At 35.3% G+C, this 144,179-nt stretch overlaps 2 long non-coding RNA genes across 16 annotated transcripts; both read right to left on the bottom strand.

Moving 5' to 3' along the window:
- Positions 1 to 62,367: 62,367 nt before the first annotated feature.
- LOC124087571 (uncharacterized) lies at positions 62,368 to 90,763 on the bottom strand. Of its 13 annotated transcripts, XR_009226126.1 has the most exons (8): positions 90,437 to 90,763; positions 89,459 to 89,986; positions 89,024 to 89,079; positions 88,554 to 88,601; positions 86,215 to 87,877; positions 85,130 to 85,186; positions 83,818 to 83,910; positions 79,216 to 79,619 (listed from the first exon to the last, which is right to left on the bottom strand). It is a non-coding gene; the product is annotated as an uncharacterized LOC124087571 (long non-coding RNA). The 13 variants fall into 13 exon arrangements; XR_009226125.1 differs by having other exon boundaries at positions 89,024 to 89,986; XR_009226121.1 differs by having other exon boundaries at positions 86,215 to 88,601.
- Positions 90,764 to 100,456: 9,693 nt separating this feature from the next.
- On the bottom strand, positions 100,457 to 108,319 carry LOC124087564 (uncharacterized). Of its 3 annotated transcripts, none has more exons than XR_006850140.2 (4): positions 108,171 to 108,319; positions 106,720 to 106,874; positions 105,582 to 105,650; positions 100,457 to 100,910 (listed from the first exon to the last, which is right to left on the bottom strand). It is a non-coding gene; the product is annotated as an uncharacterized LOC124087564 (long non-coding RNA). The 3 variants fall into 3 exon arrangements; XR_006850144.2 differs by lacking the exon at positions 108,171 to 108,319 and adding an exon at positions 107,275 to 107,401; XR_006850143.2 differs by lacking the exon at positions 108,171 to 108,319 and adding an exon at positions 107,019 to 107,254.
- Positions 108,320 to 144,179: the final 35,860 nt, after the last annotated feature.

Genomic DNA, 144,179 nt, shown 5'->3' with positions numbered 1-144,179 from the left:
CTGTAGATATTTTCTTAAGATTTTGAATTGAATTGTTTGACAGGAAGTCAGGGAATACCTGTATGCTTAAGTCTTTTTTTTATATTTATTATAAATTGTTTGCTATCTCATTACAAGATCTATTTTAAAGTATACACTATGTGGACTTGAAACAAAGTGTATTGGGTAGCTATTGTACATAAATATCTGAAACATCAATTACATCAATAGAGAGATGATGTTGTTTAAATCTTCTATTATTGATTTTACCTAGTTCTGTAAATTCATAATAACCAACAGTTGTTAAAAATTTCCTGAACTGTGAGATTATCTATGTACCTTCTTGTCTGTGATTTCTGCTTTTAATAATTTTAGGCTATGTAATTAGTTGCACATATATTGATCATTTTTATGTCTCCCTCAAAATTGTCCCTTTATTATGTTGAAATTTTCTTTTTACTTTATGAAATCTTTCTTTTAATCAATGGTAGTCATTACCTTTATCATTGTCTTTATTGTATATAGAGTAAATGCTTCTGCTGTTCATTCATATATTTTTTCATGCACTTATTTTCAGTATGCCTTTTAAACATTTAAAATGTGTTTCTTACAGGCAACACATAGTAGGTCCTTGCTTTTTAATCCACTGTGAAAAATTTTTTCTGCCTTTTTTTAAACTGGACTATGTAAGCCATTAACAAGCACTATAAGCATTAATATGTTTTGGTTTTTAATTCAACATTTTCTTACTTTTTTCCTTATTTCAGATATTTTATATACATTTTCTGTCTTGTTTTCAAATACTTGAGGATTCTATACATGTTTTAATTTAATGTATTGTTAAGCAGTTTGCTCACATCTTTGTATACTACCTTTAGCTATTACTCTAGAGATTTCAATATCCATGCTTAATCTTTCACAGTTAATATGGCATTGCTTTATATAGAATGTATTTACAACCCTATCAGTTCCCTTCCCTATCTCATTGCTCATCTTTCAGATGTAATATGTCCTGAGATTACACTTATACAAGTTTAAAAACCTCACCATACACTATTACAATCTTTGCTTTAATGGTCATACACTTTTTTTTGTTGTTTAAGAAGACAGTGGTATTCATTCATATTTACCCTGCTGTGTACATTTTTGTGGATTTTACTTTACTCCTGAGCATCAAGTTTCTTTCTGTCTTTCCCCTTCAGCTTAAAGAAATTATTTTAGCATTTCTTATAAGACAGATCTGCTGAATATGAATATATATATAAAACTTCCAGATAAAAGGAAACTTTATTTTATATATAAAATAAAGTTTCCTTTTATCTGAAAGTTTCTTTATTCACCTTCATTTTAGAAGAACATTTTTACTGGAAATAGAATTCTGAGTTGACAGTTCTTCCTTTCAGTACTTTATAATTATTTAAAGAGAAATCCATCATTCAAATCTTTCTTATTCTCTATACGTAATGCCGTTTTATTTTCTATCTGCTTTCAAAACTTTTTCCTTATCTTTGGTTGGAGCTGCTTATAATATACATAGTTGTGCTTTTATTTAAATTTACAAAAGTTGAAATTAAGTGATCTTCTATAAATATTTCCTACACTGTATTTGAAAAATTTTCAGCCATTGTTGCCAACCCCCTTCACCTCTCCTTGTGAACTTTGACTGTACAGATGATAGCTTCATGGTGCTCAACAAGCTCCTTCTTCAGTGTCTTCTTTCTCTGCTTTTAGGATAGTTCCTATATGTCTTCAAATTTGTTTAATCTTCTTTGTATTTTCACAATTCCATTATTGGGATTATTTTATAATTTTTAATTTCCTATATTCTTAAATTTAAGTTCATGTTTAGTTCTTTATAGAGTTCCTATTTGTCTGATAACATTCCTAAATTTTAACTAATCACCTTGAGTCTGTTTTTCTTTACATACATAATTATTAAAAGCTTTTCTAAGGAATTTGTCTTCTATGTCCAGCATTTGTGTAATCTCAGGTTTGTCATATGCTTATTTTTGCTTTCATGCTTTTATTAAATTTTATACATTTGCTGTTGGTTCTATTTTTGTATTGGTTAATTTTGAATTATACCCTGAACATGTGAATGTTATGTTTTTGTACCCTGGATCCTGTCAAAATGTACTGGAGAATGCTAAAGCTTTACTTTTATCAGGAGATCAACCTTGTTAGGTTAAATAATAAATTGTGTCTTTTCTCTGGGAATGGATCAATTATCAGGTCAGATTTCTAAGTCTTTGTAACATTATTTGAGTCTTTCTAGTGTGTGAAAAGCTCATAAGTTGGTCAGCATTTGTGCAGGTGGTTCAGTTCAGTTCTCCAAGCTTCCCCCACTTTGGCTTATGTTTATTCCAGATGCATAGTCATCAGGGACTGAGCTGGAAGACTTTCATGTGTTATTCAACTTTTCACTTCTGCCAGCCATAACTAAGCTAGTATGTGTCTATGCACGTGTGTATAGGTCAAGGCTTAGGCTATACACTTATACATAGAATTAGAGGAATCTCTCCTCTCCCTTCCAGCATCTCCCCAATAATATCTGACTTTTGGGGACCTCTTTGCATTGTTCCTTTGGAGGGAATGATGGGGCTCCTCTCAGAGGTTTAGCTGAAAGCTTTCATCACTGCTGCCATACTGTGTAATGATGACTGGGGCATGAGAGACACTGCATGCCAGGAAGGAAGAAATATCATAAAACTTACCTTTGTGCAGTTGCTTCTCCATGTTTTTGCTAAATGGTACCTGCTTTTGTTTACTTTCACAAAGTCCTCAAACAGTTGTTTTGCAGTTTGTTCTGAGACTGTAGTTGTAATTAATGTAAGGAATGGACTAAAATGGATCTATGCCATATTTCTTCCTATACCAACTTTCTGGTACAAAAACATCTTCAATATCCTAGTACATAGAAATAAATAAAAATGTAAGTTGATATATGAAAATCTATATAATAAAATGCTTTTATCTGTATTAGAGCCAAATGTAGTCTGAGTTAAGGGAGAGGCACTGGAATAGAAGACAAAAGTGGATTTACGAATAAGGATTGACAGAACTATTGGAATGATCAGATATGACAGGTGTCAGAGAGGAGGGGTCAGTGAGCAAGCCCTGGTTCTGATTTAGCTTGCCATGTATTTAGAAATGTCCTTCATTTAAAAAGGAGCAAAGAAAAGACAGAGAATTTGGGTAATGGGTAGGACATGAGATTTTCAATATTGACATTAAGTTTGGGTACTAATGGACTATCATAATGGAGATGTTTAATAGACAGTTGATAGAATCACTAGCATAAAACAAGTGCTCCATATTTAGGTGAAATGTGAAATTAAAACTTACTGTTAATATAAAGATACTATAGAACTATCTTGGAGTGTAAAGATAGGGCAATATCTCATGTTTCATTTCCCCTTAGCTCGACCTAGCAAACAGATATTTGATAAACTACTGTAATATTGACATTTCACTTACCACCAGTACCATCAGTCATTATTTAGAATTTAAATGTTGCAAATGGAATACAGAGAGTGTTGCCATTTTTGTTCCACTCTGGTGACTTCCTTTGTCTCAACTTTGAGACTTTGGACATTTCATGGATGACATGAGACTGAATTACTATGTACTTAGTAATATAGCAAGATAGCAACTAAAAATGGTCAATAATGTATAGAGGTAAAAAGGGTTTGCTAAGAGAAAGGGCAGAAAGAAAGAACTAATGTTTATTGAGTCTTTTGAAGTGTCAGCTCATTTATATGCTCTAGGACTCAAACTTCATAAAATTTTCTGAGAAAGATATTATAAGATCTATTTTGAGATTTAAGCAATTAAGACTTACAAAATGGAAATACTTGCCAATATCACACAGCTATCCACAATCTAGAGTCACACTCATGATGGAGGACCTTCAAGGAAGATGTTAGATATTTTCTTCTGGCTCTCCTAGCCCCCTAAATTGAACATCTTAATATAACATTGAGTAATCCTCAAAGCAATGTTAAAGCAAGACTTTAAGATCACACAGTTTTGAATCAATGCCTCTACCCATTATTTATGATTAATGATTTATCATCCTTATAACCCTTTTTATTAGAGGGAAAGTCATCTCAATCAGTTTCATCCAAACATATGAAAGGCTATTTTTCTATTCTTTTGGTTTATTTTAAAGACCCTAGTAAAGACATTCATGTACATGATTGTGTTGTAAAGTCTAAAATTAACTTCTATATCACATGCTGCCTTTTCTGGGAGGACTTCGAATGGTCTAACTACAAGTATTCACCCCAACGCTGCTGCCATGGCTAAGATCCCCTAGCCCAACCACCTCCCTTAAAGGACCAGTGCAAGTTCCCACTTATATACTAGTAGTATCTGACAAGCCACTCACATCTTCTGTTTGAACCAGATCATCTTGCCCTCTTGGTATGGTAGACTACCTTCTAAAGATCTGCTTTTGCACTCTGTTGCTGAGTGCAGTGCCTGTGGCCCTGGGTCACATGCAGTGTCCTCCTCCTCTGAGCTGTGAGTAGATGTGACCAATAAACTGTTGATGGTCTCATGGGTCCTATTATGGGTGTTTTCCTGTGTTCCACTCCCCTCACCCAAGATGGGAATCCCTCCCTCATTAATAGGGTGAACATAAGGCCATTGAACCAACTCTCATAAAAGAATAATTTTCATTAAGTATGGATTTTAATTTTGTGAACACAGGAACAACCCAGAGCTTCAGAGAAGCCCTGAAGCTTGCCACACCAAAAGTGAATTCTTACCTCATTGATGTCTTGAGAAAGAAATCAGAGAAAGATAAACAAAAGACTTAAGAACCCCTTTTTGTTACCTGGTACTTGCCTTCTTAGTGGAAAGGCAGAAATATAAAGCAGAAATCCAGCGTTATCCCTTTTGGGGAAATAAAGCACACAGTGTGCTGAAGGCTCAGGATTCAAATCCCAGCTCCCACATATGCTAGCTCTGTGGCCTTGGGCAAGTTAATTAGCATCTCTGTGACTCATTTCCATCATCTGTACAATAAGAAAATATTATACAGATACAATATAAATATACAGAAATATTGTACAGATATAGTTGATAAATGTTATGAAGATCCTGAGTTTTTCTAGTAAATCACATACTGTGGTACCTACTTTTTGGTAAGTATACCTTTACTAATAATGCTAGCATTATTATGAGTGGTAACATTAGAAATAGAATTATTAAATTACTAATATGTTGAACTATGTGAAATTGACACTTTTTTTTGTACCAGGGATTGAATCCAAGGGTACTTTACCACTGAGCCACATCCCCAGCCTTTTTATTTTATTTTATTTTATTTTAATATAATTTTAAGACAGGGTCTTATTGAATTGCATAGGGCCCTGCTAAGTTGCTGAAGCTAACCTTGAACTTCTGATCCTCTTGCCTTCTCCCAAGTTGCTGGAATTGCAGGCATGCATCACCATGCCAGGCTAAAATTGGCACTTTGAAGGTAAAATATAGACAATTTCTTATATATAGCTTCCCTCATTTTCATGGTCTGGGTGTCCATCACTGAGAAGAGAAGTTCTGGAATTCCAATTTATTTCTGGTTTCTGACACTGAAAGAGTGTGTTAGAATGTGTCACCTCTCAGTCACAGCTTTTCCACCCTATGCCATTACATCTCTATTCAGCTCTGCCCCAGGGCAGAAAGCACAAATTTGTGTATTACATAGGCAAAAAAGAAAGAGCACCAATACATAAAGGAATCCTTCCTATTATCATCAAAATGAACTTCTATAGCTATCTCTACACTCACTTTCTTACAACTTCTGTATATCGTCATATTCTTGAGGAACTTTATTTTATTTTTATTAATCAGAGCTTGTATTCTTAATTATGTCACCATTTACATGACACTGTAATTATTCACTTAGTACTTTCACGTTTTCCTTAAATGGATAGAACAAGGCTCAATGGGGATTTTGTGAACTACTGGTCACTGCAGATTCTTTCCTTAAAGAAGTTGATTTAGGAAAACCTTCCTGGCACATGTCCCCCATTAGATAGAAATAACACAACTATGTGCAGTGCTCCTAGATTAGTCTGACTTGAATAAGGTGTAGAAAGGGTGAAGAGGGTGAATTAAGCAGTAGCAATTCAACTCAGGCACAACTCATCCAAATAACTTGTTACATTAGACTGAATATTTTTAGCTAAAAGTAACTTAAAAAACCCAATTCAAATAAACAAGCAGGAAAAGAATTCATTGGCTCATTAATTGAAATGTCCAAGGGAATAGCTAGCTAAATGTTCAGTCATTCCTTGAGTTCAATGATTCAAGAAATACTATCAGAGATCTTCCTTTGTACCTATATCTAAGCTCTCATTTTATTTGATATGAAGGTTTTAAAGATTTATCTATCCTTTATACAATATAAATAGACTTGCAACCACTGGTCACCACTGAGTAACATTTTTTTTTTTTTTTTGCACCAGGGATTAAACCTAGGGGTGCTTAGCCACTGAGAGCATCCTCAGCCCTTCTTGTATTTTATTTTGAGACAGGGTCTTGTTGAGTTGTTAAGGCCTAGATATATTGTTGAGGCTGGCTTTGAACTTGCAATCCTCCTTCCTCAGCCTCCCAGGACACTGGGATTAGAAGCATGTGCCACCATGCCTGGCTCTTCTTAGTTTCAAAATACCAATATAAACAGATATTGTTTCTTCTAACAATCAGGAAACAATCTAAGAGAAGATTCTGCTTGTCCTGGCTTAGATAGTGTGTCCATTTGGAACAAATATTAGGATCTAAGGAGGCAGAGTTCTATCATCAGCCCAGACTGGGTCACAAGCCTACAGCTGTGGTCTAAGAGTATGGACAGAAGTTGGGCGTATCATGGGTGAGGGCTTTCCAGGACCACACTGAGTAGAGAGGAGTGATTCACCTAAAGAAATTAGTACTGAATAGAACAACATGTCCACAAATTGCTTTGTGATAGAGAATTTATTTTGTGTAAAGAACATATTATTCTTCTGAAGGCATTTGTTAAATTATCTTGACTACATTTCATATAGCACATCTGGGATTGGTTTCCTCAATATCCCAGGGTGGAAGTTGTGCCTTATTCTCTAGAACTAAATTTTACACTAGAAAAATCTGTAAGTGGAAGTAACACAAAGCTATAAATGTATGCTTTTAGAAACTCTATTTTTTTAAGGAACTCTAATCATGTAACTCTATTCAAGGACCCATTATTTTACAGTACTGTTTCAAGGTAAGAACTCCTTAATGAAGGATTCTGTTTTAATCAGCTTTTTCATGGCTGTGACTACAAGATGTGACAAGAACGATTTTAGAGGAGGAAAAGTTTATTTAGGGGCTCATGGTTTCAAAGGTGTCAGTCCATAGATAGCAGGTTCCATATCTTGGAGCTTCAGGTGTGGCAGAACAACATGGCAGAAGAGTGTGGCAGAAGGAAATAGCTCACATGATGATCAGGAAGCAGAGAGACAGACTCTACTGGCCAAATACTAGAAAGGCACACTCCCAATGACCCACCTCCTCCAGCCATATCCTACCTGCCTTCAGTTATCACCCAGTTAATCCCATTGGGGGGATTAATTCCCTGATGGTGTTACAGCTCTTGTAACCCAATCATTTCTTCTCTAAACTTTCTTGCATTGTTTTACACATGAACTTTAGGGGGATATATTACATCTAAACCATTAACAGACCCTTCTCTCCCCACTCCAAAATGTCTCAGGGTAAGCTAGTCCTCTTTCAAATTCTATTGCACCAACTATAATCATGAACTAATTACAGGATTATGCAATGCCAGTAATTTGTACATTGTTTGGACCTTTACCCTTGATAAAGTCAATTGTTTACTTTAGTCAATTGCTATCCCTGTGCTTCAAAGTCCGAGCTTGTTATCAGGCCACTAAGGGAGCCCAAAAGCCTACAGGAGACAGACCCTCGCCAATAAACCCCCAAATAACTGAAGCTGAGTTGGGTTGACATCTCAAATCTGGATTTGGACATCTGTACTTACAGAAAATTTATGAACCAACAAAAAGTGTACTGCACAGTACTCTGCTATCACACACCATTTTTTCTCTTTTCTTGTTTCCCAAACAAAGTAGAAGCTCTGAACTTACATGGAACTAGAAGACATTCTGTTAAATTAAAATGTCAGGTACAGAAAGAAAGAATACTAACATGTTTTCACTCACCTATGGAAGCTAAACACATTGACTTTACAGGAATTGAGAGTAAAATTTATGGTTACTATAGGCCAGAAAAGTTAGGGAATGGGAAGATTATAGGAAGGTTGAACAAAAGGTACCCAAAAGCAGCAATATTGAAGGAATAAGTTCTAGCAATTTGTGGCACAGTAGAAAGGTGAACATAGTTTACAATATTTTTTGTATATTTTAAAAAGAACTAGACGAAAGAAGTCTGAAGGTTCCCAACAAAAAATAATGATGTGTAAAGAGATTAAAATGCTAATGAAGATAGCATTACCCTGACCTGATTTTTTACAAACTGTATACACATATCAAATTATCACACTGTACCCCATAAATATGTATGACTGTAAAAGTATTTTAAGGGATATAGTTCTGTGATAGAAAACTTGCCTATCACGTGCAAAGTCCTGAGTTTGATCCCCATTGCAAGGAAAAAAACATATTTTTAGGTTGAAATGCTAGATTAGAAAGGGTTACATAAGCATCATACCTTGTTAATTAGTTCTGGAGATGGTCCTTTTGTGTGAATTACCTCAACATAACTGTTAGAAAGGGCTTTCTCCTGGTGCCACTTCACTTGGCTATATTAAAAAAAAAAACAAAAACCCAGAGAATATAGGACAAAACACCTACAGGCACAAAGCTCACTGTGGGGTCATAGATAAATTGTGATACAAGGTTAAAGGTGAGGAGCAAGTGGTTGGAAATGACCCTATAGGCCAGCATTTACTAGATTTCTTAGATTTATAAATTCATTTCACAGTGAAAGCATCTCCCAAACTCAGGAATTTTTTTTTTCAAAATCTCTGTTACTTTTCATGGTATATCATAAAATTTATTTCTAAATCACATAAATATTGAATTGGATCAGGATATTAGTAACATTGATTTCATCTAGCACCATCTCTAAGGATGTTCATAATACAAAGTTAGAGACTACAGAGCACAGAGTGCATCCAAGGTCAGGTTCTTGGGGCAAAGTCACAGACAGAGATGTGCACACAGAAAGTTTATTGGGATGTGCCCTCAGAATCAACTCCTGTCAGAAAGGAAGTAGGACTGTTCAGATAGAGAAATGCCATTTAGAAGCCATCAGCACCATTCTAAGTTCACCTGAAGAGTATTGAAATGGGTCATCACTTCAGAATTGCCTGCCTAGGGTCAAAAAGGCTAAACCTTTCACCTCTACATTATCAGTCGGTGGATCTGTGCTACAACTGGGAGGAAGTGCAAACTGGGGGGTTTTCTTCAACTGAGGGTAATTACTGAACATGGAGTCAGCAACTAGCATTCCCAACCAGTGGGGTGGTGAATACCTTAGCTATTATTGTATGCCTTGTACAAGCTAGGGAAGTGCTCAGAATTTCCATTGTACTAGAGGTCCTAGGTGTTAAAACAAGGTAAGAAAAAGAAGAAAAAGTCATGATGATTGAAAAAGAGGTGAAATTATCATTATTCTTAAATGATATGACTGCCCATCAAATTAGTAGAAACAAGACCCTAGAAGCTTTTGTCTCAAAGATAAGAAAAAATAACTGTCTCTGCTCCCTAAAGATATGGTCCCTCCATGCCTTTCCATCTCTTCCTTTATAATCTGTAGGTGGCTTTTTAATAATGTTGACAGAACAAGTTTTGGCATGTTTTACTACAACAAGACGCCAGGGTTCATAGAACATGGTTTTGTTCTCAATGATGGGGTCTTAACCAAAAAGGAGGCAGAAAAGTTCTTCCTTGACATTCTTTTATAATTAACAGTAATTACACATAAAAGCAAATATCTACCCTTTTCTATTAAAATGCAACTCATTATTTATTTTAAAATTAACTATGTGAAAAATTATTTAAAAAAAGGAAATTAACTATGTGAAAATTATTAACAATTTCCAAGATGACATATACTTCATATGACATTTTATATTGAATACATAGTAAATTGTAGATGGAAAGTGAATAATTTCTCTCAACATAAGGAGCAGACAAAAAATCTGCTTTTGTGGACTGATTTGCAGCTTGAAGATTTGCAATCTCTGTCTTTGTTTCTCTATCCCTCTCACACATATGTACACACACATGCAAACACACACACACAATTAATTAAAATATTTTACAAATGTTATAATTTGCTTCTAAACTATAAGCTGCAGGTTAATACTGGAAGGCACTTTTCCACAAATAAATTATTATGGGTACAGATAGATTATCTTATTACCAATAAATTAAGACAGGACAAATAGAATATTTCTCACTGTATTTCCCTTTCCTAGTATCGGGTTTTGAATCATTAGATTCACCTTGTTACACTTTACAGGAACTTGGATGAGGTAAATTTTACTTTACCAGTCCACTGAAGCTCAGTAAACAATTATATTTTCATGTTGCTTATTAATGCATGTATTTTCATCACTGCTTTCATCTTCCTTTAATCAATAGTCCTTCCTTTAATCAATAGTTTATGGGCAGAAAGTAAGTTTAAGAACAGAGAAATTTACTAGCCCACTATAACCACCCAAGTATCTCAGGTCTGAGTTACAAAGATGAATGACAGTCCATAAACAGTGTTATCTGAGACCCACCAACTCCAGAGAGTCACTGTTGGAGGCTGTCAAAACATTCCATTTTTAAAGAGGTAATATTTTGAGATCTTAGTTATTCATTCAAAGTAAAAAATTTCAACAGGCCTCATTACTTTCCTTTAAAGGCAAGAAGTATTTGGAGACCTTTGGTGGACCCTTTGCATAAGCTGCTGAAAACAGAAGAGAATCAGTGAGGAATTTCGACCAGGATAAGGCATGATCACATTTGCTATAAATGCCCATGGAGGAAATTAGGGATTGGAGGAATTGAGGCAAACTGGGAGATGGAAGAAGAGTTATGAGAGTATTGCAACAACCTAAAGACATGACATCAGAGTGAACCAGGAACATGTAGGATTTGGAGAATTGGATAAATTTTAAATATAATATGAAGGAAACCCTACATCTTTGTTAATTGCTTGCTGATGGAAGACCATTGTGGAAAAGAGGACACAGATGATGTGAAGGTGTGCTTTGGGCTGCAGAAAAGTTGGGCATTTGTAGATAATTCAAGGAGCTTCATCACCTAAGGGTGTTTCACCCAGAACTCTGGAGAGAAGACTGGAAATAATTGGGGTCAGAGAATCTTTGGTTAGAAGTCTATGAAACATCACATGTAAGATCTCATCACTGATAGGTAGCTACTACTCTCCTAAATTAATACTCATCTTTTATATCAATTTAAGAGCTGTGACTTAAAAGTTAAATTCTGTCAGCATGAGGTATATATGTTCATTATCTCTCCCAGGCAACATACAAAAACAAGGAGAATTAAAACAAACTTTAAAAGTTTCATTATTATATCTTATTTCATGAAGTAAGACCCATGCAACTAGCCCTAACAACTAACCCTTTTAGAATGACCTCTTAAACTGAACTCTTTCGACTCTGTAATAAACTCTAGAAAATAAGCTAAAAATTCTTCATTATTTTGAACTGATTCAACTAGTAAAAAATATGCAAAAATAAATGTTTTGGCAAAATTTGGTGGAGAGCTCAGTAGCATTTCACATTTTTGTGGCATACTCAATAAAAATACTATATTAATTTTCTGTATTTTTAGTGTGCTGCATCATTTCTGTAATCAGTTGAATAGTGGGTAATTTAAAGTACTAAAAATATATCATTTTTCTCAGCCCAATAAACCACAGAAAAATCCACTGATAGAGATTATAACAGTGTGAGGAACATGACAGGGAGATCAGAAGAGAGGAAATAGCATGTTAATGACATTCAATATTCTCCCTGTGTCAAGTCATCAGCATTTTTATTGCCACTATTTCTCAGCATACACTATTAGAATTTATTGAGTCAATCTGTCTCCATCACCTGTGATATAATATATTTTATTCAATAAGATATGGAATAATATTTATCTTTCAACTCCAATGACTGGCTTTCAGGACAATAACTGCATATCAACCAAGCATTACAAGAGTAGGAGAGGTTGTACATTTTAATATCTGACCTGAGTGTTGTCATTTTAGAATCTCTACTCTTGGTATTAAGAGTGCAGAATTCAATCCAAGGAATCACTCAGATTCAATAGTTATGGCAAATGATGGTATCAAATCATATTTTACAGCTCTTGCATGGTGAAGCATATTGCACAAATTTGAGGAAGAAAAGACTAGAACCTGAAGTTGGCTCTATTTGACAGGTGCACCAGATTCTCTGTAACAGAAATGAGAATCAGGTTCAAGACATTGCTCACTAATAAGAAATATGAGAAAGAAAAATGGGTATTTTTCTGTAAATGCCTGAAATAGCCCTTATTTAAAAATTGGGAGAGAAGTGAAGCTGTAATTTATGTCCTCCAGTTTTCTGTGAAACTGAGTTTCTTTGAGGCTGCACCTTGAAGGCTGTGTCTCTGATTTTTCAAGTCATCAATGGAGTTGATTTTCCATGCCAGCCATTTGGAAAAACAAAATGCATTGTTGATGGCTGGTTGATCCCTTGGAGGAAAATACATAGTTTTTAATAGCCCATGCAATAGAGTTAACCACACGATCAACTTTTTGCACAGTCCAAGTCCCTGTTAGTTACTCCAGGTAATTCTGGATAAAAAGAATCAATTCTTTTATGCTTCTATGTGCTTTCATAAACACTTATTTCACATTTGCTTCTTTCCAGCTTCTCCTCAGAAAGCCCATGTCAATGTGTGACAAAGAGTTGTCACTGCACTGACATGATTGAGTTGGTATTTGGTGGTTTCACCTCAGAAACGAAGGGGTCTGGAACTCCTGCTGGTAAAAAGCACTAACTCATCTGCTGTTAGCTTTACTCACCAGGAAGTCCCCTTTCCCAGCCAGAGAGCATGGAAGTGCACAGAAGCTACTTCCTGTCAGGCAGTTTATTGCTTGATTGTGTCAACTATTGCCGACCTCCCTGAATGGGTCAGGCAGCAGGTAAAATACAGAGATATCTGCCTTCCAGCAAATACACATCATCTTAGCACTTATCACGTTGACACCATGTGTGCCCAGTGCAGCCACCTTGGCTACTTCCTGTTCCCTTTTTTTTTTCTTTTACTTCACCCTGAGCTCCATTATAATAAGGAAAATTTACAAAGTCAGCTTTCTCCACCCCAACGCATACATGCATATTGATTTATTTGTTTACATCTTTGTGCCTTTTGGAAGAAAGTAAAAAAAAAATTGGATGCTTGAATCATCATATTTAAATTCAAATCCAAGTCAAGTTACTTATTTGATCTGAAATCAATTCATCTCTCTGGGCTGTTGTTGCTTTGTGATTAGTGCCTGCTTTTAAGGAGCTGTGATAAAGATAAATTAAATAATCTATGTGAAAGGACTACCCCTGTGTTTTACTCACAGTAGGTCCACTGGCTCCCTTAGGGGAGAAACAACAAAATGACTAAACTTTTGCCTCCCCAAAGAAAACAGAATAGAGTGTTGCTTGTTGGTTCATTTATTTACTTACTACTGCACAGGAAGGGGTGAGAAGGGAAGGAGGAAGTGTGGTTAAAGGAGATCACACATTAACCCCATTGGGAATTGCTCTAGTGTGTGCTTTGTGTATCTTACTTATATCTTCTTAGAGTCCCCATTTTAAGAGCACGTCCTTTCTTTACTTTGGCACCACCCAAGATGGTAACAATAGGATTAAAAGGAGTGTATCTGGTTTAAGATTTGTCTTGAAGCTTTACTGAAGCCAAAAGGAGGTGTTATATTCCCAGCTTAGCGGGAGAGTGCTTGGCACAGGAAGCATCAGCCTCAAATCCTTGGCGGTCCTCCATAGATTTGAGGTTGCTTTGTTGTGTGTGCACCTTTGTGTATTGATGTTGGGGGGAGAGGTGCTAGAAATGGGGTGGGACTTTAGGGAAAGTGAATGGAGTGGGGATATCTGATAAAGAGATATGTGGCTTTGGATCAGATCCTGATTTTTGTGCTAGGGCTGCAGAACCTGACAGTCTTATTTACAAATGTTAGCTCTACCAATCTGAGCAGGTCTCACTTTGTACAAGTTCTTCAACTACAGGGCCCTTGACTTATCTGTGGAGGGATGAAGAGACCATGGATTTCATGGAAGCTAAATTTGGAAATATATATAAAATGCATAAATGCTATGACTATTCACTACTCAGTAATTCACTACCTGAGCTAAAAATATGTTAGTTTTCTTTAAAAAAAAAAGTGACTTATTTTTTTATATCCAGAAAATTGTAACTGGTAGTGTCACAATGTGACATCTATTTTTTCTGACAAGTGTTGAGCAATGTGAAAATCATCTTAGGTTTTAGGATATCCCATAGAAAATTCATTTCAAACCCTTGTTCCCATTAAATAGAACAACATTTGCTTGGATCATATGTCTTGATTGGATATTCAAGTCATATGGTTCTGGGAACCCCCCATGCCACTCTTCTTTGTATATATGAAAATTAAATGGCAAGACCAAAGTCAGCCCTCAATTGCCCACATGCTCCTAATGGAATAATCATTCACTGAATATTTACTTAATGATTTACTGAGAACCTACGAAATGCCAAACACTGTTCTAAGTGCTGGGGATACAGAAGAATATAAGATTTACAAAGTCCATTAACCTCAGAGCTCTTTCAGAATAAAAGAGCTCAATTTTATCCTAAATGTGATAAGAAGTCAGTGGTGGCTTTTGAACCAGAGCATGCTGTTATCTGTTTTATGTTCTTATAAAAATATTCTGGCCATTCCATGGATCTGTGGCTATGATCAATTCCTCCTTTAGCATTGTTTGGTTACTGTGGTGTGGTTCAACAGTGAGCATGACAACGTGGAATTATGCACCCCATTTCTCTCCTATGGGCTGACTTTAGGCAAGGTAGCAAACTTTGTACCTCAATGTTCTCACATATATATTGGGAGGAAAACCATCCACCCCCAGGGTTATTCTGAGATTTTTAAGGAAGAGCTTATGTGAAATGTTTGGTGGTGTGACAAGAATCTACTAAGTGCTCAAAAATGTTAAGTTCCCCTGGTTACTCACATCAAGAACCTTTGAGAAATTGTTCAGTCCCTTAAGATAGTTAGTTTTTGTCACATGCAAGGTGCTTTTGTCATTACAGAAGGTATGTGATCCCATAGGCACAGAAAGTGAGGCGAATCAGGTCAGCAGTCTTGGTGAATGATGAGAGTGTGTTCTGGAAAAATTTGATGGAAAGATTGACTATATGAAAGCTGCCAGGGTTGTCTTTGAAGACCTTACAAGACTTGTTGCAGTAAGTGAGGGAAGAGCAGTTGAGCATGGCCTTTAGATCACATGTGGAGCAACAGAAGATATCCAATGAGCAGAAGTGGGACAGTTTATGTGGAAGGAAAGTATTATACTGGGAATGGCAGAAAATAATACTGGAAAACTAAGGCAGTTCCAAGCTGTGGGTGCTCAGAGATGCCAGGCATTTTATCCTCATACCCTGTGATCTTTAATTCTTGGTCCTGGGGAAAACCATCTTCTGTTAGAATTCATTCCCTCTCTATTTTGTCCAGCTGAGAAGGTACTGATGACCCTCTGGTACTACATAAGTGGATAGTACATCACTAGCATCTTTGTTTGAACAAACACTCCTGACTCTGAAATCTCCTGGTTACACAGAGTATAGCCATACATGGGAAATTGCACTGTCAGAGAAGACTAGGGAGTAGAGAAGATAGAAAATCATGTAAATACAGAAGGAAATGTTGCTCCTTGACTCCAGAGACCAGTGCTTAATCCACCACAATGGAGACAGCATAACAATAGACATTATGATGGATTTTAACAAAAGACATGATTATCTTTTATGACATTGGTAGTAGGTGAAGATAATAGACAAAAGATTATTCAATTACTTAAGTGCATATTACCCACCACCACCTGGTCAAATTGTCATTGTGATTTCTCCTAACGCAAACTTCCAAAGACTGTATGCTTCTGGACTGTCACCCACCTACTAATAGGTGTCTGAAAAATCCATTTTCTACTATATTTGTTAATAAATCTTAGTAAAGCATGAATTATAAAGAAACGTAATGTCTTAGCTAAAAGAAATCAATAATGCTTTTAAACACAAGCTCATTAGTATTAAAGATTATTCCCATTTTTCATTATATTGAGAAAGAAAGAAAATGATAATCATATCAATGCATGCCATCTATTGAACTAACATAATGTTAAATGCATTGTCTAAAAAATTAAAGTGCCCCATACAAATCAGATATTATTTATTTATTTACTACCCATCTTTACAGCGATCCTTTTCCCACGTACACACAATTCTTTCCAAAGACAATTTGAGACAGCTTATAAAATATGCATACAATGCACTAAGACAAAAATAGATAAATAAAGGAATAAGAGAGAGACATACACTGCTATTTTAAAAAGCCTGTCATATAAATGATAAAAGGAACAATTAATGCATCATGTTATTTAGTAGTTGTTGCTTTTCATCCCATAACCTAAAAGCACTCGATAGATATGACTCTCTTAATAGTTCTATTTGCCCAGGTAGTCCATTTCAGAGATTAAAATTCAACCAACCATCAAATAACTCAAGAACTATTCTAGAAAACAGTTTTCCATCTTTTAGGCCATTTGCACTCAATATTTTCATCACTGAACGTAAAAATTATAATAATAGTATGTAACAACAACAAAGTACCTGAAATACTTTCTTTTGTTTCAGCCCAAACAGAGCCAATGATTTTCACACATATTCACATATATTCACACATATATGTATGTTTGTGCTTCAGAATCCATAGATACATACTTATTCTCTTTGTGTGGGGAGACAAGTATTTTCCCAGAAGGCAACTATGGAAAGAGACTATCATATTTCTTGGTTATTGTAGTATGAGAGCCAGCACCACTCCCAGAAAATAAGACAAGTGGCTTTTTGCCAAATGGGATTTGAGTGCTATGTGGCAGCTCTTTTTCCTCACCTGTGACCACACCCCAAGGTAATTGTAACAAGCATTAAATTCCCTACAGGTGAGGGCACAAGTGGGAGGTTACCCACATCACCTGAGGAGTAGATCTAGGTGCACGGAGATCATACTAATTCTTTTACAAAGGATGCAAATCTGCAAGGCAATCCCAATGCCAACTAACCACTGGGTCACTGTGTCAAAGAATACAATGAGCTTAAATCCCTCAAAAAACCTAAATACATTTTCCCAAACCACTTTAAAATTTTAGCAGTAGGTTTTGCTTTCTATATGAATTTCATTTCACATGTTTATTATAGCATATTGCCATTTTCCTCTCTTGTAGAATTTTAAGGAAGAACATTTCATTAGTCAACCATGCATATAAAATATGAAATCAAGATCGCCTACTGCAGTGCAGAAGCCAAACATCACGAAAAAGGATTAGTTTCTTTCACTGTCTAGAAATTTTTCATGGAAGACCTTGGCTGGCCTTTTGATATTAAAACTTCCTAACAAGTATTACACAGGAGTTTTAAATTAGAACTTGCTGTCACTGAGACAGTTATAAACTGTTAAATATGTCCTTTCTATGCTAAGCTCCTGTAAAGTATGCACAAGGCTGTGGTTGGGACACTCTTCCTGACACGTAGCAGGATGAGATCACAGAGATGTTTTCAAACTGCCTGTTAAGCAATGCAGGTGGCCTAGTTGTGTGCATGTGCGTGGGTCTAAACATCTCTGCTCAAACCATATAGTTCTCTCCAAAGAAAACATCTAATAAAAGTGCATGTTATATTTTTTAATGATATCTTCAAACTAAAGATTAATTTCCAAACTTACTTTTCATGCATGGGACTAGTTGAATATTGAGTCTTCTCAACTAGTAAGAACTTACAAGGTCACTCTATCCTAATTCAATATTTTCCATGAGATAGAAAGCCTCTTCACTGTGCAAAACATGAGACATCTTTAAATGGGCCATCATTTTAAAAATATAATTTTCCTTTTACTATTACTTTTCATAAAACAGAAAAGTAACATAGAAAGTCAATGGCCATGTCATAGAAATCAGACAAAATGGAAGAAAAGAAAGAAACTCAACCTTCCACTTCTTTTCATTATGTTTCATTTTGTTTATTCAATAATATTTTCCAACAGCAAAAATCTCCTCCAAGGGTTTGTTCTGGAAGTTTCATAATGGACTCTGTTTTCTCCTATCTGACCAGTAGAGCCCATAATTAGTACTTAATTATAGTTTATATGGCCACTTTGACCAGAAAGAAAAGAGCAGCTTTGTTACAGTCAATGAAGTATTTAAAGCTATGCCCGGGATGGGGATGGGTTTATTAAACACTTGGGTAAGCAATAATAAACTTACATTGATTGGGGAACTCGATAGATCTCTTTTATGCTGCCTACAAAAAAAAAATCTAGGTTGAATTGAAAATCACTAGGGACCCTGTTTGAATACACTAACCATAGCCAGTATCCTGCAAAGCCAACAGAATAAGAGAAACATAATTTCTCCCTTCAAGAAAACTGACTCTCCAAAAACATGAGACATTCCTGATTTATTCTGACTTTGTCCAAAAGGATGGACACAATTTCTATTATAAAATAATCGTTAGTATGTGCTGAGAACCAGGCCTGGGCTCAGCACTATGCTTGGGGATAAAGGTTAAATGAGGTGCCCATGGTCACAGAGAAGAATCCAAAGCAAGGGACGGTGTTTCACAGCAGGAGCATTTACACTCTAAATTGATAAATTTACCCTCTTCCGTCTAAGGAAAGAAAGATATTGTTCACATGGGTATTAGCTTATTAACTTATTGTTATTTTTTATTTTATATTTATTCTTGATTACCTTTCTTCCAAAATGAAACCTTGCTGGAAAAGATAAACTTCTCACTGAAGAACCTAAAGAGATCTGGCTACTTATTTTCCCAGCTTCCTTTGCATCAAGGGCAGGGATATGTGCCCTAAAGCCAGCCAATAGCCATAGCCATGGAACTTGAACCCGGAGCCAATGATGCCCCCAGGGGAAGCAGGGGACCATTCATTTTGGTGACAGCAGATGATGGCAGTAGCAGTTACAGAAAGGGTTAGAAACATGATACGCAGACAGGATGGATACCTCCATTACTACAATTCTGCTTACAAAGTATGTGATGGACCAGACAGCCCAGCGGTGAAGCTTGTGAACAAGTGCGCGAGCATCGCAGGATCAACATCCTGACTGGCCAGGGGGTGACTGATCACCTAGTGTTTCACTCTGATTAGATGTAGAAACTTTCGTCCCTAAAATCATAGCCAATAGCTTTACCGGTTGCCTCCAGCAACACCAGGTAAACCCCTACACAGCAGCAACTTGGGGACACCCCATTCAGGACCCATCCCTTATGAGAGCTGTACTTCCTCTCTATAAGAAAGAAAAAAATTCTGTCACTTTACCCCCCTCCCTTGTCCTTGTGCCTCTCTCCAGGTCGCACAGCAAAGAATCTACACTTGGCTGCTTCTCAACAGCACCTAGTTTTCTAGAGTGGAGAGAGCTACAGTGCCCACAGTGAGTGGTGTCAAGGGAACAACAGATAATCCTGGGCACTAGGTATGAGGGGGGTGGTGTGTGTTCACCAGGATGAGAGTCATGCCGATTCCATGCCTACTACTGGCTAATGCCCTACATCTTTTAGCTTCTATTTTCTATGCTTGCTTCTCCATTCTATCCATTTCTCAAGTAGGGTTTTATTTATTCTTTTTAAGCGTTTCCTGTTTTAACAGAGTTGGTTTGTTGCTGTCAACTGAGATCTTTGATCAATACTCAATAATAAGGTAATGTTTTAATTAATTTAAACATTCAACAAAGTAGTTAAGTTTGTTGTACATGCACAATTGGCTGTATTTCAGTATTTGGAGTTTGGAAAGTGGCCTTTAAAGCTTTGTGGTTGCTGGATTTCATCACACCCCCATCAATTAAGCTAAAATTTATTTGAGGATGAAGGCAGGTACTCTAAGCCCACTATTTCTGAGCCTGTACACCTGCAGAAGTAACAGAAGAATGATTTATTTGTCTTACTTTTTCATTATTTCCTGGGACAACTGTATAAGGGCAAATCTCTAAACAAAACCAAAATATAACAAAAAAAATGCCTTCTATTTCTTTTCTTAACTCACTTTTTTTAGACCAAAATAATCAACCAGTACCTCTACAATATCCATCCATTCATTCCTTCATTCTTTCGGTGTTTTTTTTTTTTTTTTTTTTTTTAATGGTTTTGCTCTAGTACAGTTTTACAGAACTATGGGGACTAGACAATAACCAAGTAATTCCACAAATCCACAATGTCAAATGGTAGCTCATAATCTAAAGGAAAAGTACTAGGAGGACTGATATGATTTGATTAAGAATGTGATAAAAGGATTTTCTGAAGAAATCACATAGGAACAGAGAGGTTGTTTAGGTAAGGATGCAGAATGGAAATTGCATTAGTTGCTAACATAACAAATTTCTGCATATTTAGTGCCTTAAGCGCACACATATATCTTACATTTGGGAGGTCAGAAGTCGGAAATGGGTCTCACTGGGCTAAAATCAAGGGGTCAACATGACTGGTTACTTCTTGAGATTTCAGAGGACAGTCCATGTTCTTGCTTTCTTCAGTGTCCATATACAAAGGTGGCAGTGTGGCATCATCCCTTCTTTCTGAGCAGTGCTTCCATCCTTCCTTCTCTGTCTCTCACTCTGAATCTCCTGCATCCTTCTCATAAGTTGGTTTGTTGCTGTCAACTGAGATCTTTGATCAATAATCAATAATAAGGTGATGTATTAATTAATTTAAACATTCAATAAAGTAGTTGTTTGTTGTACATGCACAACTGGCTGCATTGACCTTTATCAGATTGGGCTCACCAGGAGGAGAGGGAAAAGAAGGAAACCTTAGGATTGTATACAATGTGCAGGAATTTGGATTCCAGAATACTGTTAGAGAACCCAAATGTGAGATGGGGTTAGACTCCCAAAGTATCCCGTTCACTCTCTTTCTAATTTCAAGGCCATCATCTAATCTCAAGGACACCACAAAGCATCCCAATTGAGGTGAGGAGTTTCTCAATAGAGCAGGACTTGAGAGTATGGTTTTCTAGTCAGGGACACATATAACCTAGGGAAATAAAATAAAGCACTCAAAACGGCATTAATAAGCAAAGTTTATTCTGGAAGATATGACCTGTATAATAAATACAAATCAGTGAAAATTTTTAAAACAAGCAAACAAATTCTTGCCCTGGCAGGTTATTCTTTTTTTCTTAGTCATTATTATTTATGCTCCCAAGAGTTTTAATTATGCAGACTGACTTTTGTGAAAAGGATTTAAACTCACTCTTACTGACTTGAAAGCTAGTCTTTTACATTTGCCTCCCTCTTTATTTTGTTTACATATGTCTTTTCAAAAAGAAAAGAATGTCTCTTATACTTCCCAAGCATCAGCTCATGTAACCCTGAGCTTTCCCTAGTTGAAATTCTGTAAACACCCATTACAATTTCAGAGAAAAGTTCACTATTATTTTCAATATCATGATGAATTCTGGAAAGAGCATATTCCTGGTCACCTTTGGTTTTGAATCCCTTTCTTCTATGAATTAGCTTGGTTAAAGGACTATCTCATTTTTTTTTTCTGTGCATGATCCACCAGCCCCTTTTGCATGTAGAAAACTTAACTGAAAATATTTTTAATATCTTTACTTTATTTATTTATTTTTATGTGGTGCTGAGGATTGAATCCAGTGCCTCACACATGCTAAGTGAGCGCTCTACCGCTAAGCCACAACCCCAGCTCCTTAACTGAAATTTTTGTTTACTCATTTTAATTAAGTGAAGAGATCATTGATATGTAAGATACTTTTGGAAAACTGTTATGATTTAGGTATGAGATGTCCCCCAAAAGTTTATCTAAGACAATGCAACAATTAGATTATGAGAGATGTAACTGAATCAGTGGATTAATCCACTAATGGATTAGCTGGGCAGTAACTTTAGGCAGGTAGGATATGACTGGAAGAGGTAGGTTGCTGAGGTGTGACTTTGGGGTTTATGTTTTGTCTCTGGTGAGCAGAGATCTCTCCACTTCCTGGCTGTGATTTCCTGGACTGCTTTCCTCCCCTATGCTCCTCTGCCATGATGTTCTGTCTCACCTTGGGCCCAGAGCTATGGAGTTGACCAACTGTGAACTGCACTTCTAAAACTGTAAGCCAAAGTAAACGTTTCCCCTCTAATAGTTCTTGTAAGATCTTTTGGTCACAGTAATGGGAAAGCTGATTGAAAAGAAGGAAATAAAATGAAGATGTCAATTAAATATTTAAATTATTATAAATCTGAGTCCTTTCCCACAAATATCAGGAATCAAACTCTTCCTCAGATTTTCCAAAAGACTGATACTATAGATGTTTACTCAGTCTAAAAAAGGAAGGTACTATTGAACTTTGCAGAAAATATAGTCATCTTTCCCAAAGACCCATTCCCCTCATTGGGGCTGATTGACAGTATTGTTCCCAAAATTCACCTCTGACCATGTTTGCCATTTCTTTCACTATTAGGGCAAAGGATCTGAAGAGGTTAATTCAGTTATTGTCATGGCCCTAACAGCACACTCAGGGGCTAGTTACTCTTTCTTTAAACATGGTTCCACGGGTAAAGCAATGTTCTGGATTTCTGTTGGCACACTAAACCTCTTCAACCCAGCTATTACAAGACTCAGTCCTAACAACCTTCTTTCTGTATGCATTTTTATACATAGCATCATCTATATTGATAACTCAAAGTGCACTTTAGCTCAAATTTCCTTCTGAAATTTAGACCCCCAAAGCCATTTTCAGAGCATATGTGTCTTGTTCTTGCATGTATTGGGACTCTTTGTAAACTCTTATCCCAAACCTGGTCCTCTTCATATTCTTGTTTTATTGACCATCCATCTAGCTGGCCAAGTGAAACCTAGTGTCCTTCTTTATTCCATTCTCTCACTTATGTCTGTCACTTATATATTACCAAGTCCTGCTTATTTTACTTCTTCATAGTCTCTTAAAACCATTCTCTTTTGTCCATCTTCACAGCTACCATAGTTCATTTTATTATATGACTACCAGCATGCTTCTTTTTCTTCCCCAGGATTTTTGCATGTGCTATTCTCTTCAATTTAAACCTCAGCTGTAGAAACATATCTTTAAGGAAAACATAAATCAATTCCCACTCTAAATTTATTTCCTTTATTATAAGTAGCTGTATTAGCTGTGACCCCTTAGTCTTTGCCTCATCTTCCTCTGTGGGAAATTTTAGATTTATTTAAGAGATCATTTATTTAATGTCTGCCTTCACTGTTAGGCTATAAATTGTATGAGGGTAAGACTCTATTTTGCTTATTAATATACCACATCTTATACAGAATTATATAATGATAAATGCTAACATCTGTTTCTTTAAAGAATAAATATTTTTTGACTCACATAATCAGAATAATGTTTAACCCAAAACAAAGGGTCAATAAAACTTTCTCCTGAAATTCAATAGTAAATATTTTAGGCTTTGCATACCTCAAACAAAGTCTTTTGCTGCAACTCACTATACCATCATGATGTGAAAGCAGCTATAGGTAAATATACAAGCAAGTGGTCTGGCTGTGTCCCAATAAAATTTATTAAAAAAAAAAAACACATTCCAGCAGGGCACTGTGGTGCAGGTCTGTAATCCCAGAAGCTTAGGATGCTGAGGCAGAAGGGTCGTGAGTTAAATCCAGCCTCAGCAACAGTGAGGCACTAAGCAACTTAGTGAGACCCTGTCTCTAAATAAAATACAAAATAGGGCTGGGAATGTGGTTCAGTGGTTGAGTTCCCCTGAGTTCAATTGCAAATAAAAAAAAAAAAAGTACACATACATACACATTGTAGTCAGGATTTGGTTCAAGGGCTTAATTTGCTGACCATTAATGTAGACTTAGTTTGCTGACCCCTAATCTAGGCTGCTAAATTTTTAAGTAATTCCATAGAAAGGATATTTACATTCTTCTTTTGGACCAGTTTTCTAACTTTAACAAGGGTTAAAGATTTTTCCTATTCGTATTACTAAATTGTGAGTTTAGCATCTCCATTTTTATAATAAATTGCATTCAAACATCAGAGAATTTCAGTTTCCTCCAGGAAGGAAGAGTAGATGTTTGCTTTTGTTCTCTTCACTAGGTAGCCACACCTGGTCATTTAGAAAAATAAAAGAAGTCACCATTCAGGGCACTGAAGGGTTTACTTTCAGAAATCCAAACTAGCAGCTGCACCCCTATCCCCAGCCCCATCATGGCCCATCCACAGTGACACTAAGCTGACTGAAAATACTTTTATAGTAATGTTATCAGTCATGAATGGCTGCTATCTCTCATCATTATCAGTAAGGATTATGCTTCCCCACGGAAAATGTCTTGCTTTGGCCAATAAAATGTGTTTCAAAGTGTTGGGGTCAATTCCAAACAGAAGTTTGCTGAGATAGATTATACTGCTTCTTAATTACCCTGAAGGCTACCAATGTTCTTAAAACTGGCTGATCATCCTGGGGCCCAAAGAGAAGTCATTACTTATCATAAATGAATACATAATGAAAGTAAGAAATACATTTTTCTTGTCAAAGCCATTGAGACGATGGGCTGTATTATTACTGCATCTTATCCTTGTCTATCCTGGCTAATAAATGGGAAACCTTCCTACTCAAGCAAAATCTCAGATTTGAGGAGTCATTGCTGATGTGGAACAAATATATATTTTTATTGGTTAGAGCTTTCTAATTATAGTCAGCAATAATATGATGAAATTAAATTGCACTAATGAATAAGCTATATAACAAAGGACAAAAAATAGTTTGTGAAAACATTTCTAAGAAATTGAACTAACCTGAAATTAGTATACAATCTCTCACAAAATATAGACTTGACAGCTTTCTTAAAACCTCAGAATACCTAGTACAATTGCCTAGCATTTCCTATATAAAAATGATTGATTGAAGCTGTTTTGACTGTTTTCTTTAAATACAGCACCCACTCTATTTTGCCACAGCCCTTTCCATTACGTAATAAACACAAACAACTTTCACCAATTTTCTCTACACTTTATTCCCCTAATGTCAGTCTTTATACCTGGCACCTGGCCTGTATCCTCATTCAGTGAGATTATTGAGACCACTGACCAGACCTTATTTATCTTTCCACCCCAGCCCTTAGCAAAGTGCTTGTAATATAACATGTGCTTATTATATGTTGGCTTAATATATAACTACAAAATTACTTCTATAACTAGAAGCTCCCATAGAGCTAAAATTGTAACTATTAACTAAGCTGCAGGTTCATTCTGAAGTGATGAACTTATCAATCCATCTTAATATTAATTGAATCCAAACAAATATTAAGAGAATATGCATGTAACATGAAGAGTGCTAGGGGCAGAAGGGCCGGAGAGGTCAAAGGAATACCTATATGATATTGGAAAGTATGAAAGCCCATAAGGTTCAGATGTACTCCACAGAATTTTTAAAAAGCAGATAATTTAAGGACATTTTTATTTCTGATATTTAGCACTATGAAACTCTTGCACCCAGCTAAGTATGGCTAAGTTTTATCCAAATCTCAGGAAGAGAGAATGAAATTTGATGACTGTGAGCTCAGAACTTTAATATTAATCACAGAGGCTATATCTTTTCCCCAAACCTGCTATATTTTACTTCCCCATCCTTCCCTCTCCCCACCCTCTTCCTTGGTCCATTACACTTTATTCTCTTTGGGGGAGGGGGACAGAGGGAGAGGTAATTCATGCTGCATCTTCAGATTGTGTGCAGAATGCTTCCCTTCCAGGTGAACAGCACTAAGTCAGACTCTCCATTTAAGGAGTGAGAATAGGATCAACAGTCTGTAAAAGAATTATACATGTTGATCACTAGAACTATGGCCAAAGTGGATCTGGTACAAAAAGATCACTTGGATATGGTGTTTGTTTACCTTCTAAATGCGTTTAAGAACAGATTTAAAATATGCACAAGATTTTGGACTTGAAAATAAAAAAAGTGATGAAGTCAGAGTAATTTATTCTGATAAATAAAGTATATATGTAAACAATTACTCTTATTGTATTTTTACTTTCATGACATATTTGGTTTAGTTAATTTAATATTATCACCACTTATTATATTTTATAAAGAACTGCTGTTGAGTATAACTCTGCATTCATTTCACTCTCTCCCATAGTCTTATCATTGATCTGCATTGTGTGTGGCCTTGCAACAGGAGAATCACAGGATCTTATTAAATAAATAAATAAACTCTGTGAAAAGAAAGAATTTGCCCAAGGTGCCTGTACTTATTCATAGGTGAATTTCTATTGTCCGTTACCATTTATATCTAATATGAACCATTCTACAGGGCTTGCCTCTAATCCCCATGCTTGTTAAGGAGCTTAAGAGGAGAATCAGTTGATTTCAAGGCCTTTTGGAGTTCAAGGGCAAAGTGATTATTTCCTTAAAGGAAAAAAGATCAGGGACTCATCACAATTTCCAAAGTTCAGCTCTTTTTTGTTTCACTAATTAGAAGCCAGACCAAATGCATATCTGGAGGCTTTTATACAAGCCATCAGCCCTTTGCCCTGGGACCAATTACAGAAAAGTGTCTTTTATACATTACTCTCTATGAATAATCTAGTGTTCATACAAGCTGTCATGTTTAACCATGAGTCATGCTAAGACCATATAATCACATAGTTGAAGAGCTAATGATATGTTTGCTCTTCTCATCTTAATTTATGAACATAATTACACTCAAATATGCCTACGGCTTATCTGTTATTTAAACACGAATGCATGTAAATATACATATATGTAGACTTGTGAAAAAAAAAGGACACTAATTGGTACATAAAATCATGCTCTGTCACCTGAAAACTATATTTCTATCCTATGTCTAATTCCATACTGAGCAATTTATTTTCTTGCAAAATGAAAGCAATAGTTGAGTATATAGAGAATTAGATACCCTAAAATGTGGAGTCTTTCCCTATGTGTTTTAGAAAACTATTGATATCCTGATATGTAGATCTATTATTTAAAATGTTTTCAACTTCCTTACTGCATCAGTCTGGGTTCTCTAAAGATTTGAGGTAAGAAATTGCTTAATCATTTAAGGAGGCAAAGAATTGTAATTGTGGCAGCTAGAGGGCTGAAGATGTTAGTGGTGTAAGTTGTACTACAAGTCTGAAGTTGAACAGGAAAACCTAGCTCAAATATAGTCAGGGAGAGAAATAATTCTTTTTTAACCAGACTTCAAATAGGGCCTTTAATGGGCTGGATGAAGCCCACCCATATTGGGAATGGTGATCAGCTTTACTCAGAGATACTTTGATAGATGTGTCCTGAAATAATATCTAACCAACTATCTGGGCACCCAATATTCCAATTAAGTTGACACTAAGATTAATTATCACAACACCAATAGTACTGCTATTCAGAGTCTGCATATTTATGTTTCTGGTGACCCAGTGATGTCTAGGAAAGCAAGTTATACTCTGAATGGGCATAGTGTTTCTCAGAGCTTTGAAAATTTGAATGAATTTTTAAAAATTAAGAAAAACTTATCCTTCAGAACAAGACAATGACAATAATTTCTCACAGTATAGATTCTATGGAAGGAACATAGGTATTTTACAAAGATGACATTAAGAAACTCATGATGGGACTATATCACATGCTACATGCTTTTATCAACAATTCTACTTTTAGAAAGGGCCATTAATTATAACATTACTAGTGACTGTTCTCATTAAATATTTTCAATAATTGTCTGAACAGGAACTACAATCACAATTTTCTGTATCCTCCACTGGAGAGATCACTTGAGTATATATTATGAATAATAAAAAAAAAGAAAAACCTAAAAAACTACCTCCTAGATAAACTAGAGAGAAAGTAAAGTTAACCTTTATTGTGTTGCTGGACACTTATTTTCCATTTTTCTTATTAGAGTTTTACAGTTACACAGAATAGTTGGGTTCATCCCAACAAACTCATACATTCATGGAATTTGATTTTAGTTCATGACCCTTCCTTTTCCTCCCATCCTCCCACCCCGTTTCTCGTTCTCCTTTCTCTACCAAACTTCCTTTCATTCATATATTTATTTATATTTGATTGGTTCTTTTTACTTATAAAGATGAAATTCTCTGAAGTATATTTATATCTGCACATAACAAGGTTTTTAAAGGATTAATTCTGCATTGCCTCCCTACTCTGCTTCTCAGTCTCTTTCTTCTACATCACTCATCTTCCCTTTATATTTATGTTATCCTATCATTCCCTCTCCCTTTCCTTTATTTTACTCTAGCTTCCCCCATGTGAGAGAAAACATTTCACCTTTGAATTTCTGAGTTTTAGCTTATTTGCTTAGCATAATATTCTCCATTTCTACCATTTACTGGCAAATGTCATAATTTATTTGGATAAATAATGAAATACCTGTATAAGTAGTCATTTTAATTATATTTTACTTCACTGAAGTACATTGTACATTTACAATGGTGTTGCCATGATCGTCATATGTGAGAATGGAATTAATAAAGAGAAGTTTTAAGGAAAAAATGAAGTCATCTTGTTAATAATTTTAAAGTAATGCCAGGGTGGTTAGCCTGAGAACTAGTGTTTGGCAGTATTGGTAAACTGCTTCATTAGATATAAATGTCATGCCTGTGAGGGTCTTCTTTACATCCAGCGTATATCCAGTATTCAAGTTGGGTGCTTTTTCTACAAGGAAGAAAATTTCTTTAATCAATAGCACACAAGTAAAATTCATCTCTTCTCTGAAGGGGAAGATGAACATTCCAAATCTACTCACTCCCTTTGTTATTTGTAGTCTGGGTCTCTGTCTATACGGTTTTAAGGCAATTCATCTTGTAAACAAGTTTGGCCAGAATTCCTAAAATTTCCTTACTTACATGTTCACTTTTGTAAAATTAAATATTCCTTCTAAGAATCACATTTTGGTTTTGATTTATTTATAAGCAAATCTAAATCTGGACTTTTCTATTAATTAGAGTAACATTTCTAATTAAGTAAATAACAGTTTATGATACTGATTGCTATGAAATGCCAGATGATACGAAAGGCCATCTTTTCCTTTGATATGTGAATAAAACTGGCTGAACCACTCTAAGTGCTAATCCGGAGGAAGACCTGGACCGTCCCAGATCCTTACCCATCAAAATACTTACTAGAATTTTTTTGTTTCCTCTCTCTCCTGTACTAATACGCTTTTCAGTCACTCTGTATTTTGAGCTCTTGAGCATCTCTTCAGTTCCTCCAAGACATTCAAGTAGTCTTCACCCATATAAATAATTTTTTTCCAGATACAATGCAGGACCAAGTACTGCATAAGCAATATATTTTCTTCTGAAAATCATTGGTTTGTAAAAAGACAGAAAACAACTTTGTCATTTTAGAGGCACATGCAAAGTGCTATATGATTAGAAAGGAGAAGGTAATTAAATCTAAGTGATGGGGACTGGGAAGGCTTTTATGAAAGGATTGAATTTGATTTGGACCTCTAAGAATGAAACTTTTTGTACAATTTGGTAAAATACACATAACAGAAAATGACTCCTTTTAACCACTTTTCATTTATGGATATGATTTCAGTAAAGTAATATATTGAACTTTATGGATAGAGCACTTGCCCTCTACAACAAGGAATTTTGAAAGCAAATGAATATTCTTCATGAGTAACTGTGGTTTGGAAGTTTAGTGAATGGTAGGAGATGAGATATGGAGGTTTGATAGACCAGAAACTTTGATTTTATTTTGCAAATTGTGGGTAAACAAATGGCATTTGGGGAAGATTTTAAGGTATGCAATCATCTGTAATATGGATAAATATTAAAAATTAAGAGAAAGACAATATCGCAAACATTGGGATAAGAAAATAAACAGTAGAAATGATGAATATAATGACATTACACTGGTAGCATTTTATAAGCAAATTTATAAGGTTGTTAAGGAAGAAAGATGTGGGTAAACAATATTTTTAAGTATAACATAAGTGAGGCTGTTGGGAGATGAATCAAGTTTGAAACATCAAGAAAACCAAGATGAAAGGTAATCTCAAGAATAGAACAGTTTTGAGAGAACTCTGGCAGTCTGTGTTGTCAAATTATGCAGAGATTCAAATGGGTTGAGAGGCATCACAGTCATTAAAAAAAAAAACAAAAAACACCACTTTGCCTTGTTGACTATTATGACATTCAGATCCCCAAAAATTTCCCAAATGTAAGTTTTCAAGCTTAGAAAATGGAAAGAATGATATTATTTGGAAGTCCAGAGCTGTGTCTACTTTAAGAAAAGCCAGAATAAGATAAGCTAGTCAAATCAGCTCAGGAATTACAGAGTTGGCAATCTTGAAAAAAATTATAATTCTCTCTATAACGTCTTTCAAATGACTCCAGTAATTAGCATTCAAAGAAACTAATATATAATATTGACTCTGAAATCTGATAAGAAATATCAAAACTGGAAGATTTTAAAATCATCATTCAGATCATGATGATCTGTGAATTACAGAGATAGAAATGAGAAATAGATTTAAAAAGTCATTGCAGAAGATATTAATAAATATTTTTAGGCAAGAAGAGAAAATAATACCAAAAACAGGTTATAACCAACAAAATCTTATTTTATCTATAATGAAAAAAATAATAAAAATTAAAGAAATGTGAACATTCCAGTAGATTTTGTAATTTAACATATACATATTATAACTGATTATGATCTTTTAAATTATTCATGTGCTGACTGAATATTAATTAATTAATTAATTGATTTATAAGCCAAAATAAAAGCACAGATTGCTTTAATATATACAAGACAGATGCTTTGAACACCCCTATTCCAAGCATAAAGTGCAACGCCTGAGTAATGAATACTCATGACCTATTTATAATTATAGAATCAATCCCACTGAAGACCACAATGTGCCACTGTGAAATATGTGGGAAGGTAGTCCACACTGAACATTGCAAGGAAATTGCCAAGATTTAATGTAAGTTTCGACTCTTTATGCAGCTGTTTTTGCAAAGTTCCCAGAGAGAATAATTCTGGAAGAAGGTTGTGGAAAAACCATATCTTAAGCTAATAAACTGGTGTGTTCTTTTTCTCCTCCTGGAGGACCTTAGAGAAATATGGTTATGTCTTCAGAATGATGAGAACCCCCAACAAACATCACCATTAAAACCTAATCTCTACTGGTAACACCCTATTCTATTAAGTTTGTGCCCTGGTTGGTCCCATCTACTCTTTATATTTTCTGGAATCTTCTGTAACATAGGTCTTGGGGAATAGTGAATGAGATGACTCCTTGTTTTGAATGAGGTCACCAAGATGATCAAGCTGTTATGTAGCCTCTAATCTCTTAACCCTTTCTTTGGTATGATTCATTCATTACACTGGAGAATCCATATTTAGTTATCTTTGGGACATGAAGAAACTACACAGAGGAAAGATTTAAGTGAAAAACAATAAAGTTCTTTCTCTAAGAGAATTCATAAAGATGGAATAAAAACATAGTTGGGCACTGGAGTGGCCCTGAAATGAGCATTGCTTGGATGAAGCCCACTAATGAGAACAAAGGCATATTGGTATCTTGGATCCAGGAGAAGATGAATCATTTTGAGAAGATGAAGATGATCAAAAATGGCACAACAACTGCTCAGGCAAACAAAGAAGAAAAATAATCAGAATAAAGGATAAAAACATTGTCTTAAGAACAAAATTCAGAATAGAGTTGATTGTTTTACAAATACTATGTTTTTCTAATTCTTTTAGAATTAATAGTTTTGATAGAGAAAACTGTATGTACAACTGTAGGTCTCACATCTTATTCTTGGAGCACTTCTTTTCATGTCATGTTCTTAGGCCATGTGTAGATTACCATCTTTTATTCTGGCCATAGCTTCAGCATGATGACCCATCGACAGAATCCAGTCCAATAATATTTTTCCCTTAGAAGCATTGAAATAGAGTACAGAATGGTAGTAAGCTTCTGTTAAATTTATTGAATAGAAAAGTGATAAAAAATAGAGACCTAGTGATAGCGATTACCCATATGCTTGCTTAACCAGAGGAGATATTCTCCAAATAGAAAAATGAAGCAAAGAAGTGAATGAAGAAAATAATGTGAAATTTCATTGAACCCAAAGAAATCGGAAGTTTTTCTTAGATTCTGACTGCAGTCCTCAGTGGAAATATGGAAATGGATTCTGTGTTTAATCTAACTTGGATTTTATGAGTTTTTCTAATCAATTATCTATCTATCTATCTATATCTATATATCAGTTTGAATGGTCTTTCTTCCTTATAATCAAATAACCCTCCAAATATAAATATAGGATATTTTTAAAATTTTATTATATGTTTATTCATCATGGTATAATTTAGTAAAAAATTATTTATCTACTCTACAATTCTTCATATTTATTTTGGCATTAAATTCTTTTTTCTGAGATGATCTCACAACCAGTCTCTAATAGATAATCAAGAACCAAATGTGTAAGTAATGTTGATTTCCATTCTTCATAATATTTGAAAACAATTTCTAAAACAGGATTAATTTCAATTTTTTCCCTTAGGCATAAACATTTTCTTGAATACAGGAAAATTATTGTAACGATATTTTTCAGGAAAGGGATAGTTCATAAATATACCCATTTCTGAAAGTGGGACTAGTGATATAATTGCTGCTTAATAATAGTGATTGACTTCCCCCAAAGTCCAGTTCCAAATTTTGAGGAGATACAAGACTTTTTAAACTCACACCCACAAAATTGGAAACAATTTATGTCTAACTGATAGATGTTATGGTTTGGATGTAAGGTATCCCCCAAAAGTCAACATGTGAGACAATGCAAGAAGGCTTAGAGGTGAAATAAGTGAGTTATGAGAGCCTTAACCCAATTAGTGAATGAATCCCCTAACAGGGATTACGTTATGGTTAACTGAAGGCAGGTAGGGTGTGGCTGGAAGAGGTGGGTCACTGGGGGCTTGCCTTCAGGATATATATTCAGTAAGCTGAGCTTATGTCGCTCTGCTTCTTGATAACCATGTCCTGCCTTTCTCCACCCATGATGTTGTGCCTCACCTAGAACCCCAAGGAGTGGAGTTGACTATGGACAGTGAGCCCAAAATAAACTTTTCCTCCTAAAATTATTCTAATCAAGTTTTTTGGTCACAGAGTGAAAAAGCTGATTAAAACTATAGATAAAAACAAAAATTATTAACATAATTATTGAAAGGTTTTCAGAATACATAAGAATCAAGTAAGAGTCAATTTAAAACAGTAGTAAATTTGTTGTCTCTTTTGAAATGGAAGAACTTAGATAATAGAGGTATCTCATAATTGTTAGATTTCAATGTGGGATGAATAATATTGTACAATTCAGTTACAATGCACTAGTTAATTTACTCCAAATATTTTACTAAAGACAACTATAGTAGCAATGTAAAATATGAAAATCTACCTTCTGGAAAAAAAAAGAAAGAAAGTGAAACAAATATTTTAAAAACATATCCAGAAAGAAGAAAGGACAGATTTCCTTTAAAGGGAAATTTCTTAGAAACATAGAAGACAGAAGGCAATGGAATGTATTTCTGAAATGTTAAAAAGAAATAACTGCCCACCCAGCATGATATATTCGATCAAAATTATCCTTTCAAAATTAAAAAAAGAATTATGGCATCTTTTAGTCGAATATTAAGAGGATTTATTGCCACCATCCCTGAATAAAAGGGAGTCTTCAACAATGTTTCCAAACAGAAGAAAACCAATGTGAGGTGGATGATCAAAGATCTAGAAAGAAATGAAAACAATGGGTAGACAAAAACTAATATTAAGTTCAAGAATGTATATATCAATAGGAAAATGAACGAATACATAGTAGTATTCATACAAATGTTATACCAATCAGCATAATAATTAACATAAAACATTTGAATATCACATGAGATACAGAAAAGGCAAATGAAACACATATGTATGAATAATCAAATTAATAACTATGTTGTGGTATAAAATGGAATACTGCTGGGAACTAAAATAAACAGTCTAGAGCTACACACACACACACACACACACACACACTCACAGCATAATATGCACAAAAATAATGTTGATGAAAAGAAACTAGACACAAAAGAATAAATGATATTTTACTCCATGTATATCATGTGCAAAAAAAAATATAGTGATTAGAATTCTTGGTTAAGTGGTAAAACCAAAAAGGCAGGTGATTAATCATGAAAACAATGGTTAGTTTTGGTCAGAGCTGTAGGAGGTGGTCACTAGGTGGAGGCAGCTTCCAGGGGGCTGAACTTGGCCTGTATCTCCCGCATGAGTTCTCCAACTTCCTGGATGTTCAATTTGTGAGCATCATTGAACTGCGTATCTTTGTTTTGTATCATTTTCTGCACAATTTTCACTTACATTTCATAAAAAGGATTTCTAATTATATTTCCCCTGATAAAAAGAGAGTTGTAAATTATCATATCAGATGTCCATACCACAAATGTGAAAAACTGGTATTTAAAGAATCAGTATTCCAATTTCATGTTAACGAATGCAAAATGGTACTCTGGGACCTTCCTTCATAATTCACTTATACCTTCAGTAAAGGCTGTATCACTTTAGAGACAAACAAAAAGTAAAACCTTTATGTGATACAAATCCAAATTTGTATTTAAGATCATGTTGGAATCTGGGTATTTCATACCATAGACAATGTCCTTAGCCACCAAAAATATATTAAGAAATTTTGCTCATGCTCCAATTTTGACAATATTGCTTGAAACATGGAACTGATAAAGCCATAGCAGATTATCTATAATAAAATTACCATACAGTGCTTAATTGTTGAATTCACTAATTTAATTTTTAAAACAACAAACAGAAAATCACATAGAATGCAAACTTTTAATCTGTTATGATGTGCAAAAACTTTATCAAAAACTCCATTCAGTAGGTTGTCACTTGAGATCAAAAGGAATCCACTTCTTGAGGGCAGAACCAGTATGTTCTTTTCTTTTCTTTTATTACACAGAATCCCACTACAATCAAACATCTTAGAAACATTTAAGCTATAGTTTGCTTTGCAAAGTTACCTTTAAAAGGAGGTGGGAGTTTGAAAGTACAAAAGATAGAAAAGAACATAGATGGAGAGAACAGAGTTCACACTAGGGAGGGATAAAGTTTTATTGAATATGAGGAAGATCAACTGAGGAAGAGAAACTGATTTGTAAAATTACTTACCTAAAACTGAACATACATCAACCCATTCCACACACACATTAGTGATTTTAACATTTTGTCGGATTTTTATTGTTTTGTAGTTCTGTTTCTTTGTTGTGCTACTGGGTATTAGACCCAGGTATGCTCCACCTCTGAACTATATTTCCAGTCCCTTTTTTAATTTTATTTTATTTTTGAGATGGGATCTCACCAAGTGCCTGAGGCTGTCCTGAAATTTACCATCCTTCTGCCTCAGTCTCACCAATAGGGGAGATTACAGGCATTCAAGTGTGTTGTATTCTTAAGTCATCTCCATTCAATCAAAATGACTTGAGGAGGACAGAAGCAAACCCCACCCCCCACCCATCTATAATCTGATCAACCAGTTGGACTCATTTTTTCACTTTCAGATCAATTGTTTTAAAACCATGAAGATGCAGATCTGATCAATTTATATCAGCTGATAGACCCTCCTCTCCCACCCTCCGGTTAATGAAAAGATAGTTATAATGTTCCCTGACAGAGGAAGATCAAGTTTTAAAAACAAGTGAGAGAACCCTGCAGCCATGCAGGTCAGGCAGTGTCATATCCAGCCCTCCAAGCTGCATGTTCCTTCTGCAGAGATTAGGGACACGCCTGGCCAAGGGGCAGCAGAGGGCACTCCAGGCCAGAACAGGTTAAGTTGTGGTCACTTTATCTCTTGTTGACGCAAAGTCCTGAGGCCACGGCCCAGGGTTTTCCTGCAGAAATGTGTTTACAAGCAGGTCAAGGACTTGTAGACAGATAACCATTAGCAAAACAACTTTTCTATTGACAACAGAGCAAAGAAAGGTGTGTTTGCAGATGAATTATCACTTGCTTCTTAAAGGAAAAAGAAAAAAGAAGTTCAATCAAATCACTAAATCCCAACTTTCTTACCTCCACAACTGAAATTTCTGAGGAGTTGGGGTGGCTTTTCTCACAATCACTTCCCATCTTATCCACTACAAATAAATCTGTAATGACACTTTTTTAACCTTGGCTTATATTTACAAATTATCCATGTGGGTCAAATGAAGAAATATTTATAGTTAGGAAAAAATTGGATGAACATTGAAATAGCAAGAAAGCATATCTCAGGCAAATTTTGGGAATGTCTTACTTCTGTCAAAGTGAATTCTCAAAAAAAAACTGCTGAAATTTTCTTGTCTGGACTTCTGTGGCATGACCTCCAGGCTGAAGATATTTTTAGTGAAATTCCAAGTTTGTAAGGACTAAACCCAGGAATAAGAAACAGCCTGAGTCCAACAAGGTAAGAAGGGGGAGACCGACACTAAACGAACAACAAACAAGCTAAATTAAGTAAAAGCCTTAAAATATGGTTATCAGACACGACATGAATGAAAGCTCTCCTAATGAACTAATGAACGTGCATAAGGCTTTGAGAATGGTAGCTTATTTCAGCTCAGGGTGTGATGTAACTCTTGCACAGAAGCTGAGGGAAAAAAAAAGCTTCTCATGGCATGTCTACTCTTATGCTAAAGAAGGGCCCTGGCGTTTTCACTAAAGGAGAAAAACCTGAACTTGGGAATCTGCACATGGGTAAATATGAGCTGTCTCATTAGAAAGATACTTCTCAATTAGTTTTCTTTTCATCCTTCTTTCTTTGGGTTTGCAGCCTTCTGACGCACACCCACACAGATGCCTGGAGTCCTGCACTTGTGAAGGGTCAGAGAGGTTCCTGGCGATTTCTCTCCATAGAAGTCTGGACAATGTGGCATGTGCAGTCTCGACAATGACATGCCACTCAAAATCACTCCATTCAGATTGTCCCTCCCTTTAAAGGAGACAGCCAACATGAATGAAACACTCCCCCGCCCCACCCTGGGGACGTCTGACTTGCTTTTATTAACCCAGATACAAAGTGTGCTCAGAGGCCTCGGACAGTAGAATTCTTTATTCTCTTAACTAGCAATTCATTTGACCCTCAAGAATAGTATGAAGGCGCCATCGTTTTCTGTATTTCTTATTTATTTTATGTTCCCACTGCTCCATGAAGCATGCTTATAAAAATATTGCCGTGTACCATAAAGTCTTCATATTAAAAGGACGTTTTAAATGGTTTCATCTTAACATGCTTCTGTCACTCAAATTGGAAAACTTTATGCCGGTTCCTTTCCAAGCTGTTAAAGATTAGCTTGATGTAGATAAGGCTATTCCCCAAACTCATTATCTGTCTTCCAAATGCACCTTAAGGACTCCTTAATAAAGTCAAGGTTACATGAAGAGTATTTTACTGAAAATCAGTGAATGACTATTAATAAATCTGCATTACAGACGAGTTATTTTGTCTCTGTCTCTCATCCTTACAATGGATGAACCTTTTTATCAGTTTCTTTAAACAATAAGGCTATTTCTTAATCTTACATCATCGATGAATCAGTGATCATACCCGCTAAAAGCAGCTAAAAAAATACGACTGCCAGTTTATAATTAATGGTAGGTCATGCTGTATACATCACACAAATATCTTTGATCTCTACATTATTCCAAAATTAAAACTGCTTCCCACACCCCACCTCCTCTCTATGAATGCTAGCATGTTATGCGTGTGTGCATGCACACACACACACACACACATCCCTTTACTAAATGTGAACATGAATAGCTCCCATCTGACTTATGTTTTTTAGTCTTGATGAAACAATTGCAGTCTATATAATTAATGTAACAGGTATTTCTCTGGCATATATTAATATAAAGACACATTGGATATACCTATTCAGAACTGCTATAATCATCTCTGTCCAAAAGTATAAGGAACTCCACCCTGGTGTTATTTTCTATTGTTTATTCTTTCAAGAAATCTGTACCTTCTCTGCCACAAAAGAGCCAGTATCACATATTGCTTATGTGAGAATCATCTCTTGTTTTTGAATCAGTGCTTCAAACTCCTCCACTTCTCCTCCCTCCTTTCTTCAACCAACTCAGTATCTCAGTATTTTTGGAATGTGGCTTCATTAATGTATAATAAGACAACAGCAAGGGCAGCTGATCATGTAAGATTTGTTCATAGTGGAATTTTTGCTCATTTGCTTTTTATCACATCCAAGGAAGACGCAAGCAAATCTCTTAATGTTTGCTGACTAATAAAGAACTGTTTTCTTCAATTGCTCCTGACAAACCTGAACCATGTTCAAATAATCTGTAGAAAAATTAAACTGGGGATATTCCAAGCTCTCTATGTTCAAGAATGATTTTCTCACCTTTCTGATGTAAATTAAAATACAGTGGATGTGAATCATCTATATTTATTGATAATGTTGGCTCAAATTAAATTCACAAACTGTAGACATGTAATCATTGTAATAATGGTGCAGAAGCCCAATAAGGGAATGGAATGTGCAGAGGCTGCACCCACTTCACTCCTGGGAATCATATTAAGTACATAATAATGTTGTTAAGATTGCTCCTTCATGCTCTTAAATATGAGCAAATGTAATCTTTGTTCCCTTGGCCACACTTTCTTGATACCTAGGTTTTAGTGCCTTCCCAAATTCAGAGCTCCACAAGCATTTGCTACTCTCATGATCAGAGGAGACAAATATGGCTTCATGGTATAGGGGAAGGGAATAGCTAAAGATTAAGTTCTTCAAGTGTCTTCCATTCTACTCTTCCCAGAACCTCCTGGGATACCTTCATTCTATGGTTTTTCTGAAGAAGTTCAATCTTACTTCAGCCTCAGTAAGATTCCTAACTAATTAAGAGTTAGACACCAAGGAATCTCAAGGCCAAGGGAAGAGCAGTGATCCAGTGAGTTCACCCACCCCTATAAATGGCAGTATCTGCATCAGGGAGTCCCTAGGGTGTGGCTCAGTACAGCTGTTCCAGATGGTGACTACAAAACCCATCCTCATGGCTGAGGGGCCATCAGTTCTGATGGAGACATTAATAATGCCCCCCAAAATAGGTTTAAGAGACAAAGGTTGTAGATGACCTATAACTAAAAACTCTCAAAAATATTTTATGTCCTGTAAAAGAGAATCATAAAAGCAGCACATGAAAAAAGACAATACCAATGATATCAAATTGGCAATAATAGATACTGTATATTGAAACTTCCATCTGCCATTCTTTATTTGCTATAAATGTTCAGTATATTCCTCTGGCTCCTGTGTCATTGAGAGACTTGGAGAACTGTATTAATTTTTAGTGCTAATATGTACTTTTTAAAAAATTGACCATCATGTATGTGTTAGCTTTTCATCACTATGACCAAAACACCTGAAAAGAGCAAATTAGAGGAGGAAAAGGTCATTTTGAAGGTTCTAAAGGTTCAGCACATGGCCAGCCAACTCTACTGCTCTGAGATGAGGCAGATTATCATGGCAGAAGGGCATGGTGGATGAAAGCTGTCAGATCATGTTCATGGCAACCAGAAAGAAGAGAGAGACAGACAGGGGAAGCCAGGGATAAAACATAATTCCTAAGTCATGCTCCCAGAGACTTACTTCCTCCATCCACATAGCACAAGCCTACAAATTATCAGGTAGTAGTTCATTCAAGTTATTAATCCATCAAAAGGATTAGTCATTTGGTGTTCCTTCACTGATTCAGATCAGGGTATTTTCTCTATATATTTTTTCTTTCTTTCTTTCTTTCTTTCTTTCTTTCTTTCTTTCTTTCTTAAGAGAGAGTGAGTGAGAGAGAGAGAGGGAGAGAATTTTTTTTAATATTTATTTTTTAGTTTTCGGCGAACATAACATCTTTGTTTGTATGTGGTGTGTATGCCAGGCGAGCGCGCTACCGCTTGAGCCACATCCCCAGCCCTATGTATTTTTTCTTTGTGTACATTATTTACATTCATTGAAATACATCATTGATATATATATATATATATATATATATATATATATATATATATATATATATATATTTACATGTACATATCAACTCAAACTTATTGTTTCTATTTGATGAATTGTCATCTCCTATTTTAAAGATCCTTTTTTATCTGTGATAATTATTATGCTTTTAAGTCTGTTTTATAAGGTATTATATCCAGTGTGTGTATAAAACAGCTTTTGTTTGATGTTTGTGTACTACACATACATATGCATATACATATGTGCATGCACTTAAATATACATATTAGTCCTCCTAATCTCTACTTTTCTATGACCCTGTAAAAAATATACAGGTAGATTTTGATTTCACAATCCAATTTGGCTATCTCTGTCTTCTAATTTGAAAATCCAGTGAATTCATATTTATAACTGTTATTGATGCATTTTATGTATCTAAAACCATTTAGCATTTTTTTCTCCCTAGTTTTCTCTGATTTCACACTTCTTTATTCTTCTCTAATTCTTTACTGACTTTCTAAGTACTTTTCATTATACTTTTCTCATCATAAATATATTTACATTTAGAAAGTGCAATGTGAAAATGAGCAAATATATAAAAATTTTAAAAATGTTTAAAGAATTATTTTATAATATTAAAATAGATTTAATTTTACAGCCAACAATAAAAAATTAAAAAAAATAAAATAGATTTAATTTTAAATGACATAAAATATATATTCAATAAAATGCACAACACATTTTAGTGTTCAGTTCATTGAGTTGTTATATCTGTATGTACACTATTAGCCACCAGCCAAAACAAGAAAAAGAACACTTTTATCATGGCAGGAAGATCCTTTGTTCCAGTTTCCACTCAATTTTCAAACTTGATAGACAACACTTTTTTATCATTGGAATCCAATATAGCATCTTTTAAAATCCCATATAAATGGCATCAACTAGCATGCACTTTTCCACGAGATACATTGATTTTTGTGTTTTACCATATTGTTGTGTGTATTGGTACTTCATTCCTTAGTATTCCTAGTATTTCACTGCATGAAAATGCTGCAAATTTTGTATCTATTATTGTTTTGGTGGAATGTTGGGGTTTCATCAGCTTTCAGCTATTGTGAGGTAAGTTGGCATGAACATTCTTGATAAGCCTTTGTTCAGGTATATGTTTTATTTCTCTTGTGCAAATACCTAGAATTGTATCAATGCCATTAGTTCTCCAAAGTGGTTGTACCATTGGCAAGTCCTGCTAGCAACGTCAGAGAATTTGAGTTCTTTTACACATTTGTTCAGCATTTTGTGTTGTCAGATTTTACTTTTAACTCTAATTATTTCAAAATTATTGCTTTAAAATTATGTTTGCATGATGTCTAAATGTATTAAGCACCTAAATTGTAGATGCTGGCTTTGAACTCAAAATCTTCCTGTCTCAACTTCCAGAGTTACTGAGATTACAGGTGTGTGCCCCCCCACCCAGTGCAAACTTTTGAGTTTGTTGATTTTCTGTATTATTTACTATTTTGCATATCATTAATTTCTGTTCTTATTTTGAGGATTTTTAAATATATTTATGGGGCATTGAATTTTCTTTTTCATTTTCTTAATGAATGTGCTTGAATTATTTTTAAATTTTCCTTAATTTTTAATATAAACATCTAAAACTATAAATTTTCCTCTAAGCACTACTTTCATTGCAGCAAAAAAAAAATTGGTATATTGTGCTTGTACTATTATTTAATTCAAAATATTTTCTAATTTTTAGTTGTGATTTTTTTGAATCCTTTCTTTACATAGAGTTATATTGATAAATTTCCAAATGGGTATTTTTTTTTTAGATTCTTTGTCACTATCAGTTTCTAATTAAATCCCACTAGGACTAGATGTTGTAAACTCAATGACTTCAAGCTTTCATTATTTATTAAGAAATGTTTCATTGCCCAGTCTAAATTCTATTTTAATAAATTCTGGTTATTTGTAGTATTCCATAGCTGCCAACTAGATCATGATGGTTATAATATTTTCTAAATCACCTATTTCTATTTAGTTTTTTTTTTTTTATTTTATCAATTACTGAGAGAAGATTGCTAAAATCTAAAACAATGCTTTTCATTTATCTATTTCCCCCCCTTATGGCTGCCAAGTTTTATTTCATGTATTTAGATGTTTAAAATATCACACATATTTAGTACTATTGTTGTTCTTGATAGATTTTTTTTTCAATTGGATGCATTTTTCCAAAATTTTCTGTAATTATTTTTCAATATGTGCTTAGTATAATGCTATAGCCACAATATGGTATACTTCTCAAATTATTTTCATATATGCTTGGTTATATTTTAAGAATGTCTTGTAAAAATAGCATGGGTCTTTTTGAAAAATCTAGTTTGAAAATATATGCCTCTTAATGTTTTATTTTAGTTTCTTTATAGTTAATATAATTACCAGTATGATTCAAATAATCCTTCTATCTTGAAATTTATTTTGTACTTTTTCCATCTCTTTCCTACTTTCAGTTGGATATGTTGTGCATATGTTTTGTATTTCATTTTTTGTGGCTGTACATCAACTTTTAGTAGATTTGCACTATTTTTGTTGATTACTTTAGAATTACATCATTTATGATCCAACTTCAAATAATATTATACTACTTTAAAATCAGTGTAAAAATATTAAAACTCTAATTCAACTTACCCTCTTTCCACCTTTTGTTCTTTTGCTTTCTAATATTTTACTGTTATAGATTCCAAATACATTATTGTTTTTATTTTACACAATCATTAGTCTTTTTAAAATGTGGATATACATAAAACAAAGGCTCTGCAAAAATAGTCCTTCAATGTCGATCAAGTATTATGTTTTAAATCTGGAATGTCCCCTCCAAAAACTCATGTATTTAAAGCATGATTTCCCAAGATGCAAGGTTCAAGGTGGGGATTTTAGGCAGTGATTAGGACTGTTAGAGAATACATCTGTCCCTGGCCCCTTCCCATCTCTCTTTCTCTGTTTCTCAGCTACTATGAACTGACAGCTTTCCTCCACCATACCCCTTTGCCAAGATATTTCTGCAATGGGGTTGGCCAACCATGGGCTGAGACTTCTCTAACCATGAACCAAAATAAAATTTTTAAGATGTCCTTATGAGGTATTTTGCTCACAGCAACAAAAAGCTGACTAACACACCAAGATACCTACCTTTCCTGATATTCATCTTCCTGCAGTAGATCTTGAGTTCCATTTGCTATAATTTTCCTTTGGCTAAAAAGAACTTATTTTGGCATGCATTCTAGTATTGCATATTATATGCTTTGATTGCTTGAGAGTTAATTTCAGCTCAAAAATATTAAAATGTATTTTGAAGAAAACTTTTGAGTTAAGAATGCAATGAAAGAGTGTGGGCTGCTAATTTTTCCACTACTTTCTCACATAGAAACTCAGAAAGAAATGTACCATTATACCACCATTCAGAACAATGAATATTGTCAATGATATTTCAGATACAAATATCGATGTCCACCCTCTAGGCATGTTGGAATGCCTTTGGCATATGGAAAGGACCTAACCTCTATATGACAAATATGTTAATATGACGGCTTTCAGCTAGAAAGAACAGAAATTTGAATATCAGAGTGTGCTGGTAAACTGATAGTCTGTACTTAGCAGAGATGTGTTTGCATAAGAAATTAGAGGCTTCTTGGGAAAAAAATTTACCTGGAAGAAACAAGAAACCAATCACAAAAGTCATTAGTTAATATGAAAGCTAGCTCCCACAGTATTTCCAAGAGGAAAAATTCTTTTAGTAGAAAGAATAACTGGAATTTTCTCACAGTTTCATGTAGGAAAGACTCTAAGGAAACTCCTAAGAAATTCAGAGATTGGTCCTGATAAAAGTATTCCTGGGTATATAATATTTGTTTTTAGGATTTAATAAAAATGAGAGATGTTTGAATTATATAAAGACAGAAATTCTGAATAAAACATTGTTGGTTTTTGCTAAACATAAATGTAAACTTCTATGTTCTAGTTAAAACTTTTAAATTAATTTAAAAAATAAATGATCACCTTAAGTAAAAGTAAAACAAAAGAAAATTACTAAACATTATATCTAAAAAGATTTTTAAAAATAATGCTTCAGTTTAAAATTCATGTGAATGTATGAAAAAGGATATTCACAAAAGACAATTAAAAAATAAACATATAGAGAGTGTATAAATGCCTGCTACTCAAAATGCAAATTAATATAACAATAAGGAAAACTATTTCATTTATAATATTGCCAAATGTTTGAAGAGATAATATCCAGTATCATGTAGTATCATAGATAAGTAAGAGAGAGAGGGGGCAATACAATGTTCCTCTTGAGCAAATGGTGAGACATTATCACAGACCTTCAGATGGATGGGATCCTGTAGACTTTCTAGTTGAACTTAGAGGAATTTATATTAAAAATAAAAAATCAGAAATATGCCTAATGTTTAAATTTGAAGATATCAGTTGTGCTTTATTATAGAAAAAATGGTAGAAAAAAGAACCTAATAGTCAAGAAGTGAATGTCTAACATGAACTATGATATATTCATTGATGGGAAATCTATGTGACCATTCAAAATTCTTTACAGGAAAATACAACATCATGAACAAAAAAGTCTTACACTATTGTGCTAGCAAAAGAAATGTGAAATACAAGTTTATTTGGTTTGTAAAAAATATAAATACATAAATCCAAAAGACTGGGAGAGTATTTGTATGTAGTCCTTATGGAATTAAAAGATAAATTCCTGGGACCCTGACAAAAGTTCACGGAAAATAGAGTTTCATTATAAAATAATAAAATGCATCATACTTAAAGAATAAAAATAATCTGTTGCAAATCAAAAGATATACAGCATTAAAAACTATCTGTTTTGGTAATTAGTCATACTGCTGATCTCACTTCATTTTTTTTTTTCAGTGTTCAGTGTGTGGTAAAGCTAATGTTTTCCACTAACTTTATTCTATATATGATACTTCAGTTTGAGTTTAAAAAATTGTATTGGGTTTTGTTGCTGTTGGCTCTTTGTTTGCCCCTTTGTTTTGTTTTAACAAATTTTAGCAATTGAAATACCCTTCCCAAGTCCTTCTACAAAGGCAAAATTATGCATGTCTCTTATTTTTGTATCAAAAAGGTGGAATTTAAAAAAAAATTCTTCATGCTGCACTTATTTAAGAAGATTGAACTGAATCCGGAATATGTAAATAGGTTGTGGAATTTTAAATTTTTGCATAATGATACAGTGTCATCTCAGTACTTCGGTTGGCCCAGCTTGGGTTGGCACAGAATTATTACACCTCAATGTATAATCTATGTGTATCTAGGCAGAATTGCAAATGATGTTTTCTCTTATTTCTACAATTTTAAATAAATTTTCAAATTTTTCCAATAACACATCATAATCAGAAAAAAGTATTAAATGTTACATAGGACCTGCAGCTATTGGGGGAATAGAACTAGAAATAATTTTAAGGGTGCTCCAGCCGCAGTAATTGAGTATATTTACCCTGCACAAACCAGAAGACACGGCATCCCATAATGTCTTTTAAGGGTAATATGAAGAGATAAATTTATGTCTTCTAGCCCTGAAAATATCATATTTGTCTGGTTTCAGGAAGAAAAGTGTAATGTAATAATTTGAGAAGTCAATAGCAATAGCCCATATAGGTATGCCCAATTTCATGGTGCTCTTAAAGCTTAGAGTAATTATTTAACCTGATGTTGGCACAAATAAAGTTTGATGTATGAGTATGCCAATTCCCATCGAGATTGCCATTTTAAAAAATGGGAATAAAAATTCAAAAGGAAGAGAGAAAACATCTCTTTCGTGAAGCAAAATTGGATTTTCAGCATTTCACAGTTTTGAATTTCACATGAAGATGACCTTAAAAACAGTGACCATTAAAGTAGTTGTTACAAAAGTGTATTATTTACACGACAGGCACTTTTGAAATAGAGGTTACAGGAAGACATAATCGTACCGTACAGTGTAACCTACTTTGAAAAGTGTAGGCAGCATAGCAGGGAAAAAAAAATGTCCTTACATCACACTTGTCAAGAAACAGAAGTTTTATTACCAAGGAATTTCACTTTTGCTGCTTATTCTTAACACTAGCCCAGGAACTGAGAGGATTTGTCGATCTAATATAGATAGTGATGTCTTCGGTTTGTTCAGATTTATATGGACAGCATCTGGGGATCAGGAATTACATTTAAAATGTAATAAAATGTTCCTCTGCACTTTAACTTACAAATACTATACTTAAAAAAGTAAACATCGAATAATCTCAGGTATCTCTCAAGAAAATGTTGACATAGCTCAAGGAGCTCACATGGATATCTGTGAATCATTTCTAAGTAAACTTAATAAACTCATTTTCGTATTCTGTTGCTGTACAATAAACTATCATACCTGGGAGAAGAGGAGATACCAGGGCATATGCTCTCATTTGCTCCAAAATATATGTTTTCTAGTTTTAAAAAAATGGTTTCTTTTCCCCCTAAACACTATGAAAAAAGTACATTTGAGCTCAAAGTAAGCATTTATAAAGGACAATCTGTTACCAACAGATGACCATAAAAATAACAGTAATCACACATAAAAGAGTAAAAGCCCTCTACACTATTATGATATTATTTTCCTAAAGCTCTCAAATTGTGGTCAAAGTTACTGTTAGATTCTCATACTTCTGAACAAGGGGAATTTCAGAATTTAAATTTCTCTTTAAAGCTTTGGACTAAAACCTCCTGCCAAAATTTCTTTGATACGCAAAACTAGGAAATTCATTTTAATGGACTTTTAAAAAACTCAACCAGAAGCAAAAACAAAGAAAAATTCAAAGCTTCATTTTTCAAATCAAGTTTTATTTTTCCTTTTCTATATGAAAACTTCCCCCTCCCACCCCAATTCCAATTTCTTATGTGTTGGACTTCATGGCCAGGTCACTGAGAAGGCACACTGCAGGTAGGAAGGTGGGAATAGGCTGGGAAGAAGTCTGTAATTCTTCAGGTTTGCAGAGATGAAAATACACTTGTCTAATGGAACCGTTAAATTCAAAACATATCAAAAAATTATTTTGAGAGATGATATTTTTAGGCAGGGTTTTTCACCTCGTGGCACAGCTAAACAAAGATAAATAATATCCTTTAAAGTATTTTGAAGATTGTGTTTCAAGTATATTTTTTTCTATTTAAATCACATTGATAGAAGATCATTAGTTCTGAACAAGCTCTTACTGGCATAGATATTTACTTTTTGCCCCAAACTATTCCAGTGAATTCCATTGACTAGATTAATGAAAATAAGTCTAGATATGATTAAAGTCTCACATCATATTTTATATGCCTATATAATATTTTTATAAGATTATTGGTTTCAATATAGGTTTCACCTTAGGTCCTTAGATAAGTAAAGGAAGTTGGTAGGGCCTATATAGCACTAAATTTATTTCCCTTTAGGAGAAAAAAAGAATCTCGTTTCTTCTTTATCAAGTTTCATTGTTGTTGTTTTGCAGTACTAGGCAATGAATCCAGGACTTGTGCATGCCAGACAAGCACTCTGCCACTGTACTATACCTCCAGCCCTTTTTATTTTGAGACTTGGTCTCACTAAATTGCCCAGGTCGGTCTTGAACTTGGAATCATCCGGTTTTCTAGTTTAAAAAAAATCATCCTGCCTCAACCTCCCTAGTAGTCCTAGTAGCTGAGATTGTAAGTGTGCCTGGTAGGTTGTCTTTTTAATAATGCAATTTTGAAATCAGCATTTGTTCTTCCTGAAAAGATATAAAATGGTTTGAATCTTTGTGTTTAGGCACATGTATGTGTACCCGTGTGTGTGTGTGTGTTTGTGTGTTTGTGTGTGTGTGTGTGAGAGAGAGAGAGGGAGAGAGGCAGAGAGAGAAAAAAAATATTCTTAGATTTTCAAAAACCTTTTAATGTGTGCTACAAAATTGTTTTTAATGTCATGACATGAATTTGAGAATCCACACACACAGGGTATATGACTGAACTTTGTGTTGTTTGAAACACAAGAACATTAAAATAGCACATTTTTCAAGTAGGGCCTATCATCCTTTGATTGAGGACACTAGAATATTTTGAACCAAACATGGAGAATTTGTCAGTTAAGCTATTTCCCTTCAGAGTTCAACAAAATGGAATGGCTGCTATCTCATAAGTTTTCATCTGTTAGGAATACTTTGATGACTTCAAAGGACCATTCTTATTTTTGAGCCCTTTTTGAAAACTTAAAAGCACACAAATAATTTCAATGTGGTTAAATATTTATTTGGAAAATATGTTTCCCAAAGGCTCATCTTGCAATTTGTCATGCTAGGAGTGGAAGGAAACACTAATACCAATGTCAATTTGCACAGGACATCAACTCCTACTACACAAAAAATAAGTGCCAATGCCTTTTATTTATTCAGCAAACGATTATTGAGATCCTACTATGTGCCGGGCACATAATGGGCTCCTTTCAATTACTCTAACAGCAGAAATCTTCAGAATCCACTTGAAGTTTATATCTATTTAGATAATAGAATGTCATTTTATGATAATTATCCAGTGAGTATAAAGATATTCAATTGACTGAAAATGAATTCAATGATTGCAAACAAGAACCCTACTAATTAATTCAAAGAACCTTTGGAATTCCCATGCCCCTTGAAACAATTCTAACCTCCTAGGACAAAGCCAATTGCAGCAACTTTGCTTCTTTCTGCAACTATCACCACCAGTGTGAACAGATTCTTTACACTTGTTGCCATCAATGTTGACAAAATGTCAAAGATGTCAGTCATATTATGTCCAAATCAGGCCACAACCTGCTGTTTGTCACCCAACACCAGCAGTCTGCTGAATGAATTTAACTCATTTTAAGATTTGTTTAATTTATATAACTTTTTTCCTCCAAAAATAGTGACCACTAATTTTTAGTATGAAAGTCACAGTAAAAAAATAATTATATTTGATTCATATTACTTTATTCTGTGAGCAGTTATTTATGAACATACTTTTTAAAAAAGATAAACTACAGTTTTCAGATTATAAATAAATTCATGACCCCCAAATAATTTGAAAAAAAAATGCCCATATATTATTACACACATTCTTTTTTTTTAAAGAAATGTTCAGAAACACTGGATAGATTTCTCATCAGTCCTTAACTTTTCTTTATCCAACTAATTTTAAACTAGCAAGATTACATCATCTGCATAATTTTTCTCTCTTCCCAGGAACTAAGTTGAGACTTTGCAATTGTATTGAGCTTTATTTAAATACCAGTTTTGTTATATATTGAATGTGTGATCATAAGCCTGTTTCTTAACTAAGTCTCAGTTTTCTCTTCCATAATATGAAAACAATACTGCCTGTCTCATAAAGTAGTAATGTGAATTAAAACCAGTTAGCATGGGGCCTAGCTCACAGTAATTCTTTAGTACATGACAGATGGATAGGTAAACCACAGCAGCACTAATGGAATCGATGATCTTTACTTTTTTAATTGTAAAAACTCAATCCTTATGATTTAACAGGCAAAATTGATATTATTTTAAAATTATTGTATGTTAACTTTTTATCACTTTGACCAAAGTACGTGAAAAGAACAACTTAGAAAAGAAAAATTCATTTTAGCTCATAGTTAAAGAGTTTTCAGGCCACGCTCAACCAACTTCATTGCTCTTGGCCCAAGGAAAAGCAGAGCATCATGGTGGAGGGTCATGGTGGAAGAAAGCTCCTCATCAGCTCATGGCAGCCAGGAGGCAGAAAGAGAAAGAGAAAGGGTATACAAATGTGGTGCCCAAAGCAATACCTCCAATGACCTCCTTCCTTTAGCCATGCCCCTATCTACACTTACCATCCCCAAATTATCAATCTATCCTAAGGATTAGTCCACTAATGTGAATATAGGCCTCACAATTTAATCATTTAATCTCTGAGCATTGCTGCATTGCCTAACACTTGAACTTCATTTTATTTCATTAGCCAGACTCGGTGATCACTCCTGGTAAATTAAGTAAAATGAAAGTAATAGTCTAACATTTAGGAGCTGTCAGCCATTACCGCTACAACAGAACACACAGGGATTCCTACACTTTTGCATGGTGGAAGGCAGAAGGGGAAGAGAGGATGAATGTCCCTTTATAGGGACTTGATCCCATTAATGAGAGAAAACCTACATGGCCTCATCACCTCCTAAAGGCCCTACTTCTGAATATTATCACATAGGGAACATCTGAATGATAGAAGGGACACATTCAAAGCACAACAGGTACAATGGCACTTGCTTTTTGATTCCTGATGGCACACTCTTTCCTGCTTCTATGACTGTGGAAGCCAGTGATGAGGTGAAATCGCCATGAAACACAGCAGCCAGAATGGCTGAGCCAGCACATGGGGAACACCTGCCTTGGACTGTGGCCTGGACTCCTCACCAACTTTGAGTGGAAAATAAACTTGCTATATGTTGCCTTTGGTAGCTGTATTGCAGCATAACTAGCTTTTGCTTGCAGGTGGATAGATAGATAATGATATGTGGAGAAAGGGTAAAAATGATGTAAAAATTGTTGAATATTGCCCTTGATTTGTGAGCACTTATACTGAGGTTTTCAGTTCCTTTTTGTCTTCCCCTTATCCTCATTCCTAATTTCTTATCTTCTATTGTTAATAGAAAAAGTAGATTGATCTTCTTAATTCACAAAAGGTTATAAAAATGGTGTTAAAGTTTAGGATTGATATCAAGAGTTACAGAGGAAAACTTCTCTACAGATCCAAGATGGAAGATGAAAAACAAAGCATCCACATTTCAGGAAACTTTCAGGACACAATTATTAGCTATGAACTAAACATTAAAACACCGTTAAATAAAATTAATTAGGATATATATATATATATATATATATGCATAAAGAAAACAACTTTGATAAAGCATAACAAAGTTCTCTTTTAATCATCTCAGAATTCCATGGAGTTTCATTAAATTATGATTTTGAATGGGTTTATGAAATTATGTGGGTTTTTTTTGTCAGCCAAGACAAGCTCAAACACCTGTCATTTTCTCTTTTGATTGCACTTACAAAGATATCAATTGATAGGAAAGATGGTGTCCATATACAGCAAAGTGACCCAGTCCTAACACTCTTATTTAATGGGCTTAGTTCCTCTTGGGTCGCAAGTGTTATACAACAGATGATGGCATGCAACTGTCTGGAAGAGCCTTCTAACAGGACACATTTGTAAACTGTGTTTCTCTATTGATGGATTACCATGGAAAATTCCATCCTACTTTGGGACCCTAGTTTGTCATCTGTGAAATTAGGGTGTTAGACTAGATGATATATTAGCACACTTCTAAACCTAAAGTTTTATTATTCTGAGACTAATATTTCTTTGCTTAACATCTTTTTGTGTTGTTGTTCTTTTTATTCTTTAAATTATTGTCCTAATTTGAAGGAGAGAAGAAGGATTCCAGAGTACTGAATGTGGAATGTTTTTCACGGTTATAAACATACATAGCAAAAGGAGATGATCTCTGCAGGATTTGCTAAATGCATTATAATGGAACAGATCTGTATGTAATTCAAGGTCCCCTCCCACAATTCTTAAGTATTATTGCATTAGTTGGTGTCCTAGTCTTCCTTTCTTATTCTCCAAATAATTCTTTTCACATTATAAGTTTTAGTTATTGCACATACAACTCTGCTAAAATTGAAAAAAAAAACAGAAACTTATACTAAGAAAATAATTTTTTTCTGTAAATGCTATTTTTCGGTGCTTGCCTATTTATATGCAGGCATACATTTATGGTGGCAATCATATCATAGATATAACTTTTTTGTTCATTTTTTGTTAAACTTCCTTAATAGTCATTTTCTGCTATAGTTCTATCTTTCCTCATTTCACTCCAGGACAAATTTCCATCACTTAGAACTACTTTCTGGATTTGAAAGTATCCTTAAATGGTAGCATTTAATATATCCTATTTTCCCTCTTTCCCATACCACCATTTTCTATATATTAGCTATCCAAATAGAGAGAGTAATTCTAATAACAGATCAATAGATATTTTAGATCTATTCCAATTTGGGGAGCACTGTATCTAATTTACAGATACACATCATAAAAGGATAGGAAAAATTAAAGTAGGTACAAATGGAAACAATAAAAATGATTAAAGCATGGGAAAATGGGACCTTTGAGGAAAGATAAAAGAACAAGAGATTATTTGTTCTTCAGAAAAGAAAACCAAAACTGAGGGGTAGTTTTAGAATGTTTTTAAAGAATGTGCAGAATTATCATAAGAACAAATGTTTCTAGTTTTTTTTTTTTCTGTTTTGTAATAGAAAATGGATATGTGGGTTTAAATTCTGATTAAGGTAGGCATTAAGATCTTATGATGGCATGCCTCTGGGACAGAGCAACCAGAGACGCTCATCAAGGAAACTTTTGATGGGCATGAAATACTCAGGTGTTTCCCACTTTTCTAAAGGGGGGGTGTGTCTTGCCATATGTTGGCTATAAGAATTTCTATTTAGCCTTTCTCCAGGACTCTGTTTTCCAGAACATCCAATGTCTATTCTTAGTAGCATAGCCTCTAATTAATGCATTGTGAACAATTCTTACAATGACTCCTGAGCTCACCTTCCAAAATAGATTTATTCTCCTAATTCCACCCCTTTTTCCTAGACTCGTGATTTGAATACCAGCTTTACAAGAAGCAAAGTATTCTTCCCGATATTGTTCTATTTACCCCTCTGTCTTCATTATCCAGTCTAGTCAGAATCAGCAGCAAGCTGCTTAGATGACATTTCACTCATGACACTTTTGGCAATCTTATGATAATAAAAAAACATACATATATATTACTATCTATATATTATACTGAGTACATATTACTATATATGTATAAATAGTAATTTTCCAGTATGCTGCAATTTTTGTCCAATGTAATTTAGTAAAAATATATTCTTTTGAAGTTGCTTTTTGTTTCCCTTATTTTGGGTCCCAATTCTAAAGTCCTTAACCTTACCCATAATTCCCATTGTCACAGAGAAAACAAACTCTTTAAACAGAAGCCTCAGATTTCTCCTCATCATTGAGTCCAATGTTCTTTTATTTATGCAATAAATTCTTTACATTTTTGAAAGCAATAGAATCTTACCATTTTGCAGAGGCTCCAGTTCATAACCATTTACCATGGTGACTCAGGTCTCAGATTCCATAGGTTCAAAATGCTGTCTGGTTTGCTAGCCTTGGAAAAATTCTTTCTCTGATTTAGTTTCTCTAATTGTCAAATTGAATTTATACTAATATTCATTTTACATCCTAATGGCTTTAGAATGATAATCCCCATCTTGAATCCCCATAAATTTTCTAATCACTGTTCTCTATATTCTTACCACCACTGCATCAATCTAAAATTTTCTCTTCAATGTCTACTACAAACAACACACAAAAAGAAAAGCCACATTCATAAGTGTAATAGGCTATGGTGACTTGGGATGGAGATGCCTACCACACAGTGAGAAGTTTCTTAGAGTTACTTCATGCATTGTCTCTCCTCCTTACACTGTTGTGAGGCACCCCACCAACCCTATGGCGTCAAGAAATGCAAATCTTTCTATGGTTTGATGCAAGACTAAAGCCTTACACAAATAGCCATACGACAATTCTCTCCCTGGGAAGAATTTCAGGACCAATTCTTACATAATAACACAGTACTGACTCATTGCTGTAGGTATGAGTCCTAGCTCAGCCCTCTGTGGCCTTGTGACTCTGGTCATTTCACCTCTCCTCTCCAAATAGAAGTCCCATCATCTGCAAAGTGAGGATTAAAATATATATATATATGGTTTTATTTATTTATTTGTTTGGTTGGTTGGTTGGTTTTGGTACCTGAGATTAAATTCAGTGGCACTAAACCACTGAGCCACATCCCCAGTCCTCCTTTGAATTTTATTTAGAGATAGGGTCTCACTGAGTTGCTTAGTACCTTGCCATTGCTGAGGCTTCCTTTGAACTCTCAGTCCTCTTGTCTCAGCCTCCAGAGCCACTGGAATTACAGGCATGTGCCACTGCACCTGGCACAAACATGGTTTTAAACCAGCAAATGCATGTAAAGTTCTCAGAAGAATAAGTGGCAGTGGCACACCCATGTAAAATGTTGGCTATCTTATCCCTGAACTTGCTGAATTTTTATAGTAATCTAATTAAATTAAATCTATGAAACAATTTCATCAACTGCAAAGCTCTGATCTTTACTGAAGATATTAACCATTGTGGAAGTTTCCCCCTTTCCTATTGGCTTCTTTGCACATGATTCAAATATTATTGTGAACTTTGTGTTTATCTTCATGCTGTAAGTGGATTTGCCAAAGAGAATTTGGGGCACTTTCTTTTACAGTCAATGGTCAGTTCTTTAAAAAGGAGCCCTACTGTACTCCGGCTGGTAATGTTCCTAATGATATAATTCAACTTCCTAGTGAAAATTCTAGAAAGTTAGTGAAAACTGGAACCACCTTGGAAAACAAAGTGCAGAACATTACTTCTTCCTCTCTTTATAGCAATTTAGTAAAAATAAAGTTAGTTAAAGAAATTTAACTAACTTGGAATTGTGAGAGTGTAATTTCTTGCCTTAATCTGTGTCTTTACTGTCTTTGAAATGATTGTAATATGATTTTAATAGGAAGTGGTGACTAGTGAAGCATTCCTTCTAAAAATCGGATCAAGACAGTAGTGCCCTCTTTCACAATTTATATTTAACATAGTCCTGGAGATTCTAGCCAGAGCAATTAGACAGATGAAAGAAATTAAAGGGATATGAATAGGAAAAGGAGAACTCAAAGTATCACTATTTGCTAATGACATGATTTTATACTTAGAAGATCCAAAAAAATTCCACCAGAAAATGTTTAGAGCTAATAAATTAATTCAGCAAAGTAGCAGGATATAAAATCAACACGTATAAATCAAATGCATTTCTGTACATCAGTATGCATCCTCTGAAAGAAATTAGAGCTACCCCATTCACAATAGGCTTGGGAAAAAAAAATACTTGGGTTTCAATCTAACAGAAGAGGGGAAAGACTTCTACAGTGGAAACTACAGAACACTAAAGAAAGAAATTGAAGAAGACCTTAGAAGATGGAAAGATGTAACATTCATTATTATCAGTAACTAACTTTTGTATTTTTTATTTTAGGGCTTTCTCATCCTTTCCTATTGTGCCTTCCACTTAGTGATGGCTGTTATCCTACTGGTAGGGCAAGCTTCTCCTCATGCATTCTTCCCTGTGCATCTCAGAAACAGTCTGCCCAGGTCTGAAATTCAAATTGGAATGTTTGTAACTATCCATGACTCCTAGTTTATTTTATGGCCTATAGTAGGTATGCAATAAATAATCTCAAGGGAATGAATGAATGGAAGAACTGAACAAATCACTGACATGTTTACATATTAATTCTTCCAACCTAAGAATCTAGATAAATACACATTTATTTAACATACATTAAAATTTTATTATCCAGAGAAAACTTTGTGACATTTTATTTCTTGGTCTTATGAGTGTTCTATAAGCATATTCTTGATGTTTACTTACATAAATAGACTCTTTAGGGCAGAGACATACATGGCTTCTATTTTAGGAAATAATAACCTTGCTTATATTTTGTATACTTGTTGTAATGTGCCATTCAGTTGATAGTCTTTTTCCTTATATAATCAGAACCTATCTGCAAATAGAGATGTTTATCTTCTTTCAGCTAAAATGTTGTTTAAAAGTTTCTTTCTTTTTCTTGTCATACAATATGGCCTAGCAATACATTTTTAAGTACTACTAATGTCACCTTATCTTGCTGCAAGTTCTAATTGGAATTATGCTACAGACAAAAATAGGAATTTGGATACTTACAACATGAGTAGATTATGTCAGGCAGATGTAAGGCTGATGTCACAGGTTCACATACTACAATCAGTTCCAATGCTGGGGGACCCAAATAAATAGTGATACCTAAGCCTATTCTAGTGCTATGTCATTAAGATATTCTTAATGATAGTTTTAAATATACTCTCCACTTCAAATTTGCCAAGAAATTAAAAATGGATAGTAAATTATATGCAATGTTTTTATTTTTTGGTTTTTATCCATATGTTCATTTATATAGTTTTTCCTTATTTTGAACACCGATTTTATGAATCACATTAATAGGTTTGTACAAGATAATCTTATTTATTTTAATTAAATTCCATTTGTACATATTATACTGATGTTTTATTCATACTGGTAAATGCAATATGTTGGAATATACTTTAGAATTTCACTATAGATTTGTTGGTATTCATATGTGTACTTTGAAATTTTTTTTTCTTTGTACCAGGGATTGAACCCAGGAGCACTTAACCACTGAACTACATCCTAGCCTGAATTTATTTATTTGTTTGTTTGTTTGTTTTGTGACAGGGTCTTACTGAGACCCTGCTCAGTCTGGGTTTGAACTTGGGACCCTCCTACCTCAGCCTTCTGAGACTCTGGGATTACGCCTGGGTGAAAATGCTATTAAATAAATTAAGAATCTTACAGCCTACTCACAAGTATAACTCCAAAAGGGTTAATGTCAGACACGCACCTGCATGCTAAATTTGGCATTATCTGGATTACACAATTAATAAATGAACTGAGAATTTTCCATGTTTTGGTGTAATTGCTACATTCTTTTCTGTCATGATATTTACATTTATATTGGTAAATTAAAGAATTTCCCAAACTATTTTGAACAAGTAGCTTTTGGGGTTTTTGTTTTTGTTTTGTTTTGAGAGTCCTTGTTTGTTACATTACTCTAAAACTATTAATACAATAATATTTACAATTGTAATTTTTGTAATTTATATTTTCTTGAAAACTTCCATTACATTTGGGGTTGAAAACTTAATAATATTGATTAATAGAAATTGAATGTATACTTTTTCTTAAATTCCCCCATACCTGCTATTAGAGTCCCTTTTCCATGTGTGATTTCTCATGTTTTAAGCCTTTATTTCTGAGGTTTTCATTTCTGAAGAGCATATGACAGTAAAAATGGTAATAAGCTATGATCTCTGAAAGCTCTCCTTTGTAGTTAGAAGGATTTTTGTAGTCAATATGATACATTCTGATACATTTTCCAAGGCACCTGAAAGAACAGGTACTTTGATTTTTGGGGAAAAGTCTCCATATATCTCTAAATATTGACATTAATTTGTTAAAATCTTCCATTACAGTTGAATTTTTTGTTGCAAATTTATCAATTTTTTTACTAGATTTTCAAAGTCAACTTTGTCAGTTGACTTTGTTACTTTCAATAACATGAAATTATCTGTCTAACATTGAATCTTGAATTCTATTCCTCCATTCCACTTTCTTGCTTCGATGTGTGTTCATTCACTCGTGGGATATGTTTGTTATTCCTCTATTTTTAACTTTTTAAAAATTTTGCCACTGTCCCTTTTAAATTGTGAAATATTTAACATGGTTCTTTGACTCAAAATTCAAATATTTTATTCAGTGGTAATGCTTAAGATAGAATTGTCATATTATGTGGGTTATTAGTATTCGTTAAAGTTTCTCCTCCCTGTGTTTCTTTTGTCTTCACTTTATTATGTCTCTACAATTGGTTGGTTTAGAATATTGTCACTTTATTTTTAATGGTTGTCATCATGATTGCTGCAAATATACTTAAATCTCTTTTTCTCTGATTATGCATGTCAAGACTTATGAATTTCCTATTTAGAGATTCCATTTGATTTATACCTCCCTTTATCAGTTTTGAATCATATAATCTGGATTTTTACCCAGATTATGATTAAGAAATCATTATTTCCACATGATGCATGTTCTTTTAAATATTTTTTGGCATAGAGCCTTATTCAATTCAAATCTTTTAATATCTCAAAATTTTCTTTGTAGCAATCTTTATTTTGATGCATCTCTGGGTCAGTCAAGCTAAATCTCAAATTTATCTCATACTCCCCCAAATAAATTGTAGAAATTGGAAATGTCCTTCTTTCATTTACATTTTCTTTTCATCAACATGTGCATTTTTCTTTAGGAGCTTGCCCTTCTTGTATTTCAGCTTTCAGTTTCTACTTGCTCTCACAGTATACTCACTTGACTGAATCAAGAATTCATGTTTGTTTTCTTATTTTTCCACAGAGACCGCAGCATTTTCTTCTTAGGTATCTTTCTTCTCATGGGAGAGGAGCTGTGATTCAGCTCTTTGACTCTCCTATCTCCTACTGATGAATTGTTTGCTCTTTACCTCCAGAAAGTCTTCAAAATCTTGCTATGCAGTTATCAGTTCCCTGACTTTGATACTATCTGCTATTCTTATAACTTATTGATCATTTTCATGTAGAGCTGCCAAATAAATAGAATCTCCAATTGAATTTGGATTTAAGATAAACAATGAACAACTTATCAAAACAAGTATGTCTTATTTTGCTTTTTGTTTTCTCTAAATCTTCCAGTCTTACTTCCAATGGAATTCTATGCTATACACCTTTAAAGTCTGCCATTTTTTTCTCTATCCATTTTGCGTTTTTTCTCAATCCATTTATCCTACTGATTAGCAGCACACACCACAAATTAGAAATTGGCTCTCTTGATTTCTGAAGTAATGAAGTACAATCATATCAACATATTCTTCAATAATATCCTTGCTTCCTCTCTTCTTTTTTACTTGTTATCCAATTTATTATCACATGCACCACTTACCATTTAGTTTACAATGAAAGAAATCATGTGCTAGTGTGGGCTAAAAATGAGTCCATTGCCTCATGTGTACATTAACTGTCATAGGTCTAGAGATGTAGGTCATTGGTAGAGTGAGTGCACAGAGCATGTGCAAGGCCCTCGGTTCATTTTCCAACACCATAGGGGGTAAAAATAAAAGAAGGATCAAACTTTTCACCCAACATGCTAGACAACAGGGAGAACAGCAAACTGGATTTCTTCCTACAAATGTCCATAATTGCATGTTAGTCACACTGTTCTCTCTTTACTACAACAAGCACTGAACAGCTTTGCAAAGATCTGACATCATCAAACAGAACACAGCACCATCTAATATTGAAACTATGAATTTCCTTAAGTTGGTGACACACATACACTGCTCAATATATTTTGCTGTGGTTTCCTCAATTTTTAAAAATATCCTATGAAGCCCTTGTGATTTTTCTGCAGTGCAGTAGCCATTCTTGCATGATGAGGAATCTCACTCCTAACATCCTCGACATGGTTAGATTTATTAATTTTGCTAAACTAGTGATTATAAAATAGTGTAGCACTGGTATCATTTGCATTTCCCAAGTTGTTAAAGAGGTTGAAGATGTTTCAAGTGTTTATTGGCTACCTAATGACTTTTTCAATGAATTATCTGCTAATTATTCTGCATTTTTATGTTTGTCTTTTTGTCCTATAGGAGCTTTTTTTAATTTAAAAAATTAATTCCAATGCATCATTTATGATCAAATATATTCTCTAAATTTCTTATTTTTGTGTAGCTTATTAGATCTTTATTTAATAATATTATTTAAGTGAAATTCTGATTCAATTAGAACTAGAGTTGACAATTTTAATAGATTTATCTATTTTTAAATTTATTTTATGAAGAGAAAACTGAGAGTGATAAAATATGTATTTAAATTTATCTTATTAATTAGCAGAACACACAACAAATTAGAAATTGGCTCTCTTGATTTCTGAAGTAATGATGTACAATTATATCAACATATTCTTCAATAATATCTGGTAAAAACTGAATTCTTAGGGGGAAAAAAAAATATATATATATATATATACCATGATGTCTTGAATTACACATATATTTTTTAACACAGGTTACACTTGGTGAAAAGTAGCTTTTGAGAGTTGTCCTTTCTTCTGTCTTTCTTCTCTTCAAGGTTTCATTTGATAGCCATGAACTGTGGATAAAGAATAAATATGGCTTTTCTGTACCCTAGGACCATCCTCTGTCTTATTTATGTCTGACCTGGTGCAGTACTGCTGACCTTGCAAAGTTTAATTGAGGCTGGAATTATAAGGCACAGCTTGAGGCCACCTGAATTTAGAGGGTGTGACATACACAAAGACACACATACCTTGACAATGTAATGGCCTGATGAACTGAGGGTGTGTGTGTGTGTGTGTGTGTGTGTGTCTTAGTTCTGCTGAAATGACAGCAGTGAAACAACTTACTGTGATCTTTTACTGCCAAGGACCCTTATGAAACTATACCTATGTTCCTTTATAATTGCATCATAGAACTTATTTGTTAGTATATGCAGACCTAATAAATATGAAAGCTATTTAGGCTTAGAAAAAGAAATAGGTGTAACTAATTCGAGACATAACTATTCTGTGAAACATGTCTTAACAATGTTATAATAGTTCAAATACTTGACAAAAGCTCTCATTTCCACAAAATTGTTTGCTTTATATTATGAAATTATAAAGCAAACAAAAATTTTGTTACGTGATGTGATTTAAGTAACCATTTAAATGTTCTAAAGCTATCATAAATGGTCAAGTACTAAAAAATAGTCTATTATAATAAAAAGATTATGACCAAGAATTTGATATTGGTACATGAAATCAAGACATTACTATTGAGAAGAAAATAATTTATTGATTTTTAAAAAAATATTTATTCTTAAGCTTTAGGTGGATACAATATCTTTATTTTACTTTTATGTAGTGGGAGGATCAAACCGGGTGCCTTATGCATGCTAGGCGAGCACTCTACCACTGAACCACAATCAGAGCCCCAAATTTATTAATTTTTATTTATTAATTAATGATATTTAAAATCAATTGCCTTCCTACCCATATGTTCACAATTATTATTTTACTGCTTGGCAAATTTTGAACTTTTTTGGTATGGATATCACTGTTAATATATTTGAAAATTAAAGTAGATTATATTCACTTATGCTATTTTTATCTAATTAAATAATTACACCATTATTTTCAGGGATATCATTGCATATCCTGAGTGATTATTTAATAGCATGCTAAAATTCAAAAATATTGACAAAATACTTTCATTTTGAGAAAGTACAAAACCTATTTTTTGTTCATTTAGAACAACTAAAACTAGTCCCAAAAGAACACTTTAAATAACCATAAAATAAGATTAAGTGGATCAATACAAAATATTTATATGAATATATGTATATGCCCTCTAGAGAACTTAAGCTTTCAATAATTAAAATTTAAAAGGAAAATTTGTCTCTCTCCCTTTCTCTCTCTCTCTCTCTTTTCTACAGAGAATCTCATAGATAAGAACGGTACTCAGAATTCATGAATCCCAAAGGGAGAGCTCCACTTTGTCCATGGGCATTCTGGATTCACACACACAAAACCTGGACCTGATAACTACACCCATATGCACCTATACAAATTCTCTCATGGATGAGGTTATGGTTTTAAGTGAAACTCAAGATGTCCTCGAGTTATAGTATAGCCTAGTAATCAATATATTAAGCAAAATTATTTTTAAATCAATTCTCAAGTGATAGGATTTTCTTTAATTAAAATTATTTCTTAAATGAAGTTATAAAATAGAACACATGCAAATAATTTTTAAAATTTAATGTCAATAGTTGAGTTTAAAAATGGAATAGAGAAAGAATGAGGACTTAGGTTCATATTCTGCCAACAGTCTCAGGTTTTATACATTTTGTTTTGCTAGGAAACTCTGACAATGGGATGACCCCAATGTTCTATTATAGAAATATGAATTAACAATAAACATAATAAACTAATGATAAATAGGATGATCAGCACATGCCAGAGGCTATTCTAAATACCTTACTCATGATTGCTCATTTAATTCTAGTCATTCATTAATCAAAAAATTTCTCATTAGTTGAGAAGGAATTCTATATGGCTATTTAGAGATAATACTGATGTGGATTTTTCACAGAGACAGCAAGAAATATGGAGATCTAGGTGTTCAGTTTTATTAAACCTCACATTCATCTCTTATTCTGGTCCATACAACAAAAGCAGCAAAGATTTATGAGATCTTGTTTATAAATACGAAGAAATGTTCCATTGATACTAAATCTTAAATTATTTTCAGAGAGAGAATTAAGTACTTCAAAAAGCAATTTTTAAAAACTGATCAGAGTTAGATTTTTCTAGTTATCCAATTTCTGTAAGCAACTCCGTGGCTAATTTTAGGAGATTTGATCTTCTTTTATGTTCCACATAGCATGGGATCTTCAATATCTTGTGAATACCAACATCTTTGTACACACAGAAAAATCTAAAATTTGATTATATAAAATAACATGACATTTAAACTTGAACTATTTTTAAAAATTAGGTGTTATGACATATTATGACACTATGTTACAATTCTTCACACAATCTACTTCTATTGGACTCTATTTTTGTTTATTGATAGTTATACCCACTCATGATTTGATACTCAGACTATTTACAAAGTGTGACCTATTTGTGGCACTAGATCTACTATGCCCAGGAAGGATGTATTGCCACAGTCTATGGAATTATTACTAAAATATGATAAGATTCCCCCCCACTTGCAAGCTAGCAAGAACTAAAGTATAAAGAATCACATAGGCTTAGTGTATTCTTTTTCAGTCTACTATGACATATAAATATGAGATTCCCAAATTATCTATCAATAAATGCTTTTAAACATAAATTCAAGTAGATAGAAGTTTATATGCACATATCAATAAGAACAAAAGACAAGTTGCAATGAAATTGTTGAACACCTACCATCCAAATAGTGTGGTCTTCTCCTTCTATGAACCATCCCATAGACTGAGCTCAAGAGATGCTGAGGTAGACAAATGTGCCATATTAATTATACAGGGAGATGTTTTATGACTTGGGGATATTACTCTCTATAAATAGAGCCAGCACCAGAACACTTCACCTAAGGCTGCAGATCATACTCAGGTCTGCAGGTCCTGTCATCTCAGAGTACAACTGGAGTCTCTTTTTGTCTAGATTGCAATCTCTCTCCCTTCCCTGAAGTCAACTTAGGAACTGAGATGGTCTTCATGAATCTATGAAAATTCATTGAAGGGCTGTGTCCGCTTTAAGACATATCTGACTTAGGTCAATTTCAATTCCATAGTGGACCGTGAAATATCAGTAAGACCCATTACTAACAGTACCTTAAAGACCTTAGAGAAATATTATATTGTAAGTAATGATAAAATAGAAAACTATGAACTTTCCCTAAGGAAATTCATATGCAAAGTACCTACCCTATTTGTTTGTAATCTGTTTTGATTTCTGATGATTTCTATTGAACCACCTTTCTTTCACCACCAGACATCCATGCAAGCTTATGGGGCTACATCCTCAAGTTTGCAAATAAAGTCTACTTATTTAAATAATGAACCTTATAGAAAGACTCACAGGGCATCAATCTAAGGCTGTCATATCTTTAGCATGGCTCCAACAGTGTATATTTTTGCAACTGTGAATAGAATCCACACATTGATGAAAATACTGTACATTTATGATGAGCAATGTAGGAACAAAAGTGCTGGGCCTGGAAAAAAAATTTTCGAATTTCTTATTTATTACATTTTTTAATAGAAACTCAGAGAAAGCCTTATCTGCTGTCATTTGGTTTAAATTCCACAGTACTTTTTGTATTTGACCAAATTCCCTTATCTCTTATTTCCTTGTATTCTGCTGTGCCAGCCTCTGAGCAGTTGATATACTTATCTGTGGTTTTATAATAAAGTTTTAGCTTCTACTGAGGGAAATGGGAAAAAAAGTAACAAGAAAAGGAAAAGCTGCTCCTTAGATACTAAATACACCAGCTCCCTGCACCCTTTATACAACTTTGAAAGAGTTGCCTGTTCTTGCCATATTTGGGGAGCTTTGGGGGTGGTTTACACAGTGCCTAGAGTCAAGACTGTTTTTTTTATTGTTGTTGTTTTGTTTTGTTTTTTAATATAACAGGAGACAGGTTTGGAATACAAAAGGGGGAAGAAAAAAGCATAATATAGACACACACAAATAGTAAAAATAGTAATAACAAGAGAATCAATACCATATACTCCTAAATTTGTCTCCATATATATATTTTTTTACTTCAGTCCAAAGTAAACCATTATCTGTTTCACGATTGGAGAAACCAGGCATGGTTTTTGACATGCCTTCCCAATTTGATATTAAGTACTTCACTTTAGTCCCGATTCAAAATTTAAGAAAAATTACAACCAAGTTACATTGATATATAAAAAGTTATTTCAAAACCTGAACTGTCTAAGTGATCATGTGTGGGTTCTGAACATCTCACAGTTCGCACGCAAAGGGTGAGACACAAATTCACGAACAAATAAATATTCTAAGTAGTTGTGAACACCTATTCCTTTCCAAAGTGTTATGAAAAGATGAGTTCTTCAAGTGGATTATGGAGGTACTGATTTAATTCAATGGAAGACTGGAAAGCAAAGTATCTGTTATGTACTAGACCTTCTCCGGGACACAGGGTTTTGCAGAGATAAATTCAGATATAATACTGACTTATCACTTAGAATCATATCACCATATGCCACAGGCAAAACATACCTGATCTCTGAATCTCACTTACCACATCTGTAAAATGGACATCCTACTGCTTATTCCATTTGAAGGAAGTAAGAAGAACCATGTAATATTTTATAAATATTGCTGATATGGATGGCTTTATGAATTGAGCAATTTTGCTGGTACTATGGAACTAAATAAAGTTCTATGAAAAGATGGATTCTAAATGAATCTCCTTTAGGGAACAACTCAACTTTATAAGAAGCAGGTTGGATTTCTAAGACTCTTCTGAATCCTCCCTTCTGTGTCCATTTTGCTAAATTTGACTCTAAGATACATTTTGACAGTTTAGAACTTACAGGTTTTCTTTTTTCTTAGTCAGGAATTAGTTGGTGCAGCCCTGAACCTGGAATCTCAGAAAGTGAAAAACTGCCACTTTTCAGTGGCAGTAAATTCACCAGAACTTCTTTGCAAATGTTCATAAGGAAGATGGAGAATCCCCTTTTCTTCCCTTGTCTTTGCCAACAGATGTTTTGCCTCTGTGACAGAGTACAATAAACCTGTGAAATAACGAAGGAGGAACTCATACTGAAACACCGGCTACTCTTTGAAAGGAACACACTGATTGGATTATTTCCAAGATATTCAGCTCTGGCAGAATGTGACAACTATGCCTTTTCATTATCCATTCGGCCTCCAGGAGATGCAAGATTTAGTATCCTTTCGTACACTTTAAGTCTGAGAAACTTCTTCTTTTGGCTTCTTATGGGTACTAAAGGCTGGAAAAGAAATCAAGTTGCTTGAGATTTGCAGCAAAGATTTGGATTAAGTTGCTTCAATTTGCAGTAGAGATGCTGGTGGCACTTTGCAAATATTGTCACCATTGACCTGCAGAGGTTGTACATCTAAACCTCTGAGCGCAGTTTTCATGTCAGCAAATGAGCTGTTTTCAATCCCTGCTCCACAGTTTTGCTATTTTTCCAGGTTCCAAGCTGAGACTGTCAACATTACTATAACTTGTGATCCTGCACAGCCATCGGTTTAAAACAATTTCCATGCACATTTATTCAGTTCAAGACATAAGCAGGAGGTCCCAAGGTGACAGGTTCTTGCATTACTCTAATCCAGTTACCACTGAGTTAAAATGCTTTCATTACAGTTTCAAACCCCTGGGAGAAAGTAGGTATGACAAGCTGGGGTCTGCTTATTATGTTTTAAACTGAGATTGACTCCAGGAAATAGTAGCAAGACTGAACAAGTACATTTTTACATACTTCCCTCTTCTGTCTTACTTGGATCATATTTTTAATTTGTCTTAATTTGAACTCTCTTCTGGGTCTTTAAGCTCATCTTTTTGAAGATTCGGAAAGCAAAAATACCAGCAAGAAACATAAAATAAATTACTTATTTATGCAAAGTCCTTTGGAACTATTATGTGTCTTGGGCATGAATTAACCTGCCCCCTCCCGCCTACTGCACAACTAAGGTATTTTGAAACTGTCTAATCCTGATCACCTAAGCATTGGTGAATTATTAAAAATTAACCTCTTCCTTAATCATTGAAGATGAACACTCAAAATCAAATATTTAAGTTAAAATTTGATATCATGCAACTTATTTAGTCCATTAATATTCATGAAATAGCTAGTTAAATGCAGGTATTGTGCTAAGCAGAGTACCTCAAAGAAGGAAAGGCAGCAATGGCACCAAGCTTTTTTGAGTTTATCAGCAGGAAAACTGGACAGTTATCACATTATTTCAGTAAGATACATTTGTGGAATAAATGGAGAAGGAAAAAAGCAGAGAAAGAGAATGTCAGGATCACTTGGAGTGACTCATCTCTGAGACCAGACATGAAGATGACTTCCTCATTGCCTTCTGCTAAGGGTTATAAGTATTTTAAAGAAGGGATAAACAATCCACGGGCATTGGCGCATGCTGGTAATCTCATCAGCTCAGGAGGCTGAGGCAGGAGGATCATGAGTTCAAAACCAGTCTCAGCAAAAGTGAGGTGCTAAATAACTCAGTGAAATTCTGTCTCTAAATAAAAATACAAAATAGGCTTGGGGTGTGATTCAGTGGTTGAGTACCCCTAAGTTCAATTCCTGGAACCCCCCCCCCCAAAAAAAAAAAGAAGGGCCAGGCAATCTTTATGCAGCATGATCAGCTTGCATAAGAGAAAAGAGTTAGAAAGGTTTGGGAACAATATTAGACAAAAGAAGGTAGACAGTAGATTATTGTATACAACACCGCTTCCTGCAAGCTCAATTATCTCCTGTTGGTAAAGATAAGTCAATTTTCAGAGTGAAGTCGAGACCACTTAAGTATCTTGTGCTAGTTCAGCTTACCATCACTGTGACAAAATGCTTGATATAAACAACTTATAAGGAATAAAGGTTTATTTGGGTGACAGTTCTGAGGCTTTAGTCCATGATGACTTAGCCATGTCACTCTGGACCTGTGGTGACACAATATATCATGGTGGTAGTGCATGGCAGAAGAGGCCAGTTCACCTCATGGTAGCCAGTTAGGAAAGAAAGAAAGGAAGAGATTGGGGTTCCAATATACTCATCAAAATTACACCCTCAAGGACCTACCTTCTTCCCTAGACCCCACCTTCTAAAGGTTTTGTCACCTCTCAATGGCACTGAGTCACCACCAAGACTTTAAGAAAACAAGGTTTTGGGGGGGGATGTTGAAGATCAAAGCCATGCCAATGTCTAAACTTCAATTTTTTTTTTCAGTTGTGGAGACATCTATTTCAAAGGCACCACCTCATTTCTTGTCTTCACACTTCTCAAATAGTTCGCGGAGTGTTTTCCAGTATCTGATGTCTACTGAAAAAAAAATAATAATGATGATGGTAACTTTTTTAGACAGCTTTTTCACTTCTGTGACCCAAAGACCTGACAAGAACAATTTTACAGGGGGACAATTTTATTTGGGGCTCACAGGTTCTTTCCAACTCCACTACTCTGGGCCCAAGATGAGGCAGAACATCATGGTGAAAGTGTGTGGTGGGAGAAAGCAGCTCAGGACATGGCCACCAGAAAGCTGAGAGAGATCTCACTCATCAGGGACAAAATATAAACCCAAACGCATGCCACCAATGACCCACCTCTTTCAGGCACGCCCTACCTGCCTAGAGTTTATTTTTATCAATGAATTAATGCACTGATTAGGTTAAACTCCTCATAACCCTGCCGCAGTCTGGCTGGGCTCAAATCAGGAGCCAATGAAGCAGGAGCAAACTTTATTTCTGAACTCCACCAGCACACTCCACACACGCTCCCCAGGGAACTCCGGAACCCCATGTGGCTTGTCCAGGAACCAGCCACTGGAAATATCTCCTCCGGAAATCCCTCCTCCTGCACTTCCCCAACCAATGGGAACTCTCTGGGAATCCCCCGGGAATCCCCACAAGAACTCCAAAGTAGCAGCTGAGGCGGATAGTAATGCCTTGCCTGTCAACCAATACTATTGGCAAAATGCCAGGGGCCATTCTGACTCAGCTGTGGCTCTCAGCACAACCCAATCATTTTACCTCTAAACTTTCTTACATTGTTTCACACATGAAATTTTGGGGGACACCTCATATCTAAACCCTAAGAGTAACATATTTCTATCTATTTAACAGTGACATATTTGTAAAATCTTTGAAATCCTACATTTATGAAATCTTTGAAATCCTACCTCTGTTTTTTTAGGTTTAAATACACTTAGTGCAGATTATTTGCTGAATACCATATTTATGGAATAAATAAGGCATAAATAAATGCATGGTTTTAAAAATAGCAAAGGAAACCCTGACCCTTACTCATCTGGACAACAGCTTAGCTTAGAAAACATGCTATAAGATTTATACTTTGATATTTCTCTAATATCTGGCTCAATAATTTCATTAATCATTTTAATAGAATATCTAAATTATGTATTTATGCCTTTTGAAAATGCATACTTTAGAATATAATAGAAAGTTTCAAATTTGAAGAGCTTCAGAGGAAATCCAGAAGGAGCCAATTCAGCATCTGAATTATTACTATGCACTACACAGTAAAAATATAAACACTTTTTGTTAAAAGAAAACAAAAGCCAAAAAACCTTGCAGCCTGCCTCTGATGGAAACAAAAAAACAAAACAAACAAACAACAACAACAACAACAAAAAAACTAAACTTGTTTATCCTCCTTATTGCATGACTTCTTTTTGCTTTAGAAAAATCGAGTTTGCTGAATTTGGGAGTTAATGTGTCTGGAAAAGCTATAATTGAGAGTCTAAGGCTAAACTAGAGTTTGTTTCAGCACAGATCTACATTTCTGAAGGTTAAAAACAATTTGGGGCAAGGGGAAACTTTATAAATTTTTGTAAAGGGACTATATTACATGAAAATCTGAGTGAGTCCAACACCAGTAAAATGATGACCCAGTTAACTGCAGGAAATCATTCCTGCTATTTTCCTACATGAAGCTGTAATTGACAATCCCATAATATTTCAAAATTTCTTCATCTAGTTGGAAAAACATAGGTACTATTGTGCATTATTGTATATTGAAGTATAACAAGAGTTTCTGGTTCCACCGTATTTCTCAAATGCCTCTTATATGCAAAGCAATGGCACAGGTGCTAGAGATGTGGCTCAGAAGGCAAAAGACATGAGGTCTTGCCCTGGGTGGGTCACTCCTACTGGGTGAAACCAGACATTGAACAGATGGTTAAAATCTACAATACCTTAGATGTTATGTGCTTAGGCAGCATGTAAGTGCTACTTAGGAAAATGAAGGAAGATGGAAAATAATTTAAAATATTACAATTCGAAGAAGCTGCACTAAAAGGGAGGATTTAATCAAAGACCTGAAGAAGTGAGAAATGATGCTACTCAATTGTCCTGGTTAAGAGAATTCTGGTCTAACACCATCGCAAGTGCAGAAGATCCTGGGGCTGGGACATGTCATGAGTTGGAGGGGAAAAAAGAGATGGCATGGCTGAGAGAGTGCATGCAATAGAGAGTAGTGGAGGACAACATCAGAAAGATAACTGTAGGTGGGAGTTGTAAACTGTGTAGAAACACCAGAAAGACATTTCTGTTTTACTATGAGTGACATGGGAAGTTATTGGGGTTAGGAGCACTGTGCCACATGATCGGATTTGCTTTTCTGAAAAAAACACTCTGACTTCTCATAGAGATTTGTCTGTAGGGGTGCAAGAAAGATAGTGGTGGGGGTGAGAGGAAGTAGTACTGCAACTGTCATGTGAGAGAGCTCCTGGTGCATTAGACCAGGGCGGGAGCAGTGGTAGGGATGAGGAGTGGTGAAACTCTAGATAGATTTTGAAGGTGGATTTGTTGAGGGTCTAGATTCCTGACAATAGCAATAGGAAAGATACAAAGAAAACACTGAGATTTCCACCTCTGTACTCATTCAAAAGGCTTAAATTTTTTTGATTTTTGGGAAAAAAAAGCAATGCATAAAGAAAATCAATCTAAACCAAAACTTTTTTTCATGGAACATGAAACAAAACATATATTTTCCCGAAAGTAAAATGAAATGGAACTTCTGGTTTTAAATCTGGGCTTTTCAGCTCAGCAGCTTGTGTGACAAAGGCAGAGTTATTTCACTGTGTTGAATTCTCCTACTTATAACGAGTGATAATAATAGTGCTTGTTTCACAGGGGAGTCCTGAATATCTGTTGAGGGAATCCGGTCAAAGTGACCATCACCATGACAGACATATATTAATCACTAAGCACATTTGAGAAAAACAAATTCACTTCTTCTGTGAAACTAGAGTACTAACCAGTTCAACAATGGTGAAGTTTCCCACAAGCAGTGAAGAAATGGTTCTAATATTATCATGAAAGTAATTTTTTAACATGCATATTTTTAGTAACAGCATTTGAGCACCTGGAATGGAGAAGTGCTGATGGACTATAAAATAAACAGCACAGTCTCTGTTTTCAAAGAACTTACAGGTTGGTGGATGAAGAATCAGCCATATGCACCACATAACATGGTAGCAATGCAAATCAACAAACGTTTTTTTATCACTGAGAATGGAACTAATTTGTCTAAAATTTTGAAGTGGGAATATAGTAAAAACTTTAGACTTTAAAAATATTATTTTCTGTACCAAAAGTCAACACATATGATCTGAGAAATGTAGCCATGTGGAAAAACAGGGTCACATATTTGAAACCTGGACTACCCCACTAAGATCAACATGTATGATAATTTTAAAGTGCATTATTGAATCACGGTCATTATTACATAAGCTACTGGAAATGTCTGTCTAATCTTCATGCAGGCAAACACCCCTGTGTGTTCAGGCCAGGATTTTTCAAACAGAAACTCAGTGAAATACAGTTAGCTGAGCTTTGACTTTAAAGCATTTATCTGAACCAAAATCAAAACCTTGAATTTTGTCTCCCTGCCATTATTAATGGATGTTTAACACCCTGCTAAGCTGGTCTCCCACTCAGCTATTTTTTTTTTAAAGTTGGTGGAATAACTGGTATTCTTCCTGCTCACAAAGTCTTTGTTAATGTGCATATTGCAAAATCACCCTAAGTCAACAGTCTGTGTCATCTGCATTGAAGGGAAGTAATGTATGGATTAGTGCATAATAGCATGGGTTAGGGAGAAAAATGAGTCACAAAAGTAGCTGGTTCAAAGGAATAAATAACTAAATCATTACCTTGATGCCTGACTTAGAAAGCTTTAGCTCTCAAAGGCATAATGTCTAAAATATCAAGACTATTGTGTAAAGCCCAAGCCCCATTATGGACCGTACTTCAGTGGTTTATGATGGAAGACTGTGGATGATGCATTCACTAAACAAAACACAGAATTTAGCAGAAAAAAAAATGGGAAGAAATTATGATGCTCAGCTAATTTCTTGCCACCTGAGGGCAAACAAAACAAAACAAAATGGAAGCCATCATTGTGAAAGAGACATGGTATATGAAATAAAACTGCTTTCCATATCAAGTATAGATAAATCTGGAAGCTTCTTCTTAGACAGGATTTATCCATTTATTGTATCCATTCCTTGTACCTGATTCAGAGATCTCATGAACAAATGAACCATGTCCCAAAGCATGGCACAGTCAAGAGAAGACTGTGAAGAATACAGCAATAGAATTTATGAATGTAGCAATGCCAATTGGTTCCAGGGGCTACCCGTGGCACTGTGTAGAGGTGTCCTGTCTCAGCAGGCATACAGTGGTCAGTTGGTCATATCTGGAAAGGGTACTGTGATGGATGTGAAGACCTCAGTGTCAGGTATTTGGCAGTAGTGATCAAATGGAGTGACAGGTAAACAAGTGCATACAAGAAAATGCTAACATGGATGTGGGCAGGGCGTGCTGTGGGAACACAATAGGGGTAAGGTGGCTCAGGGAATTCATTAAAGGGGAGATGACATCTGATCTGAGTGTGGAAGAACCATCATGTGAACACCAGGGAGAAGATGAGGAGCCTAGTTGAAAACACTCAGAAAGTAAAGGAACATGAGTGCTCAAATATTCACAAGAAGTTGGTATTTCTAGAGGACAGAGTATGAGCCAGAGTTCCCACATCATCTCTGTCTCTAGTTCATACTCAGCTTAATTCCTGAACATTTCTCCTGCTGATTCCATTCTTTCCATAGAGGCCACCACCCTAGAGCCACCATCTTCTACCTAGGCTGTCACAGGAACCTCCTGAGCACACAATTACAAGCACACAATTTGTTTCTCTGTCAACTAATGAATTTACTTATTCATTTGTTTATTCATTCAACAACTTTTTTGAGGGATAAACTATATATCATAAACTCATTTATTTTGAATGTGCAACTCAGGGATTTTTATTGAAGTGTTGTGCCCCCATCATCACCATCTGATTTTAGAACACCTCCATCAGCCTCCAAAAGATCTTTTGTGCCCATTACCTGTCATTCCTCGTCCCCCTTCAGCTCTATCCCCAGATAAACACTACCCTACTGTCCCCCTGGTTTGCCTTTCTGAATACTTCATATGCAAGGACTCATACAATAAATGAGATTTTGTGCCTGGTTCCCTTGAGTTAGCATAGTGTTTTTGGAGTTCATCTATGATAGAGTGTATATTCATTGTATATGAAGATATCATATTTTATGTATCCATTCACAAGTTAATGGACACTTTGGTTGTTTCTACATTTAACTATTATGGATAATGTTACTATGGGCATTTTTGTGTCGATGCATGTTTTCATTTCTTTTGCTTACATACCTAAGAGAGCAGTTTCAGAGTCATAAGGTAAATTTAAGACTGTCACTTCTTCTAGACTGGATGTGCAGTTCTTTCTCTTTTTTTCTTTCTTTTTTATTTCAATCAGCAACGTGCACAATATTTTCTTCTCTGATTCTTACTCTACACTTTCATCAGAAGGTTATTTTCAAATTCAAATGTATTTTATAATTCAAATGTTATTTTATAGTCCTAATGAATTTCAATAGCTACTTTTTTTTTCTTTCTCAGAAGTACCAAATTCTCAACAGAACTGAAGAGGTCAAGATAGACATCCTGTCCTTATTTCCCTCTTTATGTCACCTGCTCATGTCTTCATGTCCCCTCCTTCACTCTATTCCAGTCCTACTAGCCTCCTTTTAGTTCTTTAAACACAATTCACTCCAACAGCAAAGCCTTTGCCAATATTGTATCCAAGGCATGAATGTTTCCCCCACCATTTCTATTTCTTTGCCTCCTTAATTATACCTAACTGTCCTTTAGATATCAGATCAGATGACCTTTGCTTAATAAGACTTTCCCAACTCCCCAGACTAGGTCAGGTTTCTTTATGATGTTTGTTTGTTTGTTGTTTTTGCATTTAATTTATCTCAGTTGATAATTATGCTTCTTTCTCTACCAACAGAGTCTAAGCTTCTTATAGAAGGCATATTGTCTTTCATTTATTCTCAGGAGCAAATGAAAAGCTCCATAAACATTTGATGAATGAATGAAAGTGGAATCACAGAAGGGCCACACACACCCAGTAAATTTGTACTCTATTTTATGGGTGATGATCCATACTTTAAGATACATAGAGGCACAGATGTGTGTTTAAAGCAGCCATTCCAGTTCCTTCATGAGACAAAGATTTAAGAAATAAGGGTTCCAAGAAAAAAAAAATCTATATAAGAGATAGACATGGAGAGCAGGGTTTAGATTTAAGAAAAACTAAGAGGACTCACATTTCTAGCTTGAGTACAAGTTATGTTAAAACAGAAGGAAAACTGACACTGAAACATAAATAAATCAATCACTATCCAATTGAGTTTGTGAGTCTTGCACTCAGAAAGGAACTTGGACTGAGTATAAATAACCCGTTTAGATGACCATGAAAACTGTGATCAGCTAGGAGAGGAGTGTTAGAGAATAGGCCCAGGATGGAGCCCTGGAGGATCCAACATGTAATGAGCCCCAAGAGGAAGCAAACACATACAAAAAGAGAAAGAAACAAATTGTACCAACAAGGGAGCCCAAGCAAGAGCACTTCTGTGAGAAGAGATCCATCACCCGGCCTATGGGCAGGTGACTCAAACAAGGACTTCAAAGGTTTTAACAAGAAAAGAAGTGGTCAGTAAGATTTTACCTGCCAAATTGTTGATGCTGGTGGTACAGAACGCTTTCTGATCAATTTTCTGTGGATTAGTAAATGCTTTAATTTCATGCACACAGAGTTTGCCTAAGAGATAATTGAGAATAAAAAAGAAAACTTGAAATGAAAAAGCAAGAGTTCTTAAGTCTGCCCAAGTTTCTTCTGTCTGTCTTTCTTCCTTCCCCATCTGTTTTGACATCAAGACTAACTTGTTTTGTCAACTGTGCTGGAGAAGATAAGGATGGCAAGGATGCAGCTTAGTATTCATTAAGTCTCAGGTTGTCTTGACATCTGCCAATAGCTAAGACTCTTTATTTTTAAGTCTGAATTATCTGCTCATTCACTTTTCCTGCTATTCAGGTTTTGTGACAGAGCCAAAAAAAAAAAAAAAAAAAACCCACTAGCATCACCAATGACAAATTGCATTGTAGGGAATAGCAAATGCATGTTTTTAGAAATCCATATTATTGTCTACTTAATTTAATTTTTACTTTAAAATTTATTTTTAAATTATTCTTACAAAAATATAAAGGCTAATTTATGTTCATATTTAGTTTTTTTTTTTTATGAACTCTCAAAAACCAAAATCTTATAGACAAAAGAAGTGGTTTTAAATTTTGGATAGAATTCTATAAACATTTTTATAACTCAGTATGGTTGAGAAAACCTATGTATAACAATCCCCTCAAATTTGAAAAAAAAATCTTTAAAATCTTCAAAATAAGTTGACATTTAATTTAAAAATGTTATTTTTATATGGATACAACTGATAACTTCAAAAATACACTGCAAAATTTCAAATGTAATATTTACTTATTTTCCAGCATCATCTAATATTTGCCTTAGTCATTACATATAAATCAGAAAATTATCACCAATTAATTATTTTTTCAAATTAAAAAAAATTAGTCTTCCTAATATTTCTCACTTGGGGAATTTTCTTTTGAAATAAATAGTTTTGAATTGTTCTTTTGAGGCAGAATTTAGAGCTACAGGAAACCCTCAAAACCTGGAATCATTATATTTTAACTTTTGTCTATGAAATGAAATTCTAATTTAGATTTTTAAATTAAATCAATAGAGAAATAGACCCCAAAATGCCTGTATACCTAGTCAAAGTGTTTTTTTTTTTTTTTTTTTTTTGATCCATTGATGATCAGAGAAGCAACATATACGTTGGAGAAAAACTTGTTTGCCAAAGCCAAACTACTAAAGTGTGAATCCATCTCTATCTATTTATATACATGTAAACTCATATTTATAAAAACTCTCAATGATTAAAATCTTATAGCCAAGAGGATTGATAATAAATTTAGGGTAGAATTTCATAGATATTTCCATAAATCAACTTGGTTGTGCATGTGTGTATGTATATGTGTGCATAAAATTTAAAATTTCAACAGTCATGTAGGAATCAAATATAAAGAGGCTAATATTCCAGAATACAGGAAGAACAGAGATATTAATATCTCATTTAATATTGTTTTGCTAATTGAGACATTTCTGATTCTAGGGATAGTTTATAAAAGAGCAGGAAGGGTTAGTTGAGAGACAGACTCACTAAAAAGCTAACAAAGCTTCCAAAAGTTTTGGTAGTTGTGTTGACAAAATTGCAGTTCAGAGGCCATGAGGTAAAGGGCCCCTGATAAGCATCAAAGATTCTCAAATGAAAACTAAAAAATAAAAGCCCTGATGTTAAAGGGAAGCTGAAAATAAACCAGTTCATACAAAGATCTAACCAAGGTTTAGGCCTCTATAACTAATGATTAGATTAAATAAAAATATATCATTTCCTAGATTGCAAAAGTAAATTTTCTCAGAAAGAGGATAGCACCTTCCAAAGCTCCAAATTTTCTTTAAGAATGCATGGTTTTAAGCATTCAATTTAAAAATCTATCAGGTGCCCAAAGAGAACTTACCAAAGTCAAGGAAAAAAAAAAAGAAAAAAGTACATGACTGAAATAGACCATAGAAGATCCAGATATTCAAGTTATTGGTAATGAACTTTAAAATAACCGTGTAACCATTTATATGTTCAAGATTAGTATGGTCAAGATAATAAATAAATAATTAAAAATTAAATGAAAAATTAGATGAAAGCATTAATAGAAATCCTGTAAGAAAAAGATATAACTAGAATTAAGAACTCAAATGATGTGTATCTTGCAAAGTAAATACAGCTGAAGAGAAGATTAGTGAATTAGATGGTGGGTTGAAAGAAAATATCCAGTGTACCCACACACACAAACATTGTATTTGGAAAGTGCAAACCAAAAGAAAAATGGCAACTCAGTAGAAAAGTTTAATATATATATAATTGAACTGCTAGAATGAGAAGCTTGGGAGAATGAGGCAGAAACCATGATAGAAAAGATAATGACTGAGACTTTTTTCAACTGAGATTTTTTTCAACTGTGATGAAGTAAATCAAACCTCAAACATGAAAAATACAAGGAAATGACACTTGGGTAGATCAGATCAAAATTTCTAAAAATCAAGATCAAAAAATAGACATAAGGGAAGCCAGAGAAAAGATATGCATCTTTAAGGGAGGAACAATGAACTTGAGAGCAGACTTCTGTGAATATAATGACATCCAGAAAACAATGGATTCAGGGCTTCAAACGCTATTACAGTATTTCTACTGCCACCATAAAATTTTATACCCAGTGAACATGAAATCATGATTAAAACAAAATGACAGTGATCTCAAACAAACAAAAAATTCAATATCAGCATGTCTGAACTAAAGGAACTGTGAAAGGTTGTTCTTCAGACAGACGGAAAATGAGCCACATGGACATATTGAAAGGAAAGGGAAAAAGAAATACATGTATAAATAAAAATTATTATGGATTACATAAGGTAATAATAATGATTTATTATTTTATTTAAAATATAGAACAAATGAAAATACATGTTTATCTATAAAACAGTTGAACATTCAGTGTACATGAAATTGAAGTATTCTAAGTTTCTTGAGAATTTCAGCATTTTAGGAATATACATTGGTATCTATAGGTAACCATGAAAAAAATTATAAAGAAATATTAACAGAGCAAACATGGGCTGATAAGGTAAAAATATAAAAAGAAGGCAAAAATTTTAAAAAATAGAAAAATGAATGGATAGAAAACAAATAATCAGGACAAAATAAAACAACAAAGCCATATTACACAACCAAAAGAATAAGAAGTTATACTCAATTTATGTATGATGTGTCAAAATGCATTCTACTGCCATGTACAACAAATTTTAAAAAAATAGTAAAGCCAATAAAAAAACTTTAGCAATATTATTTGCAAAAATAATCAATGTTCCAAATAAAAAATATTTGTCAAACTGTGTAAAGAAAAATTCTATGTACTGTTTGCCAGAAAAACACATTTAATATAAGAATAAATGGGAAAGTTATGACCAATTCATTCTAACTTATAGGAAAGACAGTCAAATGAATCGGCCATAACTTCCCTATGTTCATATATGAATATACAACCAGTATAACTAAACATCAGGTACAACAAGAAGAATGGGAAGTTAGACTCTATGTATGTTTGATATATCAAAATCCAATTTACTATCATGTGTAAATAAAAATAACAAAAAAATTAAAAAAGAAAACATGGGAAATCAAGAGAAAATTAGTATGACTAATTTAATGAAAGTAGTACTTAAGGTATAAAATATAATTACATATATACAGGCTGTCTAATGACATGTCTTATGTCATCAGAAATTAAGAAAGTTTTAATAATTAAAAATGTGTATTTACCTAATATCATGGTTTCTTAATGTGTAAACCAAAATTGACAGCACTGAAACAAGAAATAGATTTTAACACATCTTTCTCAACCTCTAATAGAAATAAATAACGAAACTTCAGTAAAAGTACAGGGAATCTGAACATGAATTGATATAATTGCTGTAGACAGAATTGTATACATAAATTGCAGCATTATTTTCTCACTACCCACAAGAGAATGGTGAACTGTTTTCAAAACTGCCTAAAAAATTTTAAATGTTGAAGTTGTAAAATAATTCAGAGTACATCTCTGATTATGGTGAATTAAACTAGAAATCAATTTAAAGATAGCTTAAATTACTCTTATTTATTTGTAAATGAACCCATACATTTCAAAACAGACCATAAATGGCTGGGCATGGTGGCACTTGCCTATAATCCCAGGCTCAGGAGCCTGAGGCAGGAGGATGATGAGTTCAAAGCCAGCCTCAGCAACTTAGTGAGACTCTAAGCAACTCAGGGAGACCTAGTCTCTAAATAAAATATAAAAAATGGCTGGGGATGTGACTCAGTGGTTAAGTGCCCCTAAATTCAATCCCTGATACAAAAAACCAAAACAAAACAAAACAAAAAAACAGCCCATAAATTAAAAAACAAAACACAAAACACCACACAACATAATTCAAAAAAAATTTTTTTTCTTCAAATTTAACTAAATGTCAATGAATATACAATGTTTCCTAAACTTTTGGAATGAATCTAATGTCATACAGACAGAGAAAGTTTTTGCCAAATATATATATATACATATATATATATATATATATATATATATATATATATATAAAGGAAGTCTTCATAAAAAAAAGTCTTGACATCATAAATTAGACAAGCAGATATATTGTCACATATAACAAATTAGAGTAAAAAATTTTAAAAATATATAAGTAAAATGAGGGGGGAAATAAATAAATAAAGTAGACAAAGAGTAAGACATTGAATCTAAGGCCAGTGGAGGCTTGGGAATAACAACAATAAAAACATCCACTAATGAAAATAAAGGTACCAAGCAATAGAAAAAATCAAACCAGCCAACTACTTTTCTTCCTCATTACTTGTTTACATTCATGTGTCTGCATGTTATCACTTTTTTTCTTTCTCACAGCCACATGATACACCATGGTGTACATCTGCCGTGTTTTACTCATTCAGTCCCAGGGAGGGCTATTCAGAAGCTGTCTCCAACTTCTCATGCCATAAAAAGAAATATGCTGAGATTTTATCTCACTCCAGTTACAATGGCAGCTATTAAGAATACAAACAACAATAAGTGTTGGTGAGGATGTGGGGGAAAAGGCACACTCATACATTGCTGGTGGGACTGCAAATTGGTGCAGCTAATATGGAAAGCAGACTGGAGATTCCATGGAAAACTATGAATGGAACCACCATTTGACCCAGCTATCCCACTCCTTGGTCTATACCCAAAGGACTAAAAAACAGCATACAGCAACGCCAATGTTTATAGCAGCAGAATTCACAATAGCTAAGCTGTGGAACCAACCAAGATGCCCTTCAATAGATGAATGGATAAGGAAAATGTGGTATAGATACACAATGGAATATTACTCAGCAATAAAAGAGAATAGAATTGTGGCATTTGCAGATAAATGAATGGAGTTGGAGAATATAATGCTAAGTGAAGTAAGCCAATCCCCAAAACCAAATGCCAAATGTTTTCTCTGATATGAGAAGGCTGATTCATAGTGGGGTTGGGAGGGGGGGCATGGGAGGATTTAGATGAACTCTAGATCTAGATTGGGCAAAGGGATGGGAAGGGAGAGGGTGTATGGGGGTAGAAAAGATGGTGGAATGAGATGGATATCATTACCCTAAGTACATGTATGAAGACATGAATGGTGTAAATATACTTTGTATACAACCAGAGATATGATGAATTGTGTTCTTATATATATATAATATAAATTGTGATGCTGTCATATATAACAAATTAGAATTAAAAAAAATAAAAAGAAACAACAAAAAAAGAAACATACTAATGCATGACCCTGCATGTATCTGAAGGATTTTCTTTGGTATAGATGCCTATGAGCAGAACCATTGGTGTAAGTGAGGTGCATATATTTATCTGAATTCCACCAGCCCACTATCCAGAATAGCTGCCTCATCTGTACTCCCACCAGAAGGGCATCAGGGTTTTGCATCCCTATATTGCTATTCATATTTACCCAGCTTTCTGCAGTGATTTAATAGATGAAGTGATATTTTATTGTTGTTTTAGTTTGAAATTCTTTAACTTGTGAATTTTCAGATTTATACTTAGGTAAATTGCCTACCAACATGTTGGTTCATTGTCCTCCTGTTAGTTTTAGAATCTCCTTATATATGGAAGGTATTATTTTCTTAGCAGTTTTCAATTTTGTAAAGATATATCATGCTATTATCTGTCCCTCAACTTTGTCCATATTATGATTTCTTCATCTCAGACTTTTATTTTGTTATCAAACCATTTTTTTCTTATGGTCTATGATTTGGAAAAAAAATGTTTAAGCCTATTGCATGGTTCTGAGTAGCCAAAATTATGTAATATTTTCTTTCGTTAATTTTAATTTTACCTTTCATGTATATCATTGACCTGTGTGCAGTCTATATGGTGTAAAAATATGATACATTTCAGTTGTGTTTCTCTTACTCTTCTTAATGACTGCATAATGCCACCTCAGAGCAGTATACTCCAACTTACTGTACCAGTATGCAACTCATGACAGTTCACATAATCTTTTAGTCTTTATTATGGCCAAGGATGCAAGGAATAACTTTTGGAGTTGTTAGATTGATGTGTATATATTTTTTGCTCACTTAATTGTCTGGATTACTGTTGCCCACCAAAAGTGCAATCCCATTTATGATGCTTTCACTATTTTACACCTAAGTGTGTTTTATATTCCATGAAAACAGATTTATATTCATTCAAAATTATCCAGTTTGGCATTCTGTGGTGCTATTAAATTTTTCAAATTAAAATATTTTATTTTACCATCCATGCTAATGGTTAGATTACATTTTAACTTGAGATTCTTAAGTTTTCTTGATTGTTCCTTAATTTTATATATTTTAAAATATCATTTGTTTTACAAAGAGGACGATGATGGTGGAATGGTGACATAAGTGTTGTATCAAAAAAAACTCTTGGAAACGTAGTAATTCATTATTATGTTCCTCTTATGCAATGGTACAAATAAAAGTGAACATCTCAAATCTGTATGTTAAAATCACACATATCACTTATAAAGCTAATAACACAATTTTTATAACTATATCCACCAAAGGACTCTTGTCTTATCAAATAGAATGATGATAATTATTACCAAATATTTTGAAGGTATTTGACTGTAATTTTTGGCCCAAAACAAAATATTTGCTCAAATGAGAAAGCATTTAGCAGTTGGTCCTAGTCTGAAAGACAGATTTTAAATTATTTTGTGGGGAAAACTACACTTGGCATATAAATATATCACTAACTCATTTTTAAGCAAAATTAAACATTTTATTTCAGGGCAGGAAAAACCTCCCATATGAATGAAATATTTAGTGGTTGAACTAAAATGAGACAGTACTGATATATTTTTATTCTAACAGCATGTTGGCTAGGATGTGAGGTGACAGTCACTGTCATTCATTGCTGGTGGGCTGTAAAATAATAAACTCTCTGGAATACGGTTTGGCAGCATATCCAATACATTAAACATAGGAGGTGGGTTAAAAAGCTGTGGGGTAGTTATTCAACAGAATATAATACGGTACTATCAAAGAGATTATGTATATGCATAGAAAGAAATCATCAAAAATTGCTAGCGAAAAAAAGGAATTTTCTAAAAAATGAACACTTCACACATTTTGCTTGTTCTTGTGCTCCCTAGTGATTGGAAAGTTATAACTCTCACATGCTCCCCTATTAATATCAATCATAAAACAGTATTTACACCTCAAAGTATGTTGACTTCACTGGCTTCTGTTTTCCTCCTTCATTTGTACTTTTCAATAATGTCTGATTTGAAATCTAGATTAAAATTTATGAATGTTTTTACTTTATTAATAACCTCTTTCAATTATTGTTTTTTAACAAATCATTATATTTCTTTACTATGTTTTGAATGCACATGTGAAAAAAAAATCCAAGATTTGTGAGTTTCTTTTTCTTAATTTCTTTTCTACTATCATATTTTCTCAGTTACTAACCATTATTTTGTTTAATTTCTCATTTGATTGAAAAATGTCCTTAGGTAATTTTTTTATCACAGGAATTTCAGAACCATCTACTTCTGCAGATCCAGTGGGTCTGAGAGCATTTTCGCCCTTCATGTTTGAATGAGCCATAGCTCCTAGTCATTGACTGATTTTATTGGAGCACAATATTTCATCTTCAAAGTGTACATTGATGTGATTCCCTTGTTGTGAAGGATTTATGAAGAGGGAAAATTTATATCAAGTTTGCTTCTTCCCATTTTCTCTGTAGCCTTGCTTTTTAATGTACTAATATTAATAATATTTTTGTTTTATTCAGACTCTAAATTCTCATTAGAATAAGGTTAAATATAATTCTTTTTCTGCTATAGTTTCAATTTTGAATGTACCACAGAAGCACATGTGTTGGAGGCCTGGTTCCCAGCCACTTGTGAGAGATTATGGAGCTTTTAGGAGGTGGAGCCTAGTGGAAGGAAGTTAGATCACTGAGGCAAGTTCTCAAAGGAGTATCAACACCAGCCCCTTCTGATTTTTTCCTCTTTGATTTCTGGCCACCATGAGAAAAAGTGACCATGGGATGAAACCTCTGTAACTGTGATTAAAAATAAACTTTTCCCCTTGTAAGTTGATTCCATCAGGTATTGTGTCACAGTCATGAAAATCTGACTAACAACCTTTCCTTTAATATTTTTTTCTCTGTGCCCTTATTGTTTATTTTTTTAATCTAAAGAATTACTTTTTTTCTATAAATGAGGGATTTTTGTTTTTTGGCTTGGCATCCAAGGAAAGAGGTTGGAACACCTCCTGAGATAGACACCACTACATTTCAGAAGTGGAAAAAACTCTGCAATATCTCCTCTTGCAGTGGGAATGATCAGGTGCCTGCTAGGGAAGAGGCAAGCTACCTTTTCATGCTCTGAGGACTTGGTAGGGGTCAAACTCTTCAAGATTCATGAGGTTTATTGTAAGCTAATGTTTGTGAAGAATAAAGAGGAAAAAGGAAGAATCTGGCAGGGAGAGACATCCGCTGAGACGTAAATCTGGCAAAGTGTAACCTAACTAACAGTGAGCTACAGCAAGAAAATTTCCCATTAGAAGGTCCAGCGTTGGGAAGAAAACACCAGACCTTAGCACTTTTCACCATAATCGGGCATTGGATAAGACTGTCTAGGAGGAATATGGACCAGCTCAAAAGCAGCAGTGGATCTTGAAGGTGATGTTAACTGCAGATTCTTACCTGACTGCACTCATTGAATTTGAATGTTAAGTTCTTTCTGGAAGAAAGATCTCAATGTCACAGTCCATGGTTGCTACAGCCAGCAAAATTCACCTATGTTGAGAAGCCAACAGGAATAAGGACTTAGTGGATGGCACATATGTGTTGAGAGAAGCAGTGAGCAAAATAGACCAATATATTAGTTTCTCTTTAAAAAACTTATTTTATTTTTTCATAGTTAAATGTATGCTGCATGATTTAATTGAGATATAAATATAAAATTTGTTTTCTTCAGTATTATTCACTTAACATCTAGAAATTATTAATAATGTATATTCCAAATTCTATACATTAAATCATAGAAAAGTATACCTACATGGAATTTTCATGCAAATCAAGTCAATTCTCACATTTTGTAAGTGACAAAGGAATATTCCGATCAATAAACTGACTGCAAATGGACATCATGGCTTTTTTGGCTTTAGAGATATTATGCTTAGCAAATAAAAAAACAGGATGCTCAGGTAAATTTTAATTCCAAATAAGCAACAAAGAACTTTTTAAATATAAGATATCCATGTACTACTTGGGACAAAAATTATACTAAAAATATTCATTATTTGTCTGAAACTCAAACCTTACTGGATGTCCTGTATATTATCTGGCAATCTTATTCATATTTACAATTCTCTATGTCCCCTCACCAGTTAGAACTTCCTCTCCAAAAATACTCTCAGTGTGTTGCAAATTTCTGTTATGCACTAAAACTGAAAGACTGTACAAAGAAGAGATCACTAAAGGAGAGACAGTTGGGAAAGGGTACACATGACCTTTGTAAAAAATAAATTATAAAAATCTATGAGGTTCAAAACATACCCACTAGTCCAATATGTGTTTAGCCAATGCTTCTTCCACTGTGGGTCATGACACATGTGGACTGAGAAATCAGTTTCTTGAGTTGTGACCACATGTTTTTAATAAATAATGGTAATCTAGAACAGAAACTATCATCATGTAATCATGTGTAATAAAGATTAATATTTTGAAATTTTGTTTCCATTGTGTATTTGTGTATTGTGTCTGCTGGGTCACTATTGTTTTAGTGCCATTTCTGGCAACAGAAAGTTAATCCAAAATCAGCCACAAGAATTGACTATTGTCCTTTGGCTCAGACCCAGTTTTCCACGGGAGCTCAAGGACGAGGGTCATACTAACTGATATGGCAAGCAGCCACATACAGCACTCTACCTGTCCCCAATGTATAAGGAAAGGGGGCTTTATCTGAAGGGACAAGAGTTTATAAGTAGATATAAACAGGGTGGCAAGCAAACACCTTAAACAGCAGTCGACACTTCCCCATTCTGGCTGGTTAAGACCTCTTGGATCATCACTGTCAAAAAAAAAAAAAGTCAAAGCATAACTTGGTGACTATTTTAACAAAGTCACATGTGAGACAGACTTCTGTGTTAACCTAGAAACCTTTCTTCTAGAATAAACACATTATCAATTTTTCTGGGATATACTTCTTAGACATGTAGCCTATGGAACATTTCCTTTTGGATTCTTTGCTTTTAAGTAGTTCAGTACCTTATATTTCTATCTTAAGTTTTATTTTTCCTCCACTAGATAGTAAAACATGATATCTGGCTAATGACATTTTAAAAGAGTATGCTGATTATAAGTATTGATTATGTTTTCCTGACTTGAATAACATTTTAAAGAGCAGGATCAAATGGAAATGACTCAAAACACAAACAGGTTTCTGGTGGTGACTTACTTGGCCAGTGTGAGCATGCCCAGAAACAGCTCTGCATGGTACACCTGGTGAAATAGGCAACTCTTTGTACTCACTCAGGGTGAGAAAGGAGTTGACACTTATTTTTCTGTAACTTTTTTTCCTCTCTCAAATATGTTGAAATCTTAAAGTTATAAAATATGATGAGACAACCCTTATTATTTTTTCTTCAAATCTGCAACAATAGATCTGGTAAAAACATTTAAAAAACACTAAATTACATTTGGACAAAGTGTTGTTTTTGTTACATTGATTGTTGATGTTCATTTTTGCTTAGCATTGAAGCGACAATAAAGAAAAGCACCTCCAATCTAGGTGTATATACAAGCCAATTTAAAAACAATTTTTTAAAAAAAATCTCTGATTAGACATTATACTAACTACCAACTAAACTGAATCAATGAATACCGTTGAATTCAAAGCACTAGCAAATTCAAACATCACAAAGAAGTGAAACAAATGACACCAAAGGAAAAGGATTGAGACAGACTCTGCTGTTGATCTGTTGATATTTCTGAGCACTTATATGAAATGGAATGAAGAGTTAAAGAGTGGTACTTGTGAAAGGGTGATGATCTAGCCCTATGCCAAGAACGTGGGGTCATAATTTGGGATGCTCTTACCCTTTTACAATTGTTTCTTCTTTCTGGTGGGATATGTAGTGTCGACATTTGTCATAGGGAAAGGAATATTTCTACTCTACAATTTCTAAGCGCACCTTGAGAGCTGAGCACTTTTACGGAGGGCAATTTTGCATTTGCTGAAGAAATAATATCCTAGAAAACGAATAAGAAATAAATATCCCCAGATTAATGCTATATAAATACTTTTGCTATAGGTTTCATCAAATATTCATGGTACACACATGTACAGGTCAAATTACCTTTAAATATTAAATTTCTTTCCAGTGGTGGAGAATTTCAGATTTTTCAGTGTTTGTAAGAAGCAGAGATGGAACCCATGGATTATTATCTTCTTGGAAATTCAGCTTCTGGTTTAACTGCATATCTAAGGTTATGAGGGGCTTCACTGCCCCCCCCCCACAATTGTGAAATTGCTCACATTTCTTTTATCTATTCTACAAATCACAACTCAAATTTAAAGATGTACTAAACACATAAGCATTTTACACCTACTTTAAAGAAGAAATCATCTGTTTGGTGTCACCTGCACAAGACACCTAAGGCACATTACACAATATAACTTAATACAACCAGACCACTGAAGTAGGGATGATTCTCCTTACACACAAAATCTAAGTGATAGAGCTATGCATGATTCCAGGAAATGGGAGAAGCTGGATACAAACCTGGTTCAATAGGACCCAGCCATTTAAGTCTGTCACTGGTAACATCAATTATCACACAGGCAATATGGATCAGTGTTTTCAAACCATTAACAAACTGAACAAGTGAATCATTGGCTACATTCTGCTTGTGCACTACAGGTGGGAGACAATTTGAATTTAAGTCTGATGAATTTGCATTTGGATTCGGTTTCTGCCTTTGACTATTAAAATGTGCTTAGCAATTTAGCATTACTCAGGGTTTTTTTAATCAAAGTTAAGGCAGGGATAATATCACAGGTAGTGCCTACCCCATAGTAGTGTTAGAACATCAGTTGATATAATAAACGGACCTGTTGTAAGAAAAATACCAAGTTCAAAACAAATGTAGGGGTCATGAGTTCCTCATTATCTTTCCTGAACAAGAGGTTGGATCAGATCCTCTCATCCATTCACCACCTCAAATACTGTTGTCACCTCTATGGAGATGACCCCATATTCATACCTCAAATATATTCCTACTGTGCCCTCAGTTGAGACTGTTGATGTCTCTCCAAATATGCTTTACATAGGAGCTCTTTGAAGAGTGTAGAAAGAAGGCATTTAACATTCAGGTTTAAACATACCATATTTTAATTTGCCCAAACAATTTTCCATCTAAACTGGGACAGGTTTTGAGTGCTATCAATAAGTATGCTTTGAAAAGAGGTTTAAACCCCAGACAGAATGAGACTAGTGATCACCCTGCACAAGGCAGGGTGCATAAGTGACAATGTCAAAGAGAACTTCAGGAGCAGGGCAGAGAGCCAGGCACCTGAGCCTCTGCTGGCAGTGTGGAGAGACTCGAGGAAGTAGCTTCTGGGAAAGGAGAGGTGACAAGGACTCATGCTGCTTCCCCATCTGACACTTACCTGCAGCACCATCTGTAATACCTATTCAGAGCCGGGAAGTCCCATGGCCTCCGGGGGAAATGGGAGCCCTCCAATGCAACCTGATGGACCCTGAGTTGATGATGGATACTCTCAGAGGGCAGTGGCAACCGTGGTTCAGAAAATCACACCCAACTAAAGACACCCTTTGACAATCCTCCAGCAGGCTCTGATATGTTTAATAGGCCTCCCATATAACTGCTGCCTTCTGCCTAGTTGAATGAATCACTTCACACATAATCACACCACACAGAATGCTTGCATACACACACACATATATGCTTACATACATACACACTCACATTACACATACATACACACCACAAGGTTCCTAAAACTTTAAGCCTGATTTTCCCAATAAGCTACCTCTTCCCATTTTGCAGAGCATACACCAGTAGGAAAACAAACAAACAAAAACACTAACATGTGATCATTCAAATTATGAGTGTTAAAAGGAAAATGTTATTGGTGCTCAGAGAGATGAGTGCTGAGGTATGCCAGGCCACAAGATGTTGTCCAAGACTGTACGTAGGTGATTGTTTCTCTGAAGATCCTGATGGCAGCAAAATGAACAGAAATCCTGGGTCTCCCTGAGGCCCTTGACCCTTCTTATCTGTTTGGATCACATGTCCTGTTAGAATTTACTAAAGTGCATTATTATAATCTACAATGGATCATCACTGGGTCTCCACACCACTGAGTAAATGTGAACCACCACCCAGGCTATGTGAGGAAACAAGAAACTTACATTTGTTCAAGCCATTGTATTTGATGATCTTTGTTCTGGAAACCCATCCTGTGGTCAATAAACAATAGTCCTCAAAACATTTTTAACCTTTAAAATGGGGCATTATTCTACATACAAGGAAACTGAATTACAAAAATTTTAGTTACTCTCTGTTAAACAGAATAGCCCAGACTTAAATACCTCTCTCTCTCTCTCTCTCTCTCTCTCTCTCTCTCTCTCTCTCTCTTTTCAAAAGCCTATGTTTGGATATTTTACTTATACAATTAAATATTTTCTCTGAACAATAAAAATTAATATTTTTCAATTAGCATTCCACTTTGATTTCTGAAAAATACAAGGGAAAGAAGCCTGGATTCAGTGGCCATTAAATTTCTTAACTATCATGAAATTGTAAAATTATTTAGCAAGCAGAATATTATGTCAAATAAAAGAGAAATGTCCTTATGTTTAAAGAGGTTTTTGTGTAATACCTTAAATTAACTGGTGTATATTCATCCACAGGTTCTGCAGCATCAGGGCTCAGGATCTTGAAGAAGGACCACAAATAAATTACTAATAACTGAAAATTTTAGGAAAACTCAGTGACTAAATTTTTACCTTCTCTTAGCCCAACTTATTTTCTTCTAGATTTTAGTCTTTCTTAAGTAAGGAATCTCTATAAGATTAGACTTTTATCTATAAAATTCACATAGTTCTGAGCCCAGCATGGATGTTAGAATATGCTTATTCACTTAAATTATACAACAGCCCAGTTGTAGCTTTAGACTCTGAGAATTAAAGAAGTATTTGCATGGTGTTTTATAGTTTATAAATCTTTTTACAAGTGATATTTTAGGCACAATTACTCTTATTATTTTCTATATAAGATGTAGTAGCTAAAACTGAGAAAATTGTAAAGGGTTTACCAAGGAGACACAGCTTTTATAAGTCGTGTTTTGACAAGCCCAATGTGCATCTTTTCACTCAGGATCCTAGGATCTTGTGTGTATACCATTGTAGGCTCTGCTGAATGAATGGGTACATCAATCAATCAATCAGTTAATCAATGAAACCATCATAAGATGAGCAGTAAAATCATGTTGCAAAGCAACCAGCTAATTGATGATCCATGCCAAGGTTTTTATTTATGTGTTCTTAATCATTGTTATTTTTTTTTCTGGAAAAGATAAAGCAGATGAAAACTAAACATAAAAATATAACCAAAGAGATCCCACCTAAAACAAGAGTCAAAAAAGTGCCTCTAGCTAGATCCACATGTTGTCAAGGGGCCTGTGTGGGTGTTTTCACTCAAGGAGGTTCAGACATCCCTGCTTGATGGAAGGGACTCACCAAGAGCTGAATATTTGGCATCCCAGTCCAAGTAGTTCCTTATTGTCCATGACCATTGTCATAAGGCTGGATTTAACTTCAGAAGTACTGCACGCCATCTGGCTCTAAGAACAAATCTATTTTTATATAAATTTGCAATGAGGGAAAAAAATATTACATACATGCTCAGCCCTGGATGAACTTCCATTTTTAGCATGACTAACTTTCACTCGTCTTCCTCAGGGGCTCCAAAGTGGGTGGGCTCTTTCCCTCTGCTACAGGCCTTATCTCCGTTAAATTGTACGATTAGGATCCCAAAGTCACTGAACAAACAGGGTCGGATTCTCCATAACAGACCTTTAGTTCATATACATTTCCCTGGCTTTCGTTTGAGAAGTCCGAGAATGGCTATCATCTCCACACTAATAATATCCTTCAGTAAATGATAAAGTCAAGTCCAAAGTAAACTGAGAAGCTTTATCAGCATGTCAAAGCTATCCCCTTACAGCTCTGTACTTGCCAACTGTGCATCCTTTTCCTAGACAAAAACTTGATGCACTTTAAAAGGCACTTACCAGAGTGGGTGTTTGTTTGCCAAAGGAGAGTAGGCTGCCCTCTGGTTCCAGTCACCCCGGTTGTCACTCTCATCAGAGGAAGAGAGGGATATGTTACAGTCAGACTCCTTCCTTGATGATCTCTTGAATCGAATCCGGGGAAGAGTCAAAGCTTCCTGCTAAGTTATTCCTTCTCTTTCTCCTTGTTAATATTAATTGATGGACTTCTCAGAGGAAAAGTATATTTCTTACTGGGAATCAAGAGAACGTTGTGGTCGACCAGTTACTCTTCCACCCTGCTGTCAGAGAAGATGAGTCAAAAGGGATTTACACACCCAGTTAATTCTAACAGATGGCTCTTCCCCTGTACTCAGAGAGAAGTTCAAAACCAACCCACATTTCTCTCTAATTCCAAATTAGGCAAATTAGCACACTGGCCTTGATGGTTGGTGAACAAATTAAAAAAAAAAAAAATGGACACAATGCCAAAAAAGAAAGATAGGAAAAATTTAGAAAGCTTCATATCTCAATTCATTCAGAATTCTGTGCCTCTTTTGACAGGCAAATGATGGTTCACTCTAAAACAGTCAAAATGGTGAGAGTTTTCTTTGCCTTTCCTTCCTTTTCTTTTTGTGTTATGTGATTTATCACCATAGGTTGCTATGTTCATACATATACTTGTATAATTTCTGCAAAATATGTGAATGCACAGAATGTACATATTGTATATATTTCACACTCCCAAGCGCATGGGTCTATGTAGCCAATAAAAAGAACAATGGGAAACTGCCTACATTGGAAAACAACAGTCTATGGCAGGTTTTCTTGGCTTTTTGTGCAATTGTATACTAATATTCCCCTGGGATTGGATGGCTCAAGGAAAGTGTGATGGGATATGAAGCCTTTTGTCATAAAATCCCAATATAAAAATTCTGTCAAGATCGATAGGGACAGAAGTGTACATAACACTGTTGCTGTGTTGGTTTCATTTCAAGCACAGCATGCTTCTGAATGATCTGTCATTGCCATCAGATCTGAAGAAAAGCAAAGCATCAGAGAGAAACTTCCCATTGCCACCTATAGGTTGTAGGAAGAAGGTCCAGGTGACAGCTGCAAGGCTCTGGGAAGCAGCAGGAAGAGGTTTTTGGAAGTTTCCAGATCACATGCACATTTGCATTGTCTGATTCATCCTTTCACAAAACATTTCTCATGCCACAAGTGGGCAAGATGTGGAGGATACAGAGGTGAAGAAGAAGCACACTCTGTCTTTGGGAGCACATGTTCTGAGGACCAGAGAGACACTATGAGACAAGCACTTGACATATGTGGCCTTCATCAAAAAGGTGATATTTGAACCTTACTGAATACTCTAAAGGGTCAATAGGAGTTTTCCAGGTGGAGGAAATCAGTGGTATTATAGATTAAGAGAAATGGTAGAAGAAAAGATTCAATGGCACAGAAAACATGTCACGTGTTCAAAGAGCTATAAGAAAGTCTCCATGTGATTGGAAATTGCCCTACCCTTCATATCAAGGGAATAGGGTGGTATAGGAAGGGAGGCCAAATGAGAAAGGAAGGAAGAACAGACTTTGAAAGACCTGTGTGCCATGCTATGGCATTTGGATTTTATGCTAGGGTCAAAATTGCTTCCTTTTCTGAACCCATGATGTCACTTGATCATGAGATTCTGGTTGACTCATTTGGGCCATATGTGGGAGAATTAGTAGCCTGACCAGCAAAGTGAGGAAATAAAAATAAGATTGACAAGGACAAAGTAATGAGCATGAACACATACAATCATGGACTAAACTCTGCTGCACTGCTCCAAATCACTAATGTTCAATTACCATTGACTATATCATCCTGACGTGTTCAGACAACATTTGTTTCTCTGAAATAGGATCAGTGTTTTCAAAAAATGAGAACTTTTATTAAATCATGATTATATGTCACATATTTTGGGCTGTCTAGCCAACTCACACTATTCTCATCTTGGAGAGTTATCTTCCCCTCTCCAGGGAAAGATATTTAGCTGTGGCCATATATGAATTTTACCCTCTGCTCCTCTGGCCAAAGGATTATTAAACTACCTCACCAAGTTGGAACTATTAGGCTTTCTCTTACATTAACTTCTTCACTTTAACAAGAGAATTGCTGGGAGCTAAATCAACTCATGATGTATTTCAAGAGGGAAGAGATAGAATCAACTGTTCTTTGACATCCCAGGACTGAAAAGTTTCCATGCTTTCTAAGGCCATTTAATCCATTTCTTCCGTGAAAACATCAGTATCTTTCCAATAAACAGCCTTTTTTGCTTAAGCTAGCTCAAGTTATTTTCTGTTGATTCCAAATCAAAGAAACCAACAAGAGTTTGTTCTATTTTTATATTTTATTAGTTTTAATTATTATAAATCTTCTTGGTGATTTTCCCTTGAAAGATAGTGATGTATTCCTAAGAATTAAAAAAAAAAAGTTTCTGTTTATTTTGAGAGCAATAGCATGAGAAGCCAGCAAACATCCAGTTGAAAATTTTATTTTAAATTCCCTGAGGAAAGTGATTATATCTTGCATGTTTTTGGTATTACATCTATACAATCTCCAGAATCATAACTGACTAGTTAGTTATTTACACCATTCAACACCAAATAAAAGGTCCAGTTTACTGTAAAGATTATACCACTCAGTAACCAACCAGAAGAAGAGCTAGAGAGATCTTACTAAAGAATTAGAGAGATCCATGCTGTTTTATGGAGGTTGCTTTTTTTTGTTTCATTATTGTGCCAATAATCACTTTGCATTTGGCATCCCACTAACAGCGTAAGGAAAATTCTGAGGAGCCATATTTACCTTTGCCAACATCTCCATAAATTAGCCTCTTCATTAGAGAGGAGTCATAGCTGGAGATGATATTCAGAAACTTTCAGAATTTCAAATGAAATGGTTTGCCCATCAGTTCAATTCCTTCTGCCCTCCTGCCTTTTGCCTTTCTGAGCCACCATTTGAGTATAGATGCATAAAAGTGTTGCCAACAACTGCTCATCCAAAAATAGGTGTCACTAGGTGTCAGCATCTGTAGATTAAGTGTTAGTCTATGGTGGTGACAGAGTGAAAAAGAAAAAAAAAAGGATTCTATAGGCTTTAGTTTTAGTGGAGATAGAGACGTAGAGGTAGAGCTGGGAATGGCTATTCTCCAGTCAAGTGGATTCACATGTTCACTGATCTCTACTGCCCACTGAGTCACAGTGTTTGGGGACAGTTAAGAGTAAACATCTTGCTGGTGCCGTGATACAAAACTAGAATGCTTTGCCTAATGGGTACCTGTAAAACGGTACAAGTCCAAATGCAGGTTTCAATGCTATAATCTCACAAAGGAATGAAATATTACCAGCTATCACCCTTGATAACAATTAATTCTCCCATCCCATTTTTGAAAGGGTTTCAGTTCTGAATCTACTTTCTTCCCATCAGATAGAGTATGAGATATGCTGAGATGAGATTGTTAAAGCTTGGACTGTAGAATTTTATCTGGCCATCTGAGTCACTCAGAAAGCCCCAAGCACTCTCCTTTTACATGTATTATAATAAAACAAATTATTCTCGTGTCGCAGACCTTGAATACCTACTAACCTTGATAAGCACTTACATCTAAACAAAAAGAGAATCAATTTGCATTTTCCTTTCTGCTGGCTAACATAATGCTTCATTTTACAGTTGCCATTAAGGGTTATTGCTATCTTTACATACCACATTAGGCAGTTTGTGTCCATTGTTCCTGCATAGTTCCATCAGAATGTTTCAGGTTGAAGGCGTTTTCACAATGATGTTGCTTTTGTCCTGTCCCTATGCTATTATTGTGAATGTGTTTATCCCAACAGGTCTCTTCAAGACTTGAACACTGTCCTCTGTGAAAACATGTCAGTCATCACCTATACTTACAATCAGAATTAACAATGCTCAAGGTCTCAGAATTCGTGTGTGCACACACATGCATATACAAGTGCATGCACAGAGCTTACCTGGGTGGCCAGATAGGTAAATCTGCAAAGCTTCCTGGAGTGATCTTAAATGAATTGTAACCCTGCATAGTCCAAAGGAATCCCTTGAAAAAGCTACTGAATTCTAAAGCATCTCTCCAGACTTGACAAATTCTTCAAACAATGCCAGGCCCAAGCTTTGAATTATCATTTTCTGCTCTGATCTATGGCCCCTTAATATTCTGGGGCAGAGGAAATAAACCACAGGCATTTGTTAAACAAACATCTGTGTATGGGAAGAAATGGGAAACATGCTCCTCCAGGAAACCACAAATACTTGAGTTGGAATAATTGAGAAATGGCCACTGGCAGGTAGGGTAACACAATTACTATAGATGGAACCTTTGGGGAGTACAAACAAAGTCTTCGCCTGGAAGACAGAGGCCTTCAGTGAAAAAGAATGATCACCAAAGACCCACTTCACAGTGCAACAGCATACAGGCTGTGGTTGTGGAGGAGCCTTCAAACATTGACAAATAGCTTGGGCAGAGATCAAAAATTAAAGCATAAAATATTGATATTTTAAAATTGAGTTTTCACAATAAAAAAAACATTTTTTTCTGATACAGTTGGCAACCACATTTCAGTATTTGTACAGCTAGTTTTTATTCTGCATGAGTTCCATATTCTTTTTTTATGTCCTGGTTCCATTTGAAATCAATAAAGAATATGTCTGGAATACTTTTACAATTTGTAAAAAGAATGGGTCTTTGAATACCAAATAATTAATCTCTTCATTACTAATTAACCACATCATGTCACGAAGGAACTAGATTCTAAGACCCTAATGAACAGGTAAACATCTTTAAAATTTGTCCAGTGCTTTGTGTGATATACGTAATGATGATGGAGGAGAGTCTGATAAATAAAAATAGCATAAACACTGGCAGAGTTATTGATCCTTGGAATATATGAGAGTCCTCCAAAGAGTTTAAAAATATAATAACACTCCACTCAGAAACTACTGGCAGATACTTATGTGTAGTCCAGTGAAAAGGGAGAAAACACCAGTTTATAAAACAAAAATATGTGATCATTTGTCTGCTGTCTGGACTAAGCTCTGGGGAAAAAAGAAAAGAAAAAGATGAATGAAGCCTCGTGCCTGTCCAGGATAGGTTGATAAGAGATCAAAAACCATCAAACATTAAGTCATCAATTTCTCTGAATAAGATTGAGAGTCATTTCAATATCACCATCTCTTTAACCCTCATGATTTTTCTGTGAACCCAGTAGTGTTTATAGTCTTAGTTTGACTTTGGGACCTTTTGGAACTCTGGGAGATGATTTTTTAATTAGCAGGAAGTCTCAGTGTGGAATTCTTGCCCTGCTCCTCACTTCTAACATCGGGGAAAGCTGTGATTTTCCACAGCATCTACTTGGTAGAGTAGAGCCCTTGGGTATTTCTACATTCTTCCCCAAAGAACGCAAGACCCAGGCAAACCTCCTTAATTGAACTGTGCTTGCTACTACACCTCCAAGCTCCAAACCAGGTCAGCCAGTCAGCCACACCATAAAAAGATTGGAAGGACATCTATGGAATTCCATAAATTGTAGTGCAAAGAATCTGAAGACCAAGCCACTGTTGTTCAAATTCTTCTATGCCCACAGTGCATCCTCTCACTACAAAGACAAATTAAATCTTACTGAAGAAAGTGGAAAAACAATTGCTATGGAAAAATGGGAATGATTTTTTTTCCAGAAATAAAAACATTCTCATGACTGGCAGCTCTATCCAAAGGACTTTAAAATAAAATTAAAAACAAATTAGAAAATGTTTAGGGTTGAATATTTGTATTATCCCAAACTTTTCCTTTTACAAAGAATTCCCTACAGAATTCTTCTAAATGTTAAACTCCCCTGGTGCCTTTAAATGGTTGTTTACAGATCATTAACTACTTCTGGAAAGGCTGGTGTAGAAAACCTGCCAGAGTATGAGAATCTCCCATTGATTAACCCAAATTTAAGAGAAGGTTAGCTGAGATGGATGGAATTCAGTTTTCCAGAAATGAATTTTTGTCACCAATTTCAGAATGTAAAGTTGATCACATACAAGATTTCTTTCTTATGGACAGAGCTCAAGTCTTAACATTATTTTAGTGCTGAAATATTTGGGCATTATACATGAATATTTAAAAAATAATTCAATACTGGGGATTGAACCCAGGGGCACTCTTCCATTGAGCTACATCCCTACCCCTTTTTATTTTATTTTGAGATAGGGTCTCACTAAATTGCCCAGGCTGGCCTTGAATTTACGAACCTCTTGCATCTGTGACCCAAGTCTCTTGGATTACAGGTTTACAGAGTCACATTTGGCCACAAATACTAAAATTGACCAACCTATTAACCAAATGTTAGCACTTAGGGGTTTTTCAAGGTTTTTGTGATTCAATAAATAACATTATTATTAAATGCACAGTTTTATCTATATTTCTGCTTGATTCCTTAGAGTGACTTGTAAAGTAGAATTAATAGATAAAAATTCCAAAAATGTGCAATATTTTTGATACAAATTGTTCAAACATTTTTCAGACAGGTAGTTTCAACAAATTTCCTTTACCACAAGTTATTCTTACTGCTTCTTCATCAGAAATGAATATGAATAGTTTGAAAATAATTCCTAAAGTTTTAGTTGGAGACATTATGTTAGTTGTTTATTTGAAAATAATTTGATTACAAAGTTAAATGCATTTATTATTATAGTTCTTTGCATTTCTCTCTGTATACAAACTGCTTTTGTCTTGCCAATCTGGTGGGAGTTTTAGTACTTTTCTTAATGATTTTTATGTGTTCTTTACACATTAAAGACAGCATGTTAAAGACATTAACATATTAAAGTTATGAAAGTTTTCATATCAGTTATACATTTTTTTCACCTTAAGTGTTTGCATTTTAATTTTGCTTATGGAATTTTTAACATGTGCTTTTATACTTTTTTCCCATCAATTTTGGTTAACAAAATATTTTCTCCAGAAATTACAACTGAAAAAATCACTTATGTTTTCTTCTATTGTTTTCATGGTGTATGAAGTACTTCTACCATCTGGATGACTAAGACTACTCATGATTTCTCACACTGTTTTCTCCTTCAGAGGGTGGAAATATAATAATCATTTAGCAGAGTTCTGGGTCCTCTATGAAATGACATTTGAAAGTTCTCTGTTGTTAGAAGGTGATTAAAATGCAAGTTGAAGAATATTTACGATCATAGCTGACAGAATCTGATATGTGAAAATGAAAAAAATATATATATTTGGCATATATCCTGACCAAGCAAAGCAAAACAAAAAAATACATCTTTGATGACTTTGAACAACACAGAATTTAGTGTACTTCCGCCAAATGTGAAATAGCTAAATTTTATGAGCGATTTGAAAGAAACTTGATGATGACCTTTACCCTTTTGTATTTGTTGCTTTTATTTTTGTTTGTCTCAAAATTCTCCTCAAATAACATGTAGTCAGAGGCTAATGTATCGCAGAGATGAACAGAATCTTCTAAACTCTTTGCATTTATAATCTCAGGAAAAGGTTTGCAATCCCACGAGTCCCTGGCCCCACTCCCATCTCACTGCTCTATTTAATGTGGTGTGGACTGTCTTCTCACATCCCCAGCTCCTATATGAATCATTTTCAGCATGGAGTTCTGATCATTATACACAAGGTCACTTTTTAATTAGAACAATATAGTAAAACATATGCTCAGAAGATAAATGAGGTACAAAGCTAGCTGTGCTACAGTGAACCCTTTTATTGGAAAGCCCTTAAAAATAATAAGCGTCATGTATAGTCCAGGGGCCTTTGCAACATATTTCAGTACAGCAAAGTGCCAGCCATCGTGAATGAATACCCTGTTATAGTGAACAATCATTTGGCAGCATAGGTTATTTTAATGGACACATCACTTTAAACGAAGCCTTCACCATCTGTTCTGCCCTCTAATTACAGATGCAAAAAGAACATAATTCACAATTGCATCATAAAAAAGTAAGATATAAGTGATTTAAATGCATGTGTATCTTCTTTATTCAATGCAGCATGCAGCTGTTATGTTGTTTTCATGTTTCAAACACAAATGAGGATAGAAATCGCTCTTCTTTGAGGGAGTGAGTTCCCCACTGCAGGACATTTGGGAATGTGAATGAATGTAAAACTGTGTGTTCTTAGAGCACTTTCATGTCACATAAGAGGCAAAGTGAGCCTGTAATGCGCTCCGTGCATTACCACATCTGATGGAGTGCATGTTTGTGTTGAAACCTAATTTTCAGTCGGTTCCTTTCTAGGCATTGGTATTTCAGTGACTTCTCAGGTTAATGTACTTTGCCAAGAACCAATGAGTGGAGATGTGTAGGTAATAACAAAGGAACCCTCCTTCAGAATAAGTCGAGCCCACTGCTTACTCCAGAACCAGAGGCAACCTCTGGCATGAACCCATGGAGTTCTTATATGAATCTATTCTGGCTTCCCAAGATTAACCCTCTGACAGAGCTCCTTTCTTTTTTCCCCTAATGTCTCAAAAATATTTCAAGACCCTCATAAGGATTTACAATTTACTGATTACTTGTTTAGGGGAGAATGTCTTGATCCGTGAACTTCTGTGTGAACTTCTTGGTGAACTTGATTCATTATAGAAACTCTAAAACATCCACTGATCCTTGATACTGATCCAAATGTAATGTTTCCAGTACACAATTTTTCTTCTTAAAGAAAAAGTTTATTAAATTCATTCTATATATGCTCAATTTGCTTGCAAACAAAAAATGTAGGTAGTCAAATGAAATTTTAATAGAATTTATATTTCTTAGGGCTAACTGCTTGGGGATGGTGCTTGAAAAACAAATGAACTGGTAAAAAAATGCAAATAAATAGTTTAAAAACCAAATAAATAGTGTAAAGTTCTATATTGTAACCCTTTCAGTAATAAGAAGATATTCCCCAGAAAAATTCTCTTACCTTCACTATGGTCTAGCTAAGAATGATGCAAACTTTGCATAGTTAATAAACAGGTGTTCTGAAGGTGTTTATTATAAAGTAGTTTAAAAAAATTCCTCCTCCCCCCACCAATTTAATTTGCATTTCTAATTTGCCTAGCAATTATTCTGTGTTTGCAGATTAATTAGAAATAAACAATTGTTAGAATAGTCTCACTATCCAAATTATAATTATTCTATACAAAATGTACAACTTTATAAGATCATGTACTATGTGTATATGCATTATAGCTGATGCAAAAATTTATCATTTATGGATATACATATATATATATGTGTGTGTGTGTGTGTGTGTATGTGTATGTATAAACAAACACAACAGAGATGATATTCAACAAAACATGCTTCATACAGATGGACTTTACAATTGGCAATGCTTTCCATTGGTCAATACTATGAGGAACTGATTGTTAATATTTTTCATGTTGCCTCTACACACCATTTACACAGAATTAAAGCATAATGTTAACCATGGTTACCTTTGAGTGGTTTTATCAGAAGAAAGTGATCTGCATGTCATCCTTTCACATTTTAAAATTTATATTTATAATTTCTTGAATAATTAATAAAATATATAGTTTAAACAAACAAACCAAAAAAAAGAAAGAAAGAAAGAAAGAGAAACAAAATTGAATGTTAAGTTACTCTGAACACTTTTAAACCTGTTGTTGAATATGTATTTTTGTGAAACTCTGTTCTTATTGCTATAGACTTCCATTATGATTTGCTTAGATCATGTATCAATTAAAATATAAGTAACCAGTGGGTCTATTATATCAATTAATCCACGAAGTAACTTGATACTATTATTTATTAAAATTATAAACATTTTTCAGAACTATATGTAGCACACAATCAGAAATTTTCATCAAAATTACCTTACCATTCCTTTGTGTTTCAGTGACACTGTTGTTCAAGAAAGTACTATGGGAATGCTTCTCTGTTTCTGAGATTCTTACACTTTAATTAGTAGCAATATGAGAGAAGTAAGCACAATACATTTAAAAATGAAAAGTATTAAATTATTTCAACTTTATTCCAAAATATTATTCTTCCACTTTTTCCTGACTACGAATTAAAGTTTATAATAAATGAAGGACTAGGAAAACATGTTGCCTCCCTGTTATGGTTTAGATATGAAGTGTCCACCCAAAGTTCATGTGTGAGACCCTGCAAGGGGGTTTAGAGATGAAATAAGAGCCTTAACCTAATCAATGTATTAATCCACTGATACAGATTAACTGGGTTGTAAATGTAGGCATATATGGTGTGGCTAGAGGAGGTGGGTGATTTGGGATGTGTCATTGGGGTATGTATTTTGTCCATTGGGAGGAGAGTCTCTCTCTCTCTCTCTCTCTCTCTTTCTCTGTCTCTGCTTCCTGGTGCCATGTCCTGAGGTGCTTTCCTCTGTCATGCCCTTCTATCACGATGTTCTTCCTCATATCTGGCCCAGGGCAATGGAGTTGGTCATCTATGGAAAAAAAAAAAAAAAACCTCTGAAACTGTGAGCCCCCAAATAAACATTTCCTCTTCTAAAATTGTTCTTGTCATGTCTTTTGGTCACAGCAGCAAACAACAACAACAACAAAAACTAACTAACTAGAACACTCCCCAATATTTTCATTGTATTTCTTTGAATATTCAGAGATCTGTTTAAGAATGTTTAAACTATCTTAAAAATGGGATGGGAGGAATCTTTGGAAAATAAAAAAAAAAGAAAATATGTTAACTGTCACTTCATTTTTTCTTTAAGTATTGGGGATCAAACAGAGAGTTTCACGCATGCTAGGCAAGTACTCTACCATTGAGTTATATCCTAAACCACCCTCCCCTTTCTTAAACTTAGCTGTGTGAGTATAACATTTAAATTCAGGGTATATGCTCAGTAATATTGGGATTGATCAAATATTAAAAATGAATGATTCCTGTGTGATCAACCCACACAAATATTTTGTAAATATTCCATTTATTTTAAATTCTTATTATTATAGTCAATAACTTTTACTAGAAAAATATGAATTACAGAAAACTTGAATTAAAAGAATCATGTGTTGAGAAGTGTCTGCGCTCAAGGCTATATTAGGAATTCATAAAAATAAAGTCAAGTAAATATTTCTGCACATGCAGCTTTCTTGATAAATCTGTTTAAATGGTTGTAATTCAAGTGAACATTTATCCCTGTTCAAATATGTGTCATTTGACTCGGAAAGAAGAGATGGATAACTAACAAAATGTTTCACCTAAACTTTGTTTTTTTTATTTAAATAACAAATAACTTCTTTCTTTTTTAAAAAAATAATTGTTAGGTGTATTTAAATTAAAGAATAAAATAATTTGTAAAAAATGGTTGCTTATCATCCACAAATTTAATTTTAGTTCTAATGTTTCAGGACTATTAATTTTCACTAACTTTAATATGAACTTAAAAAAATAGTTGAATTTATTAAATGGCATGTAAATAGAATCCAGTTTTGAATCAAGGATATTGAATAGTATAAGATCGAGTTGGAGGTAAAAGGAGGTTTGTGCAGGGAGTATCACATACTTTCTTCAAGAAGAGGACACTATACTGCCCCTCAAAAATGTTACATAAGATGCATGAGAAACAATGGTACCAGTAGTACATTAATGAAGTGTATCCACTAAGTGTATGAAATCTAAGGTTGTAAATCCTCTACTAAGGCCACACCACCAAGTGCAACATTGATGTTAGTTTAGGAACCATTTTCAACAGTGATGTTTACTGACAACTAGAAATGGAAGGACATGAGTGAAGATGATGTTGATGGTGATGATGGTGAAGATGACAACAATGACTTTTAAGACTTACATAGCACTATGATGTATTGGACTGTTATAATCACTTTGTTTTTTTTATTTAATCCTACTTAATCCTTCCAATGAAAGTCACTGAAACTCTAACAAAGACACACTTACCAAAATGAGGAACTCCAGAGAACCATGATTCTGTGAAAATCTTTGGCAACTCACATCACCTTACCTATACCAGCTCTAATCCTTTCAATTGTAAACCAAACACTGCTTAGCAAATAATTATGATTGGAATAAACAGAGAATGACAGGTCCAAAAATATTTCATGATAAACTAAAAACAGAAAATATCATAATTTATTTTATATTGGTATATATCATAATTTACATTTATATTAGCATATAAATGTATATACTAACCTATTTTGTCCATGGGGAGGAGAGTCTTAACCTATTCTTTTTTTTATTTTCCAAAGATTCCTCCCATCCCATTTTTAAGATTGTTTAAACATTCTTAAACAGAAATAAATATATTATATATACAATTAGTGTATACTAACCTATTTCCATATAAGCAGACTACCTTCAGATATGTATCTAGAACAGTAGCAACCACAAAAGCTGAAACACAGGATCTCACTGCTCGAAACAAGAAAAAGTATTTTTTAAGTAAAGTATTTCCACTTTGTGAAAAGCACTAGGTTAGCCCTTATACAGGAGACAAAAAGAATTAATATTGATCCTCAAGGAGCTGATCACCCAGTTAAAAACACAATCATGAACTCATAGAACTATAGTTATATAAGACTGAACAATGTCACATTTTTAATTAATTAAATGAAAAATCCCCAGTCATTTTCCTCTATTTTATGACTTCTTTTTACAACTTTCTTCCAGCTGGATAGCTTATCTCTGCTGCTGGGATTTTGCAATCCTTTGGGACTTTATTAAAGCATGCACCTCTTTGTACTGAGCCTGTCAAAACCTCTGTTTTCACATCTGTGAGATACCAAGGACCAACCTCAGAGTGTTGCTGTAGAATTAAGTCAATGAAAAAAAAAAGTACAGAATATTTTCTGGCACATAGTGACAATCATTGATAACTACACCAATATTACTGCTATTACTACTATTATTATTATCTACCTCCATACTCAACTTCTTGAGCAGCTTTATCATCCTCATATGATCATTTTAATAATTCTAATAACTCCTAGAAGACTTCTCTGAATGTTTTATACTTTCTCAAATAGGAATGATGAAGCATACAGTAACTGCCAAAGGTTAAATTAGTATCCAAGGGAAAAGTGTTTATTGGTTTCTTCATGGTCTCAAAATAAACATGCTGATGAAAGTGAGTTGAAATGTATCAGAGTCTCATTCTGGGTGAAAAAATAAGGTTAAGGGGGCTGGGGCTGTAGCTCAGTGGTAGAGTGCCTGCCTCACATGTGTGAGGCACTGGGTTCAATCCTCCGCACCACATAAAAATGAATAAATAAATACAGGTATTGTGTCCATCTGCAGCTAGAAAATATTTTTTTAAATGAGGTTAAGGCATTAGTCATTGAAGAGTAACTAGAAAAGAGTCCTGTATCAAAGAATAGTAGTATTAGGTCTATACAAAAAGTGTGTGTGTGTGTGTGTGTGTGTGTGTATGTTAGGTATAGTGGAAAAGGGAACTCATTTGGAGGGTTACTCCCCTGTTTAGGTATGAAAATCTGAGAACCTCTACTAATTGGGGTAACAGATATAAGATAAAAATCAGACTATAAGAGAAAAAAATTACAGCCTGTTTAGATTACTGCTAACATCTAAAAGAAAAAAATAATATTCAGAGGTGGAGTTAAGGTTTTGGGTTTGGACAGAAAAGAACAATTCAAATGAGAAAAGAAAAGAGAAAACAAGCCCATTTTTCCTAAATGGGACCAGGACATGAATTTGAGATAAACTAAATTTAAGATTTACAGATTGTCAAATTGAACTTTTTTGCGAGTTATTATCATGTGAGGCTGAATCTCTACTTAGAGAACTAGAAACAACTAACTCCCTAATTCAACTGGTCCTTGTAAAGTTGGCATCAAGGTACATAAGTAATCAAAGGCCTTCAGCAAAGTATCTTGGTGCCCACATTAGTGAGGAGAGGGACAAAAACAATTCAGCCACTCTTTTTTATGATTATACAACTATGGCCTTGGGTCTACTTGGTTTCTTTGCACAGAGAGAGTTCTTTGGTGTTGAGATCAAAAATAGTCTTATCCTTTAATCTGCAGCAGTATTCTATCTTTGGAAGCAAATGAGTGAGGGACACAGAAAGGCATTGCCAGCTCAATACAATTCCCAGTAAACCAACGAGAGTCACGTGTGTGTCTACAGACTACATTGGTATACATGCAAATAGATCAAAGTACCCAAATTTGACCTAATATACAGGTTTCATATTATGCAAAGAGAAATATTTTTTTTAAAAAATGTAAGACCTTCAACAAGCCAGAAAACAAGTGTTTATTTAAAATATATTTTTTAGCTCTGATTCAGAGGAAAGACACCAGCCAATAACTGAATACCCACGGGGTCATCCACATGCTGAAGTCCCTTCCAGGAAAATTGGTTTATAACAGTAAGTTTACAAAACTATGTGTCCCCAAGTAGAGCTAAGAAAACTCCAAGGCGTATTCATTCCAATTCCATGACACAGCTCTAAATATAGAGCAGGGGAAATGCTTGTTCATGAAGACACATCAGATTCACTGGCCTTTCTAGATGTGGTACCAATAATACCTTAACTGAGATTATGTTCTTCACTGTCCGGTTTTCTACAGCACTGTCTTGTTTGTTTTCTTTAATTACTTATGATCCAGGTCACTATTAGAAGCTGGGGACCAAGAGAAAATACTTACTTAGATATACATCTAGTTTGCCTGTTTTACAAATAAGAAAACAGAGACAGGTAAATTTTTGCCCAAACTCTATTAAGAGAACACTAACTAGGACTCCGGTTTTTCCAGTACCCAACCCATTTCCCGACTACCTTATTGCTTCTCATATTGGAGATCTTCAAAAGAAAATATTGAGGGACTTTCTCAATCTTGGGATTTACAGGATAACTCATGAAGTTTGTTCCTGTTTGAGCTGGGCACAGGGAGGGTATACTATAAAGGAGGGAAAAACAAGTCCAGCCACTTTTTTTGTGAGGAGACATGCTCAGAGTGTTCTCTATTTTATACATTCACTGGCACTGAAAACTTGTGTTACTGTGTGCCCTCTGCAGAAGCATGGACTAGAAGAGACACAGACACAGAAAAGCACAGAAAATTTTCCAGTAGCTCATGTCTCATCATCTCATGAGAAATTCCATAGATGCAGCCCTTACCTTCTCTCTTTCCTTCTCCTCCTCACTGGGGCTGCTGTTTGCACATCTTCCGCTATTTGTTTTTCTCTGCTAAAATGAAATAAAATAACCTCAGCTCTTCATGTATGAAAGCTGCCAAATGATGCTATATATTCAAGAGCCCGGAGGATGGTGGAACTAAAGACCCAGTGGTCCTAGGAAGAGGAAGGAAGCAGTGGGCCAGGCAGAGGCAAAAGGGCATAATTAGGTTCACACTACTGTCTTCCTAGAAACCAGATCTGGAATGTGAAAATTGGAATGGTAAATTTCTGAAACAATCAAAGTTTTACTTAAGTATAATGAATATAAATATATCTTAAAAATAATGAATTCAGTGATTCTGAAAGTAAAAACAAAAGAAAATTACCTTCTTCAAAATTGAATATGTTTACCAATAAGTCCAAGTTAGTATCATATTACATTCAAAAGCTAACCATGATAAACTGAAAACAAATGCTTTAAGTTCATGAGGTGATGCACTGGCCTCAGTATCCTTCTAAAGAGAAGGTTAAACTGGTCAGTACTATATTTCCAAGAAACACGTTTCCCAACTTGTAACTATTTGGTTTTAGCCTGGGCATGCTTACTTGAAAAATTCATAGAAAGTATCAAATATTAAATGCTTTCCCACCAAATAAGATACCTTCAAATTTTAACCTCAAGCAAAGTTTTCTAGAATGCCATTGTAGCAGAGTTGTATAGAACGGAATTTTTAAAATACTCTGAATCAGTAATTTCTAAAATATATGTTCAAAAGTCAAACAATGCAATGAGTGATCATAACTGGAAGAGGGCTCTAAACTTGTGAACTTGAAGTGGAATGGAAGGAAACCCAGCTAAATATTAAAATCAGCAGATATGTAGTTGATCTGAGTTTCAGTGTTGGTGTTTAAATAGAACATTCCTCGGGCATTCATGTCTCAGTTCTGACGTTTCTTCAGCCTGGGTGGAAGGGGACTAAGGGTATTTGAGCTTTCACATTTCCCTCTCTCTGCACATAAAACACTTTGGATAGCTCTTTGGGTCTGGGTGCTTGCTCTAAACTCTCAGAACCTACTCTGGATACAGAGAGGCCTAAAGGAAGACAGATGCTTATGCCTGGGGATAGATCAGATATTACCTTTCAGTAAGCCTCTTCAGAAAGTAAGAAGAGAGATCCAAAGTGGCAATCTGTAGTCAGAGGACTCACATTCAAGCAGGTGATGCTCTTCAGCCAATCCAACTTGGTTATAACCCATCAAAGCCATTTGAGTTCCATGTTCTGTATTTCAAATTCTGACATAAAATGAAATAGTAACAAAAGTTTTATCTATGCTGACACCCAGACAGCTACAAATGAATAATAATAACAGTCACATGCAATGGATCACAGAGCTGATGTGGTTCAGCCATTAGCACCTAAAACACTTGAATTCTCACCTTCTACTTAATGTTGCTTGTTTTAAAGTCGTATTACCAAAACATTCTCAGGAAAGCACTATATTTTCTGGTCTTGTGATAATCAAAAGTACCGTGGAGGTTTTTGTTTTTTTTTAAATCTTTTAAATCATACAATTGCACACATTTTCAGTCTTGCTTCCTGAGTTCATTTTTTTCCCCTTTAGGACCATTTCCAAAGATCTCAAGAAAATGAAAGAAACCACTGTGCACAAGCTGGAATGCATGAAAACCATACCATCTCCTCCTAGAGGGCAAGGAACAGATCCCACGACTCTGTACTTGTCCCTCCTCTACCCCCTCAAGCCACATGTCCCTTCTGCACCCGCATAGCTTCCCCAGCCCCAGTCTGGCCTTGCTCCCTGGCAAAGGGGACCGTAGTTATATCTCCTGGGGCCAGGATGTGAGGCCTGGGAGGAAATGTTGTCTTTGGGGAAATAGCAAAATTGTGTGACTACATTAAAGTCAACACTATTTATCTTCACCTCTTGTCCTATGGGCTGACAAAGGGACACCACTGTTAGGCCCAGCCCCCGTGCACAGCTGCAATAGAAAGAAGGCAGGGACTGGTACTTTCAAGTGTCAGACCTTTTGTGCTGACTACTAGTTTATGAGGCTGATGTCAAGCATTGCAGTCAATGAAGTCTTTGTGCTAGGTGTACAGGGCAGGACAGTGGAAAAACTGCCCTCTCCTATATCCCAGGCCCATCCATCTTCCCCTCACCCTGTTTCTCAACTTTTCTGTCTCGTGATCAGACAGAGTGAGGATCCCTCCTGGGTTAATGTACTGGAAAATTGCTCTGCATGTTTATGAGGGGGTCCCTTCCAAATGAAAGAAAAAAGGAAAGGAAAAAAAAAAGGGAAGAAGAGTCATTTTTCCCACTGAACTCATTGGCCTTAAGCTTGTGGGTCTGACCCTGATTAAGAAAATCTCAATGTCCTGCTAGGAGGTTTATTGTGAAGTTTGGCAGAACGCACTTCCGATTGAATTTTTTTATTATTTATAATCACAAAGTGGTTTTGGACAGCTCTCATCACCCAACCCACCACCAACTCCCTGGACTCCAAAGGCACAAGCGTACATGAACACACACACACACACACACACACACACGCTCGGGTCCAAGCCTTTACCTTTGAAGAAGACTCATCCACTCACATCCCTGGATATATTCTCTTCCTCAGAGGAGCTGCTTTCCCCAAGGCAATACCCTATAAATAGCAAACATGCTGTTTTCCTACAATTGCATGGAACATTGGACCATGTGAACTTTGCCATGGACTGATGTGGAAACCAGAGAAGGCTGTGGTACGTGATATCACTCACTTGCTTATTTTAACTTTTTTTTTCTAGCTAAAAATAATATTCTTTATCTCTAACCTCCTCCCCCATTCCTGTGTTTTATTCTTCTACAGGAGGTTTTAGTCTAAAACAAAATGTCACATGAGTGGTTAAGACATCAACTATGTATGCTCCTGAAATGAAGGCCTGTAGTGGCACTAGGAGATTTTCTAAAACCCAGATGAGTTCTTCCAGTAACTTTCATGCAAAAGTCATGGGAAATGGGAACAAGGAAGTGTGAGAAATTACAGCCATTGTAAAACATGCTTTTTAGAAACCAGTAGACACACAGCAAGTATTCTTGAAAATGAAGAAAAAATAATAATTTAGCAGCCTGGTGCATTTTTTTTTCTTCCTTCAGCCAGTTTTGCAGAAATTATTTGATGCTTCTGTACATTATTAATTTAGCTGGAGAAATTAGAGGTGGAAGATATTTACACGGGAAGACTCCACTTCTCTGGTAACAGGGAAAAAATATAACCAGGTTTTTTAAAAGCATAGAAATGATTCAAACAAATAAGTTTAATAAAGAGATTGAATCAACGTTCAGTCTTCAACTGCCGTGGGATTATGAGTTCTGTCCTCCCTTTGAGTTCAGGACACCAACATCTGAGATACAAATGACACAAAAAGTTATGATTTCCTGGCACATGAATGGTCAAGTTATTTCTCCTGTTAGGAGGTTTCCTACTGAATGTGGCAGCACACAATCAGATCTGTTTTGTTTTGTTTTGTTTCTATTTAAGATGCAAAATGTTGAGAAGTTTTTGTTAAATGCTTTGATTCTAGCACATGAAGAATTCCCTCTTCTCCTGCTTCAATCTTTCCCAGTATGTACTTTCACCCAGATTTTTCCCAATCAAAATCTTTCTTTTTGGCAGTTTCAAACTTTGTTCTGCTACTAACCATGGGCTCATATAAATATTCTGCAAGATTATAAAAAGAAATGGGGTGAAGCTGACAAATCTTGCCCAGGAGAGTGGGGGGCAGCCATGAAGTCAAAACACACATTAGCAAGGTCCCCTAATCTCTTAGCTGGCCCCCTTTTGTAGAAGGAGGTCAGCAGTGTTGGGTCCCCAGGCCTGCTCCCTGAAGGCCCTTAATAAGCAGATGTTACTGTAACGTGCTCCGGGAATCAAGCATAAATATGACCCTTGACCCCGCTTGTCAGCTGATCCACTGAGTCTCTTAGAAATATACTCTTCACTTTTCTAAACGCCCACTCTTTCCCACCATCCCCCTCTGCTCAGCTGGGCGCCCCTGCCTGGATTTCTACGCCTGTGGCTCCTGCTCTGGAGCTTGCACACTTGCCCGCAGTATGACCTTTCTCTTCACAGAGGTCAAAGGCCTAAGACCTCAGGCTGGCCTCTTTTCTTGCTGAAGGCCAGCTGATGAATCATTCCCAACTTGAAGGGAACAGAGGAAAGGGGAGGGCTCTGAAGTCCTTTTGAGAGAAACAACTGTGGTCTATACATCAGCATTTACACAGTTCTGACACTTCCAAAACTCAGGCTCCTCTCTGGGAACCCCAGAAAGAAGGGACCAGAGGCTGCATGGAGAGTTCTCCCTGCCTAGGTTGGAGAAACAAAGATGATGTGTGTGCTTACTCCTTTTCAGTGAGTTTGATCAAGAGGACTTTGATGAATTATTCAAAACTCTCTTGCTTATCATTTAGAAAAATATTGGTGATTAATTTTTTTAAGGAAATTGTAACACATCTTCTCTAAGACAACTTGGGATAGGTAGATTGAGTAGGGAGGAATGGGGTTGGAAGCTGTGATAGCTCCCTAAATTACCCGTGATCCTGTTATTGTTAATTTTTTCATTGTTCTGTTCTTCCTATCATGTTCTGATTTTGACATTTAATCTGTGAGCAGTGTGTATTTGACCCCACATCTTTTCACAGAATCTTCAGTAGCTTTATAGGGAAGCTTAGGGAATATCACTGAGGAACATGGGAATGCTAGAGGTGGGGTGGACCAGCTGACTGCTCCAGTTCCCAAATGAGAGGAGCCCCCAGACAACTCCCACCAGTAGCCCTAAGGAAGGCTGCCTGCATTGGAACCAGATTTGGTGGTTTGGAATCCACCAATTTACAGACGTTAATTGTTGTGGTTCTCTTTATCACTTTAAAATGTTCATAAAGAACTAAAGAAACCAGCTACCCACCCAACATCATGTGGATCAGAAGAAAAAAAAAATGGATTCAGTTTGTGTTTATCAAAGCTTTTAAAAAAATAGTTTCATAAATACCTTTCTCGCCATCAAATTTCTTGCATTAAAATGTTTCTAATAAGTCGTAAAAGTTAAAAATAGAGATTGTATTTCCATCTTTGCCCAGACAATATGTTAGTGTACATAAATACTCTTTATTGTTTGCTCCCTCAGTCCTTTTAATTTTTGTTCCTTCTATATTTCTGTTTTTCTATTTTGTGTGTAGGGAAGCAGTTGTCAGTGATAAAATATCCGGGATATTGTTTTTTAGGTCTTAATATAAAGATAGTGAAAGAACTAGTTGCATCAGAATCTCTATTGCTGGGGTGATGGCACCCTTTCTATTCCTGCATCTATAGCTTTCTCCTGCCACCATCCAGGTTCTTCAGAATTCACCTCCAAACATCAGACTATGAATGACTGAGTATCTTCTGTTGCTTCTCTGCTGCCATCAACTCAGGAGGTTTCAGATTGACTAATCAGCAGCATTTTTATATAATGCATATTTCAGGGCTGAAACTCATTTTCAATAAATGTTAATATCTATGGATTTTTTTCTGGGGAATATGTATGTTTTATACAGAGTACAGGCAATTCCACTTAAAAAATAATTACTCTAATTAACAAATAAAAATCATGTATACATATTATATAATGCAAGATGTTTCCAAATAAGTGTGTATTGTGGAACAGTTAAATCTGGGTAATTAACAGATGCATTACCTCACATTGTTAGCATTTTTTGTGTAAGAGCACTTAAAATCAATTTTCCACTTCATTTTGGTGAAAAAAAAAATAGCATTGCTTCGTCTTTTTCAAGACTGTTAGGAGTCTTGACCCAAGATTCAGTTCTCCATCAGCATACTTCAGAGCTCTTCCTCCTCTGCCTCTTTTTTTTTCTCTTGTCTTATCAGCATTCACTGGTAATTTGAAAATCTCCTAACTTGGAACACAACTGTAATCCTGTTATTGTTGATCTTATCTTGAAGACACATGACTATCACACTTTAAAGTTTCTATTTACCTATGTCATAGAGATGAACATTGCCTATTCTTTTCAATTTTAAAAAGTGACACAAAGGTTACAAAGATACAATATAAACATACCTGATGAGAGAAGATCAGTCAGTAGACAGAAAAACATAAAACAAGAAAATAAATGGAGAGTGTCACCACAGAGGTGCCGACCAACTTTTAGGAGAGCTTAGCAGATAATAGTACTGTTGGAATTATGTCTTAAGCAAGAGATATTTGTAAAATGTCTTAAACCCACAGAGATTTCTGTAAAATATCCCACTAGAACCAAGAAAACAAAAGCATGAGACAGAAGAGACAATTAAGGATTATTAGGAAGCTTGATCACATAAAAGAACTCAGAAAAAGAGAGGCCAGGCAGAAAAAGGTTGAAATACAGTAATCATCCAAAGTTGAGAAACTATGAAATCAACATATCTGAATGGATCAAATGCCTCAAACAAGACAATTATGTGTAGCTCCTGAGTCAGTTCAAATTCTTACACTGAATTTTTGATCACCTAACCCCAGGAAATTTCCGATTGATATGTTGGTAGAATGAAGATCTAGTCATGGCTTTTAAAATTTTTTATTTGTCTTTTTTTTTTGGGGGGGGGGGGTACTAGGGATTGGAGCCAGGGGCACTGACCCACTGAGTCACATCCACAGTCCCCTTTTTTATTTTTATTTTTATCTTTTTTAATTTAGTGACAGGGTCTTGATGAGCTGCTGAGGCTGGTTTTGAATTTGTGATCCTTCTGCCTCAACCTCCCCAGCCGATGGGATCACAGTCATGTGCCACCAAGCCTGTCAGCTTCTGTCTTCTTGATGATAGTCTATTCACAGAATGCACCCTTCTATGTCTGTGGCTCCACCATAGAACAAGCAGCCTCGACTTCCTGTTATGCTTTCCCCCAGCCAATGTCATAATGGTCGGCATGGCTGCAATGATTTTCATTAAATCAGTAACTGAACATCACAGTTAATGTATCATTTTTATGAGTATGGTTAGAGATACTCAAACCATAGAAAATGAAACTGAGCATACTGATGCAATAGAATTGTTGGCTTAAAAAATTGATGACCCACATGGATGAATTTAAAAGAGCAGAAATCATACCAAGGATGTTGTCAGACCACAGTAGGATTTAGATGAAGTTAACAGTAATAGAAAACAGTATTTGGAAATTAAACAGTGAAATCCTAGTTGTGGATTTTTAGAAACTCATGGCTCAAAAGGAAACCAGAAGAGAAACCAAGAGAAGAAGCAAAAGATTCTAGGGATATTATAAGAATAATAAAGGAATGCAGTGAGAAAGTCTGCCAACAAAATTATTAGCCTTGTTGAAATGAACTAATTTGTTGAAAGATGCAAACTGTCAAATATCACTCAAGAAATAACAAAAAAAATCCTGAATATCTCTATTATATGATTTTATTTAAGATGTCTATTAAAGATATATTGAATTATTAATTAGCAGTTCCCCCTGCCAAAAAAGCAATTAAAAAAGCACCAAGCCTGGATGGTTTTACCAGTGAATTATACTAATATTCAAAAGGAAATAACAATTTTCCACAATATTTTCCAGAAAATAGAAGCAGAGAGAATACTTCCAAAACACATTCTATGATGTCAGCATGTTAGGTGATTACTATTACCTTAATACTAAAACCAGATAAAGACATTATAGCATAGGAAAAATATGAATCAATATATTTTATGAAAATTGGAACAAAACTTCAATGATATATTAGCAAATTAAATCTAATAGTATATTAAAAATTAAATACTGCAATGAAGTTGGATTTATTCTATGTATACAAGTCTGGTTCAATATTTGAAAACTGACCAATATAATCCATAACGTCAATAAGATAAAGAAGGAAAATTGTACAGCCCCTTCAATTTATGCAAAAAAAATAAAATTAAAATTAAAAGCAGCTGCAAAATCCAACAATATCTAGGTAAAAACCTTTAGGAAACAAGAATTAATAGGGAACTTTCTGACCATAATAAAAAATTCTACAAATACTCAGAGCCAACATCAAGCTTAATAAAGAGACTAGACTTCTTGAAATCAGAAAAAAGACAAGAATGCTGTCTCTCAGCATTCCTTTTCAATGGCATTTCACAAATTCTAGCCAGTGCAATAGGACAAGGAAAAACAATAAGCAATATACACATAGGAAAGGAAAGAATAAAACTGTCATCATTTATTTTAGAAAAGGATCATCTGCATAGAACATCCAAAGAATCTAAAGCAAACAAAAATCCCAGACTTCTAGAATGAATTGGTAAGAATAATAAAGTTACAGAACTCAAGGTCTATGAATTTGTTTTTACCCACCAATAATAAATAATTGGAATATGATTTTATAACACTATTTAGCATAGCACCAACACAAAACAATTGTCTAATAAAATGTGCACAGAATCCATACATGAAGAACCACAAAACACAATGAAAGACCTGAAAGTTCTAAGTAAACAGAGAGATATTACCTGATCATGGATTGTAAGAATCAATTCAAGAATGTTCAGGTGTCACATACATCAAAAGAAATATATATATATAAAGTTCGAGGCCAGACTCAGCAACTTAGCAAAGCCCTAAGCAATTCCAAGAAAAAATAAAAAGAAGTAGGGATGCATCTCAGTGGCAAATAATAAATATCCCCAGTACCAAAAACAACAACAAAGATCCCTGTATTTAAAAAGAAATATACAGCAGAAGAAAATACAACATAAAAAAATATACCAATTATTGAATAATAAATAGTTCTATGGGTAATGGTTAAACATTTTTTTAGAGTAAAAGTGTATTTGTAAGCCTTTTTCTTCTAACAGAAACTACCTTAAAATTTCCTCTTAGTATAAGTTTTACAATTTATCTAAAAACATCATATGGGTTATATTTTTAAAAATCATTTTTACTGAAAAGAAAATAATCAAAATTACTATTCTTCTACATAGCTGCTGTAATCAAAAATTATTTTGTCAATCCACAATGGAAAAACAACAAATGTTAGAACTGATATTATGTAGGAAAAAGTACCATCTTTTCTTTTTTAAAAACATGGTTTATGTTCCATATTATGGATAAAGGTACAATGATTTTCAAACATGCTAAATGTGTCAGTCCTTTGGATAAATAAAACACTAAGTCTTATTATGCATATTTTTCTATCGCTGTAAGTTGAGATGCTAACGTATTTTTCCATGAGTTTTTAATCCATCCAGACTTTCATACTTATTACATATTTTGACTAAATTACTCACTTCACTTTGATTAATTGTGATGATTTTGTTATATTGGGAGGGAAAAAAGTTACTTTATTTTAGTTTCTAATTAGCTGATTTTGGGGTTGTAGCACAGACCTTAATGAATGGAAGGTAAATATAAAAAGTTGTGGAAGATTTTTTTTTCACATTTGCAGCCCTGAAAAATCATTTTGAAAAAAAAGAGTTTTTACTTTCTCACTGTTCTTCCTTATCTTCACATCTGGGCTGAAATTCAGATACTCCCTTTGATCTGCTCTTTTGAGCAAATCTGAAGTGAGATGCTATTGAGAAGAAGAAACTAATGAGAAGATACTTGCTAGTGAAAACAATGTCCAGGGTATGGAATCCCCACCTGCTAGCAAGACTCTTACTAATCAGGGGCCTTCAGGGAAGCGGAAAAATAATCTTTAAAGAACTGGCCTTAAGGCAACTGGACTGAGCCCACTGAACACAGTTGATTAAACCATCACACTGGGGACAATAACAGAACTGGGGACACTTTTTTTTCCCAACATGATCATTGTATAAATAATGTTGATTGTGGAGCACACTGGCGCACACCTGTAATCCCAGTGGCTCAGGAGGCTGAGGCAGGAGGATCATGAGTTCAAAGCCAGTCTCAGCAACTTAGAAAGGCCCTGAGCAACTTAGCAAGATCATGTCTCAAAATAAAAATAAAATTAAAAAAGAGCTGGGGATGTGGCTCAGGGTTAACTGCCCTTGGGCTCAATCCTTTAATCCCATTATTTATCAGTAATAGTAATAACAACACATGTTTTCATTCTCATAGCATGTATTTTCACATCAACATTTATGGCAACTACCAAAGGCTGGATTCTCTCCATATTCTATTTGAGGTGTTTAAACTGGCACAACTTGAAAAGGATGGAATATGGGATTCAAATCCCTATTTGTCTGAAATCATCAAAGCCCTTGATCTTTTCTATATAACTGAATTTCCTATGGGAAGAGTCTTCCCTGTATGACGGATTGTAATTGATGACCAATTCCAGTTCTCCACCTTTTAGCATACTGCATTCACATGGAAGGTGAAGAAAGGTAGCTTGGGTGCTAGATGAGGGGCAGGTAGAGGGAGGTGGCACAGCTGGAGGTTTACATAGGAGTCAGGCTGTGTTGAGAGGTCAAGAATTAAGAATGCTGCTTTTATTGTGTAGGCGGTAGGATCTAAATGGTTTCTCAAATTGTGCCTGGGAAATGAGCATTTCCGAGCTGTGTTTTAGGGAGCTGTGTAGAAAATTGCTTAGAGAAGGGTGAGGCCTGAGAATTCAATTAAGAGATTAGTCTTAACAGGAGAGCAATCATGTGGATCTGAACCTGAGCCATCTCGGTGGGAAAGACATGCATATGACAAACAAACACAAATTACCAAGATATATTGGTAGGAATCAGTGACAAAAGTAAATACTGAGACTTAAGCGATACGTAGGAAACCGAATGGATGTCTGAGACTACAAACCCATGAAACCAAAATGAGGATGAAAATGCCACACAAATAGAAAGTCAGGAGGTTGGGTGGAAAGGTGAAAAATTCTATTTTGGACCAGAATGGGTCACTTTTTAAAAATACAACTAAGAATTAGCCTTCTAAATATCACTGAGTTACAAAATCTGTTGGTATAATTTTGGTCATATTCTGTAACGATGCTGATTTACAGGAAAAAATATATATATAACAAGTCACTAGAAGAAAGTGAAGCCTGGCTAAGAATAGTTCTAGGCTCGTGATGGGATTAAGCAAGAAAAAGACTCTGTGTACTTAAACGTTAGATAACAGCTTCATGGGAAATGACAAAAACTTGGGAAAGGACATTAAAGAAGTAAATCCCTGGGGATACAAAATAGGATCAATGAAATTCCTTGGTTCTACATTTTTTAAACCCCAGGAGGAAAGGGGATAGACAGATGGTTCTTTAAAGCATAGGCTAAACTTTTTTTTTTTTTCATCTAAGAAGGAAAAACTCCACTTGCCCTTAGTTTACCCCCAATAAATCCATAAATAGAATCATGCATGCCTTTTACCAAAATACAGTTGTCGATCATCATGGTAATATTTAAATTTTTATTTACTAATAAACATCTTAATATAAGGAATATATTGATCTCGTTGCCATTCTTCCTGATTTAAACAAGCAAATATAAGAAAGTATCTTGGATAGCAGAGGTTTTGTTTCTTTTTTTTTTTAAGTAATAATGAAGAGTGATTTTCAGTAACTATGGGCTTACATATATATATATATATATATATATATATATATATATATATATATATATATATATATATATATATATTTTAAAGCAGGATTCCAGAAATACATAAAAACTTTAGTCAGTTTCTTGTATGAACTGTGACTGACATAGCATAGGATATATGGCATTGTCACCCTTTGAAAAGCAACAACTCCTCAAGTTGGTGCAGAGTTTAAAAAAATTTTACAGGTCTTTTTGGCCCCAGAGTTTAACTCAATAACCAAGTCATGGACTGGGCTTGCAGCTCAGTGGTAGAGTGCTTTCCTAGCATGTGTTAGGCACTGGGTTCGATTTCAGCACCTCATATAAATAAATAAAATATAGGTCCATCGACTACTATAAAAAGTTTTTTAAAAAGTAACCAAGTCATAAAGTAGATGAAACTTTAAAAATTAAGACCATATATTTTTATTATAGAAACATATCTGCAGAAGTGCTACATATACCTTTAAAATGTTGATGGGTTTTATTTCTGTATTTTTTGGTTAATACCTGCATTCTCGGTTTGCTCTGTCCAGCAGAGAGTTGTTCCAGAATATATACGCTGAAAACTTTTTTTGTTGTTCTGACTCAATCAATTTTTGCAGGCTTAAAATAATAAATTAATTAATTAATTAACATGTGCATTTGTTCAACATTGGAGGATTTGCCCCACGATTGTGCATGGATATTGTACTCTGTAGAGGTTCTACTAACCATTGACATCCCAATTCCTCCTCCATGTCGAATTTCTAATATTCAGACACTAATTTATGCAAATTAATTGGCAAAATGAATACACTAACTCAACAAATATTTATTGGGTTCACCTTATATCAAACACACATGATAAACTAATCTCTTAGATGACTTACTTGGTTGTTTGACCAGACAAAAAAAGTTAAACTTATTCTGTGTGTGGAAACAGCAATGTAATCAATATCTGAAAAGACCTAGATGTTTAATGTCAGTGGATATAATGATCTGGGAGTTTTATACAAATGATCAAACAAGTGTCAGATTATTTGTCATCCTAAAGGCAATGATATGATATGGTACATAAAGCAGCTGTAGAGTGGGAACCTCGAAGAGAGACATTTGTTGCTGACTAGCCCATCAGTGACTGGGAGAGGGGTCATGCTAGTTCTCTGATTTGACTTATCCTCCACAAATTGCCAAACAGTATAATGGGCTTAAGTTGCCATATGGCAGGTAGAATCTGCCTATTGTACTGAATGCCACCAACAGAGATTTCTGTTACATAATAAGATATGTGAAATACATGATACATATTCTTTAGATGAGATTATAATTGCTGCTAGATTCATATTGTTTCTGTTTCTAGAGTTTCTTTCTAGTGTCATTGTTACTCTCAATCATTTATTCAAATACTTATTGGCACATCGTATATTCCAGGCATTAGAGGTGGAGGCAGAGAAATGAGAAGACACTGGAGAAAATGGCAACTAACAAATAACTAACCCAGGATGTTCCATATGGTATTTACATTAATAAAGGTGAGAATACAAGGGTGAGAACAGGATGAACCTAACAAATGTCTAACCCCAGATGATTTTGTGCTTGCTGTGGTCCTTTTAGAGCTGAGACTTGATGAGTACACATTGAATCCCTGGGGTGGAAGGTGAAAGACAGAGAAGTAAAGTGGCCTATCCTAGTTATTCCACAAACTAGTGACAGACCTGGTTCTAGTACACAGAACTAAAACCCAAGTTTCCTGACTTCAGACCAGAGTTACTACCATTGAGTCACACAGATCCCCACCTAAGAGTGTCTGATGTTTTATGTACCCAATTTTGCATTTCACCAGATCTTCAAAGCTTTAATCTAAATTTCTTTGGAAAGCAAAGATTTTGACATTTCATCCTTATCCTCAGTGATTTTTCTCAAGACCAGACATATATGTAAAAAATATATATATATATATATATATATATATATATATATATATATATATATTGAATGAATAAGTAAGTAATTAACTGAATAATACAGATACAAAGTAATGCTGCAAGAAAGTAGCAAGTAGGTAGGTAGACAGGTAGGTAGATAGGTAAATAGTTTGATAGATGGTAAATCAATATAGACAGATAAATAGAGATCAGAAACACCTTCTCAATCTCTCTCAAATTATTCCAGAAACCCATTCTTCAAGTTATTCCTTAAATTCATGTCTAAAGCTGATCCTGATTCTGCTAGAGGTTTTGTAATGCTTATTTTTATTACTTTCATTCAAGATTACAGCCAGGCATGGTGGCACATGCCTATAATCCCATCAACTCAGAAGGCTGAGGCAGAAGGATAATGAGTTCAAAGCCAGCCTCAGCAACTTAGTGAGGCCCTGTCTCAAAATAAAAAAAAGCTAAGGATGTGTCTCAGATGTTAAGTGCCCCTGAGTTCATTCCCTGGTACCAAAAAGAAAAAAAAATACATATAAAACCCTGGTGAATTTTAACTCTTATTGCCATTCCCCAACTAAAAAATAAGAATCTCTTGTTTTGTCCTCTACATATTAAATTCTAGACTATCAAGACTAATACAGAAAAGCCTTAGCACCAAAACCCTTTGGCAGAAGAAAGTCTTCAGGGGCATAAAGTTAAAAACATGGATGAAAGAGGCACTTCTAAATGATGCTGATGATAATGATGAAGGAGGAGGAAGAGGAGAAGAAATAGGAAGAGGAAGAGGAGAATATTATAAAGAAACAGAGGTTAAGACTGACTCAAGTTTTTCATACTTTTAATCATAACATTTTGGGATAGTCAAAACACCTGACTCTCACAATTTCAGTTTTATTTCATAGGAGTCACAATACCAGGTCCTCATTTTCTTCTGCTTTAATGTATTTGAAATAATGCTGAAACTCCAAACTAAGCACAGGAAAGAAAGCAAATCTACTTTGTAGGAATCTTGGGCCTTCATTTAATAATGTCAGAGATTGGAAATTACAGTCACTGGAATAAATAATTATATTGTTTAGTTTTGGTGTTTTTGAAAATATATACTACTTCAATGAAAATTTGGATTGATCTGTTATTTACCTTTGTAATAATTTTTAAAAAATAAGTAGCTGCTAAAGGGAACATAGCTTTTTTTCATTATTCACCCATTCTATCAATAATATTTTTTTCATTATTTTTTAAAAAATACTTTGATAACATTTCCAGAGACTCACATGTTTCTTACTCCTTAATCTTACAAGGAAAAAAAATGTTTAAATCTTCCAGATAGAATTGCTTCAACTCACTTAAAAGAATTTCACCTTCTCAACACCCTTGCATTTAACTTAATGTTTTTCAGATTTCCAAACTCTATTACTGCAGTGCTAAACAAATAGTTATAGTTCAAGGGTCAGTGAAAGGGACCTATTAGGTGAAAGGTTGAATAACTTGAAAGAAAAGAGTTACCAGTTTCAGAAAGTTGTTTCATGGGTTTGGGACCTCTGGGGTGCTGGCAAGAGTTGATTCTTTCTTGTATGACTCTTCATCACCAAAGGTGTTAACTTTTTAGCTGCTGGGAATTTGAGCTTTATTAGGTTTTCTCCTTCTATTTACTTATGAAGTTAGAGGAAACATTACTTCATGGCTAAAACAATATTTCTGATTTTATGAATCAGCTTGCCTTGGGGAGAAACCAAGTTAAATTAGTACCCTAAATTTGTTCTCATATTTATAAACAAATTAATTCTGTAAACATGATTCTTAAGAAACAAATTGACCCACTCTGGTTCAAACAGATGTTACTCATCCAAAAAAAAAAATGCCCTGTGATTCTGTATGTGCCTATCGACGCAGAAAGAGAAGGTAAGAGACAAGCATACAAAGGCAGACCAAGGGCCTATGGAGCATTTACTGTCTTTTTTTCCTCTTATCACTTCCTGGAGATTGTGGCAAAGAGGAGGAAGAAAATTTTGCTGAACCTGTTTTCAATGAGTAGATAGCTTGCCTATGATTCTGATTGAAAAACAACTAGTTAATAAATTACAAGAGAGCCACAATCTAAATAGAAAAATGGGAAGCTAATAGATTCTTGCAGAGACTGGAACATGGAAATTTGGTAACAATGAATTCATTTACCTATCCATGCATTGATCAACAATTAAGTGAGATCTCAAAATGTGGACCACATGGTGCCAGGTACAAGATGGTACATAGACTCAGGAAAGAGCTTTTGGAGGCTGAGTGGATGACCACGAGAGGACTGATTATCAAATGGCTGAATAAGAACAGACTCCTAAGTTAAAAGGAATTTTATTATTTTTTTAGCTGTGTAAAAAGTACTACAAGACTAGTATCAAGATTACAAATGATGTAGAATGGGCATGCCCAGGTAAAACTGGTTACTTACCTTGTTCTGCTCCCCCACATGCTCATTAGCTGTACCAATTCTGGTTGTGATAAAAGCTACTCTCCAGCTTCACGATAATCCACAGAGCCACGACTATGTTATATAGTCAAGTCATTTCCACCACTGAATACATTTTGATGATTCACTTAAATCATGGGGAAAGTTTTTTTTTTTTCTTCCCACCCCAGAAGTTGGATTTTCCTTTCAATAACCCTAAAGATACCAGGTGAGGACAGTGACATCCATCCAGAAGACTTCTCCAGTGTATCCAGATTATTAGGGAATGTTCTGAGTTATACTTGACATATCCTGTCTTACTCTATTCTCTGTTTAATTACAAATACTTGTGTTTACGTCTGTCTCCCCTTAATAAGCCCCATTTAGGTGTATGAGCTGGTTTAGAGCAGAAATGGTCTCACTTGTGTTTGGATCTTAGAATCTCGGCACACAATAGTGACAGGAGTTCAATATTTTTTATTAAATATGTCTCATGAGAGGTAGAGCACAACTTTATAGCTGGCTTGGCCATCCAAAGAAACTTCAGGCTGGATCAGGCCTTATGAGTAGTTACAGAACAGACGTGGAATGGAGTCAGGCTGTCCAGCTGAATCAAGTGAAAACACAGGTGTTCATTCTTAAAGTTATTCCAGAACTTCGTCCCCAAAAGGTGTGAGCTCAGCTTGTGGTTGATGGACACTTCCGGACTATCATGCAGCCAAGACTGCATAAATGATGTTGGCAAAACACATCTCAAATAGACCAATCTAGGATCAGACAACAGGGAGGCAGGTCATGAAGGAAGTCGTCTTCTCCAGCAGGATCTCCTCAGAGTGAGCAGGGAAAACCTGGCGCACAGAGGGCACTTCAGCAGTATGCACTTATATTTGGTATCCAAGAAACATGCCTAGCTCTTTAAACCTTCACTCCTGGAAAGAAAGGAGCAGCTATCACTCAATTTACCAGCAGTCCCTGCATTAAGCATGAATTATTTTCCTGGAAAAGACATTGTAATTCCAAATGATGTAAGGAAACTCTGATTTTCCCATTGAAACAATGTTATAATGGGAGGTTCAGTGTCTGTCCAAGGCTCTGCTGCTTGATGACTTACAGAAATGACAGCAAACACCACATTATCCACAGCATACCTGAGTGCTATAAGGTGTAAAGCTTTCCAAGGTGTGCAAAAGCCATTTAAATGGGGAGGATAATGACAAGTTCTTTAACTTTTATCAAACTGCATGTCTATAAGGAAGTTTCTACAGAGCATAAAGGAGGAAATGTGGAATTTAAATGAAACATTCAAAGTTGACATTGGGAAAGATGCTGTGCAGGACAAGCAGAGATGAAAGTATGCCATGATGCAGAAAACAGGAGCAGCACAGTGGGCACACTGCCTGGGCAGAAACTGCATGTGGTGGCATAGACCTGGCTGGACACAGAGAGTTCCACATGTCAATCATGGTCTTAAGCTTAAGTAGACATGAATGGAAACATGAAAATATTAGCACATGAACAAGAAATCTAGGTTCCCAGGCTCTCAAGTAGAGAGGGCGGGAAACAAGGGACAGAGCAAGAGAGGAAAGTCTGAAAGCAAGAAAGTAAAAGACCCTCTGGCTCTATATACCAGATTTACTACTTCCTGTCAAGCATCTCTTTGCTGGTGTTTCAAAAGGAAGAGGCAAATGAAGTGTGGGGAGAACATAGAGGTGTCAGGCACATTTCATTGAAGCTGTGTGTATCTTCAGAGTATTAAATTTAATGTAGTGAGCACAGAAAAACAAAATTAGTTAGTTTTCTTCTTATAAAACAAAACTAAATGGAAGGTGAAAAAAATTCTCTGAAAATATGGCAAAGATGGATGAGAGAGATCACACATGACCCCAATGTGGTTTTTAATTATGGTATTTTTATTTATTTTAATTGACAAATAATAATCCTGTACATTTATGGAGTACCATATGATGTTTGATCTATGTATTTATTATAGAAATATTTCATTTTCTCACCAATATATCAATTTTCCTAATGAGAACATTTTTAAAAAATCTACTTTAGCAATTTTGAAATATGCATTGTATTATCATTAATTGTGGGCATCATGCATCACAATACACTTCTGAAACTGCTTCCTTACGCCTAACTAAAAAGTGATACCCTCTGATCAACATCCCCGCTTTCATTTCCAACCTCCTAGCCTCTGCTAAGTACACATCTACTCTTTGTCTCCATGAAGTTTTCTTGTTTAGGTTCCACCTGTGAAATTTTACACTATTTGTCTGACTTATTTCGCTCAGCCTAATGGCTTCATGCATAATGTCCTTAGTATGGAGGTTCCTCAAAAAATAAAAATAAAAATAGAATTACTATACATTCCAGCAATCCCACTTCTGAATACCTATTCCAAGGAACTGAAATCATATGCAGAAGAAATATCTGCACTCACATTTTCATTGTAACATTATTCACAACACCCATAGAATATCCATATTGATATCAAACTATAAGAAGCAACCCGAGTGTCCATCTGTTGGTGAATGGATAAAGAAAATGTGGTATATGTAAACAATAGAATATGATACAGAAGAAGGAAATCCTGTCATTTGTAACAACATGGATGGAAGTGGAGGACATTTTGCTAAGTGAAATAAGTCAAGGTGGTTTTGAGAGAGAGAGAGAGAGAGAGAGAGAGAGAGAGAGAGAGAGAGAATTAAGTGGATATTTCCCTTAAATTCCAATTGGGTCAGGAAAAGGAAAGTCAGTAAAATAATATTCTTTCTTTTAGACTGATAGAGAAACAAGCAGTGTTTTTCAAAAATCTTTGAAATAGATACATTCTCTATTGTACGCCCAGCTAACAGATATCTCTCAGGGAGCGCTCCTCTTTGCTCTTTTCTCCTGCTCTGTGGCCAAATGCTGATGAAGCAAGAGCTACAGGTGAAAAAATCTCAGGCCTTTCCCTCACTCATTGGAGGATATCACCTAAATGCCCATATGGCATTTATGTGATTGAGAAATGATTTATATGATACAAAGCCACTTCACGTGTGGGAGAATTATCATTGACAGCAGCCATTGTCACCTAAACTAAGAGTCACCAGAGTGTCCTTCTCTTTTCCTGCTTTTAGACTACCAGATGGTTTAAGTCCCAAGGGTATCTAGAGCTGCAGGACTCTAAGCTGTGGGGTCTCATCAATGTCATAACCATCACCTGACCCCCAATTTAGAATCTGAAACTTGTCCCATTGGCATACATGAAAAAAAAATAACTTTTTAAAAATCTTTGTTCTGTTGCAGGAACTTGCTGTCTTCCCATTACCCCCATGATGACTGTGTTAAAATCGTTGAAATCAGATGAGGAGATATTATAGGTCATGCACTACAAATCTCTCTAGAAGGCATGATTTGCATCAATTCTCATCTAAGTTGTGCCCTCTAAATTTATTTGTTCAACCTGCACAACCAAATATAAATTGATAGTATCAAAAGGAAATCTGTTTTTCCCTCATGATGATTTTTCAGTCTCCATTTCCTATAAATCATTCTCTGCTTCTCATTCCTGTTCCAATCCCATTAATAAACTTTGGGGCATAACTTCTTCCCAACAACTGGATTCCTTTATCAGCTCCTTCATGCCATTTTAAAAGCCTTTAATTCACAGGAAAAGAGGTTTTCCCCATATTTCATCCCTAAAAAATGACTTTCTGTGTCTCTAAAGCAAAGATTGCATTAGGATGCTTATTAATAGCTCAACAATAACCTAATAAAGATCTGTCAGATAGATCATGGACCAAGCAGATAGCAAGCACAGAATTTTTAAAAGCATACTTATATGTCTTAAGTTATGAGAGAGAGAGAGAGAGAGAGAGAGAGAGAGAGAGAGAGAGAGAGAGAGAGATTGAGGCCTGAATTATCTGTTACATCTTCTCAAGACCTAAGGCAACCAACTTTCTAATTGTCTTGAACAGGCCTGACCCATTCCAAAATTTCTGGAAACTTTCCCCTTGTTCATAATTATCCTCAGGGCAATATGGCTATGCTCCACTGCAAACATCTAGATAAACTGAGAGTTAAAGTGGAAAAAATTCACATGCATTAAAAAAATAAATAAAATCCATCAGCTTAACATTTTGTTTTAGGTCTTGTGCAAATAAGCATTTTACACATTTCAACATAAGTTGAAAGTTCTAATGATTTTTTTAAAAAATGCAGTGATTAGGAAGGTGTAGTTAGACAGAACCACACTAAGGGAGAGTATGAGCCATAAAAGTCTCAGAAAGCAGTGTCAGCCTGGGCCTCCTGCTGCTGGGAAGCATCAGGGAGAAGCAGCCCCCATTGAGATTCCCTAGCACCACGCACAGCTGCGGGAGATTGGAAAAGTGACAGGTTTCTCTACAGCAATCTGGAAAATGTACTATCTGTCCTAGGAGATCGCTAGAGATAACTGGATGGATAGCTGAGGTCTCCACTGGGCAAAGAAATATTCAGTACTTAATAATAAAGAGAAAAGTAAATGCATGAGAAATATGAAGTCATTGTTTTATTTATATATGACAAACAAGGCTTTTTATCAAGTTTCCATTCAATTGTTAAGCAAGCAAGACATTGAAATATTTCTCTTTGCTCTGCTTTGTTAACTATCTAGCAAGACATTGAAATATTTCTCTTTGCTCTGCTTTGTTAACTATCTAAGTTGCTAGCATTTACAGAACACCTACTAAGTGCCAGAGATTACACTGAGGACTGAGTACTCATTATTAGATTCAATACCTATCAAACAAACAAGGTTTATTAGAATCTACTATGGGTGAGGTAGAAAAGAGCAAAATGCTGAAAGGGAATATAAAGACGCATTTTCAACACTCCTAAAATGTGTTTATATAATTGGCGAAATAAGACATGCAAGCACATGCATGGGAAAAAGTAAAATTAATATATCACAGAGTGGTAATGATTGGCAGGTGAGAGAAAGAAAGAGTGAGGGGGGGGGGAAAGAGTGGAAAGGCTGGCCAATATAGAAACTTCTGATTTGAGAGCTTTGAAAAGAATACAAGTAATACACAGGGGTGAGTGTCCAGGAGGAGAAACTGCTCTCCTCAGGGGGCTGGAATAATTATGGAAGGTCTTGAACACAAGGGGAAAGGCCAGTGTTGATCATGACGATGACCAATTTCACAAATACTTATCTAAATAAACAAAAGCTAGACTATAATTTTCAACTTTTGATGTTCCCTATTTTCCCACACATGAACAAGTTCACTACATAAAATTATTTTTCAGTGACATGTTGTCTAATTTTGACACACACAAACACAAATCCCAAGAGTCTTTGTTTCCACATTTGGCTATTTATAAAGAAAAAATGAATCAGATCTTGGTCTTGTTTTTTTTTTATTTTATTTTTAGCCAAACATATTACTTATCTGGAAATCTTGGATTTAAAAATATACATCTAGTTTTTCGAAATGGTCAGATATTCGAGGCCCCAAATAGAAACCTTCATTTTGGTGAGCTTGCCATACCAGCATTTTATTTCACTTACATGTTTGTGTGAGCTGGGGTGGGGTTAATATTCCTGACTTTGCTATGCATATAATTAGTGCCTAGGTGTTTGCTAGGCAAATACATTGCATGTAGGCAAGACCAGATTTCACATATTTTTCTATGCAAATGAAAACTCTTACCTTGAAGGATAATTTTCATGATTTCTCTCTAAAGGAAAGAAAATACCACAAAGCAGCACACCTCAGGGAATAAACAGGCAACCTACTTTCATGAAATTTGCACACAATGCAGGTCAGGTGGTTAATGAGGCCATAATCTACACTATGTCTGAAGTACTAGACCTCCCTTTATTTAGGTGGCCTCCGTGGTTAAGAGAGCTGAAGATGTTTATCGCTGGAAGCCACCCTTGGAAGGCCCATTCGTAGCCAGCTCTTTGTAAATAAACATATAACCTTTGCAAAGGTAATTTAAAGCTATGCCTTAAAGATGCTTAGAGTACAGAGAGATGGAGAAAGCAGATAAAAAAATCTCATGAATAAAGTCGAAGGCTGCAGGCTAAGGTGGTTATTAAGTCCCAAGCTGTTTTTCCTTCACTTTTCCTCACCACTGAAATAAAAACAATTATTGCCATGATGCACTAAAATTAGAACACATTTGTCGTTTTTAAAGGCAGATACAACTAGAGCTCAGCAGTAAAAACAGAGGCAAAGAAAACACTGGTGCCCTGGGGCTGCCCTCTCTGGGTGTGGCATCAGCCAGGGGAAGAAAGAGCAGCCCACTGGGTTTGTGCAGAAACTTCCTTGGCAGAAGAGGCATCATAAAAGGGATTTAAGAAATCCCATTGGATGGTTTCCTCGGGCAGTTTACTGCACGGAGCTCCATTACCCAGAGTCCGATGCTAAAGCGGGCTGCTCAGGATTGGCTGCAGCACCACAGGAAAGGTAAGGTTTATTGTGTCAGATGGTGAACCTTCTCAAAATCAGCCGGCTTGTCCTTGAAAGCCAGAGGTGGTTAAACAAGTTTATTCCTTGCCCTTTTCTGAGTAGCACAGACACAGACAGGCCTAAATGATCAATTATTAATGCCCCAAAGCCTCTACATCACTTCGGTTAAGTGGAAAAAGTCAAAATGAGTAACTCAGGTTAGATTATCAGCATGAATTGGCCAAACGAGGCTCTTATTCCAAAAATACAAATGTTTCTCTTCCTCTGTCCCACATTTTCCTCAACTTATTGAGACATCTCCGCCAAAAAAGGTTTGGCTGGTCCTCTTAATTACTGAGATAATTGTCTTAATTCTCTCTTCACTTTGCTAATGTAGCTTTGGCTTTGAATCTTAGGCTTTATCCATTAGATCTTTGTAATTGAAAACTGGAAAAAAAAAAGGTTATAACCTGATGAATCCTTACCAGTTTAAGCAATATTGTGTGGCGCCAGAGATAAGATATGTGTGTGCATATATGTATATGTTTGTATATGCATACATGGATATGAATATATACACATATGTGTGTATATAATAAAATATAAAAAAATTGCATGTTATATATGTGAATATGTATGTGTGTGTGTGTGTATATATATATATATATATATATACCTATATGTATATATAGATATAGATGTATTTGTATGCTTGAAGTAAAAATAGATTGCCAAAGGAGAAATATTTTCACACATGTCCAATTACAAATCTTGAGATTGCTCAAATACAAAAATTAGTTTTCTGTCATGTAAATATTTGATTTCACTTACGAATCATCAAAAATTCCAACATAAATGTGTTTTTCTTCTCCACCACCCACCCGACACACACACAAAATTCAGTCATAGAATGTGGTTATGAAAACTGAGAGCTCTGATTTTACACCTTTCTGTATTTTGCACCTGTCCACGGGTCACAAGTCCTCCTTGGCTGTGAATACTCCTTCCCTCTCCTGACCTCCACCATCATGTGGTGACAGGCGAGTTCAGCCAGGAAGGCTGAGAAACAGGGTCATCCTCTAATTTATCCCACTGCCAGCTTCCCTTCCATTTCAGGATAAAGTAGCAAACTACTGGCTTTTAGTGTGGCCCCTGTGGCAATTCTTAGGAAAAAAAAACTGACTTTCCTTTTAATGTTATTGTAAAAATGTCTCGAGATGCTTAGCTATAAGGCACTATAAAAGCTTAAGATATTATTGTTCAAAGGACGCAGTAAGGCTATTCGTGGCAAAGGTTGAGCTGAGCGCAAAAGCACAGGGGCTGAGAATCTAGGAGGGCTTTTGTTTTTTGTTGTTGATGATGTTATTGCTTTGATTTTCAAGCCTTTCTGTCAACAGCTTTACAGGACATAGCTATATGAGGTGCTAAAATGGGGGACTTCACATCCAACTTTCTTGTACTGGGAAAGTTGTAGTTTCAACTGAAAAGTATAAAAGCATCCATCACACCCAGAATGGCAAGATTACAAGATAAATTATTGACTCAAGGACAAAATATGGTCCTTAATTCCTTCAAATATTGCTTCAATCCTTAGAAATGCTGATTTGGTGGTGATTGCAGATGCATCTTCATAAATATCTCGATGATGTGCTATACTGGAAAACAAACAGATTCAGCTTCTGGATAATTCAGATTTGGAGCACTCTGGTAATTGAAAGCTTTGTTTGAGTTTTCACTATTATTCCTTCAACAAAAACTTCCTGGGTATCCTCTATCTCTAGGCTCTGTGCTTCCTTCTGGGGAGAAAATAATAAGTAAAGCCAGCATTATGCCTGCCCCCAAGGAGTTTATCATCATCAAGTCAGACACAGGAAAACAGACCACACTGCAGCAGGTGCTATGAGAAAGCAAAAGAGTCTATATGCATCTAAGCAGAGTCTATGACCCACCAAAGAAAGATTTGTGGAGAAACAATAAGAATACATATTTACTGAAAAGTAACTATATACCAAACTATTTTTTTCTAAGATCTTAGATGTGTTTCTTTTTTCCTTCAGCCAAAGCAGACAGTCTCAAGCTATTATTAGTCCCACTTTACAGATGAGAAAGCTGAGTCTGAGAGAAGATAAGAGACTCTCTAGTTGATGCCTGAATTTATTTAAATTTTATTTTACTTTTTACACAACTGTAGCACAACTTTTCATTTCTCTGATTGTCACTGATGTAGAGTCACACCATTCATGCAATCATAACCATACATAGGGTAATAATATACATCTCATTTCACTGTCTTTACCCCCCCACACACACCATCCCCTTATCCTCCCTCCCCTCTGCTCAATCCAACATTCCTCCATTCTTCCCTTGCCCCCGCCCCCATTATTGATCAGCATCCACTTACCAGAGAAAACATTTGGCCTTTGTTTTTTGGGGTTTGGCTTACTTCGCTTAGCACGATATTCTCCAACTCCATCCATTTACCTGCAAAAACTTTGAATGGACTAAGTTAATTGTTATGGTTTGAATATGGATTACCCCCTAAAAAGCTCATGTGGCAATACATGAATGTCCATAGGTGAAATGATTAGATTATGGAAGCTGTGACCTAATCAGTGAATCAATTAATTTGATGGATTGATAATTTAAATGAATTACTGGGTGGTAACTATAGTCAGGTGGGGTGTGACGAGAGAAGGTGGATCACTGGGGGTGATCCTTGGGTATTATATATCTTGTCACTGGCTCCTTGCTCACTCTCTGTCTGTTTCTGGACTGCAATGAGCTGAGCAGCTTCCCTCCACCACACCCTTTCACCTTTGGGCTGCCTCACTCCAGCCCAAAGCAATGGACTGAGCTGACCATAGACTGAACCTCTAAAACCATGAGCCCAATATAAACTTTTTATCCTCTAAATTGTTCTTGTATAATATTTTGATCCCAGGGATGAAAAGCTGAGAATATAATAAACGAGATTATGCTAAGTTACCAAGAATCCAATGCTTCAAGAGTATTCCTTAATCAGGAATGATTAGTGACAAGCCCAGACCCTTCTGTTGAGCAGCTGTTCTCCCCACAATTCCATAATACTTTTGTCTGCCCCATCTTAACACAGTGCTTCTTACTTTGCTGCAGCAGTTGGGAAGAGAGTAGAGGACAAAATACTAGTACTCTCATGCATTCACCTTCCAGGGTCATACACTGCTTCCCTGGTATATTATTGGCCAAAGCAAATCACAGCCATACTGAATTTGAGCAAAGTCCTTTTGTGTGGTCAGGGAGGAGAAGAGAAGCAGATGTATCAGTGGGCACCAGCCATATCCAGTGGTGCAGACCACATGGAGGAGAAAAGAACAATTCCAACATAAGGTGATGGTGGGCAAAGATGCCATGTGCGATGGAGACTGAAAAGGATTGTGAAGCATGACAGAAAGGAAGTTTGTAGTGATAGGTAGGAGTCAGAGCTGGCAGGGTCCATTCCACTGTGCTCTCCATGTTTACCAAAAAAATTCTATAAATATGCAAAATGTGCCATTTCTCACTTTTGTCATTATATTCAATACAGCACCCAGTTCTTACCAAGGTAATACACATTTTGTTAAATCTAAGACACCAGCAGCTTTAATTCAAACCCTTAAACACTACCAATGAACCTATGGTACTATGCTTCCTTGCCACATGGAAGGTTTATGTATCATTATTGAGAGGGCTCTTTCAGACCTGAGTCTACTAAATTATATCATGTCTTATTCTTATGTGTATGTACGTGTTTCTATGTTTATGTATATGAAACATAAAATAATTAACTATCTAATAAATACATTTTTTCCATTCAAAGTATAACTACCAAATTACTGTTTTATTCCAAATAGTTGATGTTGATGTCTGAATTTTCTTTTCCAGTACTTTCCTCTATACCTTCAAGAAAGATGGTGATAGCCAGGTATTGTGATGCATGCCTGTAATCTCAGTGGCTCAGGAGGCTGAGGCAGGATGATCATGAGTTCAAAGCCAGCCTCAGCAAAAGTGAGGTGCTAAGCAACACAGTCAGACTCTGTCTCTAAATAAAATACAAAGTAGGGCTGGGGATGTGGATCAGTGCTTGAGTGCCCCTGAGTTCAATCCCTGGTAAGAAGAAGAAGAAAAAGAAGGAGGAAGAGGAGGAGGAGGAGGAGGAGGAGGAGGAGGAGGAGGAGGTTAAGATGCAAGCATATAGATCTTCATAATTACTTGGGAGCAACTATTATGTGATTTAAAGAAAAAAAAAAGTTTAGGACTGAAAGAAGCCAGCATGTTACAATCTAGTTCTAGAGTGATGGGGGGAGAGAGATGGTAATGAATGTTTTTAAAAAATAACTGAGGTGTAACTCAGTGGTAGTGTTTTCCTCACATGAGCATGCCCTGGATTCCATTCTAACACTGGGAGAGGAGGAGGAGGAGGAGGAGGAGGAGGAGGAGGAGGAGGAGGAGGAGGAGGAGGAGGAGGAGGAACTGAAAACCATTGGTGCTGAACTCCAAGGCCAGTTCTGCACTTATGAAGAGTTATCTTGCTCTTGACTCCCACTTTAGGATTGTTGCAAAATATGCCCAATTTATCATCTTCCCCCACCTCTCCCAAGACCTATTTGGTTCCTAGTGATTAAAACAGTGCTTACCGTAGTTTCTGGACTATTCTTTCCCATGTCATTAACAAACTTTCTGCTAATTGTAATGCTGGAGTTGTTAACGATTACACATTGTTATGGTCTTGATGATGGAATGTTCCTGTTGGTAGGTAAAATGATTGTGGACTGTGAGAGCTGTAATCTTATCTACTATGGACTGACTGGATGGTAACTGTCGGCAGATAGGGCATGGCTGGAGGAGGTGGGTCACTGGGGATGTGCCCCAGAAGGGTGAATCTTCCCTATGATCCCTACCCTGCTTGCCTCTCTCTCTGCTTCCTTGGCTACCAGAAATGGAGTAAATGTTCTATTTCATCTTGGGCCCAGAGCAATGGACTCAACTGACTATGAGCTGAGCCTCTGAAACCATGAACCAAAACAAACTTTTCCTCCTCTAAGTTGTCTTATCAGGTATTTTGGTCACAGTGACACAACGTTGATTAACATACATGTACAAGGAAAAGCAATTATACCAGCACTCACAGTGAATATTAGATAGCTTATGTTGAAAAAAAAATCTGATTTCAAGAATGTTAGAATGTGAGAAAATTTTAAAATTGAATAAATATGGTATTCATTTTTCATGATAGTTACTGAATTAAGCAGCATATATTCACTCATTTAATTCACTCAGTGTTCATTCAAGTGAACACTATATCTCCACTTTACAAAGGAGGAAGAATAATTGCCTAAATAATGGATCTTGGTACAACACTGGTACATCTCCCTTTCAAACATTATGATACTCAGCTGAGGATAGAAATAATCCCCAAATAATTCACAGATGGCAAAGCAAAACTCAAGGCTACAAAGTGGTCTTCCTAGCTTTAAGTAGCAAAACTGGGATTAGTGTTCAATATTCCTTCCTCTGTTTTATGTAGATATGACTCAGAGCTGTGTTTGTACATAATTGCCACCTGACATTTCAAGTCTGGATTTTAAACATTTCCCAAATGGGCAAATCAAAACTGATAAGCCATGATTGGTATTTTAATTATCGTTTGTTGCAATGATAATGTGAAAATGGAGAGTTAGAAACATGCTTCTCCTTGATGTCAAGAAGATGAAGATGACCTTGGGCAGAACTGCAAAGCCATGTTCCTCTGTGGTACTCCATGCTTCAGGGTATGGGACTAGGGGGTGCCAAATGCCACATGCCCTGATTTCTTAGGACCACCTATAATTAACTAATTTCTCTCCCACCTTCTAGCCAGTTCTTCTTTGCCTGAATATATATCCTTTCTTTCTAGATTGAGAGTAAGATAAGGAGATGATTAATCAGATCCAGGATACTCTCATAAGGTCCTTGGACATACTCCCATTAGATTCTAGCTCACCATTCACTTTACTCTGAAATGAATACTTACATTCCATGGTTAATCTGTCTCTCGATTCCATCCTGCCAACAATGTGAAATTGTCCATTAAGAAAAACCTAACTAGAGGTGAAAAGAAAAATAAAACATGCTTTTACTTTTTCTCTTTCAGACCCCTGAATGAAACTGATAAATTCTATCTGAAACCCAAATTTAGATTTTTTTAGCTCAAATTTCGTTCCCTTTCCTCTCATATTTGACATCTTCATGCAAACAAAATAAGGGTTTAATCATGATTTTAGAAACCATTCATTGAGTATTTTGGACACCACATTTTTTTATATAGTTCAATGAGTTAAGTGTAAATGAGTCAGGAAAATATGGGTCAGATTTTCCTTAATCTACACTTAGGTTTAAAATTAAGGGTCACATTCTGGGAAAAATCTTTCTCCAGTTGGGAGGAAGAATATGGAGAAAAAAAGTGGCAAAATTTGACAAATCCAAATTACAGTCACTTTGACTCATCTCTTGGTGACAAAAACAAAAAAAATGGGAACCATATAGTCATCTTTAGGATGAGGTCAGAATGTCTTATTTGAAGTCATTGGAAAAAAAAACAAAACTTTTTTTCTTCTTTCCAGAGCTTGAACTCTTACATGTTACATGTTACATGATTATTTCATACTGACCAAAAAGAATAGAAAAATACTCTAAAGACATTCTGACTTAGCTTCTCATGGTATATTAAAAGCATATTGTAGAGGAACTGACTTAAAGTTTGCAGGTTTAACCCCAGGGAGAGAAAATTATGGTTTTCTCCAGTTATCCATGAACCCTGCAGCTGGTAGGACTGTACTCTGCTAGCAATTACATTGAACAGATGAGGGACTTTTTAATTTTTTTTTTTTTTTTGTATTTTGACCTGCAGTTAAACAAAATTTGCTTGTTTTATTTTTGGTTAAAAAAATGATGAGGCAGCACCAACCCCAGTTTCACCCCAGAGCTGTTGATTTTTCCCCCTCCTTCCTAATTTGTTTCAGACTAGGAGTGCACAGAGTTCCATTTTAGTGGGAAACATTTGCTGCCAAGACCTTCAGGGGTTTTATCTGCAGTTTATTTTGTTAACTACAAGTTTAAGATTGTTGTGAGTTTTTTTCGTTCTTCTTTCAAATTTTACAATGGTAAAGTTCATCGTTTGCTTTTAGGAAATAAATCTAAAGCAGAAGAGAGAGAAGGATGGGTTTGGAGTAGTCAAAAATCAACAAAGGACTAAAACCAATGATACTTATAAAGAATGATAATGAAATAATACAAATGAATTCACTGCTTGAAAGGTTTAGCATGTAGTCCCCACTCCACTCCCACCCTTCGCCCTGTAATTCAAATTTAACACTAATAAAAGAGAGGAACTAAAGATAATTGACTAGAATCAAGCATTACATATCAGGCATTTCACAAGCTGACCCAGATCAGCAACTGCAACTCAATGCATTTTAACTTACGAGTTCAGAACAAAAAACAATGGTTCACAAGGTGGAAAGAATGTGGTACAACACCCCATTGCCCTAGCTGGTATTTATAAAGTTCTGGCAAAATTTCATAACAAATTTTAAAATAATGTGAAAGTGGCCTGTTTCCGGTTTCTACCATGCACCATGCCTGTCATGAGGATGTTGCGGTCAGGGCAAGTGGCCAAGGATTTGCCTGGCAACAGAAATGGAACAGACTGGCTGCTAATAATCCTCACGTTTGTACAGTGCTTTTTTATTTTATGTTTCAAAGAACTTTCACATAGATCCTTCCATTCCATCCACACAACAGGCCTAGTAGACCAGGCTGGTTTTATTTTACTGTTGATGAAGCCAAGATTAAGAGAGAGGAGAGTCTTGATCAAGGGCACTTAGTGAATAAGGATGACCGTAGAAAATTAAACCCACTTTTCTGACTCAACCAAACAATTCTCCATTAATATTCAGTTGTCCAGTTAGCCTGGAGTTGTCCACCCAAACCTTTTTTTTTTTTTTTCATTCTCTCCTCCTCTCCATAGGGCTTCTGCTGTCCATCCCTATAACCACACAGGATTCTGTAGGTCCCCCCAAGAGGACCAAGGAAGAATGTGGAAACCCACTGGATGTGTTACAGCTAACAGTTCATCTGAAGCCAACTGGGCTTTCCATAGAAATTATAGCTCTCAATTCCTGATCTGTGTTTTTAAAAACAATGTAGAAAGTTATCTGATCTGAAGACTAATGGGAAAACTCAGGCTGATGGAATCTTTGGCTGGTATCATTTAAGTCCCAGCAAGTTGACCGATCTATAAAATTCAGCCACATATTCTCTTTCTCCATGGTATGCATTTTATCAGGTTGAAATATATGCCCCTTATGGGAGTGGCACTATGTATACAAAGGATACACAGTGTACCTGACAGAATAAAGGCTTTACAGCATGTAAAGCCTGAGCTACTGTCTACCACTTCATGTTATGTGCCTTTGGATATGTTCTTTCACCTCATTGCATCTTAGCATCATTTCTATAAAGTTATTCATTTAATTTCAGCATGTTGTAAGAAAGACATTAGTACATATAACACATCTACAAAATGTTAGCACCTTTATTCTGTTTCAGACATTTTTGCTATGGATGCTTGGGGAGTTGATTCTTTAGCTTTGGCATTCCAGATGTAGCCCTGTCCTATGACCAAGTTAATTATGCTGTGATTTGCAAGAGTAGAAGGGTGCAAACTTGGATGATTCTGTGAAACAAGTTTCCCAAGAGATCTGACCACCCAAGGATGGGTGGTGGGAAGGGTGTAATGGAGAGGGCCAGAGGTATATATGTGGAGCAAGCTCTACAAAACTCTTTAAATACACTATTTCATTTAATACTCTACAACCTGGAGTGGAGAATTAAGCAATTATATAATTACACAGCAAATAGATCAACTTAGATAGCCAAACTGAGTAATTAGGACTGAAAACATTATTAACTGAGTTTGTAAATGAATCCTTCAGGTATTTATCTTAACTCTCTCTGTCTCTTTGTTTGCTGCAAATTATCAGCCCTAGGATAATTTATTCAGTTAACTTAATTGGCACTAAGGCCCAACCAGATAATTCAGGTCTAAATTATTCACATTGTCTTTCAAATTATCCCAACATTAAAAGAAGATTCCCACCTTTTTTTTTCCTTTTTGCAGGAGAGTTCCTTTATTGCAGGACAATCTATGACAGGATACCAGAAAATCATGAGTAAGGCCTCTGCTTGGCATGTCCCATCTTGGAGTTGGAAATGAAGTGAAACACAGGTTCTAGTTTCTCCTGGATCAGTGGTTTTGTGAGAATGATACACATTATCAGATACAAACAGTATTCCTCATCCAAAATTCATGGGACGAGAATTGGGGATGTTTTAGATTTGGGGAATATTTGCCTATACATAAAGAGATATCCTGGGCTTGAGACCCATATCTAAATATGAAATTCATTAAGTTTTCACATAAATCTTATACACATGCCCAAAGATAATTTTAAATGATTTTTTTAAAACTGGGCCTGCATTTTGACAACAACCTGTCACATGAAATCATGTGTGGGAATATCCACACGTGACATTATGTCAGTACTGAAAAAGTTTCAAATTTTGGAGCATTTCAGATTTTCAAATAACAGATGCCCAACTGGTTAACCTCTTCAGATAACAGGGTCCTATTCTGCAGGACTAAACTCTGTAGGTTTAGAGTACTATTTTTAGGATACATTTAGACAGCACATATAATATGTCCACAAAATGTTAGCACCCTTTGTTCTAGTCTGTTTCAGACAGTTTCTCTCACTGCATCTTGGGAAGTTCATTCTTTAGCCTTAACTTTCTAGATGTAGCCTCCACCAAATTCTATTCTCCCCCAACAATTCCTTTCATTACTTGTTTTGATAAAGTTTTTATGCTTGATATATGCTAGATTTAAGACAAAAGTAATGCAAACATGGCTACTAGTACTTCCGTGAACTCTGGAGACAATGTGGTAAAAGATGGAGATACATTGGTAAATACGATGAGGATTTCAGGTGTGCATATATGCGTGTGTATATGGTATCCTTCAAGAAATGAGTAGAAATGTTATCAGAATTGTTTGGCATAAAAACCTATGTTTTATGCCAAACAAAACTTCATACAATCTTAGAAAACATTACTTAATTTTTGAATTATAGGTACTTAAGACTTGAGTCAATGCTTTGCCATTTCAAGGTTCTGGTTGTATTTCCACTTCCCACTTCCTGTATCGACTCAACTTGCCATATGGCTTAAGTGTTCATTTAATCTGATGTTTGTTTTAGAAGCAGGCAAATATATGAGGAATCCGAAAACTTGTGAGGTACGTGCCACAAGGTGGTAGAAAGTGGGCCTAAAATTCAAAAATGGAATGCCCACATTTTCTTTTCTTCCTCTAATTACATTTTTCTTAAACACCAAACCACCAAATGTGGGGGTGAAGGGATCTAAATCTACCCATTTTAATTTGTTGCAATGGATCGGTAGAGCCAAATTTTCTTACAAGAACATATGGTATTGTATTTGACCATAAAATGACTTTTCCTTTACTTAATGTTAAAAAAGAAAAGAAAAGAAAAAGAAAGAAAAATCCAGCCTAAACGGTAGTATATTTTTCACAGACCTGTGGCCTGTTGCAATCAGCTTCCTGGTCTAATTTGTGGTGGAGTATGGCATCTTTTGTGTCTGTGTCTGAAGATGGACAAGACGAAAAAGATCTATTACAAACAGAATTTTTTTCCTTCTATTTACACAATATATGAGGGTTTAAGAAGAAGGAAAAATAGTTTACCCACATTTGTAAGCAAAGTTCCAATTGTTCTGGTAATGGACTCCCTACTTTAAACGTCGGCAATTCTCCTTTCACTTCAAAATTAATTATGGAACATACTTAAATGTGTACACTCTGCCTGTGTGTACACAGAGTGAGCATTTGAAGAAATCACTTGACTATTTCAGGCAGAAAAAAATACTTTATTTAAAACATACAATTGATTAAGGGAAAGTAGAGAATTTTGTTTGAATTATTAAGAGAATTGTGGGCTGTTAATTTCATTTTTGTGTGAGTAGAGCCAAATGTTAAATAATTCATGTCTCCTTGTGATCAAGTTTTCTTCCTTTGCTCATATGTACTTTGGAGATGATAATAGAATCTAAATCTGCAACACGTTACCAGGAAGATTTAAGACTTGTTCAATGAATTTCAGAATATCCCAATATTTTTATGCTTCCTTCTCTCAGTAAGTTATGTTTCTCCCTCAGCCTATACAAAATTCTAACCATCAGACTGAAAGAGTTCAAAGAAATTCAGATTTGGAGGCTGTGTGTGTGAGTGTATTTCTTGTTCCCCTTCAGAGAGATGGAGAATGTAGTTTCTGTTTCTGTTCAAATCTCATTTACCTTGGAAGGGACTGGAAGCTGTTACCATCTGAAAGTTTCAACTCCAAATGGTAAAGTGAAGTCGAATGGAGATATTCATTTAGCACAAATCCCTTTACAACTTGTGCTAATTGGCAATTGTAGGTGGTCTTGGTAGACAGACTAATAATTGAACAGGAAAGAAGTCACAATTCCCCAAGTGAACCTGCTGGTCCCCACACAGTGTCACAGTAACAAGGATGTACTAGGTTGTTCGGCTAATTTTCTCCAAAGACCTGCTGCTAAGGTAAAGAGGGAATTTGAGCCTTGCTTTATTGGGGTGCTGTCACCAGCTCTGAATTCAGTCACAAGAAACCGAAAGGAAACTATGTCAGGCCCATCTTCAAGCATCTTTCTGATTCACAGCCAATTCACAATGTCCCATGAAGGGTTTGCAATAAAAAGTAATATGTTGGGGAAATTAAATCATGAATTGGAGCTGTTAATTACACACACATTGGTTTAAAGCTGAAGCAAATACTTCTATCTGCCCTTTGTTGCACATTTTGCATGCCTGCCTGTTCTTCTACTGCTGTTGCGCGGTCTGTTTCTCTCTAATCTACCGCCCCTAACACTTCCACTACCCAATTCCAGGAGCTCACACAAATGTAAAATGTAAATTGTGGCCTAGATTGCTGCTACTGGAGTGTGGAGAGAGATGCCAGATTCTGTAATAGCCTAGATGTATCAGGGATCAACTTCCATGTCCTCGCATCTTGACAGGCACTTCTTGTATCCATCGCTTTGCCCTTGGGTTTCCTATTCGCTTTTGTTCTTTAGCCAATCGTGTGCATTTCCCATACTAATTTACATGGGTTTTTCTTGGCACCAAAGAGAACTCCTCTATGCTTGAGACCTCCAAACCAACTTACTTTGCATTGAAATTTCCTTCTTTGTCACTTCCCCATTACAAAGCCTGAAGGGTAGTTCTGCCAACATTTTCTCCCAGCAATGATCATCTATGTTACTGCCTTGTGTCATCCCTGAAGTATTAAGTGGTAGTTTACAAGCTAACTTCCATTCGTGTCCTCCAACAGCAGGAGTGGGCTGGTTTTTTTCAAAACTATAAGACAACAGTCTAGTCCAAGAGAAAAGAAGAACACAGATGGACAGGTCCAGTGTGCTTGCAGGAGGGGGATGATGAAAAAGTCATCTTGGTCAATGATGGTGAAGGATAGGAATGGCCAGATATATGGACTGATAATAAAGATTATGTTTCAATCATGATGAGTCTTAGGAAGTAAGAACCTGAATCCAGCAGGAAAGAATCAATGAATATTTTTGTCCAGAGACATTATCCACTTTTTTTTGGGGGGGTGGGGTGGGGAGCTGGGAGTAAAAAGTTAATAAGATTAACATAGAAAGAAAAATGAGTGAGAAATAAGCTGTTGCAACCACAGAGCAAGAGATGATGTGACTTACCAAGTCTAGGGCAGGGGAAAGCATGTGAATGAAAAGAGAAGCCTTCCTTTGATAAGAGTTCTGAGGCAATACCCATAATGGCCATTGTTCTACTGCTGTGATGAGAGAGAGAGAGGAGGGGACAAAGGAAGAGGCAAAAAGAGGGCAGGGAACAGAAGTGATGTTGCCAAATAGTATCAAAATGCCAAATAGTATCCATTTTAGTTGCCATGAATCTGAGACACCTGAGTATCTTCCAAGACAAGATGCTCCCAAATGAAAACACAAGCCTGGTTTGCAGTGGAGTCAGAAAAGGTAGGTGATGATCAAAGCCAGGAGAGATACTGGAATCTCCTAGGAAGAGAATGTAAAGTGAACAGAACTGGAAACAGAATCATTGAAACTAGCAACATGCAAGGAACAGACAGTGGGGTGAGCCAATGGTTGAATCTGAGAAGAAACTAACTGAATAGAAAATCAATGAATGATTCTTATTCTCATACCCTAAGATCACTCTTAAGTGCAGGTAAGTTTCAAGTTGAATTTTGGCTACATTTTATGCCTGAGGAATCAAGACTGTTAAAGAATAGAAGGGATATAACAAACACCAGTGGGCAAGGACGATTCTGAAAAGCACAACAGTCATCAGTAAGCACCCTCTGACCTCCGCTGCTTTGGGACCCTTGCTAATCCTAGACTTTGCATGAGTGTGTTGACCCCCTGCTAAATGACAAACTGGGCATTGTCCCTCTTGGCAGTTTTTCCTCTCTGAAAGCTTGTAAACCCAAAGCATGCTTTGGGAGCCAGTATCTAAGAGTTCCCATTTTAATTTTAAGAGACAGTTGATGCTTTGAATTAAACAAAGTAAAATAAAGATTTTTCCAGACTCTTCATTTTATTCAGACCATGAAAATGCACTCAGCAATGAATCAAAGCAAAAGTTTTCTTCGCTTAAATAATAAATAGAATTGTATTGGTTTTGTATTTCATTTAATAAAAATCAACCTGACCTAAGTTGTCGTTGTTATTTTCCTTACTGATGTATATTTCTAATTTATTTATTTTTATTAGCTTGGGAATCCTGAGACTATTTGCTGTGGCTGATGAACATCAAGTCACAAAATCATTACTTAGGGCTGTTCTGAAAAGTACCATGTTATATCTATAGTGGCTACTTCTGTTCTCAAACTAATGCTTTATTTATTTAGCTGTTCATTTTAGGAACATGAAAAGCATGTTTTAAAAACCCCAAAATTAGCCTTGGGAACAGATGAATAAATATGAAAACAATTTATCCCTTTAACAGCCTCATAAAATATGTTTTCATTATGCTAACTGACCCTGATAAATTCAATAGCCATCAGTTAAATATATCCATCATCCTTGAGAAGTATATCCAAATGTTTGCTCATTTTCTGATCCTCACTGTGCCTTGGTTACATGATGATCATTAATCGTGACATCTATAACATAATGCATTTTGGCTTTTATTCTTTTTAATGGTAAGATGTCTTTTTACTTTAAAAAGAAAGCTTAAAATCACATTTCAAGTCGTTTCAGAAGGCAAAGTTTTGATTTAAGCTCATTTGAAGTTCTACTTTGGTTCTTTGAGATTTTTTTCAATAGCCACTTGCCACTTTAATTACCTCTTTCTGTTACAGAGTTAATAGTATCAGTTTTTTGTTTGTTTTGTTTTGTTTTTCCTAAGCAGTAGACACCAGGTATTGATTTGACTCTTATGTGGTAGGGACTGCAGTTGTGAGTCTAGCCTCTGGTTGGTAGTGTGGCAAACACAGTTTTCTAAGGATGAACAATGGAAGGTGTACAGTGTAGAATGTCAGTCGATGCCCCCCCATTCTGCACTTCAAGAAGAGTGACTAATACTTGGGGTAAATGAGGGAAAGAGGAACCTCTCAAGTTTCCTGATGACGCAAGTGAGTTAGGTTGCCTCTAAAAGTGAGCACACCAATCAGGACCCTGACAAGTGGCTAATCTAAGGTAGAAGGAGCCTTCTGATAGCTAGACCAGAGCTGTTGTACCAATAAGCCAATCTGGGAGACTTGGAGGGACATGGCATTGAACATCTTCACAGGTAACAATCCACAGTAAACAGATAGGAATACCTGGACCTGTGTGATATCCCAGACAACCCAAGAGAACCTTTCTAGCCATTTCTTGTTCTTTATTTGATGGCCTGTCACATAGTTTTATCTTCCTCCCCTCCCCCATGGGGCACTGCTCTTCCAATCCCTAAAACCAAGAACACGTGCTCTTGTTTGCACATCTGGCCAGGGCAAGCCTGGCTCCAATTTAAAAACCTACATGTTGGTCCAATTCCATTATTGGACAAGGAAATTCTGTTAACTGGTGGGCTCATTTGCATGTCATTACCCAGAATGCCTCCCCAGCTCACAGATGTTTCCCAGACATGGCCGGGAGGAGGGCGGGGAAAGGTGACACTTTGGAAACAAATAGAGAGATTTGTGTATACGTTACTTGAAATTCTTTTCCCTCTGTTTTTTATCAAGAAATAAAATGCAATACAAAATTATGATTTTTTGCTAAACTTTGAGAGATATTCTCCAACTTATTTTCATAAAATTTAAACAAGTGAAAAGCAGAAAAATTCATATTCTATTCATTCATGAGGATAAAATAAATCATCACAGATTTCCATTCTATGCTTTCAACTCCTGTCACATAATTTCTTTTCCTCAAGGATCAAAACATTTTTTTTAGTGATGTTAAATTAATAAAAGTATAGAGGGTCTCAGTGGGACTAAATTTTGATAAAAGCCACAGTCTGTTTGGAAGATTTTCAGTTGGATAAGTGACAGTCACACCATTCAGCCTTCAAACCAGAATTCATTTAACCACAACATAAACTTCTCTGAGGAGATTCTTGCTATTGTTTTCCAAAATATATCTAAAGGGTCTGGGTAACAGCTGTACAACTGGGCTCTGGGCATAAAAAACAAGACAACATAGAATGCCTTCAGTTAAAATTTTCAGGATTGATTTCATTTACTTACACTTTACAAAAGAAAAAAATGTTTCATTCACAACAGACAGACCTAGAAAATAAATGGAATAGAATAGAATGGAATAGAATAGAACAGAATAGAATAAATACAATAAAATAAAATCTATAATTGCTTCGGGGACTGAAGTTAAAACGCAGGTGTTTTGAGGGGAACATAAACATTTTTTTCCTAAATGAGGCGTTGAGGGCTGGGAGAAGGGCAGTAAAATTAGTGGAATTACTGCCTGATTTTAACCAGATGATTGCTCCAGTTGGACACCAGCGAGTTTTCATTAGGGACTCTAATTTACAAGTCATTCAACACATTCCAGTGGAACACAACAACTCCCCCAGGTCCTAAAGAATGCCAGCTCTCCCACTTTAT

Source organism: Marmota monax, unplaced genomic scaffold (assembly GCF_021218885.2).
Source record: "Marmota monax isolate L192 unplaced genomic scaffold, Marmota_monax_Labrador192_F-V1.1 WCK01_AAM20220418_F8-fsc00005, whole genome shotgun sequence".
NCBI classification, from domain to species: domain Eukaryota; kingdom Metazoa; phylum Chordata; class Mammalia; order Rodentia; family Sciuridae; genus Marmota; species Marmota monax.
The sequence above is the reverse complement of the archived record's forward strand: the minus strand, read 5'-3'. Positions and strand labels throughout refer to the sequence as shown.